This window comes from Lucilia sericata, unplaced genomic scaffold, assembly GCF_015586225.1.
Source record: "Lucilia sericata isolate MDLA Ls3-8-SP2 unplaced genomic scaffold, ASM1558622v1 Contig000799F_arrow, whole genome shotgun sequence".
In the NCBI taxonomy this organism is placed as follows: domain Eukaryota; kingdom Metazoa; phylum Arthropoda; class Insecta; order Diptera; family Calliphoridae; genus Lucilia; species Lucilia sericata.
This window is the reverse complement of record NW_023994791.1, coordinates 64,051-208,229: the sequence shown is the minus strand read 5'-3', so window position 1 is coordinate 208,229 and position 144,179 is coordinate 64,051. Positions and strand designations below refer to the sequence as shown.

At 29.6% G+C, this 144,179-nt stretch overlaps 1 protein-coding gene across 1 annotated transcript; it reads right to left on the bottom strand.

Moving 5' to 3' along the window:
* Positions 1-42,128: 42,128 nt before the first annotated feature.
* Positions 42,129-134,281, bottom strand: LOC119608175. Its single transcript, XM_037962486.1, is given in 13 exon segments — positions 42,129-42,763; positions 45,041-46,493; positions 48,247-48,385; positions 50,026-50,258; positions 50,429-50,602; positions 54,706-54,913; positions 57,283-57,422; positions 64,158-64,337; positions 76,719-76,866; positions 78,782-79,013; positions 89,122-89,227; positions 100,928-101,172; positions 133,722-134,281. Coding segments are annotated over 11 exon segments (3,150 nt in total). The 5' UTR covers positions 101,085-101,172; positions 133,722-134,281; the 3' UTR covers positions 42,129-42,763; positions 45,041-45,060.
* Positions 134,282-144,179: the final 9,898 nt, after the last annotated feature.

Below are 144,179 nucleotides of genomic sequence, written 5' to 3'. Positions count from 1 at the left end.
TGTTTTCTGTTCTTCTTGGTTTTGTGTTGCTATTCCTTTTTAGGGGAAAATCTTTAAAACAAATAGTTATCTTTTCTTGAGTGTTTGCTGAAAATTGATATTTTGATAAATAATTTAAACAAACAGTTTATTGGAAAGTCTGTTAAATTTTTTGTGCGATATAGTTTATTGGTTTTAGGAACAAATTGTGGTAATGAATTTTCTTAGTTTTTGTCAGTCTGAAGGCTTGTTAACTTTAAGTTCTAAAAGGCTGTTGATTCTTGAAGAATCAAATCAAAGGAAGAAAATCACTTGCATTTCCTACCAGAACTCAATTTTTAAGTGAAAACATAAAAGTCCATTTTCTGGCTAAACTAGAAGAGCTAGGACCAAAAGGAAGAAAATCTGTGATCACTTGCATTTCCTACCAAAACTTGGTTATTGAGTGAAAACATAAAAGTCCAATTTCTGGCTAAACTAGAAGAGCTAGGGCCAAAAGGAAGAATATCTGTGATCACTTGCATTTAGTACCAAAACTCGATTTTTGAGTGAAAATATAAAAGCACATTTTCTGGCAAAACTAGAAAAGCTAGGACCAAAAGGAAGAAAATCTGTGATCACTTACATTTCCTACCAAAACTCGATTTTTGAGTGAAAACATAAAAGTCCATTTTTTGGCTAAACTAGAAGAGCTAGGGCCAAAAGGAAGAAAATCTGTGATCACTTACATTTCCTACCAAAACTCGATTTTTGAGTGAAAACATAAAAGTCCATTTTTTGGCTAAACTAGAAGAGCTAGGGCCAAAAGGAAGAAAATCTGTGATCACTTGCATTTCCTACCAAAACTCGATTTTTGAGTGAAAACATAAAGGTCTATTTTCTGGCTAAACTAGAAGAGCTAGGGCCAAAAGGAAGAAAATCTGTGATCACTTGCATTTCCTACCAAAACTTGGTTATTGAGTGAAAACATAAAAGTCCAATTTCTGGCTAAACTAGAAGAGCTAAACTCGATTTTTGAGTGAAAACATAAAAGTCCATTTTCTGGCTAAACTAGAAGAGCTAGGGCCAAAAGGAAGAAAAACTGTGATCACTAACGTTTCCTACCAAAACTCGATTTTTTAGTGAAAACATAAAAGTCCATTTTCTGGCTAAACTAGAAGAGCTAGGGCCAAAAGTAAGAAAATCTGTGATCACTTACATTTCCTACCAGAACATGATTTTTGAGTGAAAACATAAAAGTCCATTTTCTGGCTAAACTAGAAGAGCTAGGGCCAAAAGGAAGAAAATCTGTGATCACTTACATTTCCTACCAAAACTCGATTTTTGAGTAAAAACAAAAGGAAGAAATTCTGTGATCACTTGCACTTCCTACTAAAACTCGATTTTTGAGTGAAAACATAAAAGTCCATTTTCTGGCTAAACTAGAAGAGCTAGTGCCAAAAGGAAGGAAATCTGTGATCACTTACATTTCCTACCAAAATTCGATTTTTGAGTGAAAACATAAAAGTCCATTTTCTGGCTAAACTAGAAGAGCTAGGGCTAAAAGGAAGAAAATCTGTGATCACTTACATTTCCTACCAAAACTCGATTTTTGAGTAAAAACATAAAAGTCCATTTTCTGGCTAAACTAGAAGAGCTAGGGCCAAAAGGAAGAAAATCTGTGATCATTTACGTTTCCTACTAAAACTCGATCACTTACATTTCCTGAAAAAATTCGATTTTTGAGTGAAAACATAAAAGTCCATTTTCTGGCTAAACTAGAAGAGCTAGTGCCAAAAGGAAGGAAATCTGTGATCACTTACATTTCCTACCAAAATTCGATTTTTGAGTGAAAACATAAAAGTCCATTTTCTGGCTAAACTAGAAGAGCTAGGGCTAAAAGGAAGAAAATCTGTGATCACTTGCATTTCCTACCAAAACTAGATTTTTGAGTAAAAACATAAAAGTCCATTTTCTGGCTAAACTAGAAGAGCTAGGGCCAAAAGGAAGAAAATCTGTGATCATTTACGTTTCCTACCAAAACTCGATCACTTACATTTCCTGAAAAAATTCGATTTTTGAGTGAAAACATAAAAGTCCATTTTCTGGCTAAACTAGAAGAGCTAGGGCCAAAAGGAAGAAAATCTGTGATCACTTACATTTCCTACAAAAACTCAATTTTTGAGTGAAAAACAAAAGTCCATTTTCTGGCTAAATTAGAAGAGCTAGGAGCAAAAGGAAGAAAATCTGTGACACTAACGTTTCCTACCAAAACCGGATTTTTGAGTGAAAACATAAAAGTCCATTTTCTGGCTAAACTAGAAGAGCTAGAGCCAAAAGGAAGAAAATCTGTGATCACTAACGTTTCCTACCAAAACTCGATTTTTGAGTGAAAACATAAAAGTCCATTTTCTGGCTAAACTAGAAGAGCTAGGGCCAAAAGGAAGAGAATTTGTGATCACTTACATTTCCTACCAAAACTAAATTTTTTAGTGAAAACATAAAAGTCCATTTTCTGGCTAAACTAGAAGAGCTAGGGCCAAAAGGAAGAAAATCTGTGATCACTTGCACTTCCTACCAAAACTTGATTTTTGAGTAAAAACATAAAAGTCCATTTTCTGGCTAAACTAGAAGAGCTAGGGCCAAAAGGAAGAAAATCTGTGATCACTTACATTTCCTACCAAAACTCGATTTTTGAGTGAAAACTTAAAAGTCCATTTTCTTGCTAAACTAGAAGAGCTAGGGCCAAAAGGAAAAAATCTGTGATCACTTGCATTTCCTACCAAAACTCGATTTTTGAGTAAAAACATAAAAGTCCATTTTCTGGCTAAACTAGAAGAGCTAGGGCCAAAAGGAAGAAATTCTGTGATCACTTACATTTCCTACCAAAACTCGATTTTTGAGTAAAAACATAAAAGTCCATTTTCTGGCTAAACTGGAAGAGCTAGGGCCAAAAGGAAGAAATTCTGTGATCACATGCATTTCCTACCGAAACTCGATTTTTAAGTGAAAACATAAAAGTCCATTTTCTGGCTAAACTAGAAGAGCTAGGGCCAAAAGGAAGAAAATCTGTGATCACTTACATTTCCTACCAAAACTCGATTTTTGAGTGAAAACATAAAAGTCCATTTTCTGGCTAAACTAGAAGAGCTAGGGCCAAAAGGAAGAAAATCTGTGATCACTAACGTTTCCTAAAAGTCCACTTTCTGAAATGGACGTTTCAGGAAAGTCCATTTTCTGGCTAAACTAGGAGAGCTAGGGCCAAGAGGAAGAAAATCTGTGATCACTTGCATTTCCTACCGAAACTCGATTTTTGAGTAAAAACATAAAAGTCCATTTTCTGGCTAAACTAGAAGAGCTAGGGCCAAAAGGGAGAAAATCTTTGATCACTTGCATTTCCTACCAAAACTCGATTTTTGAGTGAAAACATAAAAGTTCATTTTCTGGCTAAACTAGAAGAGCTAGGGCCAAAAGGAAGAAAATCTGTGATCACTTACATTTCCTACCAAAACTCGATTTTTGAGTGAAAAATAAAAGTCCATTTTCTGGCTAAACTAGAAGAGCTAGGAGCAAAAGGAAGAAAATCTGTGACACTAACGTTTCCTACCAAAACTGGATTTTTGAGTGAAAACATAAAAGTCCATTTTCTGGCTAAACTAGAAGAGCTAGGGCCAAAAGGAAGAAAATCTGTGATCACTAACATTTCCTACCAAAACTCGATTTTTGAGTGAAAAATAAAAGTCCATTTTCTGGCTAAACTAGAAGAGCTAGGAGCAAAAGGAAGAAAATCTGTGACACTAACGTTTCCTACCAAAACTGGATTTTTGAGTGAAAACATAAAAGTCCATTTTCTGGCTAAACTAGAAGAGCTAGGGCCAAAAGTAAGAAAATCTGTGATCACTAACGTTTCTTCCAAAACTCGATTTTTGAGTGAAAACATAAAAGTTCATTTTCTGGCTAAACTAGAAGAGCTAGGGCCAAAAGGGAGAAAATCTTTGATCACTTGCATTTCCTACCAAAACTCGATTTTTGAGTGAAAACATAAAAGTCCATTTTCTGGCTAAACTAGAAGAGCTAGGGCCAAAAGGGAGAAAATCTTTGATCACTTGCATTTCCTACCAAAACTCGATTTTTGAGTGAAAACATAAAAGTTCATTTTCTGGCTAAACTAGAAGAGCTAGGGCCAAAAGGAAGAAAATCCGTGATCACTTATATTTCCTACCAAAACTCGATTTTTGAGTGAAAACATAAAAGTCCATTTTCTGGCCAAACTAGAAGAGGTAGGACCAAAAGGAAGAAAATCTGTGATCACTTACATTTCCTACCAAAACTCGATTTTTGAGTGAAAACATAAAAGTCAATTTTCTGGCTAAACCAGAAGAGCCAGGGCCTAAAGGAAGAAAATCGGTGATCACTTACAATTCATACAAAAACTCGATTTTTCAGTGAAAACTTAAAAGTCCACTTTCTGGCTAAACTAGAAGAGCTAGGGCCAAAAGGAAGAAAATCTGTGATCACTTGCATTTCCTACTAAAACTCGATTTTTGAGTGAAAACATAAAAGTCCATTTTCTGGCTAAAGTAGAAGAGCTAGGGCCGACAGGAAGAAAATCTGTGGTCACTTGCATTTCCTACCAAAACTCGATTTTTGAGTGAAAACATAAAAGTCCATTTTCTGGCTAAACTAGAAGAGCTAGGGCCAAAAGGAAGAAAATCTGTGATCACTTACATTTCCTTCAAAAATTAGATTTTTGAGTGAAAACATAAAAGTCCATTTTCTGGCTAAACTAGAAGAGCTAGGGCCAAAAGGAAGAAAGTCTGTGATCACTTGCATTTCCTACTAAAACTCGATTTTTGAGTGAAAACATAAAAGTCCATTTTCTGGCCAAACTAGAAGAGCTAGGGCCAAAAGGAAGAAAATCCGTGATCACTTATATTTCCTACCAAAACTCGATTTTTGAGTGAAAACATAAAAGTCCATTTTCTGGCCAAACTAGAAGAGGTAGAACCAAAAGGAAGAAAATCTGTGATCACTTACATTTCCTACCAAAACTCGATTTTTGAGTGAAAACATAAAAGTCAATTTTCTGGCTAAACCAGAAGAGCCAGGGCCTAAAGGAAGAAAATCGGTGATTACTTACAATTCATACAAAATCTCGATTTTTGAGTAAAAACATAAAATTCCATTTTCTGGCTAAACTAGAAGATCTAGGGCCAAAAGGAAGAAAATCTGTGATCACTTACATTTCCTACCAAAACTCGATTTTTGAGTGAAAACATAAAAGTCCATTTTCTGGCTAAACTAGAAGAGCTAGGGCCAAAAGGAAGAAAATCTGTGATCACTTGCATTTCCTACCAAAACTCGATTTTTGAGTAAAAACACAAAAGTCCATTTTCTGGCTAAACTAGAAGAGCTAGGGCCAAAAGGAAGAAAATCTGTGATCACTAACGTTTCCTACCAAAACTCGATTTTTGAGTGAAAACATGAAAGTCCATTTTCTGGCTAAACTAGAAGAGCTAGGGCCAAAAGGAAGAAAATCTGTGATCACTTTCATTTCCTACAAAAACTCGATTTTTGAGTGAAAACATAAAAGTCCATTTTCTGGCTAAACTAGAAGAGCTAGGGCCAAAAGGAAGAAAATCTGTGATCACTTGCATTTCCTACCAAAACTCGATTTTTTTGTGAAAACATAAAAGTCCGGTTTCTGGCTAAACTAGAAGACCTAGGGCCAAAATGGAGAAAATCTGTGCTCACTCGCATTTCCTACCAAAACTCGATTTTTGAGTGAAAACATAAAAGTCCATTTTCTGGCTAAACTAGAAGAGCTAGGGCCAAAAGGAAGAAAATCTGTGATCACTTGCATTTCCTACCAAAACTCGATTTTTAAGGGAAACCATAAAAGTCCATTTTCTGGCTAAACTAGAAGAGCTAGGGCCAAAAGGAAGAAAATCTGTGATCATTTACGTTTCCTACCAAAACTCGATCACTTACATTTCCTGAAAAAATTCGATTTTTGAGTGAAAACATAAAAGTCCATTTTCTGGCTAAACTAGAAGAGCTAGGGCCAACAGGAAGAAAATCTGTGATCACTTACATTTCCTACCAAAACTCGATTTTTGAGTGAAAACATAAAAGTCCATTTTCTGGCTAAACTAGAAGAGCTAGGGCCAAAAGGAAGAAAATCTGTGATCACTTACATTTCCTACCAAAACTCGATTTTTGAGTGAAAACATAAAAGTCCATTTTCTGGCTAAACTAGTAGAGCTAGGGCCAAAAGGAAGAAAATTTGTGATCACTTGAATTTCCTACCAAAACTCGATTTTTGAGTAAAAACATAAAAGTCCATTTTCTGGCTAAACTAGAAGAGCTAGGGCCAAAAGGAAGAAAATCTGTGATCACTTGCATTTAATACCAAAACTCGATTTTTGAGTGAAAACATAAAAGTCCATTTTCTGGCTAAACTAGAAGAGCTAGGAGCAAAAGGAAGAAAATCTGTGATCATTTACGTTTCCTACCAAAACTCGATCACTTACATTTTCTGAAAAAATTCGATTTTTGAGTGAAAACATAAAAGTCCATTTTCTGGCTAAACTAGAAGAGCTAGGGCCAAAAGGAAGAAAATCTGTGATCACTTACATTTCCTACCAAAACTCGATTTTTGAGTGAAAAATAAAAGTCCATTTTCTGGCTAAACTAGAAGAGCTAGGAGCAAAAGGAAGAAAATCTGTGACACTAACGTTTCCTACCAAAACTGGATTTTTGAGTGAAAACATAAAAGTCCATTTTCTGGCTAAACTAGAAGAGCTAGGGCCAAAAGGAAGAAAATCTGTGATCACTAACGTTTCCTACCAAAACTCGATTTTTGAGTGAAAACATAAAAGTCCATTTTCTGGCTAAACTAGAAGAGCTAGGAGCAAAAGGAAGAAAATCTGTGACACTAACGTTTCCTACCAAAACTGGATTTTTGAGTGAAAACATAAAAGTCCATTTTCTGGCTAAACTAGAAGAGCTAGGGCCAAAAGGAAGAAAATCTGTGATCACTTACATTTCCTACCAAAACTCGATTTTTGAGTGAAAAATAAAAGTCCATTTTCTGGCTAAACTAGAAGAGCTAGGAGCAAAAGGAAGAAAATCTGTGACACTAACGTTTCCTACCAAAACTGGATTTTTGAGTGAAAACATAAAAGTCCATTTTCTGGCTAAACTAGAAGAGCTAGGGCCAAAAGGAAGAAAATCTGTGATCACTAACATTTCCTACCAAAACTCGATTTTTGAGTGAAAAATAAAAGTCCATTTTCTGGCTAAACTAGAAGAGCTAGGAGCAAAAGGAAGAAAATCTGTGACACTAACGTTTCCTACCAAAACTGGATTTTTGAGTGAAAACATAAAAGTCCATTTTCTGGCTAAACTAGAAGAGCTAGGGCCAAAAGTAAGAAAATCTGTGATCACTAACGTTTCTTCCAAAACTCGATTTTTGAGTGAAAACATAAAAGTCCATTTTCTGGCTAAACTAGAAGAGCTAGGGCCAAAAGGAAGAAAATCTGTGATCACTTGCATTTCCTACCAAAACTCGATTTTTGAGTAAAAACATAAAAGTCCATTTTCCGGCTAAACTAGAAGAGCTAGGGCCCAAAAGAAGAAAATCTGTGATCACTTGCATTTCCTACCAAAACTCGATTTTTGAGTGAAAACATAAAAGTCCATTTTCTGGCTAAACTAGAAGAGCTAGGGCCAAAAGGAAGAAAATCTGTGATCACTTGCATTTCCTACCAAAACTCGATTTATGAGTAAAAACATAAAAGTCCATTTTCTGGCTAAACTAGAAGAGCTAGGGCCAAAAGGAAGAAAATCTGTGATCACTTGCATTTCCTACCAAAACTCAATTTTTGAGTAAAAACATAAAAGTCCATTTTCTGGCCAAGCTAGAAGAGCTAGGGCCAAAAAGAAGAAAATCTGTGATCACTTACATTTCCTACCAAAATTCGATTTTTGAGTGAAAACAAAAAAGTCCATTTAGTTAGTTAGTTAGTTAGTTAGTTAGTTAGTTAGTTTATAGCATATTCTTCACTGGATCCAGTTGGAAGCGGTTGAAAACGGGTTATTACTTTACCTAGCCGTACATGGCTTTTGAGCTCATAATTATGTTAAATATAATTTTATCTAGCCAATAAGTGCCTCAACTAAGTTACCTTTTTGTTTTATTATTACCAGCATCATCTTCTAATTGTGGCCATAATAATAGACCTCACGATCTGCACTTCATTTGTATTTGTTTGTTTCTGTGTTTAAAATAATATCACACAAAAACTTCAATTAACTGATGAGATCACGTCTAACAATTGTCATATAATGATGACAATAGTAAAGACAATTACATTTTTTATTATGATGAAACTCACGGTTACGGTTAATTTTGTATGTATTGTAGTTAAAATTAACTTACACATACTAACAGTTTTGTATAAACATACAAATATCAACACAATTTGCAAATTGGCAACATACTTAAAAGTTTTACCATCCCCCCCCCATTAGCTCCTTTATTCTATAAAGAAAATGGATGAAGTAAATTTTGCAAAAAACAATAAAAATTTATTTTTATAGAGTTTCAGAAATAAACAACTACAACAAGGGGAAGAAAAAAAAGACAATTGTTTTACTGGAGAAGAGCAGAACATACAGTAAAAATAAATAAAACTGATAGTAGAGAATTTTTTTATAGGAGTTTTTAAAACTCCAAACACGTAAATCTAACTACCAGCAGTAGCTGCTACTGCTGCTGCTAGGAAAGCTAAAACAAACAAATATAGCGGTTATAGTGGCTTAAAGGGAACACAACAGGAATGTTCAGGAATCAAGAAGAGCAACAGTTTAGACGACTAAAGGAGAAAGTATAAATAACAACAAAAATAAATATAAAAAATTCATTTTCCTATAAAAACAAAACCATTGACTTAATATGAGTGTACAGGGTATGTGAGAGAATGTTTAAGTAGTTGAAAGAGTAGGAGGAGGTAAAGTCAAGTAATTGTTATTGTTTTTAGTAGGGGTTTGGAATAGTAAATTGGTATCCAAAAGAAGACACGACAATAAACATATTTAGAGGGTACTTGTACTCATATTCCTTACTCGCAATGTGTTTGCATAAAAGAAGTTTAATGTGTCAGGTGGCGCGTGTCCATTACACACATTGCGGGTTTCCGGTCTACAGAAAACTTTTGGTTAAATGTTTGTGTTTTAGGTTGCGCTTTTCTTTCTTATGTTATAGGGGTTTGGGGAAAGGAAGTTATGTATGTTAAAGATATGTAGTTGTTTAGAAGTCTCCAACTTTTATTTTTATAAAAGATTTCTATTAACGTCAGCTATTTGAATATTCTCTTTAATAGCATTAATTATCATTCAAAATACTTTCATTTCAAATATTTTTAATTTCTGTTGCCAAGCTTAGCACCTACAATTTTCACAAACAAATCATATATTTAAATAAATTCTGTAAATTTCTCAGCTACTTTGTTATCTACGCCAACAAATTTAACTTACAAACATATATGTAAGAACATTAGGGTTGTTCTGTCTTCAACATTTCATTACGTTGAAGAACTTTTATAAGAAATTTTATGGAACATTTTGTGCAATTGAAGTTTTTCATTAGAAGCTGTCTTAACATTGCAAACTTTTTATAGAAAACGACATCGCATTGAACGTTTTTTTAACAAAATATTAAGACATTGCTGATTTCGGAAATTCTTATTGAATTGAAGCTAGAGAAAATGTCTTCGCATTGAAGAATTTCCAATGAAAATCGCATTGCATTGAAGGAAATCTCATTACATTAATGACTACGTCGGGAAAATCACATGGCATTAAAGTTTTTTTATGGAAAATCTCATTGCATTGAAAGCATTTTATAGAAAATGTTCTCGCATTGAGAATTTATTGTAGAAAATCTCATTGTATTGAGGATTTTTTAAAGTAAATATCATTGCATTGAGGATTTTTTAACGTAAATATGTTGGCATTGAAGTTTTTTTATGCTGAAAAACTCATTGCATTAATGATTTTCTATAGAATATCTCATTGCATTGAGGACTTTCTATAGAAAATCTCATTGCATTGAAGATTTTATATAAAATATCTCTTTGTATTAAAGGTTTTCAATAGAAAATCACTTTGCATTAAATATTTTCTATAGAAAATCTCATTGTATTAAAAGCATTTTATAGAAAATGTTCTCGCATTGAAGATTTATTGCAGAAAATCTCATTGCATTGAGAATTTTTTAAAGTAAATATGTCGGCATTGAAGTTTTTATGCTGAAAAAGTCATTGCATTAATGATTTTCTATAGAATATCTCATTGCATTGAAGACTTTCTATAGAAAATCTAATTGCATTGAAGACTTTCTATAGAAAAACTCATTGCATTGAAGATTATCTATGGAAAATCTTATTGCATTGGAAGCATTCTATAGAAAATCGAATCACATTGAGGAAATCTCATTGCATTGAAGATTTCTGTTGGAAAATCTGCTCTCATTAGAGATTTTTGATAAAAAGTAATATATTTTCTATTCAAAATCCCATTGCATTGAAGACTTTCGATAGAAAGTCATATTACGTTGAAGATTTTATATAGAAAATCTCATTTTATTGATGATTGTCTACTAAATATGCTCTCTCATTGATGATTTTATATCGAAAATGTTGTCTCATTGAATATTTTTTTAACTAAATGTTCTCGCATTGAAGAATTGAAGATTTTCTGTTGATATTGTTCTCACATTGTATATTTTCTAGAAAAAATAAAGATTTTCAAGAAACGATTCTTGCATTGAAGAGTATGAATGAAAAATATTCACATAAAGATGATTTTCCACCGAATATGCTCTTTCATTGATGATTTGATATAGAAAATATTGTCGCATTGAATATTTTATATAGAAAATGTTCTTGCATTGAAGATTTTCTAACAAAAATGTTCTTGCATTGAAGATTATCTAACGAAAATGATCTTGCATTGAAGATTTTCTAACGACAATGTTCTTGCATTGAAGATTTTCTAACAAAAATGTTCTCGCATTGAACAATTTTCCACAAAAATGTTCCTGCATTGAATATTTTCCATAACATGTTCACGCATTGATGATTTTTTACAGAATATGTTCTTTCATTCTGGATTATATATGTTAAATGTTATTGCATTCAATAATTTATATAAAAAATTTGTTTCCCATTGAGGATTTTGTATAAAAATAGTTCTCGCATTGAAAAATTTTCTTCAGAAATGTTCTTGCATTGAAGATTTTCCAAAACATATTCTCGCATTGATGATTTTCTATTGAAAATATCCTGGCATTGAAGATTTTTTATAGAAAATTGAATATATTTTTTCAAAAAGGTTCAAGCATTGAAGATTTTATTGAGGAAATCAACTTACCTTGAAAAATTCTCTAAGGAAATGAACTCGTATTGAAGATTATATTTAGGAAATCTAATGGCATTGAAATTTTTCTTTAGGAAGTCAACTCGCATTGAAGAGTTTCTAATATACTTGAGTTGATGATTGATGAGAAAAACTTTTTGCATTGAAGAGCTTTTATGGAAACATTCTTTGCATTGAAGATTTCTATAAGAAAAACATTTCGCATTGAGAAGTTTTTATAGAAAATCGATTAACATTGAAGGTTTTATTTGAAAAATCTTTTCGCATTAAAGATTTCTTTACAAAACCTTTTCGCATTGAAGTTTCTTCTAAGAAAATCTTATCGCATTGATTTTTTTTTTTAAACCTTTTCGCATTGAGGATTTCTTATTAAAGAAACTATTTATCATTTCTGAGGAATATGTCTCCTTAATATATATTTTTTTTTTTTCAAATTAAAACAAAATCCTTTCATACTCGTTTCGTTTCAAAACGCTCAAACGATGATGATATTGTATTGTCTAACAGCCACTTGAAAGTATTTAAAAAACGTTTAAAAGATATTTTTTAATTAAAATTAATTGTTTGATATGATGGAATGCCATGTAAATTTTGGGAAATGTCTGCATACCAAAAGTGTTTCCTGTTCATTTGCTGTAAAGGAACCAGAAACGCAACAAAATTGAATGTAATTCCATTAAAAGGGTTGTTGTATGTTATAACAAAACACACACCGACACACATAACTCTACAAAGGCATACATACTTAGAAACATACACATACATACAATGACATTGTTTTAACTTCCTGTAAAACTTGAAGCATTTGCTTATTGCTTTCAAGCTACAAGAGTGGTGGGAATCAAATAAAGTGTAATAATAGACTCAACATTGTTTTAGTCAGAATTTCATAATTTAAATTAAATTTTTTTTACTACTCTTGTCTTGATATGAAAACAAATATTAAAACTTGTTACCCCTTTATTTGAAATATTTATTTTTCATAATTTTTTTTTGGCAGCATTATTACCTTTTCAACATCTCATTGCCATATTTTTACCTTTAACCAAAATTTTCATTTCACATACCTTTTTCTTTGCCTATGCAAAATATGAATATGAGTTTTTGTAGTTATGTTTGTGTGTTTAAGGAAATATATTTTGAAAACAATTTGATTGTCTTCAGCAACAAACATGGTAAGAATGTTGCCATTTTACTTTAACGTTTATTGTAACAACAAATACATATTTTGCGTTTATTGACATAATTCTCATACTTTTGCAGCCAAATATTATTATTGAAATTTAGCTAAGTGCTCATTGAGTTTAATATATTTGCAAATATTTGTATTTAGTATGTAGTACATAAAATTTTATAGCTATTTAAGTATATACAAATATATATAACTCATACTCATACATATGCACAACATAAATGAAGAAATAACAATTTTTGTTATTACAAATATTTAGCAATGAAAACATTTCTAATATTGACGATTATTTGAAGGGTTAAACGTTGTTAAAAGCAACCATAAAACATGAGTTATTTTTATTAAATATAAGAAAATCTTACCGCTTTGAAGATTTTGCAAAAGAAATATCTTTGCCTTAAATATTTATTTTGCATTGAAGTTCTATTTCTAGAAAATCCAGTTTTCCATCGAAAATCATTTCGCATTGAATGTTTTCTATAGAAATTTAGGATTTTTTCTGAGAAAATATTTTAGCATTGAACCCTAATGAAATGTTTCTTTAGAAAATCCAATTGCATTCAACATTTTCAATATAAATTCTTTGCGCATTGATAATTTCTCTAGAAAATATTTAACTGAACATATTCTGTATAAAATATTCTCGCAATTTGCTCGCATTGAACATTTTCTATAGAAAATAGTTTTGCATTGAAGATTTTCTTCAAAAATTCTTATTACATTGATGATTTTCTTTATATAATCATTTCGCATTGAAAATTTTCTTTAAAAAACCTAATCGCATTGAACATTTTCTATAGAAAATCGTTTAGCATTGAAGATTTTCTCCAGAAATTCTTATTGCCTTGTGATTTTCTTTATATAATCATTTCGCATTGAAAATGTTCTTTTCGAAATCTTTTCGCATTGAAATTTTTCTATTAAAAATCTTATCGCATTGAATATTTTCAATAGAAAATTTTCAGGCATTGAACATTTTAAAAATCATCTTGCATTGAACATTTTTACAGTAATTATTCTTGCATTGAACATTTTCTATAAAAAACCTTACAGCATTGAATATTTTCTAAGAAAATCTTCTCGCATTGAACATTTTCTATAGGAAATCTAATCGCATTGAACATTTTCTTTAGAAAATTTTATCACATTGAACATTTTTTTAAGAAAATCTGATCGCATTGAACATTTTCTATTGAAAATTTTCTCGCATTGAACACTTTCTATAAAAAATTTAACATTTTTTATAAAAAATCATTCCGCATTGAAAATTTTCTTTCGAAAATCTAATCGCATTGAACTTCTCCTATAGGAAATCTTTTCGCATTGAATATTTTCAATAGAAAATTTTCACACATTGAACATTTTTTAAGAAAATTATCTTGCATTGAACATTTTTTACAGTAATTATTCTTGCATTGAACATAAGCTATAAAAAATGCTCTCGCATTGAACATTTTCTATAGAAATCTTCTCGCATTGAATATTTTCAATAGAAATTTTTCACGCATTGAACATTTTCTAAAAAAATCATCTCGCATTGAACATTTTCGACAGTAAATATTCTTGCATTGAACACATTCTATAGAAAATACTCTCGCATTGAACATTTTCTATAGGAAACATTCTTGCATTGAAGATTTTCTTTAGAAAATTTTGAACATTTTCTTTGGAAAATCTTATCGCATTATGGAAATCTGTTCGCATTGAACATTTTCTATTTAAAATTATCGCGCATTGAAAACTTTCTATAGAAAATTTAACATTTTCTATAAAAAATCATTCCGCATTGAACATTTTCTTTAGAAAATCTAATTGCATCGAACTTTTATTTTAGAAATTTTCATAACATTGAATATTTTCTATTGAAAGTATTCTTGCATTGAACATTTGCTATAGAAAATCTTCTCGCATTGAACATTTTCTTTAGAAAATCCAGTCGCATTGAACATTTTCTGTTAAAAGCCTTTTGGCATTGAAAATATTCTTTAGAAAATCTTCTTGCATTGAATATTTTCTATAGAAAATCTTCTCAAATTAAAAATTTTTCATACAAAATCTTCACGCATTGAACATTATTTATAGAAAATCATTTCGCATTGAACATTTTCTGTAGAAAATCTTCTGGCATTGAATATATTTTTAGAAAACTTAATCGCATTGAACATTTTCTTTAGAAAATCTTCTCGCATTGATCATTTTATACACTAAATATTCTCGCATTGAACACTATTTATAGATATTTTACTCGCATTAAACATATTCTGTAGAAAATCCGTAATAATTTTTTGAAAAACTTTTTAAAAAAAATGTCATACTTATGTGTAAATATTTTTTTTTTTTTTTGCTTTAAACATCTATCTTTTGTCAAGGATAATTAGTCCTTGTTAAGAAGTATTTGTATAAAAAATAATTGTAAACTTGAATTGCATACAATTAACCCATTAGTCTTTAAGATTGTTAGATAAACACAAATACACTCTATACTTCTAAATACATATACATATAGGAATATATGCTAAAATATACATATTTGCATGTTTGACTGTTTGCATTATATGTATTTAAGTTTTAAACAATCCAACCAACTACACAGGTAAAACTTAATTTACAAATACATGTTGTGAGTGTATGTGTTTGTTTTTTGCTCTATGATTGGATTTGTTTGAACATTTTGTTGTTTTGTCAATATATATTGTAGTGTTTTAAGACCAGGTCTATAATGTAAATTTACATAAATTGACAAAAGTCTATACAAATTGAAAATGTTGTTATTGTTGTTGATGGTCCAATGTAGATGTATAGTTTTGTATCTGTGTGTTTGTTTATATGTATGTATGTGTGCTTATAGGAGTACAAGTATGCAAATAAAATTAAAACAAACATGTTGAGTATACAAACGTACAATTTTAAAACAAATACTACTAAAACTACAAACTAAAACTAAATATTTCTGCTATAACAAAAAACTTGTTGTAGTTTTAAAGGGGAGTGATAGTTTGCATAAATTAGTAACAAATTTGTTTAGTATATTAAACGAATAGGTATTAAGAATAATAATTGATCTAGTTTCGTTTTAAAACACCAATGCTGCAGTCTTTAGTCTAGTCTATGGTCTAGTCTATAGTCTAGTCTATAGTTTAGTCTATGATCTAGTCTATAGTCTAGTCAATGGTCTAGTCTATAGTCTAGTCAATGGTCTAGTCTATAGTCTAGTGTATGGTCTAGTCTATAGTCTGGTCTATATTCTAGTCTATAGTCTAGTCTATAGTCTAGTCTATAGTCTAGTCTATAGTCTAGTCTATAGTCTAGTCTATAGTTAGTCTATAGTCTAGTAGTCTAGTCTATAGTCTAGTCTATAGTCTAGTCTATAGTCTAGTCTATAGTCTAGTCTATAGTCTAGTCTATAGTCTAGTCTATAGTCTAGTCTATAGTCTAGTCTATAGTCTAGTCTATAGTCCTAGTCTATAGTCTAGTCTATAGTCTAGTCTATAGTCTAGTCTATAGTCTAGTCTATAGTCTAGTCTATAGTCTAGTCTATAGTCTAGTCTATAGTCTAGTCTATAGTCTAGTCTATAGTCTAGTCTATAGTCTAGTCTATAGTCTAGTCTATAGTCTAGTCTATAGTCTAGTCTATAGTCTAGTCTATAGTCTAGTCTATAGTCTAGTCTATCGTCTAGTCTATAGTCTAGTCTATAGTCTAGTCTATCGTCTAGTCTATAGTCTAGTCTATAGTCTAGTCTATAGTCTAGTCTATAGTCTAGTCTATAGTCTAGTCTATAGTCTAGTCTATAGTCTAGTCTATAGTCTAGTCTATAGTCTAGTCTATAGTCTAGTCTGTAGTCTAGTCTATAGTCTAGTCTATAGTCTAGTCTAAAGTCTAGTCTATAGTCTAGTCTATAGTCTAGTCTATCTAGTCTATAGTCTAGTCTATAGTCTAGTCTATAGTCTAGTCTATAGTCTAGTCTATAGTCTAGTCTATAGTCTAGTCTATAGTCTAGTCTAGTCTAGTCTAGTCTATAGTCTAGTCTAGTCTATAGTCTAGTCTATAGTCTAGTCTATAGTCTAGTCTATAGTCTAGTCTATAGTCTAGTCTATAGTCTAGTCTATAGTCTAGTCTATAGTCTAGTCTATAGTCTAGTCTATAGTCTAGTCTATAGTCTAGTCTATAGTCTAGTCTATAGTCTAGTCTATAGTCTAGTCTATAGTCTAGTCTATAGTCTAGTCTATAGTCTAGTCTATAGTCTAGTCTATAGTCTAGTCTATAGTCTAGTCTATAGTCTAGTCTATAGTCTAGTCTATAGTCTAGTCTATAGTCGTCTATAGTCTAGTCTATAGTCTAGTCTATCGTCTAGTCTATAGTCTAGTCTATAGTCTAGTCTATCGTCTAGTCTATAGTCTAGTCTATAGTCTAGTCTATAGTCTAGTCTATAGTCTAGTCTATAGTCTAGTCTATAGTCTAGTCTATAGTCTAGTCTATAGTCTAGTCTGTCTAGTCTATAGTCTAGTCTATAGTCTAGTCTAAAGTCTAGTCTATAGTCTAGTCTATAGTCTAGTCTATAGTCTAGTCTAGTCTATAGTCTAGTCTATAGTCTAGTCTATAGTCTAGTCTATAGTCTAGTCTATAGTCTAGTCTATAGTCTAGTCTATAGTCTGCCTATAGTCTAGTCTATAGTCTAGTCTATAGTCTAGTCTATAGTCTAGTCTATAGTCTAGTCTATAGTCTAGTCTATAGACTAGTCTATAGTGTAGTTTATAGTCTAGTCTACAGTCTCGTCTATAGTCTATTCTATAGTCTAGTCTATAGTCTAGTCTATAGTCTAGTCTATAGTCTAGTCTATAGTCTAGTATATAGTCTAGTCTATAGTCTAGTATATAGTCTAGTTAATGTCTAGTCTATAGTCTAGTCTATAGTCTAGTCTGTAGTCTAGTTATAGTCTAGTCTATAGTCTAGTCTATAGTTAGTCTATAGTCTTGTCTATAGACTAGTCTATAGTCTAGTCTATAGTCTAGTTCTAGTCTATAGTCTAGTCTATAGTCTAGTCTAGTCTATAGTCTAGTCTATAGTCTAGTCTATAGTCTAGTCTATAGTTCTAGTCTATAGTCTAGTCTATAGTCTAGTCTATAGTCTAGTCTATAGTCTAGTCTATAGTCTAGTCTAGTCTAAGTTAGTCTATAGTCTAGTCTATAGTCTAGTCTATAGTTAGTCTATAGTCTAGTCTAGTCTATAGTCTAGTCTATAGTCCGGTCTATAGTCTAGTCTATAGTCTAGTCTATAGTCTAGTCTATAGTCTAGTCTATAGTCTAGTCTATAGTCTAGTCTATAGGTCTAGTCTATAGTCTAGTCTATAGTCTAGTCTATAGTCTAGTCTATAGTCTAGTCTATAGTCTTAGTATATAGTCTAATCTATAGTCTAGTCTATAGTCTAGTCTATAGTCTAGTCTATAGTCTAGTCTATAGTCTAGTCTATAGTCTAGTCTATAGTATATTCTATAGTCTAATCTATAGTCTAGTCTATAGTATAGTTCTATAGTCTAATCTATAGTCTAGTCTATAGTCTAGTCTATAGTCTAGTCTATGGTCTAGTCTAGTCTATAGTCTAATCTGGCCATTCTATAGTCTAGTGTATATTCTAGTCTGTAATCTATTGTTTATATTCTTGTCTATAGTCTATAGTCTATAGTATATAGTTTAGTCTAGTCTATATTCAGGACTAGTCTATAGTCCTGTCTATATTCTAGTCTATAGTCCAGTCTATATTCTAGTCTATAGTCCAGTCTATGGTCATGTATATAGTCTACTTTATAATGTAGTCTATAGTCTAGTGTAAAGTCTAGTCTATAGTCTAGTCTATAGTCTAGTCTATAGTCTATACTATAGCCTAGTCTATTGTCTAGGTTATAGTTTGTATATTGTTGTTTATTAACTAGTCCTTACTATTGCCCCTAAATTTCACTCGCTTTGCTTTTTACAGACAATAAATCTCTTTTCCCACATTTACTCCGCACTGTTTAATGCATTTCTTTTCTATTCTTGCATGTCCCGCTGATATATTTAAATTTATGCAATTAAGAGATAAACTGTCAAATTGCATCAATTTAACGCAATATAATTTTTATGAAATATGTCAAATAACTGCAGGGTGAAAGCTGGTTTTTTATGTCTAATAGTACAAGGGGGTCAGCTTGCTTCGACTGAAAAATGCAACTGTCAGCATTTGGGACTCATAAATTAAAATGAACAAACATTTAAATATTTTTCCGTATTTTTATGATTCACACTAACACTCTGCGAACATAAATATTAATTATCAAATATATAAAATTTACATGCAACACACAGAGTTTCTTTCTCTCATGGATGGAGGCAGTATATGAGGAGGAAAATAAAGGACAATTATCAATTTCATTACCTGGTCACAGTGATATGTTACTGGAACAATATCAGTAAAACAAATATTCTAAAAACGTGTGTGTGTATGTATTTTAAAACAACCCCATTTGAAATTTGTGTATTAAATACAAGATAAAAAGGACATGACTATGGCCTGATTCCCTCCCTGTATATTATATTACGCTGCTTTTGTTGTGCCCTGTTTTGTTTACAATTTAACACAATTGTTTTTAACTTTCTCTGTTGTTTATTTAAGTTTTTTTCTTTTAATTTTTGCATTTTAGTGTTTAATTTTACTCAACTGCACCCCAGTTGACACTACAAATATAAACATAGAGACTGATGGACGGACAGATATTTAAACTCACAAGGCCATTGCAACAACCCATTCATGTTTTAATTTCATCCTTTAATTCTTTTACTCTATCTCATCGGTGGGTTTTATGGCCTGATTTCAACAATGTGATCATATCAGCCCTTGTTGTTATTTCGTCAATAAAGAGGGTTGTCCTGTCTTGTTATTTCAACTGATATCTAGTTGTTGTTGTTGTTGTAGTAGTATTCCTTGGAAACTTGATTTTTCAATTGATTTTTCATTTAAATACTTTTGACTGTCATTTTGATATGAACAAAAAACAGGGGTTATACATTAATCCTTTTTGCCCTAAACTTCTTCCTGTTCTCATTTTGTAATCATTATTATTTTTTAAGGATTTTATACCGTTATCCTTCAGGGGGTTGTCTGCATAACAAATTGATTGATATTTTAGTTTTCATTTGTACATTTGTGCTTTTGTCTCGTAATAGTTTTTTTTTTGTTTAAATAAAGATCTTAAAAAACTACTGAGGCGTTTATGTTCCTAATGAATTAAAACGAAATTTTTTATTGATTGATGTCAGGGATCTGTCTGAAGTACACTTTAAGAAATTGTGATACGAAAATTAATTGTGAAATAAATTAAACTACGCAATATATAAACGTCTAAGAATCAAATAAGTCGATTCAAAATTCGGATTTTCCCAAAACCTTCGATCAGGGACCAACATGATTTTTTATAACCCCCAACTAAATCTAAAATAGACGGTATTTCTGCTATAGTTCGAAGTCAATATTGTTCTAAAATCAATGTTCGTTGATAACTGTGACAGTCACAGCAAGTGATATAAATTTATAAAAGTTTAATTTTGCATAAAGTTAAATTTTCGTCGATATAACTATATACAGACACGAAATATAGTTGCTATGGAACAAATTGTAGTTAACGTAAAAAAAAATTTTTAAAAAATCCATAAATGCTTGACATCAATTTTGACAAGCTTTAAGGATTTTTTTTCCATGAATCACGAAATGAATGATACCAGTAGGTAACTAGTGACATGACTTAGACGTATACATGTAATATGGAGAAAGGAACAAAAAAAAAAACACGAAACGTAACAACGACAAATTCCACTCCAAAAGGTGAAATTACATGAAACGAAGACAAATCTGCAATTGAAATTGATGCGTATTGTGATATAAATACGCAAAGGGTATAAAAAAAGGATGTTTGCATAGTCAAACATAGTAGTCTAGTTAATATCTTAGCCTGTATTATGGTCTATAGTTTAGTCTATAGTCTGGCCCATAGTCTGGTCTATAGTCTGGACTATAATTTAGTCTACAGTCTGATCCATAGTCTTTAATATATATAGGTCTATAGTCTGGTCTATGGTCTAGTCTATAGTCTGGACTATGGTCTAGTCTACAGTTTGATCCATAGTCTTTAATATATATAGGTCTATAGTCTGGTCTATGGTCTAGTCTACAATCTAGTCTATAGTCTAGTCTATAGTCTAGTTTATAGTCTAGTTTATAGTCTAGTCTATAGTCTAGTCTATAGTCTAGTCTATAGTCTAGTCTATAGTCTGGACTATAGTCTAGTCTACAGTTTGATCCATAGTCTTTAATATATATAGGTCTATAGTCTGGTCTATGGTCTAGTCTACAATCTAGTCTATAGTCTAGTCTATAGTCTAGTTTATAGTCTAGTTTATAGTCTAGTCTATAGTCTAGTCTATAGTCTAGTCTATAGTCTAGTCTATAGTCTAGTCTATAGTCTAGTCTATAGTCTAGTCTAGTCTATTTTCTACTCTATAGTCTAGTCTATCGTCTAGTCTATAGTCTAGTCTATAGTCTAGTCTATAGTCTAGTCTAGTAGTCTAGTCTAGTCTATAGTCTAGTCTATAGTCTAGTCTATAGTCTAGTCTATAGTCTAGTCTATAGTCTAGTCTATAGTCTAGTCTATAGTCTAGTCTATAGTCTAGTCTATAGTCTAGTCTATAGTCTAGTCTATAGTCTAGTCTATAGTCTAGTCTATAGTCTAGTCTATAGTCTAGTCTATAGTCTAGTCTATAGTCTAGTCTATAGTCTAGTCTATAGTCTAGTCTATAGTCTAGTCTATAGTCTAGTCTATAGTCTAGTCTATAGTCTAGTCTATAGTCTAGTCTATAGTCTAGTCTATAGTCTAGTCTATAGTCTAGTCTATAGTCTAGTCTATAGTCTAGTCTATAGTCTAGTCTATAGTCTAGTCTATAGTCTAGTCTATAGTCTAGTCTATAGTCTAGTCTATAGTCTAGTCTATAGTCTAGTCTATAGTCTAGTCTATAGTCTAGTCTATAGTCTAGTCTATAGTCTAGTCTATAGTCTAGTCTATAGTCTAGTCTATAGTCTAGTCTATAGTCTAGTCTATAGTCTAGTCTATAGTCTAGTCTATAGTCTAGTCTAGTCTATAGTCTAGTCTATAGTCTAGTCTATAGTCTAGTCTATAGTCTAGTCTATAGTCTAGTCTATAGTCTAGTCTATAGTCTAGTCTATAGTCTAGTCTATAGTCTAGTCTATAGTCTAGTCTATAGTCTAGTCTATGTCTAGTCATAGTCTAGTCTAGTCTAGTCTACTCGTATAGTCTAGTCTAGTCTAAAGTCTAGTCTATTGTCTACTCTATAGTCAGTCTAGTCTATAGTCTAGTCTATTAGTCTAGTCTAATATGTCTAGTCTATAGTCTAGTCTAAAGTCTAGTCTATAGTCTAGTCTAAAGTCTAGTCTATAGTCTAGTCTATAGTCTAGTCTATCGTCTAGTCTATAGTCTAGTCTATAGGTCTAGTCTATAGTCTAGTCTATGGTCTAGTCTATAGTCTAGTCTATAGTCTAGTCTATAGTCTAGTCTATAGTCTAGTTCTAGTCTAGTCTAGTCTATAGTCTAGTCTTAGTCTAGTCTATAGTCTAGTCTATTGTCTAGTCTATAGTCTAGTCTATAGTCTAGTCTATAGTCTAGTCTATAGTCTAGTCTATAGTCTAGTCTATAGTCTAGTCTATAGTCTAGTCTATAGTCTAGTCTATAGTCTAGTCTATAGTCTAGTCTATAGTCTAGTCTATAGTCTAGTCTATAGTCAAGTCTATAGTCAAGTCTATAGTCAAGTCTATAGTCTAGTCTATAGTCTAGTCTATAGTCTAGTCTATAGTCTAGTCTATAGTCTAGTCTATAGTCTAGTCTAAAGTCTAGTCTATTGTCTACTCTATAGTCTAGTCTATAGTCTAGTCTAAAGTCTAGTCTATTGTCTACTCTATAGTCTAGTCTATAGTCTAGTCTAAAGTCTAGTCTATAGTCTAGTCTATAGTCTAGTCTATAGTCTAGTCTAAAGTCTAGTCTATTGTCTACTCTATAGTCTAGTCTATAGTCTAGTCTAAAGTCTAGTCTATTGTCTACTCTATAGTCTAGTCTATAGTCTAGTCTAAAGTCTAGTCTATTGTCTAGTCTATAGTCTAGTCTATAGTCTAGTCTATAGTCTAGTCTATAGTCTAGTCTATAGTCTAGTCTATAGTCTAGTCTATAGTCTAGTCTATAGTCTAGTCTATTGTCTACTCTATAGTCTAGTCTATAGTCTAGTCTATTGTCTACTCTATAGTCTAGTCTATAGTCCAGTCTAAAGTCTAGTCTATTGTCTACTCTATAGTCTAGTCTATAGTCTAGTCTATAGTCTAGTCTATAGTCTAGTCTATAGTCTAGTCTATAGTCTAGTCTATAGTCTAGTCTAAAGTCTAGTCTATAGTCTAGTCTATAGTCTAGTCTATAGTCTAGTCTATAGTCTAGTCTATAGTCTAGTCTATAGTCTAGTCTATAGTCTAGTCTATAGTCTAGTCTATAGTCTAGTCTATAGTCTAGTCTATTGTCTACTCTATAGTCTAGTCTATAGTCTAGTCTAGTAGCTAGTCTATAGTCTAGTCTATATTCTATTCTATAGTCTAGTCTATAGTCTAGTCTATAGTCTACACAGTCTGTTAGTCTTGACAGTCTATGGTCTAGACAATCTATAGTCTAGTCTATAGTCTAGTCTATAGTCTAGTCTATAGTCTAGTCTATAGTCTAGTTCTATAGTCTAGTCTATAGTCTAGTCTATAGTCTAGTCTATAGTCTAGTCTATAGTCTAGTCTATAGTCTAGTCTATAGTCTAGTCTATAGTCTAGTATAGTCTAGTCTATAGTCTAGTCTATAGTCTAGTCTATAGTCTAGTCTATAGTCTAGTCTATAGTCTAGTCTATAGTCTAGTCTATAGTCTAGTCTATAGTCTAGTCTAGTCTAGTCTATAGTCTAGTCTATAGTCTAGTCTATAGTCAGTCTATAGTCTAGTCTATAGTCTAGTCTATAGTCTAGTCTATAGTCTAGTCTATAGTCTAGTCTATAGTCTAGTCTATAGTCTAGTCTATAGTCTAGTCTATAGTCTAGTAAGTCTATAGTCTAGTCTATAGTCTAGTCTATAGTCTAGTCTATAGTCTAGTCTATAGTCTAGTCTATAGTCTACCAGTCTGTAGTCTTGACAGTCTATTGGTCTAGACAATCTATAGTCTAGTCTATAGTCTAGTCTATAGTCTAGTCTATAGTCTAGTCTATAGTCTAGTCTATAGTCTAGTCTATAGTCTAGTCTATAGTCTAGTCTATAGTCTAGTCTATAGGTCTAGTCTATAGTCTAGTCTATAGTCTAGTCTATAGTCTAGTCTATAGTCTAGTCTATAGTCTAGTCTATAGTCTAGTCTATAGTTAGTCTATAGTCTCGTCTATAGTCTAGTCTATAGTCTAGTCTATAGTCTAGTCTATAGTCTAGTCTATACTCCTCTAGTCTATAGTCTAGTCTATAGTCTAGTCTATAGTCTAGTCTATAGTCTAGTCTATAGTCTCGTCTATAGTAGTAGTCTATGTCTAGTCTATAGTCTAGTCTATAGTCTAGTCTATAGTCTAGTCTATAGTCTAGTCTATAGTCTAGTCTATAGTCTAGTCTATAGTCTAGTCTATAGTCTAGTCTATAGTCTAGTCTATAGTCTAGTCTATAGTCTAGTCTATAGTCTAGTCTATAGTCTAGTCTATAGTCTAGTCTATAGTCTAGTCTCTACGCTAGTCTACACAGTCTGTAGTCTTGACTGTCTATAGTCTAGACAATCTATAGTGTAGTCTATACTCTGGTCTAGTCTGTAGTCCAGTCTATAGCCTAGTTTATAGTCTAGCCTATAGTCTAGTCCATAGTATACAGTCTAGTATATATTCTCGTCTATGGTCTAGAGAATAGTCTTGGCTATGGTATAGTCTATAGTGTAGGTTATTGTCTAGTCTATGTACCAGACCAGTCTGTAGTCTAGTCCATGGTCTAGTATATAGTCTAGTCTATAGCCTAGTCTATAGTCTATTCTATAGTCTAGTCTATAGTCTTGTATATGGCTAGACAATATTGTAGTACGTATGTAGTCTATAATAGTATATAGCCTCCTTAGCGGACTCATAAGAATAACAGCTGAAACATCTCACGATGGAAACCCCTGTTTAGTAAATGTTGAGAATAAGTTTATAGAAAAAAATAACTAAAATACAAATACAGGAAAGTAAATAACAATAAAAACCGTTGCACCCATGTAATTTTTTCTAGCGATAAAAAAAGTCATATACAATGACATTTGTAATAATTAAATACGAAATTTCTTTTTTAACAACAAATATGTGTGTGTGTGTGACAAAATACTGTCTATTTTCATATAAAGATCATGTAGATGATGTTTACTGTCGTGTATTTACTATGGTTTAAAGGAAGGAAACATCTATGTTCGAGAGCATAGTTAGAGATTCATTTTAACTACATGTGCATATGATGTTTGTACGAATGTAGATCAAATTATTGTTGGATATATTCAATTGCTATATAAGGAATCCTTAAAAACGAGTAATAAAAAAACAACGTAGACATAATCATAAAAATAAACATCAAAAAATGTATTTAAGTAAATAGAAGGATTTGTAGTAACATTCTGTTTTGTTTGTGCAGATGAGTTACGCAAAAATAGAACTTTTGTTGCAAAAAAAAAAAAAAAATATAAAAACTTATGTAATAATCAGTTTTTTAGGTTGTGTGTTTTTTCCGGTCTTAAATAAACAAAGTGATCTTTTATAAAGAATTTTGTATTGGATTTAATTTTATAGCTGTACAGTAGGTAAGATATTATCTTGTGCAAAAACTGAAATTAGAATCAAAATCTGATCTCATGAAATAATCGATATTTTGTTCCCTAAATTGAAATTGATTTGAGGTGTGTTTTGAACTCATTGCAAGTTGAGCTTCCAATAATTTACAGTTTAGCTCCTTTCACAAAAAGTACTACTCCAATTTCCTTTGTACTCTATTCACAGAATAGACTGCCTTGATTTTTCTATTTAAGTTCCATTATTTTGTTTTACTACTAGTTCCTTCTTTGATAGTATTGTTGCTGATTTAGTTGTTTTTTTATTATCCTTTTTTGGTTTGTTTCCTTTGTCGCTGGTACAAATATTTCTTTGTTTGTTTTTTACTGTTAGTTTCCTCACTGTTGTTAGTTTCTGTGTAAAATTACGTTTTAGTTTTTCTTTTTTTCTGTTGTTGATTTTTTTATTACGACTTTTTATACTAATGAGCTCTGTTTCTGATGTTATTATTTCTACTGCTGTTGATTTCCTTCGTAGTTTTTTAGGATATGTTTTACGAGGTTGGAATTGAAAGGTTGATTAGAAATCTAGAACTATAACATAATTAGAACAGAACTGGAACGGAACTAGAACAGAACTAGAACAGAACTAGAACAGAACTGGAACGGAACTAGAACAGAACTAGAACAGAACTAGAACAGAACTAGAACAGAACTAGAACAGAACTAGAACAGAACTAGAAACAGAACAGAACTAGAACTAGAACAGAACTAGAACAGAACTAGAAACAGAACTAGAACAGAACTAGAACAGAACTAGAACAGAACTAGAACAGAACTAGAACAGAACTAGAACAGAACTAGAAACAGAACTAGAACAGAACTAGAACAGAACTAGAACAGAACTAGAACAGAACTAGAACAGAACTAGAACAGAACTAGAACAGAACTAGAACAGAACTAGAACAGAACTAGAACAGAACTAGAACAGAACTAGAACAGAACTAGAACAGAACTAGAACAGAACTAGAACAGAACTAGAACAGAACTAGAACAGAACTAGAACAGAACTAGAACAGAACTAGAACAGAACTAGAACAGAACTAGAACAGAACTAGAACAGAACTAGAACAGAACTAGAACAGAACTAGAACAGAACTAGAACAGAACTAGAACAGAACTAGAACAGAACTAGAACAGAACTAGAACAGAACTAGAACAGAACTAGAACAGAACTAGAACAGAACTAGAACAGAACTAGAACAGAACTAGAACAGAACTAGAACAGAACTAGAACAGAACTAGAACAGAACTAGAACAGAACTAGAACAGAACTAGAACAGAACTAGAACAGGAACTAGAACAGAACTAGAACAGAACTAGAACAGAACTAGAACAGAACTAGAACAGAACTAGACAGAACTAGAACAGAACTAGAACAGAACTAGAACAGAACTAGAAAGCAGAACTAGAAATAGAACAGAACTAGAACAGAACTAGAACAGAACTAGAACAGAACTGGAACAGAACTAGAACAGAACTAGAACAGAACTAGAACAGAACTAGAACAGAACTAGAACAGAACTAAACAGAACTAAAACAGAACTAAACAGAACTAAAACAGAACTAAACAGAACTAGAAACAGAACTAGAACAGAACTAGAACAGAACTAGAACAGACTAGAACAGAACTAGAACAGAACTAGAACAGAACTAGAACAGAACTAGAACAGAACTAGAACAGAACTAGAACAGAACTAGAACAGAACTAGAACAGAACTAGAACAGAACTAGAACAGAACTAGAACAGAACTAGAACAGAACTAGAACAGAACTAGAACAGAACTAGAACAGAACTAGAACAGAACTAGAACAGAACTAGAACAGAACTAGAACAGAACTAGAACAGAACTAGAACAGAACTAGAACAGAACTAGAACAGAACTAGAACAGAACTAGAACAGAACTAGAACAGAACTAGAACAGAACTAGAACAGAACTAGAACAGAACTAGACAGAACTAGAACAGAACTAGAACAGAACTAGAACAGAACTAGAACAGAACTAGAACAGAACTAGAACAGAACTAGAACAGAACTAGAACAGAACTAGAACAGAACTAGAACAGAACTAGAACAGAACTGGAACAGAACTAAAACAGAACTAGAACTGAACCACCAGTGGTTTCACACTGTTACCGAAAAAATTTAAAAACGTTTACAATTTACCCTCGCAACTATACAAACATCTCTTATGCCTATTTGTGTGTAAATATAATTAGGTTTATATCTGTATTTGTCTGTTTGTTGGCACATACATACATATATTTTCATTTATATTTGTTTAATATGTATGAATATCATCTAATCGTATAATTTTTGTACGTTCATACAAAATCTGTTTGTTGTCTGCATTTGTATTTATATCTATTTTATATGTCTACTATCTGTATTTGTACGTCCATCCATTTTCTTCCTTTTTAAACATTCATACATACATATAAATACACATTTTCATTCATATGTACCGCATGTACAATTCCTCATTGATTCATTCATATGTTTTGTGGGTTTGTGTAGATAAGTACGTACTAACTACAGATACGAGTATCTGTGTATGTACATCTATCTGTTTGTTTATTATAATTCTCATTATATCGGTTAAATGGGGTTTTAGGTTTTTTTCTTCTTATTTTTTCCATCTTATTTTACTTTTTTTCTTGCCTCATTGTACACATTAAATGATTGTAATTATGTTGTTTTTGGTGTTGTTATTGTCTAATGGAAATTTAGAGATTAAACCTGGTTAAATACATCTTTTACATGGATTGCTGCTGTTCATGAGTTAAAGTAGAGAGATAAATATTACAAACGAATTTTATAGATAAATTTCCATGTTAAAGGATAATCTGCTATGGGTTGAAGGACAAGTTGAAATAAAATTGTTAGAATTTAAAAAGGATAAATTAAATAAGATAATAAATAAATACAAATTTAGAAAATTTAAAGATACTCACAGAAAATTCAATAAATTATTTTGATTGGAAGGACGGACAAACTAAATATAATGTAACTTAACACAGCAGGAAAGATATTTTCATTGCAGCTAAATTGAACAATGAAAATACTAAAAAATCACCATGGCAAATTATTTGCAAAACCCCTTTTTACATAATACCCTAGTAAAATTATATTTCTACAAACTATTTACTTTAACAAACAAATCGACAATAAAACATAACAAAAATCTATTTAAGCCTTTTAAGCTTGAACCGTTAAACATTTTAGTTGTAAATCGATTTGGAGTCTTTTTTGGAACAAAAAGCGACAACTGGCTGTAACAAATTTAACAAATTGATTGCCCGCCAAACAAGTGACAAAAGGCGTAACTAATGTTTTGTCAAACATAGAGACCAAAAATCATACAAACAGCGCTTTACCTAAATATAACTAAATTAAACTAAATAAAAATCAATAATATATTGCAAAAAAAAGTAAACATTTCAACGTAAATATAACAATTTTTAACACTTTGACAAGAGAATTTAGCAAAAAAAAAAAAAAAAAGAATTAAGTAATAAAATATAAAAAAAACAATGAGCACTCAAAATAGCAACCGCTAACAAAAAAAAGTGTAATAAAATAAATAAAACAATTTATTTAATGCACTTCGATATGAACAAATTATTTGTCTAAATGACAGTTGTAAAGTGTCAATTAAAACAAAAACTATAAATGAAAATAAAAACCTACAGCGACTGACTATAGCAACAACTAATAGCACAACTGAAGTTACAGCGGTAGCTGAAGCGACTACACCACTTCCATTGATAAAACTATAACAGAACATGAACAAAATTAGAAGAGAACAGAACTAGAATAATAACAGAACAAGAAAAAAGCTACAATAGGACTTTACTAGAAAAGAACTAAAAGAGATCTAGAACAGAACTGGCACAGAACTAGAACAGAACTAGAACAGAACTAGAACAGAACTAGAACAGAACTAGAACAGAACTAGAACAGAACTAGAACAGAACTAGAACAGAACTAGAACAGAACTAGAACAGAACTAGAACAGAACTAGAACAGAACTAGAACAGAACTAGAACAGAACTAGAACAGAACTAGAACAGAACTAGAACAGAACTAGAACAGAACTAGAACAGAACTAGAACAGAACTAGAACAGAACTAGAACAGAACTAGAACAGAACTAGAACAGAACTAGAACAGAACTAGAACAGAACTAGAACAGAACTAGAACAGAACTGAACTAGAACTGAACTAGAACAGAACTAGAACTGAACTAGAACTGAACTAGAACTGAACTAGAACTGAACTAGAACTGAACCAGAACTGAACTAGAACTGAACTAGAAGTGAACTAGAAGTAAACTAGAAGTGAACTAGAAGTGATCTAGAAGTGAACTAGAACTGAACTAGAACAGAACTAGAACTGAACTAGAACTGAACTAGAACTGAACTAGAACTGAACTAGAACTGAACTAGAACTGAACTAGAACTGAACTAGAAGAGAACTAGAACAATAATAGAACAAAACTAGAACAGTACTCGACTTGAACTAAAATTAAGGCTGATAAGCTGATTTTATTTTGCGAAAGGAAATAGTGTCACCTACAACAACTTCTGAAAAATGGGTTAAATGACAACAAAAACAATAGCAACAAATACAATTTAACAATAAAATTGAAAAAAGTCAATTTACTGCCTTACAACATACAAGAGGGTGTTAAATTTATTACGCGCAAAATTTCATTGTAACGAAACAGTAGTAATCGTCAGTGTTGCTGACTGTTTGTATTCGAGTTGTTGTAGCTGTAACAAATGACAATGCATTGACAACTTCTACATTCCGTAGATGGATCAATTTTTCTTTAACATTCTCGTAACCATTTTTTTTTTTTGTTGCATGGATGTGTTCTTGTAATGAATGAGTAACGCATGTTGCATGAAATTCCTTTCGTTGTTTTTTTTTTTTTTGTTCGGTATGTTGTTAGTATGCAACAACTCATGTAACTCTTATGCGAATGATATAATTTTATATACATATGGGTTTTACAATTGGGTGGCAAACAATAAAGGCGAAAATGTAAAAACATTTTACTACACAACTTTATTGTATTTAAATAACATTTTAACACATTTACTTTTTTTAACACATAAATATTCGATAAATTTGTTTTTTGCTGTCGTTTTCTCTTCTTTTTGATTGTAAAGTGTCTAACTACAATGATGGATTGATGGTTGTTGCATCAAGTGGCATGGAAATATTTTTCCTACTTAAATGTATGTCTAAAATATGGGGTCGAGTGGATTTTTCTTCAAATGCTTAATGATGCAAATAGTGGGAAGGGTAACAATTGTCAAACTTTATGTAGAATTTCGATTGCCAACTACACCTTTTATTTAAACACCCTTTCAGTGTGAATATTTATACAAAATTTCAAATCCCTCTGGATTATATCATAAACTGCACATATCTACATTTGGCAAATTTCATTCGCCAAACTAATAACCACTCTCTATACTTCAAAAAACATTCCAATTACTTGAACACACATTAACATCAATAACAATTTATCACTAGAATTTAAACAGATCTTAAGGAAATGTAATTTAATGTACTCGATTTGTTCTATCCATCTACAGGCCACCACAAATGTAAGTAATTTCTACTTTAAACAAAAATTGCATTAAATCACAATAAAATGCTGAAAAAAACTAAACAATTGAGTAAAATATGTGCACTATAAGTGTGTTGTAAAAATTGAATACTACAAATATGCTTGAATTAAAACAGATGTCAATCCACTGGGTCAATGATCCTTGAAAACTCTCACTCTCTTTCTTTCCATCATTTGCAAAAATAACAAATAACAGAAGCGCCTTAAACAGTAAATACAAAAACACTTCATTTGTTTAAAATACTTGACTCTTAGGAAATATTTGATCAATGAGTAAAAATGTTCGATTGAATAGTGCAACAACAACATGTAACATATGAGCCCAACAAAGGCAACAACAACAATAAAAAATATGAAGTGCGTGTGAAGGTTAACAAGTGTTGTTCTGTTTCAATTTATATTTACTTTGTTTGTTGGGAGGATGGAAACGATAGGAAGGTAAAATAGTGGTAAGACACAGTGGTCACCGATAGCAAGTCTGTTGGCCACTGAACTATAAGAGAACTAGAACAGAACAGAACTAGAACAGAACTAGAACAGAACTAGAACAGAACTAGAACAGAACTAGAACAGAACTAGAACAGAACTAGAACAGAACTAGAACAGAACTAGAACAGAAATAGAACAGAACTAGAACAGAACTAGAACAGAACTAGCAACAGAACTAGAACAGAACTAGAACAGAACTAGAACGAACTAGAACAGAACTAGAACAGAACTAGAACAGAACTAGAAACAGAACTAGAACAGAACTAGAACAGACTAGAACAGAACTAGAACAGAACTAGAACAGAACTAGAACAGACACAAAAAAACTAGAACAGAACTAGAACAGAACTAGAACCAGAACTCGAACAGAACTAGCACAGAACTAGAACAGAACTAGAACAGAACTAGAACAGAACTACAACAGAACTAGAACAGAACTAGAACAGAACTACGAACAGAACTAGAACAGAACTAGAACAGACTAGAACAGAACTAGAACAGAACTAGAACGAACTAGACAGAACTAGAACAGAACTAGAACAGAAACTAAACAGAACTAGAACAGAACTAGAACAGAACTAGAACGAACTAGAACAGAACTAGAACAGAACTAGAACAGAACTAGAACAGAACTAGAACAAACTAGAACCGAACTAGAACAGAACTAGAACAGAACTAGAACAGAACTAGAACAGAACTAGAACAGAACTAGAACAGAACTAGAACAGAACTAGAACAGAACTAGAACAGAACTAGAACAGAACTAAACAGAACTAGAACAGAACTAGAACAGAACTAGAACAGAACTAGAACAGAACTAGAACAGAACTAGAACACTAGAACAGAACTAAAAAAACTAAACAGAACTAGAACAGAACTAGAATAGAACTAGAACAGAACTAGAACAGAACTAGAACAGAACTAGAACAGAACTAGAACAGAACTAGAACAGAACTAGAACAGAACTAGAACAGAACTAGAACAGAACTAGAACAGAACTAGAACAGAACTAGAACAGAACTAGAACAGAACTAGAACAGAACTAGAACAGAACTAGAACAGAACTAGAACAGAACTAGAACAGAACTAGAACAGAACTAGAACAGAACTAGAACAGAACTAGAACAGAACTAGAACAGAACTACAACAGAACTACAACAGAACTAACAGAACTAGAACAGATCTAGAACAGCATTACACAGAATTAGAACAGAACTAGAACAGAACTAGAACAGAACTAGAACAGAACTAGAACAGAACTAGAACAGAACTAGAACAGAACTAGAACAGAACTAGAACAGAACTAGAACAGAACTAGAACAGAACTAGAACAGAACTAGAACAGAACTAAAACAGAACTAGAACAGAACTAGAACAGAAATAGAACAGAACTAGAATAGAACTAGAATAGAACTAGAACAGAACTAGAACAGAACTAGAACAGAACTAGAACAGAACTAGAACAGAACTAGAACAGAACTAGAACAGAACTAGAACAGAACTAGAACAGAACTAGAACAGAACTAGAACAGAACTAGAACAGAACTAGAACAGAACTAAAACAGTACTAGAACAGAATTAGAACAGTACTAGATCTGATTTAGAACTGCTCTATAGGTAGAGCTAACCTATAGTAGAACTAAAATCAATAACAAAATTTTCTAGCTTTTTGGCCACTGTTGCTTCTCTGGAAAGTAAGAGTTTTTTTTTAGTAAGAAGGTGTAAAAGGGAAATGATATGTCACTGAAGTGATGTATTATCGTTGATGCTGTCCACCACTCCTGGCTTGCAATTTTATTATTTTCTTTTACTTTTCAAATAAATAGTTGTGTTATTGTATTGTTTACTTCGTATTTAAACAGCCTGACATAAAGTGCGTGGTTTATTTATATTATTTTATGAGTATTTGTATTGTTAAAGTATTGTTGTGATGTTGTATGTTTGTGTATATTTATGCATGTGTTACTCATTATTTATAAGTGAAGCTCAGGTGCATTTATTTATTGCTTTTATACAGGGATAGACAGACATATATACAATCACATAATTGAGTGTTTTTCGTACGTTCGATTCATTTCTATCATCCGTTTATTTTAATAGTGACTGAATAAAACTTGCCACTGTTGCTTTTTCTCCAGCAAAAAATACACACTTCATAACAGCAACAACAATATTAGCAGAAGCGACAGTAAAAACTTTCATCCTATTGTTGTTTTTAACTTTAGTGGCAGTTGTGTTATACATAACCCAGTGAAAAATTTGAGATAAAAAATTGTGTGAAAATTTGAAAATCGGTATTCGGTATTCAATAGATTGAAAATCAGCCATTTATTGATTTTGATCATCAAAACTTTTGCTGGTTTATTTGTGTTATAGTTTGTTGCTTTCGTTATTGTTGTTTTTATTTTCACATTTGTAAATTGCATTTAAGTGCTGTTGTTTTTATACTAAAAGAACGAAAACAACACAATACAACAACTAAATCCACATTCAACTCCACTACTCAGTCATCTTCACATTTTTTTCATTCATCCATTCATTCAGCCAAACTAACCCGTCATCTATCCCAACCCATCATTTAGTCGAACGTTTATCCATTTGATTGTGCTCTGGTCCCATTTAGCCAACCATTCAATCATTTATTTTATACGTTTTTGACTGCAGCAGCACCGGCATCGGCATCGGCACCAGCACCATGATCGCCCGCCCACATGCCTGCGTTTACACATGTGTTTAACAAACTCATTTGTTTAAATTTATTTTATTGTATTTATTTTAACACACAATTGTAAAAAGTGTTTATATTTTTGCTGTTTTTTTTTTCTACTCATTCATTCATTTATGTTTTAACTTGTTGTTGTTTTTGTTATGTTATTTATCTAAAGTGCTGTGAAGAGGATTTTTAAATTGTTGATATTTATGGCTGATTTTAAGCTTTTTTATTCTGTTTAGACTTAAACATGATGTTTTTATGTACGAAAGAGTTATAAATTTTATTTCAACTTTAAGGTCGAAGGACGATGAAAAAAATAAATGCTAAATACCATATATGCATGGTCATTAAGAATCAGACAAAAAAAAGTAACATAGCGATATCAAAAAAAAAATTCTTATAGTTATAAAAATGATCAAATATGAGGCAACTTAGCACCCCCTATAATAAAGTATACATTCCCTGATAAAATACATATTAACTATTCCGATCGGACTAGTCGCTTATATGTTATATTAACAACCACTGGGCCTCAACGAACAATCTGACTACTATGCGCTCCTCAATGATTTAATGTAAGCAAACATTATGAGATACATACTTACAACTGTATTATATAGTAAAATTTGCTTTCATTAGAACAGAACTAAAACATAACTAGAACAGAACTAGAACAGAACTAGAACAGAACTAAAACATAACTAGAACAGAACTAGCACAGAACTAGAACAGAACTAGAACAGAACTAGAACAGAACCAGAACAGAACCAGAACAGAACTAGAACAGAACTAGAACAGAACTAGAACAGAACTTGAACAGAACTAGAACATAACTAGAACATAACTAGAACATAACTAGAACATAACTAGAACATAACTAGAATAGAACTAGAACAGAACTAGAACAGTACTAGAACAGAACTAGAACAAAACTAGAACATAATAAAAAGAACTAGAACTAAACTAGAACAGAACTAGAACATAACTAGAACAGAACTAGAACAGAACTAGAACAGAACTAGAACAGAACTAGAACAGAACTAGAACAGAACTAGAACAGAACTAGAACAGAACTAGAACAGAACTAGAACACAACTAGAACAGAACTAGAACAGAAGTAGAACAGAAGTAGAACAGAACTAGAACAGAACTAGAACAGAACTAGAACAAAACTAGAACAGAACTAGAACAGAACTTGAGCAGAACTAGAACAGAACAGAACTAGAACAGAACTAGAACAGAACTAGAACAGAACTAGAACAGAACTAGAACAGAACTAGAACAGAACTAGAACAGAACTAGAACAGAACTAGAACAGAACTAGAACAGAACTAGAACAGAACTAGAACAGAACTAGAACAGAACTAGAACAGAACTAGAACAGAACTAGAACAGAACTAGAACAGAACTAAAACAGAACTAGAACAGAACTTGAACAGAACTAGAACAGAACTAGAACAGAACTAGAACAGAACTAGAACAGAACTAGAACAGAACTAGAACAGAACTAGAACAGAACTAGAACAGAACTAGAACAGAACTAGAACAGAACTAGAACAGAACTAGAACAGAACTAGAACAGAACTAGAACACAACTAGAACAGAACTAGAACAGAACTAGAACAGAACTAGAACAGAACTAGAACAGAACTAGAACAGAACTAGAACAGAACTAGAACAGAACTAGAACAGAACTAGAACAGAACTAGAACAGAACTAGAACAGAACTAGAACAGAACTAGAACAGAACTAGAACAGAACTAGAACAGAACTAGAACAGAACTAGAACAGAACTAGAACAGAACTAGAACAGAACTAGAACAGAACTAGAACAGAACTAGAACAGAACTAGAACAGAACTAGAACAGAACTAGAACATAACTAGAATAGAACAGAACTAGAACAGAACTAGAACAAAATTATAACAAAACTAGAACAAAACTAGAACAGAACTAGATCATAGGCCAAAAACTGATAATCTTCCTCAAAATGTTTTAATAAAAAGCCAAAAAGTTTTATATTTTTAATAATTTTTTTTATTTATTTTTTCACAATTTATTTAGTGTTTTTGTTGTTTTTTTTTTTTTAAATCCAGTTGTTGGTTTTTTATCGTGTTTTTCATGCATTTATTTGTTGTTGTTTTTTTACTTACAATGCAATAATTGTATTTTTTTAGTTTTTCTGTTGCTTAAATATAATTTTTAATTATTATTAATTTTAATATACTGATTTTTATATTTTAGTTTTTTTTTTGTTTATTATAAATAATTATCGTTAATATAATATACTTGCGCTAAAACGATTGTTTGCAATTACATGTAAATTACTTTAAATATTATTTTATTTCCATCTGTAATTTTATTTAATTTTTTTTTTTTATTTTTTATATTTTTTGTTAATTTAAAACGGTAGTTTTGTGGTAATAATTGAAAAAAATTAAAACATATATGTATATAAATACATATGTATATATAGTTTATTTATATATTTAATACTATTGTATATTTTGTGGTTTTTATTGTTTAAGTATGAATGTTTTGTTGTTGTTTAATAAAAAGGGGAAAAAGTATAATTTTAAAGTTTTCAAATAATTTAGTTTATTAATTAATTTAGGCTAAAACAATTTATTATTTATATTAATAAAATAATTTGTTTAAATTTATTAAATTTATAAAATATAACATTTTTACAAAAATTATTTATTATTTAAAAAGGGGCAAAATTATAATACAACTTATTGTTTAAAGAAAAATATATTTTTTTTTTTATTTTTTGTTAGTTTAATATATAAAAATTTTTTACAGTGTACACAGGGTGGTTGTTTGTCTTGACTTAATTTAATTTTTTTTTATTCGTATTAATTTAACTTTTTACAAAATTTTTGTTTTTAATAACTAAATTTATTTTTAATTTAATTGTAAAGTTTTTTTTAAATATATTTTGTTCATTATCAACTATTAATTAATGTATATATACAAGTCTTGTGAGTAGGGTTAGGAAGAAAATTAAGAAAATTTTCTTTCTTTTTTCTTTTCCTTTTTTATAATTTTTTTGTTAAATACATTTAGGATCACGCAGTTTTGTTTAAGGGGGGTTTTTATTTTAGAAATTGAAAATTATTATTTATTTTTTTATATAGCAAAAAAAGCGGGTTTTTATACAAAAAAGTAGAAAAGAAATATTAAGGTAATTAGGGATTTTAAGCAGAGGTAGCAAGTTTGTTTTGAACAGGATTTCTAAGTTTTAGTTTAAAACCGTTTTCTAAATAAGCGAAAAATATTTTCAAAAGTGGGAAAAACTTAAAAAAACTTTAGTTTAAAGTATTTTTTTTTAATTTGTTTTTTTTTTTTTACTTTTTAAGCTAATAAATGCTGTTTAGACGATATATAGTGTATTGCATTTGTATGCGTTTTTAATAATTGTTTTAATATAAAAGGTACCAAAAATCATAGAAAAGAACTAAACAGATCTAGAACAAAACTAGAACAAACTAGAACAGAACTAGAACAGAACTAGAACAGAACTAGAACAGAACTAGAACAGAACTAGAACAGAACTAGAACAGAACTAGAACAGAACTAGAACAGAACTAGAACAGAAATAGAACAGAAATAGAACAGAACTAGAACAGAACTAGAACAGAACTAGAACAGAACTAGAACAGAACTAGAACAGAACTAGAACAGAACTAGAACAGAACTAGAACAGAACTAGAACAGAACTAGAACAGAACTAGAACAGAACTAGAACAGAACTAGAACAGAACTAGAACAGAACTAGAACAGAACTAGAACAGATCTAGAACAGAACTAGAACAGAACTAGAACAGAACTAGAACAGAACTAGAACAGAACTAGAACAGAACTAGAACAGAACTAGAACAGAACTAGAACAGAACTAGAACAGAACTAGAACAGAACTAGAACAGAACTAGAACAGAACTAGAACAGAACTAGAACAGAACTAGAACAGAACTAGAACAGAACTAGAACAGAACTAGAACAGAACTAGAACAGAACTAGAACAGAACTAGAACAGAATTAGAACAGAATTAGAACAGAACTAGAAAACTAGAACAGAACTAGAACAGAACTAGAACAGAACTAGAACAGAACTAGAACAGAACTAGAACAGAACTAGAACTAGAACAGAACTAAAACAGAACTACAACAGAACTAGAACAGAACTAGAACAGAACTAGAACAGAACTAGAACAGAACTAGAACAGAACTAGAACAGAACTAGAACAGAACTAGAACAGAACTAGAACAAAACTAGAACAGATCTAGAACAGAAATAGAACAGAACTAGAACAGAACTGAACTAGAACAGAACAGAACTGAAGTAGAACAGAACTGAACTAGAACAGAACTGAACTAGAAAAGAACTAGAACAGAACTAAGCTAGAACAGAACTAGAACAGAACTAGAACAGAACAAGAACAGAACTAGAACAGAACTAGAACAGAACTAGAACAGAACTAGAACAGAACTAGAACAGATCTAGAACAGAACTAGAACAGAACTAGAACAGAGCTAGAACAGAACTAGAACAGAACTAGAACAGAACTAGAACAGAACTAGAACAGAACTAGAACAGAACTAGAACAGAACTAGAACAGAACTAGAACAGAACTAGAACAGAACTATTTTAAATTTTAAATAATGAACTTGCCTTTTTGCTCTTCCCGTGGATTTAGTACCTTCTCAGCTAAATCATACGAAAAAAGTACTTTAAAAACTACCTGCTACTTTCTTTTTTATTTATAAAATTATTGGTATTTAAAAAATTATATTTTTGTTATTTTTATATATATTTTTTGTTGCAATTTTAATATTTTTTTTAACTTTTCCTTAATTTTTTCTTTATTTTATATTTAACTTAAAAAAGGAACATATTTTTTAAAATTTATTTTTTTTAGATTTTTTTGTTATAAATTACTCTTTCATATGTATGGTTGTATTATTATTTTTTATATACTTAACACAAAAACTTACAAAATATTTTATATTTTTTTGTTTTGGGAAAAAATTTAAAATTAATTAAAGTAAAAAAAAAAAACATAAAATATTATTTAAAAAACAAATTAATCACAAATCATTGATTGAAACACTTTTTTGTTAGATTTTTTCATAAGGATTTTTTTCTACAAACTTTATAATATATTTTTTTTTCAATAGATTCAGGCGACTCTGTTTTAAATGGGTTTTTTTGGGTTTTTGGTCCGTTAATGTTGCAAGTTTTGTAAAGGAGTTAAGGGTTTCCATTAAAAAAGAAGAGAATTGGACAAGTTTAAGAGAGAAAAGGGGGCAAATTAGTTCTAAAAATAATTTAATAAAAAGTTCGACTTTAAAAAAGTACTTTTGCAAAAATATTATGTATGAGAGTTTAAATTTCCATAAATAACATTGTTTTGCAAAAAGTACCAGAAAAGTACTTTTTTGAAAAATTTATTTTTTTGAAACTTTTGTTAAAAGTTTTTGTTGTGAAATTAACGAAAAAGTACTTTTTTATAAGTAATCAGGGAAACTAAGTTGAATGTTCAATAAATAACATTTGTTTACAAGAGATTATAAAAAAGTACTTTTCTGAAAAAGGGGGTGTTTTTTGCCTAAAAATTTAATAAGTCACAAAAAAGTACTTAAATAATTTATATGTGCGTTCGCAGTACTTTTTAGAAAAGCCAAATTTTTGCACAAAATAACCCGTTTTTAAAATTTATTTTCAAAAAGTACCAAAAAAAAGTACTTTTTTAAAAAAGTATGGTTTTATTAAAAAGTTGGTTAAAAATTCAAAAAGCAGCAGAGAAAGTAAATGAAACGTATTTTTACTAGTTTTTTGTACATTTTTTTTAAAAAAGTACCAAAAAAGTACTTTTTTGTAAAAACACGATTTCGGAAAATTTGTTTGTAATTTGAAAAATGTCCATAAAACAGTTATTTTATTCAATTTAAAAGCAAAATTAAAGTTTTTTTCAACCCTTCCATATTATTTCAAGTTTTTTGTTAATTTTTTAAAAAAGTACCAAAAAAAGTACTTTTTTGAAAAAACATGATTTCCGAAAATTTATTTGAAATTTGAAAAATGTCCATAAAAAAGGCATATTATTAAATTTTAAAGCAAAATGAAAGTTTTTTTTTTTTTTCAAATAATACTATTTTTAAAAAGTACTTTTTTGGTAAAAGTATGAATGTTGAATAAATAGTTTATTTTAAAGAAAAGTTAAGAAAAATGTACTTTAATAACTCATATGTATGTTCGCAGTAATTTTTAGAAAACCTTAGGTTTTATACAAAATAACCCGTTTTTAAAATTTATTTTCAAAAAGTACCAAAAATAAGTACTTTTTGGAAAAATTGCTTAAAAATTAATAAAAAGTAGGAAGAAAAGTATGTTGGACATATTATTTAAAGTTTTTTGTAATTTTTTTAAAAAAAAGTACCAAAAAAGTACTTTTTTGAAAAAACACAATTACGGAAAATTTATTTGAAATTTGAAAAATATCCATAAAAAAGTTACATTATTCAATTTGAAAGCAAAATTAAAGTTTTTTTCAAATAGTACTATTTTTAAAAAGTACTTTTTTTTGGTAAAAGTATGATGTTGAAAAAAAAAACGTATGTTTTTAGACAAATTGCTTAAAAATTAATAAAAAGTAGCAAGAAAAGTATATTATTTTAAGTTTTTTGTACATTTTTTAAAAAAGTACCAAAAAAGTACTTTTTTGAAAAAACACGATTACGGAAAATTTGTTTGAAATTTGAAAAATATCCATAAAAAAAGTTACATTATTCAATTTTAAAGCAAAATTAAAGTTTTTTTCAAATAGTATTATTTTCAAAAAGTACTTTTTTGGTAAAAGTATGGATGTTGAATTAATAGTTTATTGTAAGAAAAAGTTTAGAAATTGGAAACGTTTTTGGGCGTTTTCTCTCTCTCTCTCTCTCTCTGGTTATATGCCTGTCTCTCCCTTTCTCTTTTGATGTCTGTTGGTTATGGTTTATTAAACCTTTTATTAACATTTGCTAAACTCCTTTTAAACTTTAGTTAAATTTAGTTGTATTTCTTTTTACAGAGAAAACTTTACACAAACACAAGAGTATAAATTTATATTACAGGATTTTACAGGGAAATTTACATAGAGCACACAGTTTTAATAAGTTTTTTAGTTCAAGTAGTTTTTGTTACACAGTGTTGGTGGTTTTTTTTTAAGAAAAAGGGGTAGTAAAGACTTTTGTTTTTGTTAAGAAAAAAAAGGAAAATTATAGGCAAACAACAAAATATTAATAAAACTTGTTATATCACATAAACTTGTTAATATTTAAGAATTTTATTAGTTAAATTTTTACATATTTTTTTTTTGTTTTTGTTTATATTAAATTCGTTAATAATGTATTCTAAATGCTTACTTTTTGCAGATTTTTCTATTAATTAATGATGTTTTTTATAATAAAAGTATAAAAAGAGGAATTTTCAGAATCATTTTTTTTTTTAATTTTGAAATTTTGCTGAATAGTTATAGAAAATTTATGAAAATGTGGAGAAAAATTTCATGGTTTAAACTGTTTTTTTTTTTTTTGCAATTTCTTTTTTATAATGAATTATTTAAGTTTTTTAAATTTTCTTTTTTTTATGCTTAAATACTTTGTTTTTTTTTTGTAATTTATAGTCTTACTACCAGTTTTCCTTAATATTTACAAAATTATAGAAAATAATGTGCTTGGCTTTAATAAATATGTATGTTTTTTTTTTAATTTTTTTTAGTTTATAACTTAAATTGTTTTTTGTTGTTTCTTTTAGTTTGTGTGTTACTTTTTTCGTTGGCAAATTTTCTATTTTTTAGTACTTTTTTTTTCATAAATAGTTCTACTAGTTTTTTTCGTTTTATAAAATTATAGGTGCCTTTTCTTTTATTCAGCTTGTTTTACTACATTTTTCTTTGTTATAAAAAAGTTTTTCTTTATATTCTTTTCTTACAGTGTAGTTTGTTAAAAGGTTCTAAGGGGGTCCAGGGTTTGCTGTTTAAGAAGCCTATAATTTTATGTGTGTGTGTGTGTTTGAGAGTGTTATATTTTAGTTTTTTTTTTGTTTTTAAGGTAAAGCATACGGTGTTCTAGTTAATTTTTTTGTTGTTGGTTTCTTTAAATTTCTTTCTCAATGTGTTTTTTATAATTTTTTATTATGATTTACCACCTTTTAAAACTCCTCTTCCTTTGCTGAAGCCATTTTTCTTTACGTCTTAAGTAAGTTATTTGTGTACTTCAGGTTTCTTGTTAAAGTTTACTGAAAGGGTGGAGGGGATTTCTTCTAAGGTGGCAAAGAAAAACCAAAGCTTATGTCCAGTCCTGGTAGATAAAATTTGTTTTTCTTTACATTTATTGCAGAGTTTAAAGCGCTGTAAGAGAAAAGAAAACAAAAAAATATTTCATATTAAAATCAACATCAAAATTTTACAAAAAAAGGCTAAAATAACGAAAAAGTACTTTAAGTACAAAAAAGTACTTTGAAGAAAAAAACTTATATAGTTGCTTAATATTTGTATAAATAGTTCAAAATAGTTTTAAAATACAAAAATAAAAAATTTTTCAAAAAGTACCAAAAAAAAGTACTTTTTGGAAAAGTAAAGTACTTTTTTTGGAAAAGTACTTTTTTAGGGAAATTTGGTCAATAAACTACTTTCAAATTTATAGAAATTATGCTAAATATGTTGAAAATGCTAAAAAAAACATATTTTCAAAAAGTACCAAAAAAGTACTTTTTGGAAAAAGCTCTTTTCTAAGGAAAATTTAGTTAAAAAAGTACTTTAAGATTTATAGAACTAGCGTGAAATATGTTTAAAATACGAAAAAAAAAACATTTTTTTAAAAAGTATCAAAAAAATACTTTTTCGAAAAAGTACTTTGTTAAGGAAATTTGGTTAAAAATTGGATAGGAAAGTACTTAAATAAATCATATGTCTTCATAAAAAAAGCACACAATTTATTCTAATGCGAAAAAAACATTTAAATGAAAAGTACCAAAAAAGTAAAAGAAGTACTTTTTTGATACTTTTTTTAAAAGCAAACTTTTTTAAGGAAAATTAAGTTAAAAAAGTACTTTAAGATTTATAAAACTAGCATGAAAAATGTTTAAAATACGGAAAAAATCATTTTTTCAAAAAGTATTAAAAAAAGTACTTTTTATGTTAACATGAAAAGTATACAACAGTGTTTGGTGAAAGTACCAAAAGAGTACTTTTTTAACAAATCATATTTTTTATAGGAAATTATGCAAAATATGTTAAAAGTTTGATATATAACAATTTTTTTTCAAGTTTTTTCCAAAAATACGAAAAAAAGTACTTTTTCGAATAAGTACATTTTTAAGGAAATTTGGTTAAAAATTAAAAAGTATCAAGTAAAGTACTGAAATCACTCATGTGTTGCCATAAATGGAAAACTAAATTTCTTTTAAAAACTTTACTTTTTGGTAAAAGTACTAAAAAAGTACTTTTCCTAAAACTTAAATTTTTATCAAAATCAAGTAAAATATGTGAAAAGTTCGCTATAAAACAATTTTTTTCAAGTTTTTTCAAAAAGTTCGAAAAAAGTACTTTTTTAAGTACGAAAAAAAGTACTTTTTTGAAAAGGTACTTTTTTAAGGAAATACTATATCGAATAAATATATAAAGTAAAGTACCAAAAAGTAAAATTTTGTATGTTTATACTCTACAGAAGTTTCTAACAAAAGTACTAATCGAGTTCAGTTCTTCCTTTAAGTCCTTCAATCGACTTTCTGTCCGTCAAGGAGCATAAAAAGTACCAAAAGGTACTTTTGCTAAAAAGCACCACAAAACTTTTGCTTTCTGTATGATTCTTTCACTCATCTATAAGATAAACATGGACAGATGGACATCATTTATAAGAAGGGTTATAAAAAGTACCAAAAGTTATTATTGGCAAAAAGCACCAGAAATCCTTTGTTTTCCGCCTGATTCCTTCAAATTGGACAGATGGACAATTTATAAGAATTACTATAAAAAGTACCAAAAAGTACTATTTTTCTAATGTTTATCTACAATAGTAGTATCAGATAAAAGTACCAAACAGTTTAGTTCACTCTTTAAGTAGTACAACCATCAATCTATCTAGGTCCTTTGTAATGGCCATTTTAACCCTAAAACGTACAAATGAATATTACTAAATCCAGGTGTATAAAAAGTACTAAAAAGGTACTAACGTTTCAGATGAGTCCCCTTGGGAATACAATCATTATTTTAACCAAAAGACCATGAGCAGCTGGACATTAATCAAAGAGTATGTTGTATATAAAGTACCAAAAAAGTACTATTTCGCAGTGTTTATCTTTGATAGAACTTTATGAAAAAAGTACCAAACAAACATAATTCTCTCTTTGAGTATTTTAACCATACGTCTGTCCGTTTAGTAATGGGAACTTTAATGACAACACTGACAGACGGACATTGCTAAATCTAGAAGTTTCAAAAGTACCAAAAGGAACTATTAACAAAAGTACCAAAAAATTATATTTTGTTCACACTATTTTTCTTCCCCTGGCCAGGGAGAGCTCTTGGACAAACATATACATCTCTTAGTGTTTCACCCCTCTGTCCCTCCTTCCCTCAAATTATTTCAATTTTAAAAAAATTTTCCATTTTTTGTTTAAAACTCACCTCAAATCCATTGGTTTCCATCAATGATACCACAGCCTATTTGTTTGTTGTTGTTGATGATGTTGTTGTTGTTGTTTTAATAAATTATTTGTAGCATTTTTTGTAATTTCTAAATCATTCAAATTAGCACTTAGCCTTTTAACACTTTTATTATCTAATTCAACTTCAAGCTCGACATTTTCAACATTATCACTATCATCATCATCATTATCAGCCTCCTTCACCTCTTCATTCGGTTTATCTTTCACATTACCAATCACAACAGCGTTATTATCATTGACACTATTGTCTTTACACTCCAGTTTAACATTTAAATTTGCAACATCATTATCATTTTCAACATGTTGCAATGATTTTTGTATGCCCAAAATTTCTATAGATGATGGTAAATAATAATCATCATTATGATCAAGATCACAGTCTTCTTTTAAATGAGTGAATTCATAAATATTTAAATCTTTATGCGATAAACTGTTGCGTGTTATTGCAGATGTTGTTGTTGTTGTTGATTTTGTGCTTGAGGGGGTTGTGTTGTTGGTGGGTGTTATGGGAGCAAAAGCATATTTGTTGTTTAGCGTTAAACTGTAATGGGGTTTAGGAGATCTTCTTAATATTAACGCCTGTTGCTGACAATGTTGTTGTGTTAGATAGGGGGCTTGTTGTTGTTGTTGCTGCTGTTGTTTATTTGCTAGATAGTGTTGTTGCTGTTGCAGTGTATATTGTTTAGGCATTGTTGTACTTAACACACTAAGTCTTTTGGTTTTATTGATTTTATTATTATAAAATGTTGGTTGTTGTTGCTGTTGTTGATTGTTAAAATCTTTTGTTATTAAACCACCATTATTACTACTAATTGTTTTATTTGTTGCTGTTGCTGCTAAATTATGGCTAAAATGATTGTTTAGAGAGTTTTGTTCTTTACATTTTGCTTGCAATTTATTTATTGTTGTAGTATTTGTTGTTTGTTGCTGCTGCTGTTGTTGTAGTTGTGCTTCAAACTAAAGATTGTCTGGATAACTGCGGAAATTATAGGTTCTAGCCCTTTGAAATTGCATATTATCACTATTATTTGAAGTATTCATGACACCACTACCACCACCCCCGCCACCCATTGTCGATGTATTGTAGGGATTATTTATCATGGGTGCCGTTGATTGTGAATTCATTGTACCCATATTATCATCGTAATTATGTTCATTACTTAGATTACTGCTGGCTTTACTACTCATAGTATTGCTGCCACTGTGGCCCTTGATGGGCTTAAATATCGCTGTGGTAGCATAATATTTTTCCATTGGCGGCGGTGGCACTTGTGGTGGCCTTGGGAATATACTGCTCAAGGGTGGTGGTGGTGTACGTCGTACATTAACATAACCGCCCGGCGTTGAATTGGACATTTTTGTGGGCATATAATCTTGCATATGTGGCACAGCGTAACCGCCTTCAGGGACGTCTGCGAGAGAGAAACAAAAACGCAAACGATGAAATATTAATAAACAAAAACTAGTTATTGTGAAAAATATAAATGTGTAATAGAATTCCATTAAATTGGGTTATGTGGTGTAATTAACCCGCTAGGAGGTCGTCTATATATTAAGGGTAAAAGTCATGAATTTTAGGAAGTTTACAGGGAAGGTTAAATTTATTCAATTTTAGTAATTTTATTAAAGAATGCTGTACTTTTGCAATTTAGTTCTGTTCTAATTCTGTTCAAGTTTTGTTTTAGTTATTTTCTAATTCTTTTCTAGTTTTAGTTCTGTTCTAGTTCTGTTTTAGTTCTGTTTTAGTTCTGTTTTAGTTCTGTTTTAGTTCTGTTTTAGTTCTGTTTTAGTTCTGTTTTAGTTCTGTTTTAGTTCTGTTCTAGTTCTGTTCTAGTTCTGTTCTAGTTCTGTTCTAGTTCTGTTCTAGTTCTAGTTCTGTTTTAGTTCTGTTCTAGTTCTGTTCTAGTTCTGTTCTAGTTCTGTTCTAGTTCTGTTCTAGTTCTGTTATAGTTCTGTTCTAGTTCTGTTCTAGTTCTGTTCTAGTTCTGTTCTAGTTCTGTTCTAGTTCTGTTCTAGTTCTGTTCTAGTTCTGTTCTGTTCTAGTTCTGTTCTAGTTCTGTTCTAGTTCTGTTCTAGTTCTGTTCTGTTCTAGTTCTGTTCTAGTTCTGTTCTGTTCTAGTTCTGTTCTAGTTCTGTTCTAGTTCTGTTCTAGTTCTGTTCTAGTTCTGTTCTAGTTCTGTTCTAGTTCTGTTCTAGTTCTGTTCTAGTTCTGTTCTAGTTCTGTTCTAGTTCTGTTCTAGTTCTGTTCTAGTTCTGTTCTAGTTCTGTTCTGTTCTAGTTCTGTTCTAGTTCTGTTCTAGTTCTGTTCTAGTTCTGTTCTAGTTCTATTCTAGTTCTGTTATAGTTCTGTTATAGTTCTAGTTCTGTTCTAGTTCTGTTCTAGTTCTGTTCTAGTTCTGTTCTAGTTCTAGTTCTGTTCTAGTTCTGTTCTAGTTCTGTTCTAGTTCTGTTCTAGTTCTGTTCTAGTTCTGTTCTAGTTCTGTTCTAGTTCTGTTCTAGTTCTGTTCTAGTTCTGTTCTAGTTCTGTTCTAGTTCTGTTCTAGTTCTGTTCTAGTTCTGTTCTAGTTCTGTTCTAGTTCTGTTCTAGTTCTGTTCTAGTTCTGTTCTAGTTCTGTTCTAGTTCTGTTCTAGTTCTGTTCTAGTTCTGTTGTAGTTCTGTTGTAGTTCTGTTGTAGTTCTGTTCTAGTTCTGTTCTAGTTCTGTTCTAGTTCTGTTCTAGTTCTGTTCTAGTTCCGTTCTAGTTCCGTTCTAGTTCTAGTTCTAGTTCTGTTCTAGTTCTGTTCTAGTTCTGTTCTAGTTCTGTTCTAGTTCTGTTCTAGTTCTAGTTCTGTTCTAGTTCTGTTCTAGTTCTAGTTCTGTTCTAGTTCTGTTCTAGTTCTATTCTAGTTCTGTTCTAGTTCTGTTCTAGTGCTCTTCCCCCTCAAAGCGTTAATATTTTTTACTAAAAATCTACTTCTGTTTAGTCATCACTTAAGTTTTAATAATACGAAACCAAAAATATTATTAATATTAACTTTTCTGCGTTGTTATTATACTTTTCTAAGGCTTCTTTATAAAAAAAACTTTTGTGTCTATTACTTTCGTTAAAAATAATTTATGGTTTTTCAAATTTTGTGCGGGGAGTTTTTTGTCTTTTTGGTTTTTAATTTTTTTCTGAAAACTTACCTGTATAGTCTGGTGTCATATTACATTGTAAATCATTAACGGCCGCATAACCATTTACCCCACTTGTATACATATTTACATTAAAGGGTTCATGGTATAGACTGTTTTTACCAATTGAATCATTATCATCAACGCTGGCCTGTAGGAAAGAGTTAAAATGAATTTTTGTTGTTTAATATAAAACAATTAATTATTAAAAAAGTGAACAATTTCATGAAGAAAAGAAGTATAAAGGAAGGGTTTTGTTTCGGTTTTAAGAAAAATAATTATTTTTAATGGATTTTTTTACGCAAAATGGTCATTAGTGTGTTAGGAGAGTTGGGATGAAGGGGTAAAATAGACAGAATAAAACAATTTTAGTTTTTAATTAGTTAAATTATTAATAAAGCAAATATGGTCTGGTGTGTGGATAAATTTATGAAAATTCGTTTAACAATTATGTCTTCTTTTTGAACTTTCGAGACCCTATATAATATAAGTGCCAGGCTTTAAGGATTAAAGGGATTTTCATTTATCTTAGGTTTGGATGCCCGCCAGAAGCTTTTGTTTTTTTGTTATCTTTTGTTACATTTTCTTACAGAAGGACAGACGTAATCTTGTAATAAGGATCCAAAGTTTTAAACTTTTATAAGTCTTGGAAGTATACATAAGGATTCACAAAGTAGCAGTTATACGTTTTAGTTCGAATAGTAGTATGAGATATCAAAATTTAGTTAATGTCAAGTTTGTAATTGAATTTTATATTTAAATTTTTATAAGATTTTTCTTACAGACAGACGGACGTTGGTGTTTAGTCTGCAACTATCAGATTTTAGATTTGCAAACCATGGAACGTTCCACATAGATCTTTTAATCTATATATAACCTCAATTATCTGAAATTAGGGTGACCAATATGAAAATATAATAGATTTCAAGTAAGGCTTATAAAGATATTAAAAACTTTTTTTGTTAAGATTTTTTCTAGAGAAAGACAGACAGGTTTGTTTAATATTGAACTATAATATTGAAGTTTGCTGAGTTTTATCATAATGTATGTGGAACTAGAAAACCATGTATGTCTTTATTTCCCTTATATGGCGATGTATAATTACAAAACCTTATTGTTTTCCTATGATATATAATTTTTTTCAAGATTTTTTTTTAAGCGGAAGGACAGACGTGCTATTTCTATGAAGAAACAACATTATTTTCATTTATTAAATCTGCCGATATTACACATGAATTCAGAAATCAATATATATAATCATTTACCCCGTATTATTATGTAGAAGATTTAAATCTGATGGATTTCAAGTGTATCTACTGAATAGTTTACAATAGACTTAAACTACCTTAACGGCCAAATTTCAAACTCAAACTATTTAAAACACCTGCTGTTCCCTTAATAAGTTTGTTTTAAACCGATTATTTAGATATAGAAACCCAAAACTTTATTAAATTCTAAAATACCACAAAAAATTGGTGTTTCTGGCAAATTGTGTTTCTTTTTATATCATCTACTCTTTGCTTCCTTTTTGTGCCTTTGGATACTTTATTATTATCCTGTAGTTTATATCCTGTCTGTATGTCTTACAACTAAGTACCTTTTTTATGATTTTGTTTACAATTTTCAAATATTTAGCTGTTTGTTTTCTAACTACTGAATATTTTGCAATTGTAACTGGAATCTGTTATTTATTACTTTTATCATTTATAAGTACTTTTTGTTGTTGTTGTTGTTGTTGGTTATGAAATTGTATTTAGTACTTTAGTAGAAACTTATTGCTGTTGTACTTACTTTAATTCCTGTGCCATTGGGACGATGTTTATCAACATTGCCACCCAATGTATTGGGATTAAAACTATATTGGAATGCATCCAAAACATTACTGCCACGAGCTCGTTTTGTTCTCGATACAATGAATAAGATAATGGCCACCAATAAGATAATGATAGTGGTTAGTACCACAATAACAACACCAATGAAATTTTCTTCGGAGGGCTCTTGATCGATGGGTTTGGGGGCGATTACTGAAAAAAAAAGAAATAAAATTTAAAGCAAAACATTACAGATACAGATTTAAATGTTTAATAAAAAAAATATTTAAAAAAATTTTTAAACATAAAATAAATTGAAATCAAATATCTTTGCAACTTTCAGATTTCATTGTTGTTAGCATAAAACAGTAGTATGCACTTACATTGCGGTCCATTATTGTAGTTGCGTTCGCCATTAACATTTGTTGTTGGCATTTTACCACCATTTTTATTATTATGATGATATTCATTACTTTGTAAAGGATATTCACGGGTATCCTGTGGCAACAGGGCGCCACGTTGTTCTTGTTCGTCTGTGAAATTTCCCACGGCTGGTACTAAAAGAGACAAGAGAAACACATACTATGAAATTAAATTTGTTTAAATAACTAAATAAAAAGAAAAATTACTTTAAGTCTAGAGAAAAATCTTAAATTTAAAAAAAATTTTCTAAATTCTTCCTTTCCTTCATAACTAATTGCCACCATTTTAAACTACAAAAATATCCTTTCAGTTTAATTTCAAATTTATTTCTTTAACCATTAAAACAAGCAAAAAAATTCTTTTAATTATTAAAATTATCAACAGCTGTGTTTATATTTATATTGTTAAAGCTTTTGTTTTAAAATTCATTCTTAGAATTTTATTTATTTATATTTTTTTCTGTTTAAATCCTTTTATTCCTACCAGCTAAATAAATCAAAACATAGTGCGTAAATACAGGCCTTAAAAATATTCTATATCCCTTATTTTTCTCAAAAAATTAAAAAAAAAATTTAAACAAAAACTTTTTGTTTTTATACAAAGCACTCATACATAAACATAGCTTTAATTGACAGCACAAAAAGTGTTTGATAAAAAGAGGAAAAATAAAACAAAAAGCAATCCAGCTTTTCAAATGTTTTGTAAAGATTATGACACAAAAAGGTAAAAAGATTTACCACAGATTTCTATGGAATAAAAAAAAAAAACAATGGGACATGGAAATCAATAAGTTTAGCAAGAACAGGCCTAAGAAAAGCTCAAATTTCAGAGAAAAGAAATCAAGGGACAAAGAGATCTACAAGCGACTAGATTAAGGATGCTTCAAGGACAGAACTAGAACAAGAGTAGAACAGAACTAGAACAGAAATAGAACAGAACTTGAACAGAAATAGAACAGAACTTGAACAGAACTAGAACAGAACTAGAACAGAACTAGAACAGAAATAGAACAGAACTTGAACAGAACTAGAACAGAACTAGAACAGAACTAGAACAGAACTAGAACTAGAACAGAACTAGAACAGAACTAGAACAGAACTAGAACAGAACTAGAACAGAACTAAACAGAACTAGAACAGAACTAGAACAGAACTAGAACAGAACTAGAACAGAACTAGAACAGAACTAGAACAGAACTAGAACAGAACTAGAACGAACAACAGCAGAACTAGAACAGAACTAGAACAGAACTAGAACAGAACTAGAACAGAACTAGACAGAACTAGAACAGAACTAGAACAGAACTAGAACAGAACTAGAACAGAACTAGAACAGAACTAGAACAGAACTAGAACAGAACTAGAACAGAACTAGAACAGAACTAGAACAGAACTAGAACAGAACTAAAACAGAACTAGAACAGAACTAGAACAGAACTAGAACAGAACTAGAACAGAACTAGAACAGAACTACAACAGAACCAGAACAGAACTAGAACAGAACTAGAACTAGAACAGAACTAGAACAGAACTAGAAAAACTAGAACAGAACTAGAACAGAACTAGAACAGAACTAGAACAGAACTAGAACAGAACTAGAACAGAACTAGAACAGAACTAGAACTAGAACAGAACTAGAACAGAACTAGAACAGAACTAGAACAGAACTAGAACAGAACTAGAACAGAACTAGAACAGAACTAGAACAGAACTAGAACAGAACTAGAACAGAACTAGAACAGAACTAGAACAGAACTAACTAGAACAGAACTAGAACAGAACTAGAACAGAACTAGAACAGAACTAGAACAGATCTAGAACAGAACTAGAACAGAACTAGAACAGAACTAGAACAGAACTAGAACAGAACTAGAACAGAACTAGAACAGAACTAGAACAGAACTAGAACAGAACTAGAACAGAACTAGAACAGAACTAGAACAGAACTAGAACAGAACTAGAACAGAACTAGAACAGAACTAGAACAGAACTAGAACAGAACTAGAACAGAACTAGAACAGAACTAGAACAGAACTAGAACAGAACTAGAACAGAACTAGAACAGAACTAGAACAGAACTAGAACAGAACTAGAACAGAACTAGAACAGAACTAGAACAGAACTAGAACAGAACTAGAACAGAACTAGAACTGAACTAGAACTGAACTAGAACTGAACTAGAACAGAACTAGAACACAACTAGAACACAACTAGAACACAACTAGAACACAACTAGAACACAACTAGAACACAACTAGAACACAACTAGAACACAACTAGAACAGAACTAGAACAGAACTAGAACAGAACTAGAACAGAACTAGAACAGAACTAGAACAGAACTAGAACAGAACTAGAACAGAACTAGAACAGAACTAGAACAGAACTAGAACAGAACTAGAACTAAACTAGAACTGAACTAGAACTGAACTAGAACTGAACTAGAACTGAACTAGAACTGAACTAGAACTGAACTAGAACTGAACTAGAACAGAACTAGAACACAACTAGAACACAACTAGAACAGAACAGAACAGAACTAGATCACAACTAGAACACAACTAGAACAGAACTAGAACACAACTAGAACACAACTAGAACACAACTAGAACACAACTAGAACACAACTAGAACACAACTAGAACAGAACTAGAACACAACTAGAACAGAACAGAACTAGTACAAAACTAGAGCACAACTAGAAGACAACTAGAACAGAACTATAACAAAAAGTACTTTTTGCAAAAAGTATCTATGAAGAATTGTTGCTTTAAACAATTTGAAATTTTTTTTTGCTTTAAATTTTGCTTTAATTATAAAAAATTTTTAAATTCTTTTTCTGATTAAAACAAATGAGTGCGTGTTAATTCCCTTTTAAGAAATTTCACACGCATATTGTGTGTTTTGTTGTTGTTGTTTTCTGCTCTCGCAAAAGTACTTAATACAAAAAGCAACACGATAACGAAATCTTTAACGCCTATGTTGAATTGAATGAGTGTTTTTGAAAAGAGGAAATACCTTAATTACAATAAATGCATATTAAATAAAAAACTAAAGAAAAAGAATTTAAAACAATAGACCGTTTCGTTGTCAGGGTAAGATTTAAGGGTTAATTTAACGTTCACAATTGTGACAAAATTTTAAGCTTGTTAGAGGGGGCGGTAAGTAAGAAAAGGTTAAACAACAAGATAAGCAGCTTTTAAGGTTGTCTTTAATGCTAATAGATAAATAAACAATAAAACGTTTTTCTTTGGGGGGGAAAAAGAGTTTTTCTTTAACTTTATATAGAAAGCAAAAAAAAAAAAACTTCAAAGGAATTTTGTTTAGCAACTGATTTGGTGGCATGAGGCTTAAAGATTGGGGGGGGGGGGGTGTTTAAAGATAACAGAATTTAAAAATTTTATCACAACCTCTTTGATTTTACAGAAGCTGTAGGAATGTATGAATGTATTTATGTTGTTATTATTATGGCAAAGATATGAATCAATATATTTGTTTAATGTACAATTCCTTTCTTTCTTTCTTTCTTTATTTTCTATATAAAATTTAAACGTTTTCTATTGTTTGCTAACCCATCCCTAGCAGCAGTTTTCATTCATAAAGGTATTCTTCTTTATTTATAATATTTTGAGTCCTGCATTCAAGTCTTTCAAATACAAATACTATGATATAACAATAAATAAAAATGACTTTTTTCTACACACACAAACGCATTAACATTCGTATTTCAAGTAACTTTCAATAACAGGGGTTAGTTTCTTTGGCTATTGAATTGTAATAAAAACAGCAGCAGTATTATATTATAAATTGTATGGACATTTTTATTGACTTCTTCTATATCTTGTTTTTATTTCCCCAGTATACTATTATACTCTACATTCATTTCCCTTCACATTCCCTGTTGCTTGCCCCTTGAACAAAAAAAAAACCATTTGATATCTGTTTTCGCTCTCTCTCTCTCTCTGGCTATTATGAATGCATTTTAAATGTCATTGTCCATTGTTGATAATCAAAATGTTGGAAAATATACTCTACCCTGCCCTGCAATGGTCGGGCATCATGAAATTGCATTCAAGTACAATCAATGATTTCAGTTTTGTAAAAAAAATATATAATAAAAATTGTATGCAAAATGCATTTTCAAGTGTTTGACACTTGAAAGTGAAATGAAGCTGAAAATGATTTTGCCTTCAATTTTTTTGTTTTACACTCAAAAAAAAATGATTTCGTTTTTTTACCTGATACAAATGATATTTCTGACAGCATTATCCATTTGACAGCAAAATATAAATTTATTTTCAAATATTTGCCCACACGATGATGTAGTTTAATGGTAACATCTCTGGCATGATCCATTATGGTATCCGGCATATAAGAGAAATGGACGGGTTCGCCGGAGAAATGACGACCACCTATGCTGAAGAAAACTTTGGCATGGACAAAAACCTAAAAGAAAAAACAAGAAAAATATACATAAAATAAAGGCAAAGAGTGAAAAAAATGTCATTGTTTACATGTTGTTTACATTAGGTAAATAAATTAAAATGAAACTAAGTTTTAAAATTTTAAAAAATTGTTATAATATTGTTAAATGTAGTTTATAATACCAGCAAAATAAGTTTTCTTAGCAAAATGTTAAAAACTAGACATTGTTTACATGTTGTTTACATAATGTAAATAACTTAAAAGTAAATTTTAGTTTTTAAACTTAATAAAATCTTTTGTCAAAATCATTAAACAAAAAGTAGCAAATGTTTTAATATTTCTGAAAACATTACATGTTTACACATTGTTTACATTAGGCACACTATGTAAAATGTAAATTTTATATATCTACACTTTAGAAAAACTTTAAAAAATCATAAAAGTTTGGATTATTTAACCGAAAATAACAATTGTTTACTTGTTTAATAAGATTTAAGTGTAAACTAGCTAAAATATTGTCAAATATACATTGTTTACATTAGGTAAATAATGAAAAATAGAAACTCAATATCTAAATTTTACAAAAACTTGATGAAATTTTAAAAATTTAGTTTATTTAAGCCAAAATAACAATTGTTTACTTGTTTAATAACATTTAAGTGTAAACTAGGTAAACTGTTGTGAAAATACATTGTTTACATTAGGTAAAGAATGTAAAACGCAAATTTAATATTCAAACTTTACAGAAACTTTATGAAATTAAAAAAATTATTCATATTTAACCCAAAATAACAATTGTTTGCTTGTTTAATAGCATTTATATGTAAACTAGGTAAACTATTGTGAAATATACATTGTTTACATTAGGTAGACAATGTAAAATGTAAACTTAATATCTAAACTTTACAAAAGCTTTATGAAATTATAAAAATTGTTCATATTTAACCATAAATAACAATTGTTTACTTTTAATTAGAATTAAGTGTAAACTAGGTAAAAAAATATATATTATTTACATTAGGTAAACAATGTAAAATGAAAGTCTAAGATCATATTTGCAATAACTGGATAAAATTACAAAAAATTTTGCGTATTTAACCCAAAATAACAATTGTTTACTTTTAATAACCATTAAGTGTAAACTATTTAAAATATTGTAAAATATACATTCTTTACATTAGGGAAACAATGTAAAATGAAAGTTACATATATAAGCTTTACAAAAGCTTTATAAAATTATAAAAAGTGTTGTTATTTAAAAAAATAGAAATTGTTTTCCTTTACTCACAATTAAATGTAAACTAAAGTAAAGTACTGTAAGATATTCCGATTTTGACACCTTTTCTGACATTTTACTTAAGTAAACAAAACTTGGCAATGTTTGAAATTATTTATCTTAAGTCAAAAATATCTAAATAATGTAAATATGAGGTAAACACGAGGTAAAAATCATTAAAATTTGTTTAAAAAAGAGAATTTGAAATGAATTTGATTGAAACCTTAAAGTTTTGAAAAAATATATTCTTTACACTGGGTAAACAATGGGTAAATAACTACCACAAAGCTTAAATATGTATTGGATCCACAATACAATAAATACTTAAATATTTTGTAAACAGAAATCATTTTTTACCTCAGGTAAACTATGTAAACAAAAGTAAATAATGAAAGAATAGTTTTTTTAAACTAAAGAGTTAAAAAGTCAAAATGTTTCCAAAAAATGTTTTAATTTACTTCATGTAAACAATAGGTAAATAATGTAAAGAATAGATAAATAATGTAAACAATATGTAAATAAGGTAAAAATGTGGCAAGATCAAAGTTTTGAACATTTAGTAAGTGTCAAAATAGACAAATATAGACTTTTTGAAAAATTTTACATAGTTTACACAATGTCAACAATAGGTAAACAATATAAAAACCTAAATAAATTTTAAGAATTTATTTTGTTTATTAAAGCGTATAAAAAAATTATTAAAATTGAATAGTTTACATCTTGTAAACAATAGGTAAATAAGGTAAAATTTATGAAAAATCTTAGTTTTTAAGAAGTAGAGATAGTCATTATATAAAAAAGTTTAAGTGTTAAAGCTGTTACATATATGACATAATGTAAACAATGTAAAAACTTTAACAAATGAACAAACTTTAGATAGTTTCATTAAACTTGTAAACAACATGTTTACAGCAAGTAAAAAATAGATAAATTAAAAAATGGAAAATGGAAAAATTTGTATAGTTTACATGATGTAAACTAAAGGTAAATTATATAAGAAAGTTAAAATTCTTATTATTTTAAGAGCAAATTATTTATATGGAAATACATAAAGACTTTACATGAAGTAAACTATAAGTAAATATTATTACTATTATTTTTTCTTGACACTTACCTGTACATCCTTGGTAAACATATTATTCGTATGCAATATAATGGCACTAAAATTTCTTACGGTATCAAATTCGAATACTATTTCAACAGGTTTACCCATTAAACCGGGTGTATCATTACGCCAGCCAATCCATTCATAACCTAGAAATATGAATAAAAAAATAAATATTAATATTTTGCCATAAATTTTCTAAATATCTTCTATATAAATCCCTCCTTCCCCCCTCTCGTGCAATAAAATTTTTAATTTCGGTTATAAATTTAAGCAAGAAAAACTAAATAGAAAAACATTTAATAAATATAAATAATCTAAAGGAATTCTACAAGGAAAACCTTAAGTAAAGTTATTTATTTATAATAAAAAAAAAATTCAATAATATTCATGAAAAGTAATTTCAAACACGCACCAAAGTTGAACTCAGACACCAACAAACTTCCTTTTATCCTGTTACTAGTAGCAGCAGTTTACATACAGATTGTGTAAAACAACAACATATTTTCCTTAAGAAAATTTATGTTTTTACGTAGTTTTTGTCGTTAATGCTCTAACTTAACAAGCACTCCCCCCAAATGAACAGAAAGAGTAAGGAAGAAAAACAAACATTTAAATGCGCCAACTGAAAATTATTACCTTATGAACGCGACATTTAAACCTTTTTTCGTTTTTTTGCACAGACATACTTTTTGAATTTTCTATACTTTAAGCTTTTTAGAAAACAAGGACCTTAATTTGTTGTTATTGTTAGTTGGGAATAAAAACCAAACACCATGGTCATAGAAATTATTACAAGAAACAAACCAATAAACTCAATGTTACGTATCTACGTACGGTGGCAGTAAAGAGTTAGTGAAAGGCACGAGAGGTTTAAGTTTTATGTTTACCGAAAAAAATAGAAATATTAAGTTATAAATTAAACTGGGAGTTTAGTTTGTGTTTGTTTTAGGGCACAAAAAGGGGTGGCAATCAATTTGCGTAAATTTCTGTTACAAGTCTTTAATAATAATTTAAATAAATCAATAAAACAAAACAGGAAGTTAGGTTAGTTAGAGAGAAAATTTGTTAAACAAATTTAAGAATTTTGTTGAGGGATTTAAATAAATAAAAGTATTAAAAATAGATTTTTAAAAGAAATAAAAATGTTTAATAAATTTGTTAAACAAATGCAAGAAAATCTCTATAAAATACTTTTAATTAAAGAAATTGTAACGAAATTTTCTTTAAAATTAAAGTTAGAAAGTCTTACTTCCATAATATTCATTGTTTACATGAAGTAAATTTTAGAATTATAGAGTAACTGAATTGTTTACCTAAAAAGCCATTAAAAAATACAAAAACTAGTTATTTAAACTAGTTTTTTACATTGTTGACATAATGTAAACTATGTAAAAAATTAAAATTTATTTGTTTATACAGTAAACTTAAAGAACATGCTAAGATATATCTAAAATACCTCACATATTTAATTGTTTACATGAGTTCAAAATTATAACATGTTTTGTACATTGTTGACATACACACTAAACTTAAAGAAAATTATTAAAAATGTGGAAAAATTTTAAACAATTAAAAAATAACAAAAACCAGTTATCTTAACAAGTTTTATACATTGTTGACATAGTGTAAACAATGTAAAAAATTAAAACTCCTTTGTTTATATACTAAACTTAAAGAAAATTTTCAAAAATATTTAAAATAGCAAACAAATTTAATTGTTGACATAAGTTCAACATTATACTAAGTTTTATACATTGTGGACATAATGTAAACAATGTAAAAAGTTTAAATTTAATTGTTTACACACTAAACTTTTAGAAAATTGTCAAAAATATCTAAAATATAGGACATATTTAATTGTTTACATGAGTTCGACAATGTTATACATTATTGACATAGTGTAAATTATGAAAAAAAATTAAATTTGTTCTTTTATATACTAAACTTAAAGAAAATTTTGAAAAATATCTAAAAATAATAGAAACATTTAATTGTTTACATGAGTTAAACATGAATTATACATTGTTGACATAATGTAAACAATGTAGAAAATTCAAAATGAATTGCTTGTGTAATAAGCATAAAGAAAATTTTCAAAAATGTCCAAAATAAAAGACATATTTAATTGTTTACATGAGTTCGACACGTTATACATTCTTGACATATGTGTAAACAATGAAAAAAAAAATAAAATTTATCCGCTTAAAGAAAATTTTGAAAAATATCTAAAAATAGTTGAAACACTTAATTGTTTACATGAGTTCGACGTGAGTTATACATTGTTGACATAATGTAAACAATGTGAAAAGTTTAAAATTATTTTTTTGCGCAATAAACGTAAAGAAATTTTTCAAAAATGTCTAAAATAAAGGACATATTTAATTGTTTACACGAGGTCAACAGGTTTAAGGCAATTTTACAGTATTTTACATAATGTAAACAAATGGTAAATAATGAAAAATGTTGCCAATTTAATTGTTTATAAACAAAATATAAAAATTTACTAAAATACTTTACAATATATATAATATAAGTGATAATTTACATCATGTAAACAAAGTGAATAGTCTTTCAAAGTTTACATTACAACTTATTACTACAATTAATAAACTGGCAAAAATTTTAGTAGCAAAAAATAATATACATTGGGTAAATTAAGGGTAAATAATGAAAAATTTAAATTGTTTACATTTTTGACATGATGTAAACAAGTGACACTTAAGGTAAAAAATTTCAAATAGCTTGTTATAAACTCTATATAAGTAAATATTACAAAAACTTAAATTTTTCAAAAATTTTACATATTCGACATTATGTAAACAATATGCGTATAATGTAAACAATGTGTAAATAATGCAAAAATTCTCGCAAATAAAAAAATTATTTTGTTTGATCGCTAAATTAAATTTTTTTAAGTAAATCTCTTCAACATATTGTTTACATTAGGTAAACAACTGTTCACTTCTTTACCTAATGTAAAAATCACGTAAAAAAGCATTTTTTAATATTTTTATTGGAGGTTTTATATGAAAAATCTTCTAAAATGGAAAATATTTTAATATTTTACATCGTGTAAACAATAGGTAAATAAGGCTAAAAAGAGGTAAGTAGAGAAATGTTGTTATTTTACATCATGTAAACAATAGGTAAATCACTATAAAATAGTATAAATTTCAAAAATTTTCAAATTTTACTTTTAAAATCTTAAAGTTTTAAAAAGTTTTAATATTTTACATTGTGTAAACATTGAGTAAATAATGACAAAATTGTGTAAATTTTTACTTTTTTAAGGTTTAATAATAACTTTAAGTTAAAACTTTATTTTGTAAATATTTTTTCAAATTTTACATAATGTAAACAATGGGTAAAGAATGTCAAATTTGTGTAAATTTTTACTTTTTTAAAATTTAAATTACTATTTGAAGGCAAATTTTTTTGGAAAATAAATTTTGATATTTTACGCTAGGTAAACATAAGGTAAATAACTATACATCATGTAAACAATGGGTAAATAATAACAAATATGTTTAAATTTTATAATTTTCTGTTATTTAATAAAAGTTAAGGAAGTTTTATTAAAATTTACATATTTTACACTATGTAAACAATAGATAAATAATAGGAAAATAACTAAACATCATGTAAACAATGGGTAAATAATAACAAAATGTGTTAAATTTTATAATTTTCTGTTATTTAATCAAAGTTAGGGAAGATTTATTAAAATTTACATATTTTACACTATGTAAATAATAGGGAAATCATGTAAATTTTAAATTTTTAAGACTTTTAAGACATTGTTAAAATAAAATATATAACATAAAAATTTTTTAGATATTTTACATCATGTAAACAATAGGTAAATTAATAGAAAACTATAAAAATTATGAAATATTTTGGTAAATTAATAGAAAACTATAAAAATTATGAAATATTTTGGTATCAGATAGAAGCTAAAGAATATTTCTAAAAATTGTTTTCTTTACATAAGGTAAATAATGAGTAAGTAATGTATAAATCTTTAGTTATTGTTGTTTCCTGTAAAAATATTTTCCTGTTTTTATGTTCTAATCTTATGAAAACTTCTCATCTAATCTGCTTTATGACTAAACTAAACACCAAGTACTTGGCAATTTTCTCTATCTACTTAATATCCAAAAAACCAGCTCTAATTTATATTGTCTACGTCTCCAACTTTATCTGGTTAGTTCAAGGTTGTACATTACCGTTTTATGTTAATGTCCAGACATACACAGACAGCTATAGTTAAAGACAGAGACTAATTTAACTATATAGTCAGTCTTGAAATATACATATATTTATCCAAACTAACCAGTGTTTATTTGCAAGCATTCACAAAACTTTGCCGTTTATTGTACAATAATAAAAAGCAGTACGGAATGTATAAGACTCAGAGACAGCAGTAGAAATGTATATAAAAAAAACTTTTCTACTTAAAATGTAAAGTTTACAATAATTTTTGATTATTGGCACAATGCCAAATGAAATCGATGAAGTTCTTAAAGTTTTTTCTTTTTGCTGCTGGCTTCCTTATGAAATCCCTAACCATCAAGGCTTCTCCCCCTTTTTGTTATAATACACAGTCATAGCTAGCTTCCTTGTTATACTGTGTTATTTAAAAATGCAAAAAAAAAAAAAAACTTAAACTGGCGGAAGTTTGTCTATACTGGTTAAAGGAATGAAAATTTTCAAAATAATCATGAATTGAATGCCAGTGTTGCCATAAATTATCATATTGGTTTGAAAAGTATGTAAAATATTTTCGTATAGAATTTTTATTATATGTACTTTTAAGTATTTGTGTGTTTGTTTAAATAACAGGCAAATTTTTTCTTTATTTTGGCGTTTGAACTTCATTTATTATTGTTCATTTTCATTTTCATATTTTTTTTTTTTTTGCAACTAGCAAATATTTATAATTTTCGTTTTTTGCCAGTGTGTTTATTGATGAGGAAATTATTTATTTACCCAAGTCCTAGCGCAAACACAGACATTTAAACAAACTTTTTTAATTTCCCCCTTTTTTGTGCCAAGCAGACTGTCAGCTCTCAAATACCAAACCCTGTCTAACGACGGCTTTAGCTAGAAAGTTTATTTTTTTTCCTGTAGCCAAAGAATATTGTCAAATAAAATGTTGTTAATGTAAATTTCTTGTTATTTATAGTATTGAATTGTTTGAAAAGCTATAAAAATTCTCAGTTTTAATAACTTATTTTTTTTTTTTGCTTTCTTTTTATTTAAAAGGACAGACAGTTATAGTCAGGAAAACATTAACAGCTAAAAAGTTGTTAATGTATTATTGATGTCAGTTTATGGTTTTCTTTTTTTTCGTTAGTTTGCTACAAAACATCCTTTGAAAGTAATGTTTCACTGCTTTAAGGCAAATAAACCTTTAAGAGAAAAGTTTTCTTTTCTTTCTTTCTAAAAGATTTTTATGAACATTAACAAGAAGAAAATAATATTTAAACTTTTCATAATATTTTTTTGGAATATAATCAGTTGTTATTAATCAAAAAGGACATTTAGTCTGTTGAGGAAAAGGACAGAATTAAAACAGAACAAGAACAAACTAGAACAGAACTAGAACAGAACTAGAACAGAACTAGAACAGAACTAGAACAGAACTAGAACAGAACTAGAACAGAACTAGAATAGAACTAGAACAGAACTAGAACAGAACTAGAACAGAACTAGAACAGAACTAGAACAGAACTAGAACAGAACTAGAACAGAACTAGAACAGAACTAGAACAGAACTAGAACAGAACTAGAACAGAACTAGAACAGAACTAGAACAGAACTAGAACAGAACTAGAACAGAACTAGAACAGAACTAGAACAGAACTAGAACAGAACTAGAACAGAACTAGAACAGAACTAGAACAGAACTAGAACAGAACTAGAACAGAACTAGAACAGAACTAGAACAGAACTAGAACAGAATTAGAACAGAACTAAAACAGAACTAAAACAGAACCAAAACAGAACTAAAACAGAACTAAAACAGAACTAGAACAGAACTAGAACAGAACTAGAACAGAACTAGAACAGAACTAGAACAGAACTAAAACAGAACTAAAACAGAACTAGAACAGAACTAGAACAGAAATAGAACAGAACTAGAACAGAACTAGAACAGAACTAGAACAGAATTAGAACAGAACTAAAACAGAACTAGAACAGAACTAGAACAGAACTAGAACAGAACTAGAACAGAACTAGAACAGAACTAGAACAGAACTAGAACAGAACTAGAACAGAACTAGAACAGAACTAGAACAGAACTAGAACAGAACTAGAACAGAACTAGAACAGAACTAGAACAGAACTAGAACAGAACTAGAACAGAACTAGAACAGAACTAGAACAGAACTAGAACAGAACTAGAACAGAACTAGAACAGAACTAGAACAGAACTAGAACAGAACTAGAACAGAACTAGAACAGAACTAGAACAGAACTAGAACAGAACTAGAACAGAACTAGAACAGAACTAGAACAGAACTAGAACAGAACTAGAACAGAACTAGAACAGAACTAGAACAGAACTAGAACAGAACTAGAACAGAACTAGAACATAACTAGAACATAACTAGAACATAACTAGAACAGAACTAGAACACAACTAGAACAGAACTAGAACAGAACTAGAACAGAACTAGAACAGAACTAGAACAGAACTAGAACATAACTAGAAAAGAACTAGAACAGAACTAGAACAAAACTAGAACAGATCTAGAACAGAACTAGAACAGAACTAGAACAAAACTAGAACATAACTACAACAGAACTAGAACAGAACTACAACAGAACTAGAACTATTACTCTATTTAGTGCTTCCAAATTAATTTCTTACTCACCTTTGCCAAAACCATGAATATCGGTGCGGAAATTATCTTTTCCCTTCTGACCATCCACCAATTGTCCCAGACCATCAATATAACGGTCGCCCTGTTCATAGCCATCATAGGTTTTATCCGATAAATCAACTTCCATGCCACGTTGGACACCCTTTGGTATACTATAGGAAACAATGCCCTCTGGAAAAAAAAAGAAACACAAAGAAAATAAAATGGAAATTAGTTAACAAGGAGTCATAAAAACAGGAAATATAAAATAATCTAAAAATGAATGTAAAACTTAAAACTATAAAATGTGATTTAGTTTATAACAAATTTTTCGTCGAGAGAGAGAGACAGGGAGGGAGAACAGAACATATAGCGTGGTAATATGAAACTTCAAATTATAAATGAACATATGTTTAAATGTCACAATATGTATGTATCTATGTATGTATGAATGTGTTGGAAAATATTTAATTTCTTTCTATAGCAATGACGAAGACAAACGACTAACAAACTGCAGTGATGATGATTATAATGAGAATGATTTTGTGGAGTTGGTGTTTTTTTAAGGCGCAGTTGTTTGTTGTATAGTTAATGTTTTATGTATTTTAGTTTTGTATTACATTATTTTCTAGTTTAGTTTATTTTAGTTTTTTTTTTAATTTACTTAAACATTTATTATAAACACATCCTTCTTAGGGTAAGTATTTTTTTAAGTGTGAGACATATCATATTTCTGAATTGTAAAGAATAAAAAATGAAATAGATTTTGAAGTTTTTAAAGAAAAGGGGAAAATATTTAAATTTAGAATTGAAGTTGAAATATTTCAATGTCATTGGAAATTTATGTAAATTGATTTCAGAGAAATAAACTAATTAATTTAATTGGAAATTTATAATGGAAAAAAGATGATTCATTTTGAATAGAACGAGGGGATTTGGAAAAACTTACAGTTAAAGAAATAAATCAACAATTTCTTTAGAAAATTTTAAACAATAGACGTTTTTTTTATAGAAATTTTTAGTTGTATAAAATTTTGTTTAGTAAACTTTAAGCTTTTAAAGATTTGCTTAAGAAAACTTTAAGTTTGTAAAGTATTGATATGAAAAACTTTAAGCTTCGTGAGATCTGCTGAAGAAAACTTAAAGTCCTTAATGATATGGTGAAGAAAATTTTAAGCTTTAGAAGATTCATAAAACTTTAAGCTTTTAAAAGTATGCTATAGAAAACAACTTTAAATACTAATAGTATAAAACTTTAAGCTTCTAAAGCTTTTTGATAGAAATCTGAAAGTATATTATATTTAGCTACTTTAAGCTTTAAGATTAGCTTAATAAAACTTAAAGTTTCAAACAATTTTGTATAAAAACTTTAAGCTCTAAAACATTTTCCCTTAAAAAACAATCAAATGATTCGAAAAAGTATGCTATAGAAAACTTTAAATACTAATAGTATAAAACTTTAAGCTTCTAAAGCTTTTTGATAGAAATCTGAAAGTATATTATATTTAGCTACTTTAAGCTTAAGAAAACTTAAAGCTTCAAACAAGTTTGTATAAAAACTTTAAGCTCTAAAACATTTTCCGTTAAAAAAACAATCAAATGATTTGAAAAAGCTAATTTTCAACTGCAAAAGCTCTCTCTGTATATCTACATAACTAAATTTTCTTCTATTTAAACATTTTTTCTCAACTTTTCATGTTCAGTCTCCTTAAGTGTACTTTAACAAAATCTAATTAATGCCTCATGAAACCATAGAACATTGACCCTAAGTAATTAAGTATTTTATGTCTAAACTTAAGGTTTTTGTGGTTAAAATATTTCATAGCATTTGTTAAGTATCACAAATATTCCAACACAAAAAAAAAACAAGTGCCTTAATAAACACACTCACTGTACAATTAAGCATAATTAAATTAGCTCTAAAAACTTAATCGATTTCAAAGGACATAAATAGCCTACAAGGAAAATAAACCAAAACATATGTTGTTTTTTTTTTAATAAAAACTTAATAACAGTAATTAAAACTACAATATATTCTTTATAATTAAGTAATTTTTTTCCCCAACAAAAATTACACTTTTTTCTCTATTTAAAGAAAATTATTTAAATTTTTTTATTTAACAAACTCTCTACAATTTAAACTATTTTTTTTTCAACAACAAAACTTTTGAAGGTTTTTCGCCCTCTTTTTGTTTGTAAATATTGCGTGCAGACATTAAATCAGACAATAACCTGCCGCCAATGTCGTTTCAAAGATCTACCTATTTTCTCCTGTTAACCTTTAGTATTATAATATTTGTTTTTTTTTTATAATAAAACAACCTTATTGTAATAAAACTAAATGGCGCCATATTATAACACTTTGCATGCAATTGTCCTGGGCACAAAAGCATATAAATAAAATAGTAGAAAATTTTTATAAATAAATAAAAAGAGTGAAATATACTATGCATAAAAATTTAAATTTGCCCCATGCAAGGAAAGTCTAATTAAGGTATAACATAAAACAAATTAGCGATTGGCATAACCCTACAGATTTTTATATAAATGTAGAACTACTAGAAGAGAACTAGAACAGAATTAAAATAGCACTAGAGCAGAACTAGAACAGAACTAGCACAAAACTAGAACAGAACTATAACTAGAACAGACTAGAACAGAACTAGAGCAGAACTAGAACAGAACTAGAACAGAACTAGAACAGAACTAGAACAGAACTAGAACAGAACTAGAACAGAACTAGAACAGAACTAGAACAGAACAGAACTAGAACAGAACTAGAACAGAACTAGAACAGAACTAGAACAGAACTAGACACTAGAACAGAACTAGAACAGAACTAGAACAGAACTAGAACAGAACTAGAACAGAACTAGAACAGAACTAGAACAGAACTAGAACAGAACTAGAACAGAACTAGAACTAGAACAGAACTAGAACAGAACTAGAACAGAACTAGAACAGAACTAGAACAGAACTAGAACAGAACTAGAACAGAACTAGAACAGAACTAGAACAGAACTAGAACAGAACTAGAACAGAACTAGAACAGAACTAGAACAGAACTAGAACAGAACTAGAACAGAACTAGAACAGAACTAGAACAGAACTAGAACAGAACTAGAACAGAACTAGAACAGAACTAGAACAGAACTAGAACAGAACTAGAACAGAACTAGAACAGAACTAGAACAGAACTAGAACAGAACTAGAACAGAACTAGAACAGAACTAGAACAGAACTAGAACAGAACTAGAACAGAACTAGAACAGAACTAGAACAGAACTAGAACAGAACTAGAACAGAACTAGAACAGAACTAGAACAGAACTAGAACAGAACTAGAACAGAACTAGAACAGAACTAGAACAGAACTAGAACAGAACTAGAACAGAACTAGAACAGAACTAGAACAGAACTAGAACAGAACTAGAACAGAACTAGAACAGAACTAGAACAGAACTAGAACAGAACTAGAACAGAACTAGAACAGAACTAGAACAGAACTAGAACAGACTAGAACAGAACTAGAACAGAACTAGAACAGACTAGAACAGAACTAGAACAGAACTAGAACAGAACTAGAAAAGAACTAGAATAGAACTAGAACAGAACTAGAACAGAACTAGAACAGAACTAGAACAGAACTAGAACAGAACTAGAACAGAACTAGAACAGAACTAGAACTAGAACAGAACTAGAACAGAACAGAACTAGAACAGAACTAGAACAGAACTAGAACAGAACTAGAACAGAACTAGAACAGAACTAGAACAGAACTAAAACAGAACTAGGATTGAACCAGAACTGAACTAGAATTGAACTAAAACTGAACTAGAACTGAACTACAACTGAGTTACAATTCAACTAGAACTGAAATAAAACTAAACAAACACTGAACTAGAAGGTAGAACAACAGTGAAACTGCTACTTAAGTTGACGTTGTTAGATTGAAGATTTTAGTTTATCAATATTTACCGGAATAGGCCTAAATTAGGTTTTTGCTTCAAGTACATGTAAACAACATGCCTGGATAAATATTTATCAACATTTAATAACAACTTGAAATGTTTACTCTCGCCAAAAGGAGGCAAAAATGAAATTATTACCACACAAAACCTTTAATGACACTACATGGTAAAATATCTAACAGCTCCTTTTCTGCAGGATGTGAAGAAGCAAAAATGTTTCATTTTAATACAATAATTATAACAACAAGGACTTTTTAGCTATTACAATTTTACCTTGACTAAGTTGTTGGTACAACGGGAGGGAAAAATTAAAATGAACATACAAATGAGTTTTTCTGTTTTTTTTTATTATTTGTATATATTGTGTTTAATAAAGTGTTTCTTTTTTTTGTATTTTAGTTTCTAAGGACATGTCATTTGATTATCATTAACTCTGGCTTATGCCTCAACAAAATGAGAATTTTTTGTTGTTTTTTTCTTTAATTTTTTATAAATATGAGCTATGGAGTTCTGTTTTGGTTTGTTTGCATTATTTCATATGCAAATTAATCAAGATAACACGTTATTCTCGTGTATCCTTCATGTATATATCCTTCGACAAGTGAAATAAAATGTTTTTTCTCTTTAGATGGAGGGAGTTGGAGGCAAATAATCGTAATAATTTTATGATGTTGTAAAACGTGCCTAATGTCACTAAATGCTAAAGAAAAAAAGTGAAGCATGTGTGTTTATTGTAGCAACTTTATAGAAAGAAAATATGCATGCTACAAAAATGTGTATGTTTTTTTACACGTTTCTTTTGGTCTTAAAAAGAAAACAATGTAAAGGCATTTTTTCCTGCGTTTTTTGTAGTTTATTCTTTTTCATATTTTACAGGATATAAAAACGAAGTGTTATAACAAAAAGAAAAAAATGAAGGCAAAGAAAATATCATTTTTGATGACTAAGTAGAGGGTGTTGGGTTTGCATCGGGCTGGCTGGAAAAGAGTGTTTTTTAAAGGTAACTTAGGGAAAAGCCATTAAAATTGTGTTTGAACAAAAGATTGATGAAAAAAGATAAAATGTTATACAAAGAAATTATTTAAGGATATAAAACTGTAAGCAGGATGTGCTGACATGAAAAGCAGAACAAAGTTTTTTTATAACAAAAAAACATAAAATATTAAAAAATACATCTTAAGAAAACTCAATAAGCAGAGAATTATATAAGGTAATAAAATGAGTAAAAAAGCTTTAAAATAGAAAGTTAAGAAAACGAACGAATGTCTTAAGATAGATCAGCAGAGAGAATAATAACAGCTAGAGAGAGAACGAGAAGCTACCGTTCTCAATGAAAAACTGAATTAAAACAGAACTAGAATAGAACTAGAACTAGAACTAGAACTAGAACAGAACTAGAACAGAACTAGAACAGAACTAGAACAGAACTAGAACAGAACTAGAACAGAACTAGAACAGAACTAGAACAGAACTAGAACAGAACTAGAACAGAACTAGAACAGAACTAGAACAGAACTAGAACAGAACTAGAACAGAACTAGAACAGAACTAGAACAGAACTAGAACAGAACTAGAACAGAACTAGAACAGAACTAGAACAGAACTAGAACAGAACTAGAACAGAACTAGAACAGAACTAGAACAGAACTAGAACAGAACTAGAACAGAACTAGAACAGAACTAGAACACACCTAGAACACACCTAGAACAGAACTAGAACAGAACTAGAACAGAACTTGAACAGAACTTGAACAGAACTAGAATAGAACTAGAACAGAACTAGAACAGAACTAGAAAAGAACTAGAACAGAACTAGAACAGAACTAGAACAGAACTAGAACAGAACTAGAACAGAACTAGAACAGAACTAGAACAGAACTAGAACAGAACTAGAACAGAACTAGAACAGAACTAGAACAGAACTAGAACAGAACTAGAACAGAACTAGAACAGAACTAGAACAGAACTAGAACAGAACTAGAACAGAACTAGAACAGAACTTGAACAGAACTTGAACAGAACTTGAACAGAACTAGAACAGAACTAGAACAGAACTAGAACAGAACTAGAACAGAACTAGAACAGAACTAGAACAGAACTAGAACAGAACTAGAACAGAACTAGAACAGAACTAGAACAGAACTAGAACAGAACTAGAACAGAACTAGAACAGAACTAGAACAGAACTAGAACAGAACTAGAACAGAACTAGAACAGAACTAGAACAGAACTAGAACAGAACTAGAACAGAACTAGAACAGAACTAGAACAGAACTAGAACAGAACTAGAACAGAACTAAAAAAACTAGAACACCTAGAACAGAACAAGAACAGAACTATAACATAACTCATGGTCTAATGGAAATTGCTTAAGTGTCTATTTAGTAGCAGTTGTACTAAGTTTAAGCTATTTTTGTTAGACTCCTTTAAATACCTCTAATTACTCCTAAGTAGTATTTATAGCCTCCGTAAAAACTACTATTTAATTACATCTTTTTTTTGCTCTCTATTGTATTATTAACAATTGGATTTTAATCGTTATTTATTTTAATAGTTTTATTTTTATATATATGTAAAAAAAATTAAAGGACATTGTTTTTAACGTTTTAACTAAATTACATTATAATTACCACAAAATACTATATTTAATCTAATTAACCATAATTACTATAAATTGTTCCATGAAATTGTAGTAAAATTAGTTGGGCTTTATTTTCCATAACAAATAACTAGTAATGGTATAAGCACGACATGTGTTCAATTAAAAATTGGTGAAAAAAAAAACTAAAAGTAGTTAAGTTATATTAAGTATTTAAGGTATAAAAATTTAAAGTAATTTAAGGCTTTAAAATATAGGCAAAAAATCCTTAAATTAGACTGTAGGACTTTTCAGTCCTTTGACAAAAGTGAAAATGTAACAGCTGCTAATATGTTTAAGTTTTAAAGTAAACACCTAAAAGTATGCTAGAAAATTTTTTAAGACCGTAATTACTCTCATATTGACTCTCTATCTCAAGTTGCTGAGAATATAGCAGCTGCTTAAGTGTTTAATTTTAAGGTAGTTAGTATAAAAATTTTATTTTAAATCAAACTTTTGTTTAAAATTTAACTATTTTTTAAATGTTTATAATTTTTTGGGTCTAACTATTGCAATTACTACTTTCAATTATAACACTAATATCCGTAATTGCTTAAAAACAATTTAAAATAATTTATTATTATGAATTTCAAATACAAATATAACCAACCCAGCGAACATATAGCTGATGAAAGCTTAAACTTTTCAAACTTATTTTGAAAATGAATGCAACTTAAATTGAACTCCAAATGTTTACTGGTTTCATGACAATCTATTTACACTTAAATCCTTTTTAAAAACTTTCCCTCTCCAAAATATTACCTGGGGTTTACAGTCAAACCTCCCATATTATCACATGTTTTTTCACCAAAAACAAAAATATTGTTTTAACTAAAAACAACAAATTTACTTATTGTTTTTTTTTATGGATTTTCAATTTAATTACACACGTGTATTCAGCAATTGTTTTAGTTGTTATTGCATTGAATTTAAATATTGTATGTTACGCCTTTTGTTAAAACAATTACTTATTGTTTTCAAAACAATACTCGATAAACCATTAAAATAAAATTTTGGTAAAGAGAAGCAACAAAAAAAAAAAACACGCATGTAATTACGATAATTATAATATACACGCATTGTTATTGCAGACATAGTACCGTTATAAGCGGCATAAATTATTTAAAACTAATAATAATCTTTATGGAAACAAAAGGATGTGAGACACGCACACAAAGAAAGCAAGGAATTGGTTGACAAACACAGACACAGCCAGTTGACAAACATGTAGTAGAGAATACATTACAAACAGAAGTGAACGACAACTGAACTACAATAGAAGTATAACTGAACTACAATTGAGCTACAAATGAACTACAACTGAACTATAAGTGAGCTTTAAATGGTCTGTAACTGAAGTTTGACTGCACTACAAGTGAACCACAGATGAACAACAACTCAACCTTAAATGAAGTTCGATTGAAGTACAACTGAACTACAACTAAACTACAACTGAAATACAACTAAACTACAACTGAATTATAACTGAAATACACTTTATTTAGATTCGAACTACAACTTAACAACTGAGCTACAATTGAACTACAACTGAGCTTTGAATGATCTGCAGCTGAAGTTCGACTGTACTACAACTGAACTACAACTGAACAACATTTCTAAACTACCAACAACTGAACTAAACTACTTTAAATGAACTGCAACTGCATTCGAATTGAACTACAACTAAACTTCAACTAAACTACAACTATACTACAACTAAACTACAATTGAACTTCAACAGAATTACAACTCATTTAGAATCGAACTACAACTTAACAACAAAATCTACTAAAACTAAACTACGTTTCCATTTACCCTGAAACCTTTAGAACTTTGCTCTGCAAAAAGTTAATTCCTATTAAATTCAATTTTCCTCTTAACCAGCTTAAACCTTTGCGTTAAGTTTCTTTATTACCAAACATTTAATTGAATTTTATTTTGTCGTTTTCTCGACTTGTTAACATAATTTAGCATTATTTTAACTAAGATTGAAAAGATTATAATTTGTAATTTATTTCACCAACAAACTGCAGTTCTTTTCTGCACACTCCATAAAAACCTCCTTTAAAATTGATACCTAATTTAGTATTGAATTTTAATTTCGAGACAAAGAAAAAAAACAGCTCCATTTAACTGCACCTATTTTCAGTTTAAGACATTTACAACTTATTTTAAAATTCGATTTTTTTCTAGTAATACAAACGAAAACCTCTCCCTAGCTCATTAATCATTAATTTAATTTAAAACTAAACACACACATACACTCATTCATTCATAAGTAGTAGTTTAAGTCTATAGACCGACCAACAAACTTTAAACAGTCTCAAAAATTCAAATGTTTAACCAGCTAGAAAACAACCATTTAAATATTGTAAACACTTTGGTGTTGTTGCAACAATAAAACTGCATTTAACCGTATATGCATAAGAAACCGAGAAAAATCTTAACTTGTCTTAATGTTGCAGATAATCCCTCTACTTAAAATATTAAACAAATGTTGGCTTTAATATATGTTAAAGCCATGGTGTTGATGAGGTTTTAAAAATACACTCTACATTAGTCAAGTGCTATAATGGACTCAGTACTTGGAATGCAAAACGTTTGTAAACAAAGTTGTAAAGCTCGTAGTTCGAACATGTTAGGTTTCATTAATTTTCTAAACCTTAGTTTAACTGCGTTTAAATATGATGAAAATGAGCTTTCAAATTAAAGCTTTAAGGTTCGTAGGACCACAATATTGTAGGCATTAAAAAATCTTCACCTTAATTTAACAGAGAACTTGTCATTCCTAGAACTAGAACTAGAAAGAACTAGAACAGAACTAGAACAGACCTAGAACAGACCTAGAACAGAACTAGAACTGAACTAGAACAGAACTAGAACAGAACTAGAACAGAACTAGAACAGAACTAGAACAGAACTAGAAAAAAACTGGAACAGAACTAGAACAGTATTAGAACAGAACTAGAACAGAACTAGAACAGAACTAGAACAGAACTAGAACAGAACTAGAACAGAACTAGAACAGAACTAGAACAGAACTAGAACAGAACTAGAACAGAACTAGAACAGAACTAGAACAGAACTAGAACAGAACTAGAACAGAACTAGAACAGAACTAGAACAGAACTAGAACAGAACTAGAACTGAACTAGAATAGAACTGGAACAGAACTAGAACAGAACTAGAACAGAACTAGAACAGAACTAGAGCAGAACTAGAACAGAACTAGAACAGAACTAGAACAGAACTAGAACAGAACTAGAACAGAACTAGAACAGACTAGAACAGAACTAGAACAGAAATAGAACAGAACTAGAACAGAACTAGAACTGAACTAGAACTGAACTAGAACAGAACTAGAACAGAACTAGAACTGATCTAGAAACTGAACTAGAACTGTAACTAGAACTAAACTAGAACTGACTAGAACTGAACTAGAACTGAATTAGAATTGAACTAGAACTGAACTAGAACTGACTTAGAATTGAACTAGAACTGAACTAGAACTGAACTAGAACTGAACTAGAACTGAAATAGAACTAGAACTGAACGAAAACTGAACTAAACTGAACTAGAACTGAACTGGACACTAAACTAGTACTAAACTAGAACTGAACTAGAACTAACTAGAACTAAACTAGAACTGAACTAAAACTGAACTAGAACTGAACTAGAACTGAACTAGCACCTGAACTAGAACTGAACTAGAACTGAACTAGAACTGAACTAGAACTGAACTAGAACTGAACTAGAACTGAACTAGAACTGAACTAGAACTTGAACTAGAACTGAACTAGAACTGAACTAGAACTGAACTAGAACTGAACTAGAACTGAACTAGAACTGAACTAGAACTGAACTAGAACTGAACTAGAACTGAACTAGAACTGAACTAGAACTGAACTAGAACTGAACTAGAACTGAACTAGAACTGAACTAGAACTGAACTAGAACTGAACTAGAACTGAACTAGAACTGAACTAGAACTGAACTAGAACTGAACTAGAACTGAACTAGAACTGAACTAGAACTGAACTAGAACTGAACTAGACTGAACTAGAACTGAACTAGAACTGAACTAGAACTGAACTAGAACTGAACTAGAACTGAACTAGAACTGAACTAGAACTGAACTAGAACTGAACTAGAACTGAACTAGAACTGAACTAGAACTGAACTAGAACTGAACTAGAACTGAACTAGAACTGAACTAGAACTGAACTAGAACTGAACTAGAACTGAACTACTGAACTAGAACTGAATAGACTGAACTAGAACTGAACTAGAACTGAACTAGAACTGAACTAGAACTGAACTAGAACTGAACTAGAACTGAACTAGAACTGAACTAGAACTGAACTAGAACTGAACTAGAACTGAACTAGAACTGAACTAGAATTGAACTAGAACTGAACTAGAACTGAACTAGAACTGAACTAGAACTGAACTAGAACTGAACTAGAACTGAACTAGAACTGAACTAGAACTGAACTAGAACTGAACTAGAACTGAACTAGAACTGAACTAGAACTGAACTAGAACTGAACTAGAACTGAACTAGAACTGAACTAGAACTGAACTAGAACTGAACTAGAACTGAACTAGAACTGAACTAGAACTGAACTAGAACTGAACTAGAACTGAACTAGAACTGAACTAGAACTGAGCTAGAACTGAACTAGAACTGAGCTAGAACTGAACTAGAGCTGAACTAAAACTAAACTAGAACTAAACTAGAACTAAACTAGAACTAAACTAGAACTAAAATAGAACTAAACTAGATCTGAACTAGATCTGAACTAGAACTAAACTAGAACTAGATAGAACTAAACGAGAACTGAACTTAAACTAGAAGTGACTTTAATATCTATCTCTTGAGTTTGGTTTAACCTACTTTTTTACTTTACTACCCTAATAAAACTCTTAATTTCAAGTTAATTCAGATTTAATGTTACAAAATTATCATGAACCAAAAAAAGTCTGAAAAAATGAATAACACTCAACATTAAAACCATTTAATATGACCATTATACATATGAATGTATCTTAACACTCATATAAGGCAAATATGTTTAAGTGCATAGAGGAAAAACTTGCAACATGGGTGTGGTATAATGTGATAAGTCAAGGTAACTTAGTAAGTACCACAAATAAAAGCCCTTTTTGCATGTTTTATAAATAAAATTCCAACTATAGAAAAACAAAGCCAAAGGTAAAAAGAAAAATTAAAAATTTTTACATGGCATGTCTGATTTTTTAAGCGTTTTTTTTTTCAGTTATGATTATAAAAGAAATATTTTTCACATATTAATGTTGTTTGCTTGCTGTTTTAGAGGTGGACGTAGTCACACACAATGTCTGCTCTGGAAACGAGAGATAGAGGCCAAGCCAGACGTCGGGACATATTAAATTTGTTCTTGGATTTATTTAGTTTTTTTTTTGCCTTTTTCGGCTAATAGGTGTGTTTGTTAAGTTTTTATGGTTAGGACATAAATAAGATTTAAATTTAAGCACAAAACATATAAGCAACACCTTCCTTTTTCACAAAAAAAACTTTAGTTTTCTACATTTTGTTTAATAAATTTTCCTTTTATCTAATACTTATTTACAAAGTTTATGTGATTTTGTTTTTTCGTTGTTGAGGAAAAATTATGATCATCAATATATTTTTCTTCTATAATTTCAGCAAGATGATCATGTTGTCCATTAGCCAAAGACAAAATCTAACATTTTTCATAATTTTTTTTTTCTTTGTGATAAATTTTGCTGTTTGACATTAAATTGCTTGTAAAACTTTCTACACCATCATCATGTACATATTTGTTGCCTAAGACGCGTCTTAACCACATTTTTTTGCTTTTATCTATAAACATAAATTATAAAATTTCTATATGTAAAAATGTCTGGTTTATTGGTTACTCTTTTTTTTTTTAATATTTGTGTAGAAAATTTGAAAACTCACCTTCCCATGGACAACCCACAATTTCAGCTCTTAAACAGACCGTACGATCATATTGACCATATGGATAGATGCGTACTTTTGAAGCAAAAATTATGGGTTGTAAAGTGTTTTCGACTTCGCTGTAGGTATTGATGTTGCCGGGTAAAATCTGTAAAAGAAATAAATAAAAATATGATAAGTCAATTTAAATTGTGATAGAAAGTTGAAATTCCGCAAAGATCCTCAATGTATTAAGAAAAAGTAGATTCAATGAAATTTATATACATTTGCGCCTAAAAGCTTTCTACACTTTTAATTATGATTTAAGACTAAAAGTAGGCTTTAAAAAACAGAATGTAAGCGTCAAATCTCTGAACAAGAACTGAACTAGAACTGAACTAGAACTGAACTAGAACTGAACAAGAACTAAACAAGAACTGAACTAAAACTGAAGTAAAACTGAAGTAAAACTGAACTAGAACTGAACTAGAACTGAACTAGAACTGAACTAGAACTGAACTAGAACTGAACTAGAACTGAACTAGAACTGAACTAGAACTGAACTAGAACTGAACTAGAACTGAACTAGAACTAAACTAGAACTGAACTAGAACTGAACTAGAACTGAACTAGAACTGAACTAGAACTGAACTAGAACTGAACTAGAACTGAACTAGAACTGAACTAGAACTGAACTAGAACTGAACTAGAACTGACTAGAACTGAACTAGAACTGAACTAGAACTGAACTAGAACTGAACTAGAACTGAACTAGAACTGAACTAGAACTGAACTAGAACTGAACTAGAACTGAACTAGAACTGAACTAGAACTGAACTGAACTAGAACTGAACTAGAACTGAACTAGAACTGAACTAGAACTGAACTAGAACTGAACTAGAACTGAACTAGAACTGAACTAGAACTGAACTAGAACTGAACTAGAACTGAACTAGAACTGAACTAGAACTGAACTAGAACTGAACTAGAACTGAACTAGAACTGAACTAGAACTGAACTAGAACTGAACTAGAACTGAACTAGAACTGAACTAGAACTAAACTAGAACTGAACTAGAACTGAACTAGAACTGAACTAGAACTGAACTAGAACTGAACTAGAACTGAACTAGAACTGAAATAGAACTGAACTAGAACTGAACTAGAACTGAAATAGAACTGAAATAGAACTGAACTAGAACTGAACTAGAACTGAACTAGAACTGAACTAGAACTGAACTAGAACTGAACTAGAACTGAACTAGAACTGAACTAGAACTGAACTAGAACTGAACTAGAACTGAACTAGAAACTGAACTAGAACTGAACTAGAACTGAACTAGAACTGAACTAGAACTGAACTAGAACTGAACTAGAACTGAACTAGAACTGAACTAGAACTGAACTAGAACTGAACTAGAACTGAACTAGAACTGAACTAGAACTGAACTAGAACTGAACTAGAACTGAACTAGAACTGAAGTAGAACTGAACTAGAACTGAACTAGAACTGAACTAGAACTGAACTAGAACTGAACTAGAACTGAACTAGAACTGAACTAGAACTGAACTAGAACTGAACTAGAACTGAACTAGAACTGAACTAGAACTGAACTAGAACTGAACTAGGACTGAACTAGAACTGAACTAGAACTGAACTAGAACTGAACTAGAACTGAACTAGAACTGAACTAGAACTGAACTAGAACTGAACTAGAACTGAACTAGAACTGAACTATAACTGAACAAGAACTGAAGTAGAACTGAACTAGTACTGAACTAGAACTGAACTAGAACTGAATTAGAACTGAACTAGAACTGAACTAGAACTGAATTAGAACTGAACTAGAACTTAACTAGAACTTAACTAGAACTAAGATAGAACTGAACTAGAATTGAACTAGAACTGAACCAGAACTGAGCTTGAACTAGAAATTAATATTTAAATTAAAATAGGCTTTATTATGATAAAAATTTGGTCCTTCGATCCTGTGACCTTTGAGAAAATTTCATATTTTTTCTATATTTAACCTAATTTTAAGCCTAAAAGTTGAGTTAAAATCTAGATCAAGTTGTCAAACTCACCTCCTTTCCTTGAGTGTTCTTCCATCTCTTCCAGCTGGTAAAACCCGGACGCCAATATTCCAAAACATATGCTTCCGTATACTCCTGACCCTGGCCCTTACCAAAACGACCCTGTGTACGTATGGCCGTTACGACATGCACCGACAAGAGGTCAACTTGTAAATATTCTTTTAAAGCATTAGACACCATATGTTTGGGACACCAAGCTCCGCCATTATTATCGGTTTTCAGTCTAAAAAAAATATAGGAAAAAAAAGAAAAACAAAATGTAAAAGTAGTGAAACAACAATAAAACAAAACACATAAATTACAATTATTGTCAAGTCAAAGCAAAGAGAAAAAAATTACAAAATGAATCAAAATAAAAACTTTTTCAACGCATCACACACACAAACGCAAAAATTTGCTAAAGAACCAGAAAATATACAGTAGAAAGCAGAGAAAAAAAAACAGAAAAAAATTCCTATAAATTAATTGACATTAAATGACAGGCCCCACATTGGGTTCTTGGCTGTTGGTTTTTCTGCCAGAAGAAAAAACACCAAACCACCTTATATTCAATATCACCAAACGTCATCGTCTACAAAAATAAAATTAATGTATTTATTTTTTTTCTTCCTACTATTCGTGTTGGTATCAGCAGCAGCGTCTGTTGCTAGTAGTACTATATCGCTTTAAATGGTACGTGCAGCTTAGTAAATTGAGCTTTTTGGTCATACAAAAATCATCAACAAAGCCAAAACAACAACCCAATAACCACTTGAAATGGTTGAATGGTGTTTTTTTTATTTTTATAATGTTTGCATGCTATAGGCAGCAGAATTGAAATTAAGTTAAATTTCATATATTTGATTGGTCCTTCGAACTTTGATTTTATTGATGTTTCGTTTAGATAATTCATTGAACATGAACTAGAACAGAACAAGAACTGAACAAGAACTGAACTAGAACTGAACTAGAACTGAACTAGAACTGAACTAGAACTGAACTAGAACTGAACTAGAACTGAACTAGTACTGAACTAGAACTGAACTAGAACTGAAGCAGAACTAGAACAGAACTAGAATAGAATAAGAACAGAACTAGAGCAGAACTAGAACAGAACTAGAACAGAACTAGAACAGAACTAGAACAGAACTAGAACAGAACTAGAACAGAACTGAACTAGAATTGAACTAGAACTGAACTAGAACTGAACTAGAACTGTACTAAAACTGAACTAGAACAGAACTAGAACTGAACTAGAACTGAACTAAAACTGAACTAGAACAGAACTAGAACAGAACTAGAACAGAACTAGAACAGAACAGAACTAGAACAAACTGAACAGAACCTAGAAACAGAACTAGAACAGAACTAGAACAGAACTAGAACAGAACTAGAACAGAACTAGAACAGAACTAGAACGAACTAGAACTGAACTAGAACTGAACTACAATGAACTAGAACCTGAACTAGAACAGAACTAGAACAGAACTAGAACAGAACTAGAACAGAACTAGAACAGAAAATAGAACAGAACTAGAACAGAACTAGAACAGAACTAGAACAGAACTAGAACAGAACTAGAACAGAACTAGAACAGAAACTAGAACAGCACTAGAACAACTAGAAACAGAACTCGAACAGAACTAGAACAGAACTAGAACAGAAACTAGAACAGAACTAGAACAGAACTAGACAGAACTAGAAAAGAACTAGAACAGAACTAGAACAGAACTAGAAACAGAACTAGACGAACTAGACAGAACTAGAACAACTAGAACTACTAGAACAGAACTCGAACAGAACTAGAACAGAACTAGAACAGAACTAGAACAGAACTTAGAACAGAACTAGAACAGAACTAGAACAGAACAGAAACTAGAACAGAACTAGAACAGAACTAGAACAGAACTAGAACAGAACTAGAACAGAACTAGAACAGAACTAGAACAGAACTAGAACAGAACTAGAACAGAACTAGAACAGAACTAGAACAGAACTAGAACAGAACTAGAACAGAACTAGAATAGAACTAGAACAGAACTAGAACAGAACTAGAACAGAACTAGAACAGAACTAGAACAGAACTAGAACAGAACTAGAACAGAACTAGAACAGACTAGAACAGAACTAGAACAGAACTAAACAGAACTAGAACAGAACTAGAACAGAACTAGAACAGAACTAGAACAGAACTAGAACTGAACTAGAACTGAATAAATATTGAAGTAGAATTTAAAGATTTTTGCACATTTTAGAGTTGGTCCTTCGAACCGTTATTTTAAACCATTATAGGGTCTTGCTTTAGTCTACATAATCTAACATTCTGTTTTTTTTTTTTGCTGCCGTTTAACTTCTTTAATTCCTAACCAAATGATATTTGATTTTGCTATATATTACTCTTTATTCCACTTTATTTATTTATACATTTTTTTGCTCATCTGTCCACATTTAAGTGGCGTTTTTAAGATTTGTTTTCTGTTGCTTTACCATTACAATTTTTTTTTGCTGTAGGTTTTTTTCTTATTTATTTTAATGTAAATGCGTTTAAAAGCCGTTTTTAAACGTCAATTCTTTTAGTTTCATGTTATCATTTTAAAAATTCGTTAAATAAAACCACAAGAGCTAAGGAAGAAAAAAAAGTTGTATTTCTTTACGAGAAAACCCCCCCCTTTTGAGCAAAAATCGCTTCTGGTGACTTGTTAAGTTCGTTAAAAAATGAATTTTATTTTTTGCAAAAACTTTACTAAATAATCATCCTCTTCTAGACTTCAACAGCTTCTACTGACTTTTAGTTTGAAATGTAACTTTATGGCTTGAATGGTTTTTTTTTTTCTTGGTTTTTTTGCTGTTTTTATACAATTTTTGCTAAACTCAGCAGGATGTTGTCTTGGTAATTAAGGATTAATTTTTGGTTGCTTAGTTATGGTTATTTTAAATGATTTTTTTTTCAAGATTTTTATTTTTTAGAAGTTTGCTGTATTAAATATCTTGAGCATTTATTGATATGTTAATTTTTTTTTTTGCTTGCTCTGAAGTTGTCTTAATGATATTCGAAGTTTAGTTCTTTTTTTAAACATTTATTGGTCTTGGGTTTTAGTTTTAAAGGAGGGTTTTTGGTTTATTTCTCATTTTAATTAAAATGAATGAGAAAGAAGTGTAATAGATAGAAACATAGTTGATTTGTTTAAAAAAAGAGCTAAATAGAATTGTAAGGTTGTGGAAATTCTCTTTTAAAAGATTTTTCTTGAGTTTGGGTCCTTCGAATCACAAGATTTTAAAAAATAAGGATATATGTTGATATTGTGGTAAAAAATTATTCAATTATGTTAGAAATTAATTAAAAAATTACTAAAAGTTTTTCTAAATCATTGTTTTAAATCAATTTTAAAATGTTACTTATGGTCCTTCGAGCTTTAAACTCCATTTTATATTTTGGCAATTACATTAGAAACTATCCTGTAAATATTCTAAGAAAATGTTGATGAAATTAAATGATTTCTAGAAGATTTCATAAACGAAATTAATTGTAAATTTAGATTCAGTTATGGTCCTACGAACCTTACACTAGATTACCTACAGCAATAAACAAGCTGTTTTGTGATCTCTGGCAATTATAATACAATTTATTTTAAAGAAATCTAATGGATTGCAAATGAAATTAAACCACTTAATGTTATTAATATAATGGTCCTTCGAGCTTTAATCAATTTCAAAAATTTCTTTGATATTTTCCATATCTAATACTTCAGAGTAATAAAACACATGGCAAGAGACAGGAAATAGTTTTATAGTTCAGCAATATTTTATGTAAATTTCCGTTAAATGAAATCTAATCTAACGGCTTATTAAAGAAAAACATGTAAATTTTTTTAAAAATTTTATTACCTTAATTTATTATGAAATTCTTCAAAGGGCTCTTAAAAACACCATAATAAAATTTCAAAGCTATAATTACCGCAATTCCAGACAAATTTAAACTTTTTAAACAACATTTTAATTTATAACCAAAAACCTTTATATTGCCCAATTCCTCAAATAAAACCCTCTTTTTTTAAGAAAATCCAAAAAAAAACCTTCAATCTTTTTTTAATAATTGTTATCATTGCACACATCATCATCATCATGATCATAAACACTACAATTATTCAGCACTCCAAACTAAAAAATGATGTGGTGATAAGACCTCCCTAACACTTTTACACTATAATTTCCCAAAAAAAAAATGTTTAAAAATTTAACACAAAAACTATCTTAAAATCAAGATAAACAATTGTAAAAGTTTATGTCTCTAAACAAAAAAAAAAAAATTTTGTTTTCAAGAAAAATGTAACAGGTTCTTAGAAAATTTGTACAACCAATACTCTACTAGACTCAAGTTGGTAGCCAAAAAACAATTTTATTTTATGATATTGTAAGTGTGCAACTGCAATTAAAAAGTGCAGGTAATGTCTCCCCTTTGCTTTTATATAAAACCTCTTATTTTTCTTTTCTAGGGGCCTCCGCCATCTTCAGAGATTTTATGATTGTTATTTTGTGTATTTTTAAGATTTTGTTTTTTACTTTAAATTGTTATAATTGCTGGCGGCTTTAAAACGTTTGATGTCTGTGAAGAGTTTTATTTTTGTACTTTTGTGTTTTTCTTTTAGAGGTAAAATGGTCTAGTTTTATGAGTATTTTTCTTGATAATTACACATGGAAATAGAGTTTGTACCGGCTTTAGTTTTGTTTAAATTTTTAAGTTATTAAAATCTTGACAAAAAGATAAAAAAAGCTAATGAAAACCAGGAAGGAAATTGATAAAAAATGTTAAACTACTAGAACCAGAACAGAACTCAAACCGAACTAGATTACAACTAGAACAGAACTAGAAGAGAACTAGAAGAGAACTATAAGAGAACTAGAAGAGAACTAGAACAGAACTAGAACAGAACTAGAACAGAACTAGAACAGAACTAGAACAGAACAGAACTAGAACAGAAACTAGAAAAGAACTTGAACAGAACTAGAACAGAACTAGAACAGAACTAGAACAGAACTAGAACAGAACTAGAACAGAACTAGAACAGAACTAGAACAGAACTAGAACAGGACTGGAACAGAACCAGAACTAGAACAGAACTAGAACAGAACTAGAACAGAACTAGAACAGAACTAGAACAGAACTAGAACAGAACTAGAACAGAACTAGAACAGAACTAGAACAGAACTAGAACAGAACTAGAACAGAACTAGAACAGAACTAGAACAGAACTAGAAAGAACTAGAAAAGAACTAGAACAGAACTAGAACAGAACTAGAACAGAACTAGAACAGAACTAGAACAGAACTAGAAGAGAACTAGAACAGAACTAGAACAGAACTAGAACAGAACTAGAACAGAACTAGAACAGAACTAGAAACAGAACTAGACAGACTAGAACAGAACTAGAACAGAACTAGAACAGAACTAGAACAGAACTAGAACAGAACTAGAACAGAACTAGAACAGAACTAGAACAGAACTAGCATAGAACTAGCATAGAACTAGAACAGAACTAGAACAGAACTAGAACAGAACTAGAACAGAACTAGCATAGAACTAGCATAGAACTAGAACAGAACTAGAACAGAACTAGAACAGAACTAGAACAGAACTAGAACAGAACTAGAACAGAACTAGAACAGAACTAGAACAGAACTAGAACAGAACTAGAACAGAACTAGAACAGAACTAGAACAGAACTAGAACAGAACTAGAACAGAACTAGAACAGAACTAGAACAGAACTAGAACAGAACTAGAACAGAACTAGAACAGAACTAGAACAGAACTAGAACAGAACTAGAATAGAACTAGAACAGTTAGTTAGAACAGAACTAGAACCTTTACCTTTGTGGTAACAATTAAGAGTTGGTAATAAAACTTAAATCAATTTTAAATCGTATTAATATGTACTTTATTGCAGCGGCCTCCTCTATAAACTATAAATCTTAATTTATATACAAATTCCTACTTTTCAAATGACCCTTTTTAGAAAAAACCCACATTTTTATATAGCAGCCACAAAAAAGGTCAATTTAATTTTCATAAACTAAACAACTACCGCCAAACATTAGACTATAAAACTTTATTTCCTCTGCAATCGCTGCGAACAAGAAAAAGATACTTTCAGAATTGTTTATTTAGTTAGAAGCTGTATGTGTATGTATTTTGTTTATTTCTTTTAATCTCAAACTAAAATGCTATAAAAATCATTTAAAATGCTAATATCCTTAGTTTATAGACCCATTTCATTTTGACTTTAATTATTGTTATTGCCAAAGTTAACAATCTGTCTGTCTACAAGACAGTATAAAACCAAGCAACAGAAACTACATTAAACTAGAAAATGTGAAAACAAAATGAAAAAAAAAAAAAAAAACAAATGAAAACTAAAATGTTAATACACATTTTGCTTCTGTGAATGCGCCTTTTATGTTGTGAATGCTGAAAGTACAACACATTCTCATAAATGTAGAACTATGTAAAAAATCTGCTTTGGTTGAGATTGTAAAAGTCTGCTTTTCTGTTTGCTGTAACAACTGCACTAGACTAAGCAACCGGACTAACAACTATCTAATCAAACTTTGTTTTCCTTAGCATGTATTTTCCCGAGTTTTTTAATACAACTTCTTTTAAAGCCGCCTATTTTCTTATGAACGCAAAAAGAAACATGATTCTAAAGCAGTGATGGGCACCACTCATACATGTGTAGAACAGAAAACAAGTTGTTCAAGAAAGAAAATTTCGGAATAGCCATTGAATTCAATGGTTTAGCGGAAAGCAGTCCAAGTCGCTCAGACATTGCTTAGGAAATATTTCAGAAAATGCCCCTAACTGTTCTAAACTCTTAGAAGTTGCCAACAGTTGCCTTTTTTTTAATTTACCAAAGTATTTTTAATGTATTTTCCTGAGTTTGTCTCTCTACTTTATAGCTCACAGCAAGAGTATGAGATTTTCTTTTTCTCTACTATACCTTTTATTTGCTATAGAGCGCATCAGAAAACAAACTGTCATTTAGTTAATCATGGGTAAGACGATACGATGTCTGCTCAGCAGCTACAAGGCTACAATATTTAAATTCTTTTTACAATTTTTTTTTTCTTTCATCTTTGTTCTTCAGTCTTTGCTATCCAAAACTATTTGTAAAGGAATTAATTTAAATTGAAGTTTAGAAGTGAATACAACAACAAAAAATAACGACAACAACAAATAATTTAAATGAAGGAGCCAAAGAAAAAATTAATCGAAACTAATGCTAAACAAAAACATCTTTAGTAGCAGTAAAAATACTGGGCATTTAGCTATTGGTTGGTTGGGTGTTGCTTTAACAAAATGGGCTATTTAATTTAATTATGCTTTAGCATTTAATTGAAAAGTAATTGTATATAATTAAAATAAATGGATTCCTATTGTTGTAAATAGGAATTTTTTACAATAATTTAAAGTTTAAGGTAAGAAACCGATAAAAATTAGGGGAAAATTTAGATTTTCATTGAAGTATTATACTAGTTCTGGTTCAATTCTAGTTCTGTTCTAGTTCTGTTCTAGTTCTTTTTTAGTTCTGTTCTAGTTCTGTTCTAGTTCTGTTCTAGTTCTGTTCTAGTTCTGTTCTTGTTCTGTTCTAGTTCTGTTCTAGTTCTGTTTTAGTTCTGTTCTAGTTCTGTTCTAGTTCTGTTCTAGTTCTGTTTTAGTTCTGTTCTAGTTCTGTTCTAGTTCTGTTTTAGTTCTGTTCTAGTTCTGTTCTAGTTCTGTTCTAGTTCTGTTCTATTTCTGTTTTAGTTCTGTTCTAGTTCTGTTCTAGTTGTGTTCTAGTTCTGCTCTAGTTCTGTTCTAGTTCTGTTCTAGTTCTGTTTAGTTCTGTTCTAGTTCTGTTTTAGTTCTGTTCTAGTTCTGTTCTAGTTCTGTTGTAGTTCTGTTATAATTTTGTTCTAATTCTGTTCTAGTTATGTCCTAACTAACTGTTCTAGTTCTGTTGTAGTTCTGTTCTAGTTCTGTTGTAGTTCTGTTCTATTTCTGTTCTAGCTCTGTTCTAGTTCTGTTCTAGTTCTGTTCTAGTTCTGTTCTAGTTCTGTTCTAGTTCTGTTCTAGTTCTGTTCTAGTTCTGTTCTAGTTCTGTTCTAGTTCTGTTCTAGTTCTGTTCTAGTTCTGTTCTAGTTCTGTTCTAGTTCTGTTCTAGTTCTGTTCTAGTTCTGTTCTAGTTCTGTTCTAGTTCTGTTCTAGTTCTGTTCTAGTTCTGTTCTAGTTCTGTTCTAGTTCTGTTCTAGTTCTGTTCTAGTTCTGTTCTAGTTCTGTTCTAGTTCTGTTGTAGTTCTGTTATGATTTTGTTCTAATTCTGTTCTAGTTATGTCCTAACTAACTGTTCTAGTTCTGTTGTAGTTCTGTTCTATTTCTGTTCTAGTTCTGTTCTAGTTCTGTTCTAGTTCTGTTCTAGTTCTGTTCTAGTTCTGTTCTAGTTCTGTTCTAGTTCTGTTCTAGTTCTGTTCTAGTTCTGTTCTAGTTCTGTTCTAGTTCTGTTCTAGTTCTGTTCTAGTTCTGTTCTAGTTCTGTTCTAGTTCTGTTCTAGTTCTGTTCTAGTTCTGTTCTAGTTCTGTTCTAGTTCTGTTCTAGTTCTGTTCTAGTTCTGTTCTAGTTCTGTTCTAGTTCTGTTCTAGTTCTGTTCTAGTTCTGTTCTAGTTCTGTTCTAGATCTGTTCTAGTTCTGTTCTAGTTCTGTTCTAGTTCTGTTCTAGTTCTGTTCTAGTTCTGTTCTAGTTCTGTTCTAGTTCTGTTCTAGTTCTGTTCTAGTTCTTTTCTAGTTCTGTTCTAGTTCTGTTCTAGTTCTGTTCTAGTTCTGTTCTAGTTCTGTTCTAGTTCTGTTCTAGTTCTGTTCTAGTTCTGTTCTAGTTCTGTTCTAGTTCTGTTCTAGATCTGTTCTAGTTCTGTTCTAGTTCTGTTCTAGTTCTGTTCTAGTTCTGTTCTAGTTCTGTTCTAGTTCTGTTCTAGTTCTGTTCTAGTTCTTTCTAGTTCTGTTCTAGTTCTGTTCTAGTTCTGTTCTAGTTCTGTTCTAGTTCTGTTCTAGTTCTGTTCTAGTTCTGTTCTAGTTCTGTTCTAGTTCTGTTCTAGTTCTGTTCTAGTTCTGTTCTAGTTCTGTTCTAGTTCTGTTCTAGTTCTGTTCTAGTTCTGTTCTAGTTCTGTTCTAGTTCTGTTCTAGTTCTGTTCTAGTTCTGTTCTAGTTCCGTTCTAGTTCTGTTCTAGTTCTGTTCTAGTTCTGTTCTAGTTATGTTCTAGTTTGTTCTAGTTCTGTTCTAGTTCTGTTCTAGTTCTGTTCTAGTTCTGTTCTAGTTCTGTTCTAGTTCTGTTCTAGTTCTGTTCTAGTTCTGTTCTAGTTCTTTTCTAGTTCTGTTCTAATTCTGGTCTTCTTTAAATCTTTTAATAAAACTTTTTCCTCTTACAATTTTTTTCTAAGTAATTTTCTAATTTAAATCATCAAATCAAATTCTTTTCTAATTTAGCCCTTTCATTTACTATAAATATATTCTTGCAATTTACTTACAAAAAATTATATTTTTTCCTTAAACTTTCATTTATTTCAATTAACCATAAAGATGACCTATAAAAAATGATTTAGTTCCATTTCATACACATCTTTACTCTACCTAAAAATCATTACTTAAGGGCACCAGCAAATTGAGATGATAAAAATCTCTACATTTTATTTTTGTCTATTTTTCACAAATTTTTGCTGACTCTAGTAAAATTTTTTATGAGTTAAATTTAAAATGTTTATACTGGTCTTGTGTAGTAAACATTTAAACAAGAAGACAGGAAATGACCAGAGCTAATAATACTCCTCCCCTACACTTAATTTGTGTAAAACTCTACTGATCTAAAGTGACTATAAAATTCCATCATTATAAATATTTTATATAAATATTTAAAATATACTAAAACATTTTAAGTTCAGGGTTTTCAGGGGGTCGAGTGTGAAGATTATAACGATGCGGGCTGATTTTCACAAAATACCCATATTATTACATAATTTTGTGTTGAAAAAAGGGAATTTATTTACAGATTTACTTTACTTTGGGTGTGATTTAGGTTTAGACAATATTATTATTATTTAATTCATGAATAAATTATGATAAATTAAAACAGAAACCCATCATAGATTTTGAATTATATTCACTTTCACAATAAAACCAAATTTAATATGGTTTATTTTTAAAGGAAATGATATTGCAAATTTCTTGTTTAGCTCCCACAGTATTTGAGATTTTTCTATATTCAATATATTTTTTTTTTCTTTTGCTTTTGTTGATTAATTAAATTTAATTTATGAAGTTCGTAGCTTACCTCGCATGTTGTGGCCCCACAAAACCTGTATCGTGCGCTGAACTGGCGGTGATTTGAGCATCTGTGATTGCACCAGATTCCATGCCCAAAGGCATGTTACATGTGCCTGAAAATAGTCGAGAAGAAAAATAAAAAAATTACATTTCAAATTATGTTTAAATGCTATAAATTATTACAAAAAAAAAAAAAACAAAACAATTTTTTAGTTTTTAATTAATGCCAAACTTTTGTAAGAATGTAGGGGAAAAAACTACTTAACACCACAATTAATTAAGAAAATAAACATCATTCGAAAAAGCGCTCATCACTCGAGGCAAAATATTTAAAATTTTAAATAATTTGAGTTGTTGGATTCTTCTATCAATGATAAAGAAGTCATAAATTTTCTCAAGAAATAAACAAAAAAAAAAAAAAAAAAAATCAAGTGTTTTTGTTTAGAAAAAATGCCCATCATTTTTTAGTTAAAGCTAATTTATCAAATTAACTCAAGCATTTATGATAATGATAAATTTTGAGTAAAATATGTTTAAAGAGATTTTTTCTAAATAGAACATTTGGAAAATAACCCAGCGAACAGAACTACAACAGAACTAGAACAGAACTAGAACAGAACTAGAACAGAACTAGAACAGAACTAGAACAGAACTAGAACAGAACTAGAACAGAACTAGAACAGAACTAGAACAGAACTAGAACAGAACTAGAACAGAACTAGAACAGAACTAGAACAGAACTAGAAAGAACTAGAACAGAACTAGAAACAGAACTAGAACAGAACTAGAACAGAACTAGAACAGAACTAGAAAGAACAGAACTAGAACAGAACTAGAACGAACCTAGAACAGAACTAGAACAGAACTAGAACAGAACTAGAACAGAACTAGAACAGAACTAGAACAGAACTAGAACAGAACTAGAACAGAACTAGAACAGAACTAGAACAGAACTAGAACAGAACTAGAACAGAACTAGAACAGAACCTAGAACAGAACTAGAACAGAACTAGACAGAACTAGAACAGAACTAGAAGCAGAACTAGAAACAGAACTAGAACTAGAACTAGAGCAGAACTAGAACAGAACTAGACCAGAACTAGAACAGAACTAGAAACAGACTAGAACAGAACTAGAACAGAACTAGAACAGAACTAGAACAGAACTAGAACATAACTAGACAGAACTAGAACATAACTAGAAACAGAACTAGAACAGAACTAGAACAGAACTAGAACAGAACTAGACAGAACTAGAACAAACTAGAACAGAACTAGAACATAACTAGAACAACTAGAACAGAACTAGAACAGAACTAGAACAGAACTAGAAACAGAACTAGAACAGAACTAGAAACAGAACTAGAACAGAACAGAACAGAACAGAACAGAACTAGAACAGAACTAGAACAGAACAGAACAGAACAGACTAGAACAGAACGAACAGAACAGAACAGAACTAGAACAGAACTAGAACAGACTAGAACAGAACTAGAACAGAACTACCGAACAGAACTAGAACAGAACTAGAACAGAACTAGAACAGAACTAGAACAGAACTAGAACGAACAGAACAGAACTAGAACAGAACTAGAACAGAACTAGAAACAGAACTAGAACAGAACTAGAACAGAACTAGAACAGAACTAGAACAGAACTAGAACAGAACTAGAACAGAACTAGAACAGAACTAGAACAGAGCTAGAACAGAACTAACAGAACTAGAACAGAACTAGAACAGAATTAGAACAGAACTAGAACAGAACTAGAACAGAACTAGAACAGAACTAGAACAGAACTAGAACAGAACTAGAACAGAACTAGAACAAAACTAGAACAGAACTAGAACAGAACTAGAACAGACTAGAAACAGAACTAGAACAGAACTAGAACAGAACTAGAACAGAACAAAACAGAACAAGAACAGAACTAGAACAGAACTAGAACAGAACTAGAACAGAACTAGAACAGAACTAGAACAGAACTAGAACAGAACTAGAACAGAACTAGAACAGAACTAGAACAGAACTAGAACAGAACTAGAACAGAACTAGAACAGAACTAGAACAGAACTAGAACAGAACTAGAACAGAACTAGAACAGACTAGAACAGAACTAGAACAGAACTAGAACAGAACAGAACTAGAACTGAGCTAAAACAGAACTAGAATAGAAATATAGTATGGAACTAGAACTAAACTTGATTTGATCCAATTTATTTCAAATTTTTCTTTATTTGAGTTCGAAATCAAAAATGTCGTTGGGTTTTCGTATTTTCCCGGTTTTATACCAAATCTTTTCAAAATGAACTTTCGGTGTAATTAAAAATAAATAAAAAAAATTTCTTTAAATTGTTGTTGTTATTTAATTTAAACTATAGTTTTTTTTTCCAAAAATTTTAAAGTTTTTTTTTTATTTTGTCATTCCAGAATTGCATCCGATTGTTTGTCGTACGGTCGCCTCCTACTTCATCTGTTTTTGGTTTGCCATTTGTGTGACACATGTGGTGTCATGTGTGCGTGCGTAAGTTGTAAGTGTTGTTGTAGCCATCAATTTAGGAAATATTTTTAGTTTTTTCTGAGTTTTCATATAGTATGCAGTTCATTTTTAGTTTTGTTTGTGAACAAAGTCGTTTAAAATTTTAAATGATTTCATGATCTTTTTTTCTCTTATTTTTATGTACATTTTGTGAGTTTTAGTGTGTGTTTAATTTTTGCATGTCACTCGTTTTTTTTTTTTTATAACCAAGTGTTAAATATGGCATGACATTTTTGTTTCTGTTAGAGATTACAATTGGGGGAAGGAAAACGAACAACAAAACAAGGATTTTTTAGCACGCAACGTTTAAGAAATGTTGTAAATACAAGGAGTTAGAGTCTTTTTTGCTTTATGAGTCAAATTAAAAGAAATGAAATCAGCAAAAATGTTGAATATTTTTTTTTTTTTTCAACATCATCATCTCCCACTAGGGGAATATTGTGTTTTTGGCTAAAAGTTGTTATTAAAGTTGTACAACAAAAGTCAGAAATTATGAAATAATCTAAGATAATGTTTGTCTAGCTGTCTACCTAAATGTCTGGCTGTGGCAGTTTTCTTATCAATTTTAGTTGAATTTCTAAAAATAGATTTGTTTTTTAAATATTTTGGCTAAATCTTAAGAAAAAGTATAAAATTATAAAAAAAAGTTATAAAGTTATAAAAAAGCATAAAAATTTAAAACATTTGTATACAGTTAAGTAATGTATCAGTTTGTAACTCTCTCCTAAAAGTATTTCTATAACTAAAACCTTTAGTCAACTAATTTCTATTATACCTTTTATTGCTAAACCATTTATCATAATTATAACTTAAAACTGTCATTATTAAGTAGATATATGGATAGATATATAATAAACCAACAAAAAAAATGTTTATAAATGTCACAGCCATTTAAATGATCAATTAAATAACATGATTATAACTTGTTCTAAAGTCAGCATAGCAAACGACTGACTACACCTAGTTAGCAGGAACATTAACATAAGAAATCTTTATATAGTAGTCTTTATATATGTCTTGTCATTCATTTTATTTAACTACATTTGACTTCTTGCTAAATTTATTACTCTTTCAATTCAATGTGATTTAAAGAAGTCACCTTTTTTTGCCTTTTTGTAACCAACGCATCACATCACATCATCATATCATTGACTCTTAATAAGACTACCCTGGCTTCACACACACACACACATATATGTTGCCACTATGGGTTGAGAACCAACTATTCAATGGGAGCGTTCATTTAGAAATAAGAGTTTCAATGCTTGTGTTTGATTCTTTAAAGGTAATATTTTTGTAGAAGAATCTTTATAAGAGGGAAGTCTACTTTAAGCAGAGGAAATATATTCAAAATTATCTGCTATAAATCCCTTGTTACCCATACTACTTTGTAGTTTTACGTAAGAAGCAAAAAAAAAGGGTTATTTCCAGTGTATCAGTTTATAAATAAAAATCACTGACATTTTTGCCTTTTTTTTTTTTGTAATTTGGCTTGTTTTTTCCTTTCATTCTTTGTTTAGTGCTGGTATATTAGGGTTTCATTCCTTTAGTAGAAATGTTGATTAAAGTTGATATGCCGCATGAGTTGATTTTCTGACACAAGCTCGTAGAGAAAACAAGAGCTCAAAAACATACTGAAAAGCTTTAGGAAAATTGTTAACTAAAGTGAAAATACACGGAGAAAATGTTAAGGGACTGTACCAGTCCTTAGCTAGTTCTGTTCTAGTTTTGTTCCGGTTCCGTTCTAGTTCTGTTCTAGTTCTGTTCTAGTTCTGTTCTAGCTCTGTTCTAGTTCTGTTCTAGTTCTGTTCTAGTTCTGTTCTAGTTCTGTTCTAGCTCTGTTCTAGTTCTGTTCTAGTTCTGTTTCTAGTTCTGTTCTAGTTCTGTTCTAGTTCTGTTCTAGTTCTGTTCTAGTTCTGTTCTAGTTCTGTTCTAGTTCTGTTCTAGTTCTGTTCTAGTTCTGTTCTAGTTCTGTTCTAGTTCTGTTCTAGTTCTGTTCTAGTTCTGTTCTAGTTCTGTTCTAGTTCTGTTCTAGTTCTGTTCTAGTTCTTTTCTAGTTCTGTTCTAGTTCTAGTTCTAGTTCTGTTCTAGTTCTAGTTCTAGTTCTAGTTCTAGTTCTGTTCTAGTTCTGTTCTAGTTCTGTTCTAGTTCTGTTCTGTTCTAGTTCTAGTTCTGTTCTAGTTCTGTTCTAGTTCTGTTCTAGTTCTGTTCTAGTTCTGTTCTAGTTCTGTTCTAGTTCTGTTCTAGTTCTGTTCTAGTTCTATTCTAGTTCTGTTCTAGTTCTGTTCTAGTTCTGTTCTAGTTCTGTTCTAGTTCTGTTCTAGTTCTGTTCTAGTTCTGTTCTAGTTCTGTTCTAGTTCTGTTCTAGTTCTGTTCTAGTTCTGTTCTAGTTCTGTTCTAGTTCTGTTCTAGTTCTGTTCTAGTTCTGTTCTAGTTCTGTTCTAGTTCTGTTCTAGTTCTGTTCTAGTTCTGTTCTAGTTCTGTTCTAGTTCTGTTCTAGTTCTGTTCTGGATCTGTTCTAGTTCTGTTCTAGTTCTGTTCTAGTTCTGTTCTAGTTCTGTTCTAGTTCTGTTCTAGTTCTGTTCCAGTTCTGTTCTAGTTCTGTTCTAGTTCTGTTCTATTTCTTTCTAGTTCTGTTCTAGTTCTGTTCTAGTTCTTTTCTTGTTCTGTTCTAGTTCTGAGCTGTTTCTTTAATCAAATTCATCGAATTATTGCAGTGTATTTAAACCAAACTCTCCTTCATCACATATTCGATATTCCACAAATAAGTATTTTGTTTCCTCCACTCTACCTTCTAACTTACTTACTATTCAGAGACAGACAGTCAGTCCTACAAAAGATTTGTATTGTTAAGTATTGTTATGCATTCACATGGAAAATTTTTGTTGCATTTACAATTTGCTATAATATGTAGGTATGTATGTTTGTATGTAAGATAAACTCTTAACAAAAATCTCTTTATATTCAGATAGACAGACATACGTACCTAAACGAATTGTTGCAAGCAACTAGCAGGACAGACAGACAGAATATATAGACTCCAATGTATGTTTGAAAATATTCGTAACTCTGCTTGATATTAAAGCTGATGTTTGTTATACTTGTAACTACTGTTGATGATGTTTCATTCTTTTCTTCAACATTAGCAACAACAAGAGGAAAAAAAATTGGTTGTATATTTATTGGTAACAATGATATCTCTGCATAATTTGTTAAACTCAATGAAGTCAACCTTCTTTTTTTTTCAGTACGTTTCCTCGATTTGAAAACTTTTTTTGTACTTTGTTATATGAAGAGTAGATTTGTGTACAAAATCGATTTAATGTGATGAAAATTTACATACACCGTATGTTGAATGTAAAATATATGTACTTGCAACATACTTGTAAGTAAATTTATTTATGTTGAATTTTGTAGATCAAATGATTTAACAAGAGTCTCTTAATAAATGATTATATCGTAACATATTGGTTTCGTATGACTGACTGACGAAATCATATCCTTTGGCTGACTTAATGGTTGACTAGCTGATTTGGTTGGGATTACTTGTTATATTTAGTTGAGTGTCTTGTCTTGTATCCATTAGATTTTCATAATATACAAGTATAAATAGTTCATAAATAAAAACAATTTCCCTTATATACATCCAGATATATGTACATAACATACACACATACATATCTACAGAGTTTTATAGCCAGCAATATAAACTTTATTTATAATCATTAGATATTTATTGAATTTTGAATATATTGCAAAATTAATGAGATACATACGTTCTAATACATTTCTATTTTATTCTATAATTTTCAAGTAAACTTTTGTTATTCAAGTGAATAATTTCAATAGATAATAAGATTATTTGGGAATATAATATTTCCATTTGTTCGGTTAGATTTAAATTTTCTATTAAGTCGATGGTTGTTAATTGTACAATATATATATAAATACTATTAATAAGATTTAAAATATATTTATAGGAAACATTAGACAAAAATTAATATTGAAAATCAATTATTTTATAGGAATAAGTTATAGAACTGTTTAATTAGAGTTTAACTTGTTTTAATTTAGATTTATTAATAGATATTTTAAGCAAAGATAGATTTTGGTTAATAAAAACAAATTTGATAAATATGTCAAGAAATTAAATAATTTTGGTAAATTTTGGCAGAAGACAACAAACAACAGAACTAGAACAGAACTAGAACAGTAGTAGAACAGAACTAGAACTGAACCAAAACTTACTAGAACTGAACTAGATTTGAACTAGAATAGAACTAGAGCAGAACTAGAACAGAACTAGAACAGAACTAGAACAGAACTAGAACAGAACTAGAACAGAACTAGAACAGAACTAGAATAGAACTAGAGCAGAACTAGAACAGAACTAGAACAGAACTAGAACAGAACTAGAACAGAACTAGAACAGAACTAGAACAGAACTAGAACAGAACTAGAACAGAACTAGAACAGAACTAGAACAGAACTAGAACAGAACTAGAACAGAACTAGAACAGAACTAGAACAGAACTAGAACAGAACTAGAACAGAACTAGAACAGAACTAGAACAGAACTAGAACAGAACTAGAACAGAACTAGAACAGAACTAGAACTGAACTAGAACTTACTAGAACAGAACTAGAACAGAACTAGAACAGAACTAGAACAGAACTAGAACAGAACTAGAACAGAACTAGCACAGAACTAGAACAGAACTAGAACAGAACTAGAACAGAACTAGAACAGAACTAGAACAGAACTAGAACAGAACTAGAACAGAACTAGAACAGAACTAGAACAGAACTAGAACAGAACTAGAACAGAACTAGAACAGAACTAGAACAGAACTAGAACAGAACTAGAACAGAACTAGAACAGAACTAGAACAGAACTAGAACAGAACTAGAACAGAACTAGAACAGAACTAGAACAGAACTAGAACAGAACTAGAACAGAACTAGAACAGAACTAGAACTGAACTGAACTAGAACTGAACTAGAACTTACTAGAATGAATTAGAACTGAACTAGAACTGAACTAGAACTGAACTAGAACTGAACTAGAACTGAACTAGAACTGAACTAGAACTGAACTAGAACTGAACTAGAACTGAACTAGAACTGAACTAGAACTGAACTAGAACTGAACTAGAACTGAACTAGAACTGAACTAGAACTGAACTAGAACTGAACTAGAACTGAACTAGAACTGAACTAGAACTGAACTAGAACTGAACTAGAACTGAACTAGAACTGAACTAGAACTGAACTAGAACTGAACTAGAACTGAACTAGAACTGAACTAGAACTGAACTAGAACTGAACTAGAACTGAACTAGAACTGAACTAGAACTGAACTAGAACTGAACTAGAACTGAACTAGAACTGAACTAGAACTGAACTAGAACTGAACTAGAACTGAACTAGAACTGAACTAGAACTGAACTAGAACTGAACTAGAACTGAACTAGAACTGAACTAGAACTGAACTAGAACTGAACTAGAACTGAACTAGAACTGAACTAGAACTGAACTAGAACTGAACTAGAACTGAACTAGAACTGAACTAGAACTGAACTAGAACTGAACTGAACTAGAACTGAACTAGAACTGAACTAGAACTGAACTAGAACTGAACTAGAACTGAACTAGAACTGAACTAGAACTGAACTAGAACTGAACTAGAACTGAACTAGAACTGAACTAGAACTGAACTAGAACTGAACTAGAACTGAACTAGAACTGAACTAGAACTGAACTAGAACATGAACTAGAACTGAACTAGAACTGAACTAGAACTGAACTAGAACTGAACTAGAACTGAACTAGAACTGAACTAGAACTGAACTAGAACTGACTAGAACTGAACTAGAACTGAACTAGAACTGAACTAGAACTGAACTAGAACTGAACTAGAACTGACTAGAACTGAACTAGAACTGAACTAGAACTGAACTAGAACTGAACTAGACTGAACTAGAACTGAACTAGAACTGAACTAGAACTGAACTAGAACTGAACTAGAACTGAACTAGAACTGAACTAGAACTGAACTAGAACTGAACTAGAACTGAACTAGAACTGAACTAGAACTGAACTAGAACTGAACTAGAACTGAACTAGAACTGAACTAGAACTGAACTAGAACTGAACTAGAACTGAACTAGAACTGAACTAGAACTGAACTAGAACTGAACTAGAACTGAACTAGAACTGAACTAGAACTGAACTAGAACTGAACTAGAACTGAACTAGAACTGAACTAGAACTGAACTAGAACTGAACTAGAACTGAACTAGAACTGAACTAGAACTGAACTAGAACTGAACTAGAACTGAACTAGAACTGAACTAGAACTGAACTAGAACTGAACTAGAACTGAACTAGAACTGAACTAGAACTGAACTAGAACTGAACTAGAACTGAACTAGAACTGAACTAGAACTGAACTAGAACTGAACTAGAACTGAACTAGAACTGAACTAGAACTGAACTAGAACTGAACTAGAACTGAACTAGAACTGAACTAGAACTGAACTAGAACTGAACTAGAACTGAACTAGAACTGAACTAGAACTGAACTAGAACTGAACTAGAACTGAACTAGAACTGAACTAGAACTGAACTAGAACTGAACTAGAACTGAACTGAACTAGAACTGAACTAGAACTGAACTAGAACAGAACTAGAACAGAACTAGAACAGAACTAGAACAGAACTAGAACTGAACTCGAACTGAACTAGAACAGAACTTAAACAGAACTAAAACAGAACTAGAACAGAACTAGAACAGAACTAGAACAGAACTTAAACAGAACTAAAACAGAACTAGAACAGAACTAGAACAGAACTAGAACAGAACTAGAACAGAACTAGAACAGAACTAAAAGAGAACTAAAACAGAACTAGAACTGAACTGGAATTGGAACTAGAACTGAACTAGAACTAGAACTGAACTAGAACTGAACTAGAACTGAACTAGAACTGAACTAGAACTGAACTAGAACAGAACTAGAACAGAACTAGAACTGAACTAGAACTGAACTAGAACTGAACTAGAACTGAACTAGAACTGAACTAGAACTGAACTAGAACTGAACTAGAACTGAACTAGAACTGAACTAGAACTGAACTAGAACTGAACTAGAACTGAACTAGAACTGAACTAGAACTGAACTAGAACTGAACTAGAACTGAACTAGAACTGAACTAGAACTGAACTAGAACTGAACTAGAACTGAACTAGAACTGAACTAGAACTGAACTAGAACTGAACTAGAACTGAACTAGAACTGAACTAGAACTGAACTAGAACTGAACTAGAACTGAACTAGAACTGAACTAGAACTGAACTAGAACTGAACTAGAACTGAACTAGAACTGAACTAGAACTGAACTAGAACTGACTAGAACTGAACTAGAACTGAACTAGAACTGAACTAGAACTGAACTAGAACTGAACTAGAACTGAACTAGAACTGAACTATAACTGAACTAGAACTGAACTAGAACTGAACTAGAACTGACTAGAACTAGAACTGAACTAGAACTGAACTAGAACTGAACTAGAACTGAACTAGAACTGAACTAGAACTGAACTAGATTTGAACTAGAACTTAACTAGAACTAAACTGGGATACAAATATAAATGTACAATAACTGATCTAATCTTTTATCTGAAAATTTTAATAAAGTTTTTATTAAGCTTTAGAGAAAGTTCACAGCTTTAAAAATTTTTAATTTATTTTTTTGCTTTAGTATTTATCATGTTAAAACATAAATAACTTTGTTTTTTTGCATTACCGGCTATATATAACGCATTTATAACTCTTCGTTAGTCTCATGTTTCGTTCGTTTTTTTTTTTTTTTTTGCCTCAAATGGGGAATAAAAACTAAAAATAATAAAAGAAATAAAACGAAACATCACCCCATAAAAATGTCAATAGTTAAATGGATACCACAAAAAGCATTACATTAAAATGCAACTTGCTGTTTCCTTTTTTTCTTGAGTATTTTTTTATATTTTGTAAGAAGTTATATTTTTTTGCATAAAACCGCCAACCGTGTAAAAACCATTAAAAAACCATAAGAGCAATGTTTAAATGTTAGTAAGGCTTATGGAAAAGGAAACGAGGGAGGAGGTGTATTGAAGAAATTTAAAGGAATATTTGTTATTAAAGCAGGAAAGTTTAACTAAAGAAAAGGCTTTGAGGTTTGTTTAGTGTTTGATTACTGTTACAAGGTTTGGTTCAGCGTAACTTAAGAAAGAGCTTTTAAGTTTAGATGTTAGTTTAAGCTTTAGCTGTGTTGTAAAAGCTTTTGCTAGCTTAAGTAAAGAAAAAGCTTTTTGGGGTTTGTTTAGTGTTTGGTTACTGTTACAAGGTTTGATTCAGTGTAACTTAAAGAAGAGCTTTTAAGTTTAGCTTGTTTATTTAGGCTTTAGCTTTGTTATAAAAGCTTTTGGTAGCTTAACTAAAGAAAAAGCTTTTTGAGTTTTGTTTAGTGTTTGGTTACTGTTACAAGGTTTGATTCAGCGTAACTTAAGAAAGAGCTTTTAAGTTTAGCTTGTTAGTTTAGGCTTTAGCTGTGTTGTAAAAGCTTTTGCTAGCTTAACTACAGAAAAAGCTTTTTGAGGTTTGTTTAGTGTTTAGTTACTGTTACAAGGTTTTGTTTAGCGTAACTTAAAGAAGAGCTTTTAAGTTTAGCTTGTTCGTTTAGGCTTAAGCTGTGTTATAAAAGCTTTTGGTAGCTTAACTAAAGAAAAAGCTTTTTGACGTTTGTTTAGTGCTTGGTTACTGTTACAAGGTTTGGTTCAGTGTAACATAAAGAAGAGCTATTAAGTTTAGCTAGTTAGTTTAAGTTTTAGCTTTAGCTGGAAACCATTGGACTTTTCTGTCAACCCTCGTAAATGCAGCTCTCTTTATATAGCAAGTTACCAGATAAAGTTTTTTTCTTCCTGTTAAAATACCCCCTGCTGTTAGCAAAATTATACAAAGAATAAAGTCTTTCTTGTATTTTTTATAGCTTTTACACTTGGAGCTCAAATTTAAACAGGCGAAATAGAAGCTTCTGCTGTTCCTGTTGGAGCTGCTAACCAAGGCATATTTATAACTTCACAAAATAGTTAATGACAATTAAACATAAGATCATATTTTAACACAAAAACCAACTTGAACTCTAGGGGGGGGGGAAGTTTCGAAACACCAAGAAAATTGGTAAATAGTAAAAATAGTTGATAAACCTGGTGAATAAAGATGACCAAGATGGACTTACCTATATCGAATCCATGTGTATGTGTAGATTGATACAGCACTATGCTTATAAGGGTTAAAAGCTGATAGGAAAGGCACTGGCGGGAGAACATATTGCAGGTGGTAGTTAAGGTGAGTCGTTGTATTGATGTTGATGATAAAGATTTTGTTTTAGCCATAATTATAAATTTTGTTTGTTTAATTTTTCAGTAAGCAGGCAGTGGTTTACTGTTGTTGTTTTTCTCGTTTAGACAAATAGCAGGAGATCTAAAAATAAAAGATAAAATTATTTAAAATTAATTTCTTTAAGTATCATAATAAATGTTTAATAATTAAAGGAAAAAAAATTGTCTTTAATAATCTCTCAGAATGTTATTTGTTGCAACCACAGTAGCTCTTTATTAATGTCTGCCTCCTGTGGTGTACGGCTACAACTTCATTGTAATTTCTGATAAAAAAAACAAATACTAACGTCCCCACAATATAAAAAAAAACATAAACAGATAATTGCAATTTATGAGAGATTTAACTACAGAATAATAATCAACTTCTAAAAATATTTAAAAAAAACTATGACAACTGTTAAAAAAATTATTTAAATTTCTTCTTAAAACTTCAAAAAAAATCTTTATAAATTAAAACAAAAAAAAAACCTGCTATGTCATGTACTGACAGCTGTCAAAATAGTTAAGTTTTTTCTACTTTTTCTCTCTTTTTAACCAAACAGACATTTTAGACATTATTTTCATAACAAACCCTCTACACAAAAAGAATTCTTGGCAAAAACCAAAAAAAAAAAAAAAACAACATCATCATTCAGTCAGTCAGTCATTCTTTACAAATATGTAAAATATGAGTTAGTACTTAAAAATATTTTTCAAGCTCCTCTCCCCTCAAGCAAAAAAGAAACCCTAGCATTTACTATTTAGATAAGTGAGAGAGTGAAGAAGAAAAAATTGTTCATAACGTACAATTTCATTAATTCATTAAAATGTCAAAGTGATATGAAATGTCATGTTTATTCAATTTAGAAGACAAACAATTGACACGTTTATATGAAATAATTCTTAAGATTTCATTTATGCTTTAACACATGAAATGTAAAAGTATAGGAAAAAAATGGCAAATATTTTTTTTTAGAAAAAAATTCTTAGAAAACCCTATGGAATAGATCGAATAGTAATGGAACTTAATGTAAAAATGTTAAAGTTGAAGGTAACAATGATTGGAAACCAAAAAATTAAAAGCTGCTAATGGTTTTTCTCTGAAGAAAAGAACTAGAACAGAACTAAAACAGAACTAGAACAGAACTAGAACAGAACTAGAACAGAACTAGAACAAAACTAGAACAGAACTAGAACAGAACTAGAACAGAACTAGAACAGAACTAGAACAGAACTAGAACAGAACTAGAACAGAACTAGAACAGAACTAAAACAGAACTAGAACAGAACTAGAACAGAACTAGAACAGAACTAGAACAGAAATAGAACAGAACTAGAACAGAACTAGCACAGAACTAGAACAGAACTAGAACAGAACTAGAACAGAACTAGAACAGAACTAGAACAGAACTAGAACAGAACTAAAACAGAACTAGAACAGAACTAGAACAGAACTAGAACAGAACTAGAACAGAACTAGAACTAGAACAGAACTAGAACAGAACTAGAACAGAACTAGAACAGAACTAGAACAGAACTAGAACAGAACTAGAACAGAACTAGAACAGAACTAGAACAGAACTAGAACAGAACTAGAACAAGACTAGAAGAGAACTAGAACAGAACTAGAACAGAACTAAAACACAACTAGAACATAACTAGAACAGAACTGGAATAGAACTAGAACAAAACTAGAACAAAATTAGAACAGAACTAGAACAGAACTAGAACAGGACTAGAACAGAACTAGAACAGAACTAGAACAGAACTAGAACAGAACTAGAACAGAACTAGAACAGAACTAGAACAGAACTAGAACAGAACTAGAACACAACTGGAACACAACTTGAACAGAACTAGAACAAAACTAGAACAGAACTAGAACAGAACTAGAACAGAACTAGAACAGAACTAGAACAGAACTAGAACACAACTAGAAAAAACTAGAACAGAACTAGAACAGAACTAGAACAGAACTAGAACAGAACTAGAACACAACTAGAACACAACTAGAACAAACTAGAACAGAACTAGAACAGAACTAGAACAGAACTAGAACAGAACTAGAACAGAACTAAACAGAACTAGAACAGAACTAGAACAGAACTAGAACAGAACTAGAACAGAACTAGAACAGAACTAGAACAGAACTAGAACAGAACTAGAACAGAACTAGAACAGAACTAGAACAGAACTAGAACAGAACTAGAACAGAACTAGAACAGAACTAGAACAGAACTAGAACAGAACTAGAACAGAACTAGAACAGAACTAGAACAGAACTAGAACAGAACTAGAACAGAACTAGAACAGAACTAGAACAGAACTAGAACAGAACTAGAACAGAACTAGAACAGAACTAGAACAGAACTAGAACAGAACTAGAACAGAACTAGAACAGAACTAGAACAGAACTAGAACAGAACTAGAACAGAACTAGAACAGAACTAGAACAGAACTAACAGAACTAGAACAGAACTAGAACAGAACTAGAACAGAACTAGAACAGAACTAGAACACAACTGGAACACAACTTGAACAGAACTAGAACAAAACTAGAACAGAACTAGAACAGAACTAGAACAGAACTAGAACAGAACTAGAACAGAACTAGAACACAACTAGAACAAAACTAGAACAGAACTAGAACAGAACTAGAACAGAACTAGAACAGAACTAGAACACAACTAGAACACAACTAGAACAAAACTAGAACAGAACTAGAACAGAACTAGAACAGAACTAGAACAGAACTAAAACAGAACTAGAACAGAACTAGAACAGAACTAGAACAGAACTAGAACAGAACTAGAACAGAACTAGAACAGAACTAGAACAGAACTAGAACAGAACTAGAACAGAACTAGAACAGAACTAGAACAGAACTAGAACAGAACTAGAACAGAACTAGAACAGAACTAGAACAGAACTAGAACAGAACTAGAACAGAACTAGAACAGAACTAGAACAGAACTAGAACAGAACTAGAACAGAACTAGAACAGAACTAGAACAGAACTAGAACAGAACTAGAACAGAACTAGAACAGAACTAGAACAGAACTAGAACAGAACTAGAACAGAACTAGAACAGAACTAGAACAGAACTAGAACAGAACTAGAACAGAACTAGAACAGAACTAGAACAGAACTAGAACAGAACTAGAACAGAACTAGAACAGAACTAGAACAGAACTAGAACAGAACTAGAACAGAACTAGAACAGAACTAGAACAGAACTAGAACTAGAACAGAACTAGAACACCAGAACACAACTAGAACACAACTAGAACAGAACTAGAACTGAACTAGAACTGAACTAGAACTGAACTAGAACTGAACTAGAACTGAACTAGAACAGAACTAGAACAGAACTAGAACAGAACTAGAACTGAACTAGAACTGAACTAGAACTGAACTAAAACTGAACTAGAACAGAACTAGAACAGAACTAGAACAGAACTAGAACAGAACTAGAACAGAACTAGAACAGAATTAGAACAGAATTAGAACAGAACTAGAACAGAACTAGTATTGATTTAAAACTGTATTAAATCCAAAATAAATTAAAAGCTTTAATAACAAGGATATTGCAACATTTTCTAATTCCCTGTTAAACGCCTTCAACCTTTAACCTTTTAGCTGTTATATGTTTTTTTATGTTAGCTGAAGCAGCAAATTTTCTTTAAAACATTTCATTAAATTCATATAAAAATCCTATAAATTGTGTTAAATTTATTTTTGCTTTCCTTAGCAGCCAACAGCCATTGTTATTTAAAACGTTTTAAAACACTTATTTTATGCTGCTGCTGTTGTTGTTTTATACTTTATAGAATATTTGCTACCATCATACACGTAGTACTACCATATATATTATACTCAATAGCAGTAATGGGCAAAGACACACGTTTCAAGCATATGTAAGTTTGGTTTATATGATGTGAAGAGTTTTATAGCATTTATATTAGTTGTTAGCTGTTGTTACTTTTTCAAATATTTGCCCATAACTGATTTATATTAAATTTCCTAGTATGTTGTTTTTATTTTAATAAATTTTTACTTTTTATATTCTGCTCTAAGTTGGAAGTGAAAAAATAGGTTAAATTAATAATGACACCCGGGCTGTTTTAATGTACAAAGAAAGAAAACTGTGGAGGAGAGCTACTAAGGCTGCAGCAGCTCCTACTGCTGGCTATAGAACAACAGCAATTACTTGGCAACATATACATATGTATATGTATGTAGAAAAAGAAGAAGAACTAGAAATTGTCTTTAGGGTGCTGTTGGTTATATTGAAACCTAACGCCTTTTCTTTATTAAATACCATATACCCTCTCTAAAACATTATATGATAGGGTATACATATACATACATATATGTTAAATATATAGACAGACACATGTTGTAAGAAGAGGTAAACATGTGTGTATATGGTTAATATGTTGCTGCTGTATTTTGATCCTATATATAACACGCCAACGGCACTTGTACACTTTATATATTATTTCATTTCAATTTTTATTCTTTTTTTTTTTTCTCTGAAACATTTTTGCTGTTTTTAATTTTTTTACCCACGAGTTAGTTAAAGCAGAAATGGTATAAATGTACGAATAAAAATGAACCAAAGCAATAATGCCGCCACCTTTTTGTACTACTACTAGCTTTATAGAATATAAAAAAAAATTATATAAAAAATGAATGAAAGCCTGCCTGCTAAAAAAAAAACTATTCCCTATTATAACAAGATGTATAAACTGCATACATGACTTTGTGGTAACTACACTGCTTGCAAACTAGTATAAAATTTTCCAGTTTTTTTTCATTTTTGTTGCTGCTAAATACCACAAACTTATATTACAAAGTCTAAGAACCTATACCCAATCCCAAACTCAAAACTCTATTTTAGTTTTGTTTTACCAGAGTAAAAAAAAAGCCTTTTAGCTAGAACCTATATCTATATATGACTTTGCTTGCTTTTGGTGAATAGATAGTGTAAGTGGTAGTAAAGAAAATGTTGTTAGTTTTAAGGCTTTTATATGTTTGTCCAGTTTTAGTTTGTACGTCTGTCCGTCTGTACGTCCATCCTTCTATCAGCTTTTAAAACATAAGCCTCTTGGCTTATATTTGTTTTAATAAAATTTTTCATCTACTCTAAAGGCTCGAAAAGAAAAATGAACATCATTCTGTGAATCATTTGTTGTTGTTGTTGTTGTTTTAGTTAAAGAAATACCCTACATAGAGTAATTACCGTGCAGTACTAGTTTAGTTAAAGATTAGTTTAGTACTAGTTTAATTGAAGATCAGATAAAAATTAACAATCTATTAAATGTAAAAAAATCTGTTTTAGGGAATAAGCTTTTTTTTTACAAAAAAGCTCTATTTAGTAAACATGCTCCTTTCATCAAAAAAAAAGCTGTTTTCTATAAAAAGCTCTTTATGTAAAAAAGCTGTTTTCCTTATAAAACTCTGTTTTATGAAAAAAGCTTTTTTTATAAAAAAGCTCTGTTTGGTAAGCATTTCATGAAAAAAGCTCTTTTTTGTAAAAAAAGCTCTTTTCATAATAAAACAAAACACTTTTTTATAAAAAGCTCTTTTCCTGAAAAAGCTCTATTCTGTAAAAGAGATGTTTTACTGAAAAAGCTCTTTTCCTGAAAAAACTCTATTTTATATAAAAAAAGCTCTTTTCCTGAAAAAGTTCAATTTTCTAAAAGAGATGTTTTACTGAAAAAGCTCTTTATTGTAAAATAGCTGTTTTCCTGAAAAAACTCTTTTTTATAAGAAGCTATTTTCCTGTAAAAAGCTCTTTTCCTGAAAAAGCTCTTCTTTGTAAAAAAGTTCTTTTCCTGAAAAAAAATCTTTTTTATAAAAAGCCATTTTCCCTAAAAGTTACACTTTTTTGTAAAGAAGATGTTTTCGTGAACAGGCTCTTTTCCTGAAAGCTTTTTTAATATTTTATTATAAAAAAAGCTATTTTGAGAAAATAGCAACTTTGAGAAAATTGTTGTTAGATTAAAAAAGAACTCTACTATACAAAAGCTCTATTTTGTAAAAAAGCCATTTTGTAATGTATGTAAAAGAAACATAAGAAACTAGTGATTTAGTTGTAAATCAGTGAAAAAAATGTAAAAGCTCTGTTTTAGTGAAAGAATTTTCTTTTCATTATAAACGATTTTGATGCCAAAAAATTTATTTTTGTAATAAAAGTTTTTTTTTCGTAAGAGGTTTTTGTTTAAGAGATCTTTTTGTAAGGAAGCTTTTTAAAAAAAACTATTAAAAAAAATCTGTTCAAAAGCTTTTTATGTGAAAGAGAAACTCCTTTAATAACACAAATCACTAGTTGTTAAGTTATAAATAAAGAAAGAAAGAAAGCTCTTGTTGCCAAAAGAAACTTACCTTTTGTGATAAAAGTTTTTTTTTAGAAAAAGCTCTTTTTTGTAAAAAAAAATACTTTTTTGTTAATAAAAGCTTTTTTTTTGTAAGAAATCTCTCATTAAACAAAATTTATTTTAATGAAAATGAATCATTTTTCGTTTTTTATTGTAAAAAAGCATATAAAAGCTACGTTTTTGTGAAAAAGCTCTTTTTGGAAAAAAGTAACTTTTATTGGTTTGATAAAAACTCTTTTTTTTTGTAAAAAAAGCTCTTTTGGTAAAATAAAAACTTCTTTAGCTATAAATCGAAATCATATTGTTAAAGCTATGTTTTTTTGTGAAAAAGCTCTTTATGGAAAAAACTAGCTTTTGTGATAAAAGTTCTCTTGGTATTTTTTTTTACGTTTTTTGTTAAAAAGCACATTTTTTGTAAAAAGCTCTTTTTTAAAAAAAAGCTTTATTCGTAAGTCTTTTTTTCTTTTGGTAAAAAAACATTTTTTGTAAAAGAAAAACTCATTTAGCTGTAAATCATAAACATATTGTAAAAGCCCCGTTTTTGTAAAAAAGCTTTCATGAAAAAGCTATTTTTGGAAAAAGCTATTTTTGGAAAAAGCTCTTTTTGGAAAAAGTAGTGTTTGTGATAAAAGTTCCTAAGAAACCACTTTTTGTAACTAGTTTAGTTTTGTGTTAAAAAGTTTATGTTGGTGAAAGCCAATTTCCTTTGTAAAAAAGCTCTAAAGCAGCAACATTCTATTATAACTTTTAGAGTTAACTTTAGTCGCTTTTGCTTCTTAACAAACAGTACAACTTTAGAATTCAACAGCGTCAAAGATTTTTCATTTTTTTTTTTTTTTTTCTATAGTTTTGTTTTTCTCATCTACAGATAGGTATTTGTTGCTTTTAATCACACTATGGGGTTTCTTTTAGCAGTTGCTTGTTTGCTATTAGGTTCCATTCTCTCTAGCAGAGTGTTTAAAGTAAAGGTGTAATGTGTGTCTAGTGTTTTCAGGCTATAGTTTTTCAATTTATATTTGCCACTTTTTGATAGATGTATTTACCTGTTTCTCAACCAGCTGTACAATATTTGCCATGAGATGGTTAACAGATATTTAATAAAACACTTCACTCTGAAGTTAAAGAAAAAAAAAAGAAAAATATAGGAAAAACGAAAAACGAAGAAAAATCTTCATTCATAAATTTTCTGTTAGCGGTATTTTATTTTAACTTAGTTAAAGCAATAGCTAAAAGCTAACGGTTTTTGAAAAACTATTTCTTACTTAGAAAAAGAAATACAATTAACTGAAATAATTGTTGGGAAAGACTAATTCAATACTTTTGAACAATTTCACATATTTTTTAAAGCTTTTTATAAAACGAAAAAAAAACCCACCTCTTTTCTCATTTAATGTTAATAATATTCACTGTGAATAAAATAAATAACAACAAATTTAATTGATCAATTATGTTGTTGTCGTCGTGGCTTTTAGTTGATGTACTCTTTTATTTGATGATGTTTTGTTGTTTGTGGCTTTCATTAAATGAAAGCTTCTTTTTGCGTTCTTTGTATGAAATAAAAATTTCACATGACAATCATGTTGGAGGTAGAAAAAAAAAGCTTGTTGTTGTGTATTAAAATGATGACAAGTGAATTAATAAATGACAATTGTCTGTAAGTGGAACACAAAAGAAGATTGTAAACGATTTAAATTCAACAATTGTCGCATATTTAATAATAAATACTTAAAAAAAAAACAAGAAAGAATGAAAGACACCGATAAGATAAGTAAATTAAAGATGAATTTTGTATAAATATTGTTTTGTTGTTGTTGTTGCCAAAGAGCATATAATAAATAATAAGTTTCTTAAAAAATGTTCATAAAATTTATGCAAAAATCTTTTGAAATTGTTTTTATAAGTGAAGGAAACATTAGAGTTTAATATATACAAAAGCTTTGTTTTACAAAGAAAGCTTTTCTTTAAAACATTTTTGCAGAAAAACTTTTGTTTTATAAACATTTTTCTAAAACTTTCTTTCAAAAAACTTTACTACAATTAAAAGTTTTCTTTAAAAAGCTTTATTTCATTAATAGTTTCCTTAAAAGCTTTAAAAACAGCTTTTTATGTGAAAAAAAGAAGAAGAACTTTTGTTTAACTTTAAAGCTTTTTGAAACAAAAAAAAAAAATTAAAACACTTTCTTCAACAATCACTTCTTTACATAAGAAAGCTTTTATAGAAAAAGCTTTATTTCGTAGAAAAACTTAATGCGCAAAGCTTTATTTCATTAAGAAACTCCATTTAAAATGATTTATTTAACAAAAAGCTTCATTATATTAAAAAAGCTCTAAGCCACAAAAAAAGCTTTATTTCATACTAAAACTTTATGCACAAAGATGCATTAAAAAAAACTCTGTTTAAAATATTAACTTTATAAAAAGCTTTACAAAAGTTTCATTACATTATAAAAGAGTTCTGCAAAAAGCTTTGTACAAAATGGTTTATTTATTGGAAAAAGGTTTCTTTAAAAGTTGTATTTTTTAAAAAACACAAATATTCTTCCAAAGCTTTCATAAATAAGTTTTTTTAAGCTCTATTTCGCAAAACAGTTTTTATTGCTATTACTTAAAAGCTCGATAACACAAATAAAAGCTTTTCTAGAAAAAAAAACTTTATTTCTATAAAAAGCTTTCCCTAAAAAGCCTTTTATAAAAACCTTACTCCAAGTAGCTTTCTGTAAAAAGAATTTGTACAAAATGCTTTTTTCCTTAGAAGAAGCTTTCTGTAAAAAGTGGTATTTTCTAGGAAAAGAATATTCTATATAACAATAGAAAACTTTTCTAGATAAATCTTTATTTCAAAATTTTCATAAAAATCATTCCCAAAAAGTTTTTCATAAAAGCTTTCTCCAAAAACTTTATTACACTTAAAAATCTTTCTCCCAAAACCTTTATTTCATACGAATTTCTCTTGTAAAAGCTTTATAAAAAGTTTTATTACTTAAAAAAAGCTTTATTAAAAAAGCCTTAATTATTTCATGGAAAAGTGTTTTCTAGAAAATCTTTATTTAAAAAAAATCTTTATTTATGAATAGCTTTTCTAAAAAAATATTTATTTTAAAGTTAAAAAAAAGCGTTTTAATTTATTTCTATAAAACTGTTTTTTTAAGATTTATTTCACAAGGAAAACTTTTTCTAAAAAGCCCCATTCATAAATAAAGCTTTTTATAAAATCTTTTTAACCGACTACTTTAAAAAGCTCTTTTTCACAAATTAAGTTTATTATAAAATATTTTCAAAAAAAGTTTTTTTTAAGTTCTATTTCACAAAGAAAGCTTTTTCTAAAATCTTTTCACAAAAAAAAGCTTTTTTCTAAAAAGATTTATTTCACACAAAAAAAACTCTTTTTAAAATCTTTACACAATGAAAGCTGTTCTCGAAAAAAACTCTATTTCGCAAAGAATGTTTTTGCCATACTCTTTTCAGAAACAAACGATGAAAAATCAGTTTTTCACATATAAAGCTTTTTATTTAAAAAACTCTTTTTCATAAAACACTGTTTTTAATAATATTTATTTGTAAAAAAATTGTATTTTCTTTTAAAAATTTATTTCATTTATTATAGTTTATTGCTAGTGCATGTTTTGTTATATTCTAGTGACTTTTGGGTAAAAAGCTTTTAACACAATTAAAGCTTTTTTTATGACAAAAAGTGTGTAAAAGGCTTAAGTATGCTTAATTTTTGAGTCACTTATTTCTTGTGCATGTTTACTTTTCTTCTAGTTACTTTTGGAAAAAAAAGCTTTTATCATCAATAAAGCTTTTTTATAACTACATGATTATAAGATTTTAACAACATGCTTAGTTTTGGCTTTTCTTCTCTTGTTATCTATAAGAAATGCTTAATTTATATTTCAGCAAAATGAAAGCTTTTGCTTTTTTTTTATTTGAAAGCTTTTTTTATAAAATTACTTTAAAATTGTTTACTTTTCAAGTTTAGTTGTATTGTAATTTATTTTTTTTTTCATATTTGACTAAAAAGTTTTCCTTTTTTTTTTTTTGAAAAAGTTTATCCAACATTTTGGTGTCATGTGGCTTATATTAACAACAATATAAGACATCAACACAGAAAACTTCTGAAGCTTTAAATTTACTTCCATAACTTAAATAACAGAACTCATATAGAACTTTTGCAAAGTCAAAAGAAATAAATGTGTGAAAAAAAAAAATGATTACAGTTTTTTTTTTTTTTTGTTTCTACCTCTAGTCTATGAGTTTTTCTTTTGGCCAAAATTAAGATGAAAGTTTGGTTGCCATGAAAACCGGCGTCAAAAGTCTGCGTTTTTCTTTTAGGCGGAAATAAGATATTGTTTTTTGTAGAAAGGCCAAAAGGGAATGTTATGGAATACTATGTTTTTGTAAGGGAAAATTTGTTTAGTTTTTGCAAAATGGCGAAAAAAACGTTTAAGTTTTTTGAAAGAAAATTATTAAATAGTGGGAGCTTTATGAGAGAAAAAAAGTGTCTAGCTTATAGATAAGGGTGCCTCCAATATAACCGAGGCACTTAGATTGTAACAAACTTTCAATTGTGTGAAAATTTTAAAATTTCTTTAAAAGATATTAAAAAAAAAACTATCATCCTTTACTTAACCATAGCTTCCAACCTTTAAGTTGCCTTTTATGTTAAAAACCTACTAAAATTTTAAAAAATTTTAATATCTTGTAATCAAGCCGCTTAATAATTAAGGCAACACCTTATGACCATAAAAGTCCCATTACAAAAGCGCGTTGTTCAAAGAAATCTTTAAAGAAAGCCTAAGACTTTTAAATATTTATTACATTATTATTACTAAAAAAAAAAACAATCATAATTTCTGAATATAAATGTTTTTTTAATTTCTTTCTCTAATTTTGGGTTAAATTAACCATTAATTACCAGCAATTACATAGTTTTGTTGTTATTACTACTACTCTATAAAGAAAGATGGACGGACAGACAGACAGACAGACGGACAGACAGACGGACGGACGGACAGAAAGACAGACAATAGAAAAACTCTAAATGAAGTGTGACACCTGTGTGGGGGGCGCTTACTTAAAAACAAAACACATTTTAAATAGAAATTATCATTATTTTTTTTTGTAAATTTTAACCGACAAATAACAACAACAACCTTTTAATAAATTTAAAATTCCCAAAAAAAGAACCAAAAAAAAAGGTTTTAATACGTGTGTGCCTTTTACTTTTTGGGTGTTCGCTGTTGTTTTAATTTTCAAAAAAAACATGTAGAACTGTCGCCACTAATAACAATCATTTGTTTGAATTTGTACAATTCTGTGTCAAAGAGAAAAAAAAACTCTTCTTTCCTTTCGCTATCTATCCAACGTGTTAGGGATATTAAAGTTTTAATCAACCGGAACTAATTGTGAACAAAAATATATATATTTCTCTCAAACAAAAACTATTTATAGCCGTTCATGGGTTATGAGTTCAGTGAAATGTGACCAGAGAGTTTCTCATCTCTATATGAGAATATTCTTAAAAAGGAATTGTATGGTTTTGCAGCAGGCAGTTTTGTCGCCAGACATTTAGTATATTGTAATATTATTCAGTAGATTAAGTCTTAAAGTGCGGTCAAGTAGTATATGAAAGGTATTGTGCATATAGGATCTGAAGAGTCAATTTCACTATAAAGTCAATGACTTGTGAATTCTTTCTCTTCGGGAGTAATTTCTTTAAGATTTTTGTAAGAAAAGGTCTTAATTAGAGGATAATTGTTCAGTTATAAAAAAAAGTTGTAGTTCTAAATAAAGCTTTAGTTTACCTAAAACTACGTTATAAATGAAGAACTGAAGACTTAAACTAACGACTACGTAATATGACAAACTTCAATATAAGACGAAAGAAAAAAGGAAGTTATAGCAAAGTTATACAATTTCGATAAGGTATTGATATACACTAAGGAAGACATCCTAAGCTAGGAACTACGTCATAAAATTATAACTACTTAGTATGATAAACTAAAACGTTGTATTTCAAGAGAATACGTCATAAATAAAAAACTACGTCTTTAACTATAGACTATGTTCGGCGGCTAGTTGCAACATTTTACTTGAACCAGTGGTATAGTTTTTTGAAAAGCACTTAAGAATACTCTTTTGAAACGATGAACTACGTCGTAAAATAACTGCTACGTTCAATGACGAACTATAGCGTTGCGTTTCATATGGTTATGTCTTAAACGAAGTATTAGTGTGTATGTCAGAGAGTGAATTGTATTGTAATGTAATGACTACGTCATGGTTTACTACGTAGTTTAGCGTTTGAGAACATTATAGTTCATCAACTAACTACTTGTTTGTATACCAGTGACGCAGCTCTATTCTAACTATTATCACCTGGTTTCTACGTAGTATGACAACTAAGAACTTTATATTTGATATGATTATATCACGAACTAACTACTTGTTTGTATACCAGTGACAAAATTGCATTTTAATGATTACGTCCTTGTTTACTACGTAATTTGATGACTTAGAAATTTAAATTTCATATGATTAGAACACGAACTAACTACTCGTTAGAATACCAGTAACGAAATTGTATTATAACCATAACGTCCTTGCTTACTACGTAACTTGATGACTTAGAACTTTGTATTTGATATGATTACATCACAAACTAACTACTTGTTTGTATACCAGTGACCTAATTGTATTATAACTATTACGTCCTTGATTACTACGTAGTTTTTGATATGATTATATTACTAACTAACTTGTTGTATTCTATTATAACTTGTTTACGACGTAGTTTGACGTCTTTAACTAACTACTAGTTAGTATATTAGTAACTAATACATATTCAAACGACAACGTCATCTTATGCTAACAACTACGTTGTTTTATATTACTATTAAGTCATATACTTTAAACTACGTTATACACTAACGTTGATTTATAACTATTCGTCATCTATCAACTATTCGCGGACAATCAACAATGTCATTGGCTAACGACAACATCTTTGAGTAACGATTACGTCTTTTAATAACAACTCAGTTTTATACTAATCATAGCACTTACTACGTCATCTACTTAAGACTATGTTATACACTAACCTTGATTTACAACTTGTTGTCATCGTGTGACTATTCGGGGACTAACAACGAAGTCATTGTCTAAGGACAACAGCATCTAGTAATGACTACGTCATGGTATAACAACTATGTCTTTAGCTAACGTTTACGTAGTTGGTTTCTTCATATGACAACGAGAAAAAATAAGTTCTATACGGACTATAGAACACTACGCCGTATAATAATGACTAAGTTGACATACAACTGTTACATCGATTAACAACTATATAACATGCAACGTAGTGGACTACGTAGTCAACTGACATCTACGTAATTGGTAACGATTTCTTCGTATGATAACAACTAAAACCAACTTATGACTAATAACGACTAAAACACTAATGACTAATGTCTTGTTATTAACTACTACGTCGTTTATTACAGACTACGTTACGTCGTTCTAGCTGACTGAGAATTAGCAAAACTACCAGGACTACAACCACGAAACTAATGTGTAGAAAGTTTTTTTTTAATTCAGATTTCATTAGAAAAGTATTGTTGTATAACAGTTTTGTCTAAAGAAATATATCTATAAAACAGTTTTCTACTAAAAAATAACTTTGTATAACAGTTATCTTTTATTAAATCATTTTTTTATAAAAAAATTCAAAATCTTTCTCAAAACATTCCAATTAACGCCTTTGTCTAGTTAAGAAGCTATGATTTTTCATTCTCTATTACTCATAATTGCGTTTTGCTTTATGTTTTTTACTTAAAGTAATTAACAAGATTTCCAAACAAATTGTTGCTTTCTATTGTCATATGAAATAATTATTACACACAGCTCTGGGTGTGGGCACTCATAAATGCAGCTAAACTTCCCTTGTTTTTGGTTTATAGCAAATTAATAAGGAAATTAGCACTTAAATGTTTACTTAAGCAGAACATTTTAAAAAATAAACAATACATACATATGTAGGGTATGTAAAAAAGAACAAACCATATTCATTCCATCGTACAATTCTGTCAGTCTTTTGTAGCAAAGAAATATGAATGCAGTCAAGCAAAAACAACTTCTTCATCATCTACTGCCACATAAAAGACCCGGACGTTTTATAATATTAAAAAGTAAAACAAAAAAGCAAATTCATGATGCATATAGAGTACATGGGAAACAAAACAACAATTTAGTTTAATTAAAAAAAAGAAACAAAAATTTTTTTTATTTATTTTTCAAAAAATATGAAAGAAACCATCCCGCATATGATTGATTCCCAAACAAAAGGTTGACTTAAGAGTGGCACTTCACATGAAAGTTTGTATAAAAAAAGAAAAACAAATTATAATAAGAAATTATGTTGTTGTTTTGTTTCCAGCTTTTTGTTCGAACAAAAAAATAACAAATTTGTAACAAAAATTAAAAAAGCTAATGATGCCTGACTTCACATAGAGGAAAGTCAGGGTTTATTTTAAAAATTTATGAAGCTTGAAATGTCGTTTTAAATTAAGGAAGGGACCCAATAAGGAAGTTTAGTTTGCCAATGAGTTTAGGGTTTTTTGCATGTGACTTAATTTGAAATTGTTGAAAAATTTATATTTTCATGATTTTTTTATAAAAAAAATGTCTTTGTTGGACAGTATTCTTTGAAAAGTTGTTGTATAACAGTTTTTTTTAGAAGATTTTACTTTTTTGATTTTGTTTATATCGAAAAAGTCTTTATTAAGGAGTTTTTAACAAAAATGTATGTTTGTATAACAGTTTTTTATGTATAACAGTTTCCAGTAGATAAGGGTCCTTGTATAACATTTTTCTGAAGAAAATTGTATAACAGTTTTCTGAAGAAAAATTTCTTTGTATAACAGTTTTTTAAAGAAAATGTCTTTTTATATCAGTTTCCTGAAATAAATTGGGTTTGTATAACCGTTTTTGAGGAAATTGTTGAAAAAAATTATATTTGTATTAAGGTTTTTCAGCAAAAAATGTTTTTGTTTGACAGTATTCTTTGAAAAATTGTTGTATAACAGTTTTTTTTAGAAGATTTAACTTTTTTTGATTTTGTTTATCTCGACAAAGTCTTTGTTAAACAGTTTTTAACAAAAATGTATGTTTGTATAACAGTTTTTTATAGAAACGTATCTTTTGTATAACAGTTTCCACTAGAAAAGTGGTTTTGTATAACGGTTTCCTCAAGAATTGTGTCTTTGTATAACAGCTTTTACTAGAAATATATCTTTGTATAACAGTTTTCTAAATAAAATTGTCTCTGTATAACAATTTTCTGAATTAAATTGTCTCTGTATAACAGTTTTCTGAATTAAATTGTCTCTGTATAACAGTTTTCTGAATAAAATTGTCTCTGTATAAGAGTTTACTAAAGAAAATTGTCTCTGTATAACAGTTTACTAAAGAAAATTCTCTCTGTATAACAGTTTCTTTAAGAGAAATCTCTGTATAACAATTTTTTACTCAAAAATGGTTTCGTATAACACTTTTCTTTACACTACGTGTTAAATATTAGCTTTCTAAATTAATTTATTTGTATAACAGTTTTCTATAGATAATTATCTCAGCGTAACAGTCAGCTATAGAAAATGACCTAGTATAACTGTTTTCTATAGAACATTTTTAAACAATTGTTTTCTACATCGTTTCTTTTCTGTAGAAAGCTTTTAATAAAAGTTTTCAATAGAAAATGATCTTTTGTATAACAGTTTTCCATAGAGAAATATCTTTGTATAACAGTATGCTTTGCAAAAATAGTTTGTATGTTTGTTTTATATGGAAAAGCTTATTTTTATAACAGTTTTCTTTAGAATATTTTTGCATAAATGAAACAATATAAAGTTTTATTTGTATAACAGTTTTCTGTAGCAAACTTCTTTGTATAACAGTTCATAGATAAAAAAGTGCCTCTGTATAACATTTTTCTGTTGGAGAATTATTCAAAAGCCCGATTTCCATAGAATATTACTATGTATAACAGTTTTCTTTAGAAAGTTACCTTTAATATTTCTAGATATAACAGTTATCTTTAAGCAAATCTGCTTGTATAACAGTCTTCTTGTAAATACGCTTTTTCTTTGACAATTTCCTTAAGATAAATATATTTGTATTACTGTTATTCATTAGAAAAATATCTTTGTATAACATTTTTCTTTAGATACGTGTTTTCTGCTGAAAGTTTTCTACTCTAAATCGAAAAGTATGTTTGTATGACAGTTTTATATAGAATAATGTTATCGTATGACAGTTTATTAAACACAAAATTTTGCATTGTATGTCAGCTGATTAGTATGACATACAAGTTTTATGATTTGATTTAAGAGTTCAAACCAAATTTTTAATGTTATTGAACGAAGACTTTTGTTTTAAAGATGTAAACGACCTTTGACCTTTTGATTGTTGTTTAAAAGAATAATATATTTTGAACTTGAATTTGAAAGATTCCTGAAGATTGTTTGATAGATCTTAAGTATGACTGAGTTCGAACTTAAATTTTCCTTGTAAATGACCCCTGACCTTTTGGTTTAAAAGAATTATGAGTTTTAACTGAAACATTTTGATTGTTTGAAGAAATTTTCTTAAGATAGATGTTTGAGTTTGAAGAAATATTTCCCGGTTTTGTTTGCAAGTTGCTAAATATGTTTGAGTTCAAATTTAAATGTTCAGTGTGAATAACCCTTGACCTTTTGGGTTTAAGTTTAAATTTGAATTGAAAACTTTCGATTTTTTGTTTGAAAGGTGTTGGAGTTGGAAGAAATTGTTTAAAATTAACTATTTTTGTTTGAAGTAAGTTAAAGTTTGAAGTTTCCCTTTTCCCGATTTAAAGAAATTGAACTAAATATCAAGAATATAATGTAAAAATTTGCTTAATTTACAACTTAAACTTATATCAATCTTTTCATTTCTCCATTACAACCTTGTCCATTGAACTAAAGAACAACTGGGCAAAACATGTTGTCATACTTAATAGGTTTTTAATTAAAAATCTAGTGCTACTATTACTTTAACTTAGTATTTGACACTTTTACTTGATAATTCTTTGAATTCTAGATTCAATATATGGCATTTTATTCTATTCATAGTTTCATTTCCGTTTCAAACCATATTGAATAGCACACAAGCTCTTCATAGTATTTACTACTACTTAAACAGCAATAATTTCTATTTAAACAGAAAAAAAATAATAATTGAATTTTAAATAAACACTCCAAAACGTTCTTCCTCTATAAAAAAAAGAGAAAAATTCATAGAAAAATAATAAAAAAATAAAATCTTTTTTTTTAATAAAAAAAAAATATGCAAATGTTTCGAAAACTCCACTATTGTCTTTATTGTTTAAAACATGTAGCAGTATAGAAGAGAGAGAGAGAAAAAACAAGCAGTGCTTAAAAGCAGTATATAGCCGTAGGGCTATGAATGCATTATGCAGTTAATTAGCGTTTTGCTTTAAGGCACTTACATATAAAATTTTATATGGAAGAATAAAGAAAAAAGAAATACGACCCCTGGTCTTCACTCTAATAAAGACTTTGATTTGATGGGTATTACACCAAGTGTTTTACAGTTCTTTCCTTTTTTTGTTCTTGCTTTTTCGTTTTTATTACAATAGAACATACACACTGACTACTGACTGACTATTTCACTGTAGCAGTAAGTAATGATTTATTACAGCTTATGTTTGGCTCTTTCGCACTCTGTATGAAGAAAAAAAAATACCGCTTTTATTTTTATCCCCCTTCTTTTATGTTTCGGTTTTCATTATAAAATTTTCTTTTTTTTATATATAAATTTCATGTAATTATGTTAAGGCAATTAAAAGCTAGAAGTGCTAGAAGAAAAAAAAAAAACTGCATAAATTTTCAAAACACAAACTGAACATAAATTAGTATTCGAGTTTTTCTTTAAACCATATTGAAGGGTTTGTCACTTTTTCGTGTGTGTGTGTGTTTGTTCTTTAGTGGCTATTTTTGTTTACATAAGGGCGTGTGAAAAAGGATTTAATTAGTATGGCTAAGAAATTGTTTGCATTTTGAAGGTTTTTTTTTTCTTTTTTTCTAAATTAAGTGTAAATTTGTTATGTTAATTTAAGGTAAATAATTAAAGAATTTTAAAATTTAAATAGAAAGAATTTTAAAAATTAAAGGAAGTATATAATATTTTCGGCTATTTTAAAAATTGGTCTGAATACCCAACTGTAATTCTATAATATTTTGATTGCACTTTCTTAATTTCTATGAGATTGTGTATACTGACACATGGACGGTCAGATGGACAGATAGACTGACAGACAGGCAGGCGTAGCCTAATAGTCTAGAATTTTATATGAATTCTAGGCAGACGTCTAATTTAGAAGTCGGAACTTAAGATATCAAATAGACTACTATAGAGACTAAACGATAAACTAGACTAGAGACTGTACTAGTTTAGTAACTATACCACAGATAAGGCTATACTATTGAACAGATTATAGCCTACTCTACACACTATACAATTGACTAGACTAGACTATAGACTAGACTAGACTATAGACTAGACTATAGACTAGACTATAGACTAGACTATAGACTAGACTATAGACTAGACTATAGACTAGACTATAGACTAGACTATAGACTAGACTATAGACTAGACTATAGACTAGACTATAGACTAGACTATAGACTAGACTATAGACTAGACTATAAACTAGACTATAGACTAGACTATAGACTAGACTATAGACTAGACTATAGACTAGACTATAGACTAGACTATAGACTAGACTATAACTAGACTATAGACTAGACTATAAACTAGGCTATAGACTAGACTATAGACTAGACTATAGACTAGACTATAGACTAGACTATAGACTAGACTATAGACTAGACTATAGACTAGACTATAGACTAGACTATAGACTATAGACTAGACTATAGACTAGACTATAGACTAGACTATAGACTAGACTATAACTAGACTATAGACTAGACTATAAACTAGACTATAGAATAGACTATAAACTAGACTATAGACTAGACTATAGACTAGACTATAGACTAGACTATAGACTAGACTATAGACTAGACAATAGACTAGACTATAGACTAGACTATAGACTAGACTATAGACTAGACTATAGACTAGACTATAGACTAGACTATAGACTAGACTATAGACTAGACTATAGACTAGACTATAGACTAGACTAGACTACAGACTAGACCATAGACTAGACAATAGACTAGACTATAGACTAGACTATAGACTAGACTATAGACTAGACTATAGACTAAACTATAGACTAAACTATAGACTAGACTATAGACTAAACTATAGACTAGACTATAGACTAGACTATATACTACTTTATAGACCACATTATAGACTAGACTATAGACTGGGGTATAGACTAGAATATATACTAAGACTTTACCCTAGATTATAGATCAATATATAAACTCGACTATAAACTAGAGTACAGAATACACTATATACTAGACTGTAAATTAAACTATGTACTAGACTATTGACTAGACTACTGACTAAACTATAAACTAGACTATAGCCTGGCCTATAGAATAGACTATAGACTGGACTATGGGCTAGACTATATACTAGACTATAGCGTGTACTATAGAATAGACTTTGGACTGGACTATAGACGAGACTATAGACTAGACTATAGACTAGACTATAGACTAGACTATAGACTAGACTATAGACTAGACCTTAGACTAGACTATAGACTAGACTATAGACTATAGACTAGACTATAGACTAGGCTATAGACTAGACTATAAACTAGACTATAGACTAGACTATAGACTAGACTATAGACTAGACTATAGACTAGACTATAGACTAGACTATAGACTAGACTATAGACTAGACTATAGACTAGACTATAGACTAGATATAGACTAGACTATAGACTAGACTATAGACTAGACTATAGACTAGACTATAGACTAGACTATAGACTAGACTATAGACTAGACTATAGACTAGACTATAGACTAGACTATAGACTAGACTATAGACTAGACTATAGACTAAACTATAGACTAGACTATAGACTAGACTATAGACTAGACTATAGACTAGACTATAGACTAGACTATAGACTAGACTATAGACTAGACTATAGACTAGACTATAGACTAGACTATAGACTAGACTATAGACTAGACTATAGACTAGACTATAGACTAGACTATAGACTAGACTATAGACTAGACTATAGACTAGACTATAGACTAGACTATAGACTAGACTATAGACTAGACTATAGACTAGACTATAGACTAGACTATAGACTAGACTATAGACTAGACTATAGACTAGACTATAGACTAGACTATAGACTAGACTATAGACTAGACTATAGAACTAGACTAGACTAGACTATAGACTAGACTATAGACTAGACTATAGACTAGACTATAGACTATACTATAGACTAGACTATAGACTAGACTATAGACTAGACTATAGACTAGACTATAGACTAGACTATAGTCTAGCCTATAGACTAGACTATAGTCTAGCCTATAGACTAGATTTAATACTAGTCTATAGACTAGACTATATTTTAGACTAAATTAAAGACTAGTCAATGGATTAGACTTTAGACTACACTATAGACTAGACTTTAGACCAGAGTTTAGGCTAGACTTTTGTCTATACTTTAGACTAGACCGTAGACTAGACTATAAACTAGACTATAGACTAGACTATAGACTAGACTATAGACTAGACTATAGACTAGACTATAGACAAGACTATAGACTAGACTATAGACTAGACCTTAGACTAGACTTTAGAGCGGACTTTAGACTAGAGTCTTTGATAGATTTATTATAAACAGCTTCTTGCCAGAGACTGATAACTGACCTTTTTTTTTTTGTTTTCTATGCTTGTGTTAGAATAAAAGCTCATGAAAAAGCTCTCTGTCGCTAATTAATATAAATTAGCTTTCAGATTATATAAATATAGCAAACTTTAAAATTTTATCGAATTACCAATATTTCTCTTTAATTAAAGTGAAATCTATAGCATTTTTTTTTTTTTAATTAATCAAAACCCACAATTTTTAAACAAAACAAAAAGAAAACGTTTTTAATTACTACTGGAAAATACCAATGATAGCAATAGAAAAAAATTATAATTTTTTATGACATGACCATAGACCGCGGCGCCATGTCATTAGTACACGTTTTTTTTTAGTAGTTTATGATGATCTAAGACTTTTGAAGTGGTAAATTTTAAAACTTTAAATCCCACTACAATGTACTCCCTAAATCATAAAACACTAACGAAATGCACAAGATCGTTGCTATTAAATATTTTGACATGCTGTTTTCAGTGCAATAATGACAAGGTTTAACTCAAGAGAAAAATCTTCTTAATAAAAACAAGAGCCACCTTAAAAAAATCTGTTTTTTTGGTTTTTTTGTCGGGGGGTTTCTGTGGAAATATATGAGTTTTATGAAAGAAAGACACCTGTAGAGTTTTTGTTTCTATAAAGTTTTTGTTCTGTTGTGGTTTAAGGTTGTAGTAAGTGGTTTTTATTTAAAATTTTTGTTTTATTTTTTATGGAAAACTAATAAATTTATATTTGGAGTTCATTAGTGACAAACAAAGAAATATAAAAATTGATTTTTTTTTTTTTTTTTTTTTGTCAAAATCTGTTTTTTAGATTTTTTTATGTTCAGTTTTTTTTTTTATTTTTTGGTTTAACGATGTACATTATTTATGAGTTTCAGTTGTCTGCTGTGTTTGGTATTGAAAAATGTTTGTTTAGATTTTTAATGGAATTTTAATTAATTTAGTTTTATAGGTTTAGAAAAAAAAAGAAAAGAAAAATATACATATAAATAAAATTATATATTTAATACTTTAGTTTCATTGTAATTATAATTGTTATAATACTACTAGACACGTGGGTATTCTAATTTACAAAAGAATATTTTGAAATTTTATAACTATTGTGCTTAAAAACCCAACAGAACTTAATTCCTGTTTTGGCAAAAACAAAAGCTATATTATGTCGAAAATATTGATTTTATTAAGAAAACATTCTGAAATTTGAAAAAAATTATACTCAAATGACCGAAAAAATATTCAATAATTTTTTATAATATTTTTTACAAATTTTCAAAAAATCACGTATTTTTATCATAAATTGTTCCATCCCTGATTTCAGTCATTAAACAACAAAAACATTTCGCTTATGTTTTCATCATTATAGACCGATTTTACTGATTTTATATAGAAAATTACTTGAAAGTATGTCTGTAGACCCCAGGATCTAAAGAAAACTGATTTCAACAGTTAGATGGACAGACGGACATAGCTGAAGCCTCTCTATTATCTATAAGAATCCAGTATTTGTTGGTTTTATATAGAAAATTGCTCGTAAGTATGTCTGTAGATCCCAGGGTCTACAGAAAACTAATTTCAAGAGACAGATGGACAGACGGACATAGCTGAAACCACTCTATTATCTAAAAGAATTCAATATTTGTTGGTTTATATAGAAAATAAGTCTGTAGATCTCAGGATCTCAAGAAAACTGATTTCAACAGACGGACATTGCTGAATTTTCTGATTTTAAATAGAAAATTTCTTGAAAGTATGTCTGTTGATCCCAGATTGATTTCAACAGACAGATGGACAGACGGACATAGCTGAATTATTTGTATTTGTTGGTTTTATATAGAAAATTGCTCGAAAGTATGTCTGTAGATCCCAGGGTCTACAGAAAACTAGTTTCAACAGACAGATGGATAGACAGACATAGCTGAATCCACTCTATTATCTATAAGAATCCAGTATTTGCTGGTTTAATATAGAAAATTGCTCGAAAGTATGTCTGTAGATCCCGGGACCTACAGAAAACTGATTTCAAGAGACAGATGGACAGACGGACATAGCTGAATCCATTCCTTTATCTATAAGAATCCAATATTTGCTGTTTTAATATATAAAATTGCTAGAAAGTATAGAGGCCTATAAAAAACTAATTTCTACAGACAGATGGACAGACGGACATAGCTGAATCCACTCCTTTATCTTTAAGATTCCAGTATTATTTCTATTAAAACAAGTTCTATATTTTCTCTAAATTTAAACTTTAAACAAAACTGCCCCCTTATACACAGAGAGAAAAAAGGACGTTTTAAAATTATACACGTCAGGTACCAAATTGACACCAAAGTGTTTATAATATTTCAATAAACATCCGTTGTCAAAGTATGTATGGATAGTTGTCAAACTAACAACAGAAATATAGAAAAAACCCGACCAAAAAAAATAACAACGTTATGTTGTCAAACAGAACGTTGCGTTCTGTTAGCGTAATCGAAATGACAACAATGCGTTATTGCAATGACAACGATGCCTTTTTAAAATTACAACGGTAGTTGTCAAAATGATAACTAGTTGTTATAGAAATTTTATACACATCCATTGTCTAAATGTTAACAAACATGTTAAGCTCACTTTTGTCAACGGATTTAAACTTTAAACAAAACTGCCCCCTTATACACAAAAGGAAAAAAGACGTTTTAAAATTATACCCGCCAGGTACCAAATTGACACCAAAGTATTTATAATACTTCTATAAATATCCGTTGTCAAAGTATATAAGGATAGTTGTCAAACTAACAACAGAAATATAGAAAAAATATGACCAAAATGTTACCAAAATAACAACGTTATGTTGTCAAACAGAACGTTGCGTTCTGTTAGCATAATCGAAATGACAACAATGCGTTATTGCAATGACAACGATGCCTTGTTAAAATTACAACGGTAGTTGTCAAAATTATAACTGGATGTTATTTAAATTTTATACACATCCGTTGTTTAAATGTTAACAAACGTGTTAAGCTCACAACGGATTTAAACTTTAAACAAAACCGCCCCCTTATACACAGAGGAAAAAAAGACGTTTTAAAATTATACGCGCCACAAATACCAAATTGACACCAGAGTATTTATAATATTTCTATAAACATCCGTTGTTAAAGTATGTACGGATAGTTGTCAAACTAACAACAGAAATATAAAAAAAACAGGACCTTATCAAATCAACATAAAACCAATAATAATGACAACGTTATGTTGTCAAACAGAAATAACAACAATTCGTTGTCGAAATGACACAAAGCGTAATCGAAATGACAACAATGCGTTAATGCAATGATAACAATGCCTTGTGTAAATTACAACTGTAGTTGACAACGTTATGTTGTCAAACAGAACATTGCGTTGTAGAAATAACAACGATTTGTTATCGAAATGACACAAAGCGTAATCGAAATGACAACAATGCGTTATTGCAATGACAACAATGCCTTGTCAAAATTACTACGATAGTTATCAAAATGATAACTGGTTGTTATAGAAATTTTATATTAACAAACGTCTTAAGCTCACTTTTGTCAACGGATTGTATCAATTTCTCTATTTTTCTAACGGTTTTTTTTCCTCAGTGTATCTTGCCCTTATTTAAATTCCTAAATTGTTTTCTATAATTTCTTTATTTTTTGATAAATGATGTTTTCAATGTCTTGCAACACATTCATTTTTTTTTTCTGTCTGATAAGCAAAAAAAACTGTTTTAAATGAATACAACAAAATGTTATAACAAATTTAGTACTTAAAATACATTTTTGACACCTGGCGTATGGTGTCGTCTGCTCAAGGGAAACAAAATCCATTACAAAAAGCCAGCCAAAACTAAATTAAAGTCCATCATCATACCAAAAAAACAATCATTAAGCTTATTTTTTTACCCAAAATAAAAATACATTTTAAGGAAATGAAAAGTATGTTTGTTTCGGTTCATCCTGTAAAAATGAAAATAGTTACTGAATTCGGTAAAAGTTTAATGGCATTGAAAAATTACTTTGCATGTTTAACTTAATAGGGATTTTTTTCTTTTTGTACACAATTTTGTGTTTTTTATAACATTATGTGGGGAAAATGAAAATTTAGTTTTGGGTGTAAATTAAAAGCAAAAGGCAATGAAGGCAGAGGTGAAGAGTAACTGTTCTTCGTAAGAATATTGATTTTTCCCCTTCTTAAAGTTTATATAGTTTTTGTGTTAAGGAAACTTAAGCATGTATAATAAAATTATTGCTAAGGTAACATTTGTTAATAATTTTTGAGGTTAAAGGAATTTTGTGAAATAAAATTTTGTTTTAAAAATCCTTAAATTTCAAGAACTTTTATTAACATTTTTATAAAATTTAATCTTTGTCTATTATAAAAACTGTTTACTTGAACTAAAATGTTAATCAAATGTTTTTATGGAACAAAAAACTTTAAAAAATTTTAAATTTTTTGAAAAATTTTTTTATTTTAAAGTGAAATTTCTTGATAAGTTTTCAATAGAATCAATTGAAATTTATATTACAAAGAGTTAAAGATGTGTATGTTTAATTCTTTAAAGTTTCAACTAAATTCCTTAAAAACTTTTAATTTTAGAAGGAAAAGTAGAAGATGCCTGAAGAAGACAACTTTTTTAGAAATTCAAATTTCAAAAAACAAACAAACTATATTTAAATTTATCTCCTATTACTTTTCCTTTCTTATGTATTACAAACCTATTTATCCCATCAAGTTCTTAACAAATTATCATAATTTGTAATATAATCTTTTTTCAAGTTGTTTCACATTATTTGTTTTCTATCTCAAACAATTTTTCTTTAACAATTTGTTATTGTTTTTTTTATATTATTTATTATTTTAATGTTAAAATATTTTTGTAAACAAATGTCTAAATATTTATACAAGAAAAAAATCTCTATATTTATAGACATGATTGAATAAATTCTCTCTATAAATAATAGATATAAATAGAAAATAAAATTAATAATATGAAAATCTATAAATCAATTATGTTAAGAAAATGAAATTATGTGAAAAACGAAAAAAAAATGTTTACAATTGCTGAAATATTTTAAGGGCAACAACTTAAATTGTTTTGTAAATTATTAACCATAAATTTTTGGTTAAATTATAAACAATTTAACTAAGAAAATGTTAAAAGAAATAAAATAAATTATTGGTGGTTTTTTTTTAAAGAGGTAATTAAATAAAGTGTGAAAGAATTTAAGGCAGTTAACATATTGCCAATAAATTTAGAAATTGGAAAAAAATTAAATAATTGTTCAAGGTTTTAAATCTATTAAATAATTTCATTTCAAAATACTAATTATTTAGTTTTTTGGAGATATTCCTCTTACAACAGAACTGAATTAGAACCGAACTAGAACAGAACTAAAACTATACTAGAACTGAACCAGAACTGAACGAGAACTGAACTAGAACTGAACTAGAACTGAACTAGAACTAACCTAGAACTGAACTAGAACTGAACTAGAACTGAACTAGAACAGAACTAGAACAGAATAGAACAGAACTAAAATAGAACAGAACTAGAACAGAATAGAACAGAACTAGAACAGAATAGAACAGAACTAGAACAGAACTAGAACAGAACTAGAACAGAACTAGAACAGAACTAGAACAGAACTAGAACAGAACTAGAACAGAACTAGAACAGAACTAGAACAGAACTAGAATAGAACTAGAACAGAACTAGAACAGAACTAGAACAGAACTAGAACAGAACTAGAACAGAATAGAACAGAACAGAACAGAACTAGAACAGAACAGAACTAGAACAGAACTAGAACAAAACTAGAACAGAACTAGAACAGAACTAGAACAGAACTAGAACAGAACTAGAACAGAACTAGAACAGAACTAGAACAGAACTAGAACAGAACTAGAACAAAACTAGAATAGAACTAGAACAGAACTAGAACAGAACTAGAACAGAACTAGAACTAGAACAGAACTAGAACAGAACTAGAACAGAACTAGAACAGAACTAGAACAGAACTAGAACAGAATAGAACAGAACTAAAATAGAACAGAACTAGAACAGAATAGAACAGAACTAGAACAGAATAGAACAGAACTAGAACAGAACTAGAACAGAACTAGAACAGAACTAGAACAGAACTAGAACAGAACTAGAACAGAACTAGAACAGAACTAAAACAGAACTAGAACATAACTAGAACAGAACTAGAACAAAACTAGAACAGAACTAGAACAGAACTAGAACAGAACTAGAACAGAACTAGAACAGAACTAGAACAGAACTAGAACAGAACTAGAACAGAACTAGAACAGAACTAGAACAGAACTAGAACAGAACTAGAATAGAACTAGAACAGAACTAGAACAGAACTAGAACAGAACTAGAACAGAATAGAACAGAACTAAAATAGAACAGAACTAGAACAGAATAGAACAGAACTAGAACAGAATAGAACAGAACAGAACTAGAACAGAACTAGAACAGAACTAGAACAGAACTAGATCAGAACTAGAACAGAACCAGAACTGAACCAGAATAGAACTAGAACAGAACTAGAACAGAACTAGAACAGAACTAGAACAGAACTAGAACAGAACTAGAACAGAACTAGAACAGAACTAGAACAGAACTAGAACCAAACGAGAACAGAACTAGAACAGAACTGGAACAGAACTAGAACAGAACTAGAACAGAACTAGAACAGAACTAGAACAGAACTAGAACAGAACTAGAACAGAACTAGAACAGAACTAGAACTGAACTAGAACTGAACTAGAACTGAACTAGAACTGAACTAGAACTAAACTAGAACTGAACTATAACTGAACTACAACTGAACTACATCTGAACTAGAACTGAACTAGAATTGAACTAGAACTGAACAATAACTGAACTACAACTGAACTATAACTGAACAACAACTGAACAACAACTGAACCACAACTGAACTACAACTGAACTACAACTGAACTACAAATGAACTACAACTGAACTACAACTGAACTAGGACTGAACTGGAACTGAACTAGAACTGAACTACAACTGAACTAGATCTGAACTAGAATTGAACTTGAACTGAACTAGAATTGAACTAGAACTGAACTACAACTGAACTAGACCTGAACTAGAACTGAACTAGAACTAAACTAGAACTGAACTAGAACTAAACTAGAACTCAACTGAACTACAACTGAACTATAACTGAACTACAACTGAACTACAACTGAACTGCAACTGAACTACAACTTAACTAGAACTGAACTAGAACTTTTTAATTTGTTTCTATAACAATTTCTTTCAGATTAGTTTTATTTAAATTTCACATTTGTTTTTCCTTCTTATTAATTTTGTTTATTTAATTTAAAATTTTTATTTTTCGATTTTTTGTTTTTTAATAATTTAATCAACCTGTTTTTTCCCTTTTGTTTGTCCTAATAAGCGTTAATTTGTTAATAATTTCCACATTATCTGATAAATTTCTTTATATACAAATTTTAACACTTTTCTTATCTCGGTTTGTTTAAAAAATCAAACAGACTACAGCTGCTTGCTGCAGCAACTGTTTATTGAAATGACAAGAGTTGTGTGCTTTTTTATGAAAATAAAAATGTTTTTTATAAATATTTAAAACAAATTATAAATTATACAAAACAAAAGAAAAAAATGTTTATGTAAATGTTAACAAACAAAAAAAAGGAGAAAAATTAAAAAAAAAAAATTTTGAAATTTTTTTTATAAAAATTTAAAAAGTCTGGTTTTTGTTATTAATTGCCAACAGGTTGTAGATAAAATTGAAAAAAAATTAAAAACTTTCAAATTAATATTAACTATATGAAAAGTTAATAACTTTATTAAGATTTTTATTAATAAAGTTATAATTATGTTAAACTTTAGGGTCTTATAAAAAGTTAATTATAATTTGAAATTAATTTGATATTTAGCCTTTGGACAATAATTTGCATTATTTCACATGTCCGTCCATACATCCAGCTGTCCGTCCGTCCGTTCATACATATGTCCGTCCATCCGCCTTTCCATATTTCCGTTTTTTTTTTAATGAAATTATAGATTTTTAATTAAGTTATCACGTTTTATAAACTTTTTTTGATAATCACCACAAAACTGACATGTGTCAGTTTGTATGTACATGTAACTAATCAAAAATTAACTTTGAATTCATTAATATTTTCTGAAATCAAGATGTTTTTAAGAAAATAATGTTTTTTAATTGGAACCGGAATAATTTTTAAAGCTTTTGAAACGCTCTGCAACTCGATATGTTTTAAAAGCTTTGAACCGCTAGGAAATTGAACTGGGTCCTATATATTATAAGCCTATCCGAGACCATCGTCGAGAATCTTTACGAAATGAAATTGATTCGTTTAAAGCACTCGCTTTGGCGAAATGTTGCTTGTTAAAGTCCGGACCGACTACTATTTGTTTCGATCCCTTTAGTAGCCTTTTTATGGCATAAGCTTCACTTCAAAACAGGGTATTTGCAATTGGGCTCATTCGTAGAAGCAATTCTATTAGTGTCAAACAAAGTCTTATGGTGGTCTATATTTTAAAGCAATTTTTATTCTAAAAATGTTTCAAAATAAAAGCTCAAAATTTTGAAAATAACGCTTATTTTAAACATACACGCAGACAATTTTTACATATTTTTGCAAAAAATATTCTTTAACAATGTCTCTCCTACTGAAAAATTTTGTTATTTGTAGCCTCATAAGTATAAAATTCATTTTTATAGTTTTGACATGACACACAAATTCTTTTCGAGTATATACAACATTCTATGTCTGAACTACTATAAATGTTTGCTAAAATATTAGCACGGGTGTGTAGTAGATTTACACATATGCGTCGCATTCATTTTAAATACATTTTCAAGCACTTGTGCAAGGTTGCTTTCTAGGTTTTTTTTCCCTAATGTATACAGAAAAATTATGAGTCTGTTACAGCCAGATAATAAATTTTAATATAAATATTAAAATCTAAGAGGAATTTTTTTAGGAAAAATTTAAAACAACTACTTACCATTTCTGGTAAAATACCCAAAAAAATTCGCGATTATTCCAAGAATTTAATTTTATTTAAATTTAGTAAAATTAGTTTTTCAACTAGTTTTCATTAATTTAATTCATAGTAAATCCTGTGATAAACATTTCTTAATTTTTATACCAAGAATATTAAAATAAAAGGAATTTTGTTGAAAAAAAACTCTTGGAATAATCGTGAGTTTAAACATGTTTTACATATAAATGTTTAAAATCTTAATAACAAGAGTTCTTCAATTCAATTTAATGAAGATCAGCAATTAAATTCATATAAATTCTAATGAAATTTAAAAAAAATAATTCCTGGAATAATCGCGAGTTTTTTTCTTAATTTTAATATTCTTGGTATAAGAATTAAGAAATGCTAATCTTAGGATTTACTATGAATTAAATTAATGAAAAAGTGATGAAAAAAATTTCTACATTTAAATGAAATAATTTTTAAACAAAAAATTCTTGGAAAAATCGCGAATTTTTCGGGTATTTTATCAGAAATGGCAAGTAGTGGTTTTAAACAGCAGTTATTTATTAAATTTTAATTAAAACTTTTAAAAACTTTGAAATTCTAATGTTAACGCAAAGAAAATGTAAAGTTTGTTAAACAAAATTCTGGGAATAATCGCGATTTCTTTGAAAAATTTAGGAGAATGTATAGTTTTAATAAAATTAAATTAGTAAAAGCAGATTAATATAGTTGATTGCCTTGCAAATAAAATTAGATTTGTTATTTTATCGAAAAAAAAAAAAAAAAAAAAATAACAATAATTAAAGATTCTTTGATAAAATTGATAGCATAATCGCGAGTTTTATCTTTTAGTATTTTACCAAAAATGTTAAGATGTGGTAGTAATAAGCATAATTTAATAAAATTTATTTAAAAAACAAAAATAAAATAATATGAAATTCATATGAAAACGAAATGAAGAATTTTTTTATTAAAATTCGTAAGATAATCGCGATTTTTACAAAATCTTTACTACAAATGGGAATGAGTAGATTTAATAAATTTAAAATCGTAATTTATTTCATTTGTAATTTGTTTGCCCCCTTATTCATTTAACAACTTGTTCAACAAAATTAAACATTTCTTAATTTTACAAGAATTCGTGAATAAATCGCGAGTCACAAAAAGATTATTAAAGAAATTCTATTTTTTTGGACAAATTTACTTTTTTTTTTTTTTTAATTTATTAAAAAATTCTAAATTTTGTTTTATTTTTTGTTATTATCTTTCTAAAATCATCAAGTTAGAAGTTATTGGAATCAAATTTTCTGAAACTGGTTTACAAGAGTTTCAACTGTTTATTAATTGAATATTTTTTAAATCCCATAAAATATTATCGAGATATATCGGTTTAAAAACCAAAAAATTTCATAAAAAATAAAATTTTTTTATTCACATTCTGTTCTTTTCTTTTTTAAATCTTTAGTTTTAAAGGTATTGGGATGAAATTTTTTGAAAATGAATTACAAGAGTTTTAACTTTTTATTAATTGAATTTCACATAAATCTTTTAAAGTTTAACTGAGATATTTTAGTTTAAAAACTAAAAAATTTTATAAAAAAAATGTTTTTATTTTTTTATGATTTTTTGTTATTTTCTTTCTAAAATCATTAGTTTTAAAGTTATTGAGTTGAAATTTTCTATATATCAAACTAAAAAGTTTAGCTTTTTATTAAATGAATTTCATTTGAATTCCATAAAATATTTTGGAGATATTTGAGTTCAAAAACCAAAAAATTTCCTAAGAAAAATTTTAATTTTTTAATTTTTTTCATTTTTTAATTTTTTTCATTTTTTGTTATTTTCTTTCTAAAATCATTAGTTTTGAAGTTATTAAGTTAAAATTTTTTGAAAATGAACTACAAGAGCTTTAACTTTTTATTAAAAGAATTTCACTTAAATCCTTTAAAGTTTAACTGAGATATTTTAGTTCAAAAACCAAAAAATTTCCTAAGAAAAATTTGAATTTTTTGTAAATTTTTCAAATTGTAAACAAGTTTCTATGCAAAAATTTACCACTTTAAAGTTTTTCAGTAAAAATGTCTATTTGAACAGTATTTTGTCTTTCAATTAGAAGAAAATTTCTTTAAAAAAATGTTAAGAGTTTTTCATAATTTTTCATTTCTTTCATTTCACTTTTTCAACATTTTGTCTAAGTCCCTGCTGAAAAAGACCTAGAAAAAGACTAGAAACACCTTCCTTTCCCTTAAAAAAACACTTTAAACTCAAAATTTTCTTTTCATTCCTTTTCCAAGACTTACCGTTTTAGTTGTTTTGTAGAGTAATAATTTTTAACTATAATATTACTTGTATTCCAGTTGAGTATTATTTGTTTAATATATTTCTTGTTTTCCCCAAGAAAATGTTATAAATATCGAGGAAATCAAAATAATAACAAGAAGAAAAATCCAAAAATCAAAATCAGCGGTAATTAAAAATCCACAATTTGTTTGAAAAACAAAACACAGATACACACACACACACGCAACAGTAACACAAATATTAGCAATTAGTGCTAATTTTTTAAATTAAATTTATCAAAATTTTTTTTGTAAAAAAAAATTTGTTTTAATTTTTGTGTTTTTTTTTTTTCTTTTTTGACAAAAATCAATTTTAATTCTTATTATTTTTTAAATTCTTTATTTTTTTAAATTTATTAATTTTTATTTAACCTGTTTTTTTAAAGATTGATATGCTAACGTTTTATTTATTCAACTTTTTATTTAAATTTTAAAATTTTTATTTCTTTTAAAAATTTTTTTCTTTAAAACTTTTTTTTGAAAAATTTTTTTTTTAATAATTTTTGTTTTTTTTAAATATTTTTCTTTAAAACTTTGTTTTTCTTTACTTTTTGAAAGGAATTTTTTTTTTGTTATTTTCAAAATTCTAAAATTCTTTTTAAGAATTTATTTTTAATTTCTTTAAATTTAAACATTTTAATATTCTTGTACCCACACTTCTCTTTTTTGCTTTTAAACACTTCGTTTCTTTTTATAGGTATTAAATTTTCGTTTCAAAATTTCTTTTCTATTCGTTACAGTTACAAATTTACTTTATACTTCGTATCGATATTTTAACGTTTTTAGTGCTATATTTCTAAGCATGTTTGTTTGTTGTTGTTGTTATAGCTATTATTATTATTTTTCATTTTTCAAATAAACCAAAAACCAACAAAACAAAAACCGTACCGTTAGACGCGTTTACGTTACGCGACATCGACTAAACTATGTTGTTTATACGACAAACGTTACATGGAGACTAACTTGCCTAGAGTTCTTGTAATTGCTAGCGAGTCTTGTAAAAATCACCAACAACAATAACAATGTATAACAAAAACAAAACATCACACACATAAACACCGTGTTCCTCACTCAGTTAGTCTGTCTGTCTGTCAGCCAGCCACCACCAACAACATTCGTTTTCTTTTCAAATCTAAAAAACCAGCAAAAGTCTTTTTTTGTTAGGGTTGCAAAGAGCCCGAGAGCATTATATGAGAGCATAAACTCTCATATTTACTCATCACACATGTGTTAACGTTTTTCCACGTTATAAAGTAATGTTTATTCTCCTATATAACGTTAAAATATTCTATAGCAAGAGTCAAAAACCCTCAACAACATTTCTAACGTTATACTTGTTTGTATCCTTTACCCTTACATTGTAAGTAGCCGTCTCACGTGTGAGTAGTTAACAGCAACAATTTGTATACATTTTGTGTAAAAAAGTAATATAATTTTTTTCTCTGATTGGATTTACTCCTCGTTTTTATGTGTTTGTTTCAGCAAGTGCTAGTTGGTAACTGTTAAAGAGAGTTTTAAACTGTAAAAGAGAGATATTTTACTCGTAAAGTGTATTATAGGTTTTTGCACCTGAAAATACTATTTATCTTAATTTTTGATTTATTTAATAACACAAATGAAAATTTCTCAATGTTGCTAAAAGTTTAACATGAAAAATAGTAAAAGGCAGATAGATATCTTGGAATTTTTTAATTAATACAAAGATAAGCAGGAAATTCTTGTTTAAATAACAATGAAACCCGAACTAAAACAGAACTAGAACAAAAATATAACAGAACTAGAAGATAACTAGGACAGAACTAGAACAGAACTAGAACAGAACTAGAACAGAACTAGAACAGAACCAGAACAGAACTAGTACAGAACTAGAACAGAACCAGAACAGAACTAGAACAGAACTAGAACAGAGCTAGAACAGAACTAGAACAGAACTAGAACAGAACTAGAACAGAACTAGAACCGAACTAGAACAGAACTAGAACAGAACTAGAACAGAACTAGAACAGAACTAGAACAGAACTAGAACATAACTAGAACAGAACTAGAACAGAACTAGAACATAACTAGAACATAACTAGAACAGAACTAGAACAGAACTAGAACAGAACTAGAACAGAACTAGAACAGAACTAGAACAGAACTAGAACAGAACTAGAACAGAACGAGAACTAGAACAGAACTAGAACAGAACTAGAACCGAACTAGAACTAGAACAGAACTAGAACAGAACTAGAACAGAACTAGAACAGAACTAGAACAGAACTAGAACAGAACTAGAACAGAGAGAACTAGAACAGAACTAGAACAGAACTAGAACAGAAACTAGAACAGAACTAGAACAGAACTAGACAGAACTAGAACAGAACGAGAACAGAACTAGAACAGAACTAGAACAGAACTAGAAACAGAACTAGAACAGAACTAGAACAGAACTAGGAACAGAACTAGAACAGAACTAGAACAGAACTGGAAGAGAACTAGAACAGAACTAGAACAGAACTAAGAACAGCACTAGAACAGAACTAGAACAGAACTAAAGAGAACTAGCACTAAGAGAACTAGAACAGAACTAGAAAGAACTAGAATAGAACTAGAATAGAACTAGAATAGAAACTAGAAGAAAATAGAACTAGGATACTAGAACAGAAACTAGAACAGAACTAGAACGAACTAGAACAGAACTAGAACTAGAACATAACTAGAACAGAACTAGAACAGAACTAGAACAGAACTAGAAAGAACTAGAACAGAACTAGAACAGAACTAGACAGAACTAGAACAGAACTAGAACAGAACTAGAACAGAACTAGAACAGAACTAGAACAGAACTAGAACTAGAACTAGAACAGAACTAGAACAGAACTAGAAACAGAACTAGAACAGAAACTAGAACAGAACTAGAACAGAACTAGAACAGAACTAGAACAGAACTAGAACAGAACTAGAACAGAACTAGAACAGAACTAGAACAGAACTAGAACAGAACTAGAAAAGAACTAGAACCAGAACTAGAACAGAACTAGAACAGAACTAGAACAGAACTAGAACAGAACTAGAACAGAACTAGAACTAGAACTAGAACAGAACTAGAACAGAACTAGAACAGAACTAGAACAGAACTAGAACAGAACTAGAACAGAACTAGAACTAGAACTAGAAACTAGAAAGAACTAGAACTAGAACTAGAACTAGAACTAGAACTAGAACAGAACACAGATAACTAGAACTCGACAACTAGAACAGAACTAGAACAGAACTAGAACAGAACTAGAACAGGTCTAGAACAGAACTTAGAACAGAAACTAGAACAGAACTAGAACAGAACTAGAACTAGAACAGAACTAGAACAGAACTAGACAGAACTAGAACAGAACTAGGACAGAACTAGAACGAACTAGAATAGAACTAGAACAGAACTAGAACAGAACTAGAACAGAACTAGAAACAGAACTAGAACAGAACTAGAACAGAACTAGAACAGAACTAGAACAGAACTAGAACAGAACTAGAACAGAACTAGAACAGACACTAGAACAGAACTAGAACAGAACTAGAACAGAACTAGAAACAGAACAGAACTAGAACGAACAGAACTAGAACAGAAACTAGAACAGAACTAGACAGAACAGAACTAGAACAGACTAGAAACAGAACTAGAACAGAACTAGAACAGAACAGAACAGAACTAGAACAGAACTAGAACTAGAACAGAACTAAAACAGAAATTGAACAGAACTAGAACAGATCCAGAACAGAACTGAATTAAACATGCTAGAAGAGAACTAGAATAGAACTAAAATGGAACTAGAAAAAAACTAGAACAGAACTATAACAGAACTAGAACAGAACTAGAACAGAACTAAAACAGAACTAAAACAGAATTAGAACAGAAATAGAACAGAACTGAAACAGAACTAGAACAGAACTAGAACAGAACTAAAACAGAACTAGAAGAAAATTAGACAGAAATTGAACTGAACTGGACTTAAACTTAAAATCTCTTAAAAAATGTAGTTCGATTATTAAATTTGTATTAAAATTTTCAACAAAAAGCAGTCATTATTTTCTGAGTACATACATATGTATGTACATATGTATGTACATATATAGGCAGTATGTGTTAAAAAACAGTTGAATATCTCTTAATGAACTGTATTATTCTTCTTTTCTACAGTTGAAATTAGTTTGTAATACATTACTCTGTAGTACTTTATACCTACTTTTTATTAAAGTTTCTTTAATATCGTTCAAAGTAACATTTTATTGTCTTAAAAATCACATAAAAATTTCTGTATATTTTCAACAGTTTAATCAAAATATTGATTGCTGTAGTAATTTAAAAAGTAACAGTTAAATTCTGTAAATTTACTGTTTTATGTCTGCACTCATTAATAATATTCTCTTTTCAATTTGTATTTTTCTCTTAAAAAGTGTTTGTAGTAATTTGTATAAGAGTTTTCCTTACCATTTTGTTCCTATTTGAAATAATACTCTCTTTTTTAGTGTGCAGACTGAGTAACAGAAATTACTTCTGTATAAAATGTTATATGTTAACAGCATGATTTTACTGTTACATGTTAACAGAAATGAAATAACAGGGGGTATTTGAAAACAATTAGGAACTAGACAATTGAATACGATTGGGAAATTATTTTGTAAAAAATATACAAAATTTGTAAATTAACTAAAAATGTAGTGAGAAATGTATAATTTCCCGGGAATTTTCAAATGACTTGTTGTTTTGAGAGCTATGTCACAGTAAAGCTCCCTCATTACCTATAATATCCGAATGAGTTCTTAAAGTAATTTCTCTGCTCAAGGTTACCTCTTAAACCTTTTACTCAAAAACAATTATAAAATATCAATTAAATAATTTTTCACCATTAATTATACTTAATTATAATTATTTTATAATTAATTATATCTTCTTTATCTTCATACAACAACAGCAACTAAATATTCACACGTTTAAGCACACAAACAATGAACCAAAAACAATTTGTCGCTGCGGCAAGAGGAGCCAACCAGATATGCATCTGGCTGTAGTCTTATGTTCGTACGTGTGCGTGTATCTTCAGATTTCAATTTCAATAAGCTCTTTATAATCCCTTTTAAATGTCTTAATACCTTGTTATGACAATCTTAAACATTCTCAGAATGACCTGCCTCAAATGATAAACGAGTTGTGTGGGGTAGGAGACTTACTGTCACCGAGAGAGTGAGAGAGGGGCGTTACAGGCATTGTGGGCCCCTACAAATTGCTTGCATCTTTAACAAACATGCACTTGTATATACATTACTAATACGTTTAAATATGAGAATACATTATGTGTATGTATTTGCAGTTCTATCTTATAGATGTATTTCTTGTTATAATAAATGTCTTTTTCCCACCATTTGTCCTGCTGAATGTGTCGTGTGTTTGTATGCCTGAATCGTTTCTGAAATCTGATTATGCCTGTGTTGTGTACCAGAAGAGAATTGTAGCGCAGAATTTCGCCCATATAAATTTATGTATGATTATTGAAAATTCATAAGCTTTAAACTATATTTGAGTAGGGGACCAAGTGGATGAATGGAACGAGATAAAATGAAACCAACGAGAATAATAAAAAACGTCAAAATAGAATAGACAATAATGTAGTCTATGCTTTAGTCTATAAATAGTCTAGTCTATAATCTAGTCTAGTTCTATAGTCTAGTCTACAGTCTAGTCTATAGTCTATAGTCTAGTCTACAGTCTAGTCTATAGTCTAGTCTACAGTCTAGTCTATAGTCTAGTCTACAGTCTAGTCTATAGTCTAGTCTATAGTCTAGTCTATAGTCTTGTCTATAGTCTAGTCTATAGTCTAGTCTATAGTCTAGTCTATAGTCTAGTCTATAGTCTAGTCTATAGTCTAGTCTATAGTCTAGTCTATAGTCTAGTCTAGTCTAGTCTAGTCTATAGTCTAGTCTATAGTCTAGTCTATAGTCTAGTCTATAGTCTAGTCTATAGTCTAGTCTATAGTCTAGTCTATAGTCTAGTCTATAGTTAGTCTATAGTCTAGTCTATAGTCTAGTCTATAGTCTAGTCTATAGTCTAGTCTATAGTCTAGTCTATAGTCTAGTCTATAGTCTAGTCTATAGTCTAGTCTATAGTCTAGTATATAGTCTAGTATATAGTCTAGTCTATAGTCTAGTCTATAGTCTAGTCTATAGTCTATATAGTCTAGTCTATAGTCTAGTCTCTAGTCTAGTCTATAGTCTAGTCTATAGTCTATAGTCTAGTCTATAGTCTAGTCTATAGTCTAGTCTATAGTCTGGTCTATAGTCTTGTCTATAGTCTAGACTATAGTCTAGTCTATAGTCTAGTCTATAGTCTAGTCATAGTCTAGTCTATAGTCTAGTCTATAGTCTATTCTATAGTCTAGTCTATAGTCTAGTCTATAGTCTAGTCTATAGTCTAGTCTATAGTCTAGTCTATAGTCTAGTCTAGTCTAGTCTATAGTCTAGTCTATAGTCTAGTCTATAGTCTAGTCTATAGTCTAGTCTATAGTCTAGTCTATAGTCTAGTCTATAGTCTAGTCTATAGTCTAGTCTATAGTCTAGTCTATAGTCTAGTCTATAGTCTAGTCTATAGTCTAGTCTATAGTCTAGTCTATAGTCTAGTCTATAGTCTAGTCTATAGTCTAGTCTATAGTCTAGTCTATAGTCTAGTCTATAGTCTAGTCTATAGTCTAGTCTATAGTCTAGTCTATAGTCTAGTCTATAGTCTAGTCTATAGTCTAGTCTATAGTCTAGTCTATAGTCTAGTCTATAGTCTAGTCTAGTATAGTCTGTAGTCTAGTCTATAGTCTAGTCTATAGTCTAGTCTATAGTCTAGTCTATAGTCTAATCTATAGTCTAGTCTATAGTCTAGTCTATAGTCTAGTCTAGTCTAGTCTATAGTCTAGTCTATAGTCTAGTCTATAGTCTAGTCTATAGTCTAGTCTAGTCTATAGTCTAGTCTATAGTCTAGTCTATAGTCTAGTCTATAGTCTAGTCTATAGTCTAGTCTATAGTCTAGTCTATAGTCTAGTCTATAGTCTAGTCTATAGTCTAGTCTATAGTCTAGTCTATAGTCTAGTCTATAGTCTAGTCTATAGTCTAGTCTATAGTCTAGTCTATAGTCTAGTCTAGTCTATAGTCTAGTCTGTAGTCTAGTCTATAGTCTAGTCTAGTCTAGTCTATAGTCTAGTCTATAGTCTGGTCTATAGTCTAGTCTATAGTCTAGTCTGTAGTCTAGTCTATAGTCTAGTCTATAGTCTAGTCTATAGTCTAGTCTATAGTCTAGTCTATAGTCTAGTCTATAGTCTAGTCTATAGTCTAGTCTATAGTCTAGTCTATAGTCTAGTCTATAGTCTAGTCTATAGTCTAGTCTATAGTCTAGTCTATAGTCTAGTCTATAGTCTAGTCTATAGTCTAGTCTATAGTCTAGTCTATAGTCTAGTCTATAGTCTAGTCTATAGTCTAGTCTATAGTCTAGTCTATAGTCTAGTCTATAGTCTAGTCTATAGTCTAGTCTATAGTCTAGTCTATAGTCTAGTCTATAGTCTAGTCTATAGTCTAGTCTATAGTCTAGTCTATAGTCTAGTCTATAGTCTAGTCTATAGTCTAGTCTATGTCTAGTCTATAGTCTATAGTCTATAGTCTAGTATAGTCTAGTCATAGTCTAGTCTATAGTCAGTCTATAGTCTAGTCTATAGTCTAGTCTATAGTCTAGTCTATAGTCTAGTCTATAGTCTAGTCTATAGTCTAGTCTATAGTCTAGTCTATAGTCTAGTCTATAGTCTAGTCTATAGTCTAGTCTATAGTCTAGTCTATAGTCTAGTCTATAGTCTAGTCTATAGTCTAGTCTATAGTCTAGTCTATAGTCTAGTCTATAGTCTGTCTATAGTCTAGTTATAGTCTAGTCTATAGTCTAGTCTAATAGTCTATAGTCTAGTCTATAGTCTAGTCTATAGTCTAGTCTATAGTCTAGTCTATAGTCTAGTCTATAGTCTAGTCTATAGTCTAGTCTATAGTCTAGTCTATAGTCTAGTCTATAGTATAGTCTATAGTCTAGTCTATAGTCTAGTCGATAGTCTAGTCGATAGTCTAGTCTATAGTCTAGTCTATAGTCTAGTCTTTAGTCTAGTCTATAGTCTAGTCTATAGTCTAGTCTTTAGTCTAGTCTATAGTCTAGTCTATAGTCTAGTCTATAGGTCTAGTCTATAGTCTAGTCTATAGTGTAGTCTATAGTCTAGTCTATAGTCTAGTCTATAGTCTAGTCTATAGTCTATTCTATAGTCTAGTCTATAGTCTAGTCTATAGTCTAGTCTATAGTCTAGTCTATAGTCTAGTCTATAGTCTAGTCTTTAGTCTAGTCTAGTCTATAGTCTAGTCTATTCTATAGTCTAGTCTAATCTATAGTCTAGTCTATAATCTATAGTCTAGTCTATTCTATAGTCTAGTATATAGTCTAGTCTATAATCTAGTCTATAGTCTAGTATATTGTCTAATCTATAATCTAGTCTGTACTCTAGTCTATAGGTTGATCTGTAGTCTAGTCTAGTCTATAATCTCTTCTATAGTCTAGTCTAAAGTATAGTATGTAGTCTAGTTGATAGTTTCGTCTATAGGCTAGTCTATAGTCTAGTCTATAGTTGAGTATATAGTCTAGTATATAATATAGCCTAGTAATGTCTAGTCTACTCTATACTTACAGTTTATCCCCCATTTTAGCTGGTTCCATTACTAATTCATTTAACTAACATGACAAACTATAAACTACAAAACACACACTCGTAAGTTTAAATATGCATTTGAATGACCATAGATATGAGCAATCATTTCAATTGTTAAACAGCATTTTATAGGTGCAATACTCGTTTCCATAAGTTGTTGACAGTTTAAATGAGACAATCAAATAGCAAAACACATTCACATTCATGCATATCAAATGCAACATACATTCATAAAACAAATAATATTCTAGAGCATTAGAGTACTTTTATTGTTTATAATAGAAAAAACAACTCATTTTGACACAAATAGATCAAATAGCGAAGATATTTGAAGTATTTAGTAGTTTTTATAACAATAATAATAAAAAAGATAGTAATAATAATGGTTACAACATACGAATAACAAGTTTATTTAATTTTATTTCTTTGTTTTAGAGAAAAACACACACACAATAGAAATCGGTTTAATCGTACTGCCTGCTATTAGTTTTTAATTGTTGTGCTATTGCTAAACTAATTTCCCTCATGTGTGAGATATATAGTTTTTATTTGTGATTGTGGCATGAGATTAGAAAGTAAATGGTACTAATTAAAAATTTTCGAATATGTTGGGTGTTTTATAGATTTAAGATAATTAAATGTTGTTGTAGGTGCTAAAGTAAAGGAAAAGTTGCGGTGTAAACTATAATATATATAGTCCTAGATTGAACAGTAGGCAAAAACTATGGAGTATTCAAGACTAGTGGCCTATACTATAAACTCGACTATAGACTAGACTGGAATAAAGACTAGAGTACAGAATAAACTATAAACTAGACTACAGAATAGATTATAGACTAGACTATAGACTAAACTATAGACTAGACTATAAACTAGACTCTAGACTAGACTGTAGACTGAACTATAGACTAGACTATAAACTAGACTCTAGACTAGACTGTAGACTATACTATAGACTAGACTATAGACTAGACTATAGACTAGACTATAGACTAGACTATAGACTAGACTATAGACTAGATTATAGACTAGACTATAGACTAGACTATAGACTAGACTATAGACTAGACTAAAGACTAGACTATAGACTAGACCATAGACTAGACTATAGACTAGACTATAGACTAGACTATAGACTAGACTATAGACTAGACAAGACTATAGACTAGGCTATAGACCAGATTATAGACTAGACTATATACTAGACTAGACAATAGACTGGACTATAGACTAGACTATAGACTAGACTATAGACTAGACTATAGACTAGACTATAGACTAGACTATAGACTAGACTATAGACTAGACTATAGACTAGACTATAGACTTGACAATAGACTGGACTATAGACTAGACTATAGACTAGACTATAGACTAGACTATAGACTAGACTATAGACTAGACTATAGACTAGACTATAGACTAGACTATAGACTAGACTATAGACTAGACTATAGACTAGACTATAGACTGACTATAGACTAGACTATAGACTAGACTATAGACTAGACTATAGACTAGACTATAGACTAGATATAGACTAGACTATAGACTAGCTATAGACTAGACTATAGACTAGACTATAGTCTAGACTATAGACTAGACTATAGACTAGACTATAGACTAGACTATAGACTAGACTAGACTATAGACTAGACTATAGACTAGACTATAG